Source organism: Bos grunniens, chromosome 10, assembly GCF_055505025.1.
Source record: "Bos grunniens cultivar Pamir isolate PY7600 chromosome 10, Bosgru_T2T1.0, whole genome shotgun sequence".
NCBI lineage: Eukaryota > Metazoa > Chordata > Mammalia > Artiodactyla > Bovidae > Bos > Bos grunniens.
Window position 1 is genome coordinate 68,921,862 of NC_141174.1, and position 144,179 is coordinate 69,066,040.

The 144,179-nt window shown below is 41.3% G+C and overlaps 2 long non-coding RNA genes across 4 annotated transcripts; both read left to right on the forward strand.

The window, feature by feature from the left end:
* Nucleotides 1–484: 484 nt before the first annotated feature.
* On the forward strand, nucleotides 485–72,556 carry LOC147364780 (uncharacterized). Of its 3 annotated transcripts, none has more exons than XR_015133707.1 (4): nucleotides 485–626; nucleotides 37,439–37,540; nucleotides 66,089–66,346; nucleotides 71,371–72,556. It is a non-coding gene; the product is annotated as an uncharacterized LOC147364780 (long non-coding RNA). The 3 variants fall into 3 exon arrangements; XR_015133706.1 differs by lacking the exon at nucleotides 485–626 and adding an exon at nucleotides 3,447–3,579; XR_015133708.1 differs by lacking the exon at nucleotides 485–626 and adding an exon at nucleotides 3,447–3,579 and having other exon boundaries at nucleotides 72,214–72,556.
* A 51,899-nt stretch (nucleotides 72,557–124,455) lies between these two features.
* Nucleotides 124,456–134,909, forward strand: LOC147364781 (uncharacterized). Its single transcript, XR_015133559.1, has 3 exons — nucleotides 124,456–124,671; nucleotides 132,256–133,244; nucleotides 134,047–134,909. It is a non-coding gene; the product is annotated as an uncharacterized LOC147364781 (long non-coding RNA).
* Nucleotides 134,910–144,179: the final 9,270 nt, after the last annotated feature.

Sequence of the window (144,179 nt, forward strand, 5' to 3'; positions counted from 1 at the left end):
TGAGGATATCCACCCCTGGCTGTGTTCCATCTTCCTATCTCCATCTACTAACCTGTCAACCTCTTGGGTTCAACTCCAGAGTTAAACACCCCTTATTTTTTTACAGAAAGACATCTAAGCCAACCTTACCCCTGAGGAGGGATAATGCCACCAGATTTCAGTTCACTGAACCTAGTGGACCTTCAGTATAAGATAGTAAACCAATCCAAGATGTTGTGATTCTTAAAGACGGTCACAATGTTGTAGACCTGAAGACATTTAAAAACAACACACACAACAACAATAACAATGAAAAAGTGATTTTATGATGCACAGACATAGAAAGCCAGGAAAGCAAAAAAAAATTTTACTCAAACTCAGCTGTATTATCTTGTCTCGAATCCTCTTCAGTTGTTTCCTACATTTGTTTCCCACGTTCATTTAATGCATACTGATTGATCGCTGATTGGTACTAGCATCATTGTTGAGGTATGAATATTAATAGGATAGCAGAGTCTGATGGAGAAGACGAAGAATCAGTCAATATCAATACCTCTCATTTATCTGGCTCTTTCTTTGCTGGGCAAGAGCTATTCCAAGCGCTCTGCATACATGATCTGATTTTATCAATACTACAGCCTCCTGAGGTAGGTACTAAAAGCCCTGTTTTGCAAATGAGGAAAGGGAGCCAAGACTAGAAAAAGAATTCAACCTCATGCTGCATGAAGTATGCAGCTATCGTCCCTATACCACAGGGCCCGTGCTGGTCTCATTCTGTCGACACTGATTGCTGAAGGTCCAGCCACCTAGATTTCTGAGCTCAAAACTACAGGAGATGCAAAATTAAAACAGGACCAAAAGCCTCCTCTGGCAGGTAGTGGGGGTGGTGGGGTAGGAGGTCTCCTGGTGTTTGTTATACACTCTGGGTTGCATGGGGAGATGTGCTTGGGTCATGGAGGCGAGGGAAAGATGCCATAGAGGTAAGAGGGAACGTGAGGACACAAAGAAGCCTTCTCAGCAGACTCAGCACTCTGAGACCCAACAATCCAGTCCATGACTAGGTAAAAGGTAGGTCTTATTTCTTCAGGGGGCCAACAGCAACTCCTTACTGCCTTACTGAGTGAATCCAGCACACACGTATACTTTCCCAGAGAGCATCTCACATGGTTGGTCATCACACTGAATAGGGACTGTCCCTGTGGGAAGCGCCATTAGACCTGATCAGTTCACAGGTAGGGGTTGCCCATGTCCACCTAGGACCTGCCTTTGGCTGAGTTCCCAAGCCCAAGCCTGTGAGTTCCTAGACACAGCAAGACAAACTTGCTGCTTCAAGGGCAGCATTCCTTAGAAGGAGGCATGTAGATACCCTGTGTGCATGTATCTTGAAAATCAAATATAAGTGATTTACTGCAGACCTGAATTACCTGTGCCACTGTTCCTCTCCACCAAGCATTTTTGGTTTTGTTTCACTTCACTTTGTTTTTGGTACAGTGCTATTCACTATGTTTGGGTTTGTAGAAGCAGATCAGCAAGAGTTTGATTCTCTCAACATAGGTGCTGGAAATGACTGTGCCCTGGTGCCCTTTTCGGTGGGAGGATTTTCCAAGTTGCTGCATGTACTTTTCCCAATAGCCAGGAGCCAGATGGGGTGGGCATGGAGGAAGTGAGAGGCTCTCTGATGAAGGTTTCATGGGCTCTCCTGTGGGGCATGCCTACTAGACTTGTGCACACCCTGCAAGGGTCACTGTATACTCCCAAACCTGGTAGACTTGTTTTGTGAAACCATTCCAATAGACCCACAGACAGAGAAAACAAACATTGTTACCAAAGGGGGACACGGGGAATGGATAAATTAGGAGCTTGGGAATAACATATACACACTACAATGTATATAACAGAGAATCAACAAGGACCTACTATATAACACAGGGAACTATGCTTAATATTTTGTAATAGCTGAAACTCCAGTACTTTGGCCACCTCATGCGAAGAGTTGACTCATTGGAAAAGACTCTGATGCTGGGAGGGATTGGGGGCAGGAGGAGAAGGGGACGACAGCGGATGAGACGGCTGGATAGCATCACTGACTCGATGGACATGAGTCTGAGTGAACTCTGGGAGTTGGTGATGGACAGGGAGGCCTGGCGTGCTGTGATTCATGGGGTCGCAAAGAGTCGGACACGACTGAGCGACTGAACTGACTGAACTAACTGATAAGGGGAAAGAATCTGAAAAATAATAGATATAGATAGGTGTGTGTATGTATGGCCGAATCACTTTGCTGTATACCTGAAACTAACACAACATTGTAAATCAACTATACTTCAGCTTAAAAAAACAAAACCTGGTTGCCTACCGCTCTGGGCTTTCTTTACCCTTGGCCGCCACCTGCTGGAACAACCTGGAACTGACGCTGAGCCACGTAAGGCTGACACCTAGCCAGGACAGGAGGCGTGAGGGAACAGATTGTCACGATCATTCCATGGCATTCATTCCAGGGTGAGCCTCGAAACTGGCCTTGACACACAAGAATCTGTTTTTTAATAGTCTTTTGGAGACCTAAAGTCTACAAATCTCTTGATAAGTCATCTGAGAGTTTAATCACCGTCTCTCAGAAATATTTTCCCTTTTTGTGATCTCAATGATGCTTCTGTTTAGGTTCATTTCCTACTGATCTGTCTTGATCAGAGATGGAACACAGCTGCTGTCAATTCTCTGGGTAAAAGTTCTTTATGGGCCTGGAGAAAGATCAGTGAGTATGCCTCACTTCTCTGGAGAGGTCCCACATTTTCTTCTCCTTTAAATTGACTTCCTTTAGCCTACTTTAAAACTTATTTATTATCTCTGTGGCTTTCCTATGGATCCTCTCAATTTCTGGGCATATCTCTTTACTTGGGGACACGGTGATACTCTTAGTAAGGATGTGGCTAAAGCCAAGTACAGTGCTTCCAATATCGTGTATACTCCCCAGATGATCACTCGTTTGTCAAAAATTTTCTCAGCACCTACTACTATGTGTAAGCACCCAAGTAAGACCTGTGTGGGATAGAAAATGAATTACTCATGGACTTTTCCAAAAGGAGGGAAGAAATAAAGCTACAATGCCTGCACACAGGTCACTCTAACAATGAATGAGACAGGTACAAGCACTGGCTGCCACCAGAGGGCTGCAAGGGGGAGAGGACACGACCAGCCTGGGTACGTGGAAGGTTCCCTGCCTTCCTTGTAGACAGTGGGCCCTGAACTGGCCTCTGAAGGTGTGATGTGGTACTTTATAATAAAGATGTATTTGGTCTTTGACCCCTTTTCCAGCACAGAGCCCCTAAAATCCTTGGAATTGGCCTTGAGGAGAGTGATCAGGTGTCTCTTGTTATGTTAATGAGGTGACTTTTAGAGCACCTAACGTTGGAGACTGGGTGCCAGGAAAACCAAGTATGCGATTGGAAGGTTGGACTTTCAGTCCCACCCCCCCAACCTCTGAGGGGAGAGGGGGTTGGAGGTTGAGTCACTGGCCAATGGCCAATGATACACTCAATCATAACTATGTAGTGAAGCACCTGAAAACCCAGAAAGTGCAGGGTTCAGAGAGCTTCTGGTTTGGTGAGTGTACAGAGGTTTGGGGAGAGTGGTCACAGAGCAAGGAAGCTCCCTGCCCTTTCCCCATGCCTTGCCCTCTGCATCTCTCCCATCTGGGTCTTCCTGCGTGCGCCTGTGCTCAGTAACCTCCAATTCTGTTGCGACTCCACAGACTGTAGCTCACCAGATTCCTCTGTTCATGGGATTTGCCAGCAAGAAACTGCTTTGTATTTACATGGGTTAAGGGAGAGCAGGGGAGAAAGTCTGGGCCAGATTTGGGGCCTCCCCAACGATGGGGAGCCTCTACAGAATCCAGGTATTGTGTCTGTTTTCTAGAACTCCTGTTTGACTTTATCAGCTTGAAAACAACTTGGTTTTTGTCGCCGACCCCAAATCATTCTCAATCGTTTTTAGTGTCACTTTGTCCTCTAGGATTGGCTCTTGCTTTTGACTTGTTTGCTCCAAGCCACAGTTTATTTTTTTAGTCTTTTGTTCCTCCTTTTCTGAGAAATCCATCTTGCCCTGGTATTATTTACTCCGATTCCCCCAGCCTAAGCTTTGACAGTATCAGTTCCAGCTAGTCAGTCCTGCCTCAGTCACTCCTCATTCCTTCCTGATACAGTGGGTTTTTTATACTTCTCTCCCGCTTTAGGACATTTAGGAAGGGAGGGCAGCTGGAAATGAGACCCCGAGCAAGTCACCTGTCCACTCTGGCCTCAGTGTCTACTTTAAAAAGAGGCTGTGGGTACCTATATGACCTCTTGGTCTTTTCTCAAGCTCATGTGCTATAAGGGTCAACTGTCCCTGTTCACAAGCCATAATACCCCCACCCCAACTATTTCCATGAGCTAATTTTAGCATTCCTGGAAGACTTTGCTATGAAATGGGCTAAAAGGGGAGTTTGAAACAAATTGGGTCTGCTAGGAAGTCAACCAGCTTTGAGTTATGTTTCCAACTGGAATGAGGATAAAGGGAAAGATGAGAAGTATGCCTGGCTTCCCTCTTGCCAAAGAACCTCCCCCCTCAGGAGCTATTTTCCAAAACAGAGAGACAATGATGGATGACGAAGCACAAAAATGAGCTGCAGGTGACACTCAGCACCCTGCTCCCTTCCTGAATAAACCAGCTCCCTCTTCACCTCTTTATCATGACTGGTCCCGTTTGATTCAGCCTGTCTGCAAAGCCCAGACTTTGCCTCTGGCATGGTTATAGTGAGCTGCCTGGCAGGTCCTAATTTTCCCAAGTCTGCAGGTGACAAGTCTCCTGAGTAGCTGCTTTTAGCCCTTTGCTACTCTAATTCTCATTCACCTTATGTAGGGAAAGAGCAAAGTAGCCAAGATGGGAGTGGTCAGGCTTTTGCACCCCATGGCCTCTCACTCACCCCACATTTTGTAAATACTTGGTTATGTAACAGCTGAGATCATTTATAGTACTGTGCATGCATGTGACCTATATAAGCACCACCTGAAAAGCTCTTGTAGGCGGGGTGAGTTGTCTTACGGCCATGTCTGCTTGGTCAACCACGAGAAAATAGAGCATGGCTGCTGCTGCTGCCACCTTGCTAGTCAGGAGAGAATAAACGCATTTGCAGTTCCTATGGCTCCTTGCATCTTCTTCCAGCTTCCCCGCTCTTGCCTCGCCTACCCTGTGTTCAGTGAACAGCAAGATACAACAAGACACCTTAGCATCAGCTGCCTTAAGCATCTAACCTGATGAAAAGTGCTCACAACCAGCAAATGAGTAAACTCTAGCCTCAGTGCCTGTCAGGTACTAGAGAACAGGAGCCCAGGTATCAGGGAAAATCTAGAAGGTCATGCAGATCACAGAGGGAGGGCAGAACTAGGGTCTAGGACAGGGAGTAGAAGTCAGAGATAAGAACTGTACCTTGTCTTACTACTTCCATATTGCTTTACTACTTTACTTCATAAAATTCTTTCATATCAGTTATTTTAGTTAATTCTTAGACTAGCCCTGTAATGTTAGGTGTTCTAAATCCTATTTTGTACATGGAGGAACTAAAGTTTCCATCTTTTATGCCTTACAAAAGTGAATGAACTTAACAACAATTTGATTGTTTCCTTGTACTGAAGGAAGAAAACCTGTTGTTGAGATCCCAGAGACAAATGTTAAATTAACTCAGGGGTTTCTAAGCAGAGCACTTTTTTTTTTAATATTTTATTTTATTTTTTTAATTTTATTTTATTTTTAAACTTTACATAAGCAGAGCACTTTAAGAAATAACGGGGAAAACAATGTGTAGAATTGTTGCCCTGGACCCTGACGCCATGCAAGTCTGCAGCTACTTAAGAGTAATTTCCATTCCCAGCCATGAGGCTTAGCCACAGAGTGCCTTAGAAAGATGAAAATGGGAAGGTCACTCACCACAGGGTGGTGAGAAGTGATGGCAGACGGATAATCAGGAACGGTCTGCTGGAGGGTATAACTTTCATCTGAATTGGGTATTTTGCTCACTTCCAAAGAGGGGAGATGAAAAACACACGGGTAAAGTCTTCAGGTGATACCAACCTGACTCAAACACCCAGGGAAATTTTAAAAAATGCTAACCCAGGAAGAAGAAAAACCTTGGATTACAAGAGAGGACCCACAGGCATGTGAAATATGTGCCTCTAATTTTTTTTCTGTTTGCTTAAGTACTGCAGACTTTTTTTTATTGGTATCTGATGATTTAAGTGGCTTTTACAAGTAGTCAGAGCAGATTCCAGGATCTCCCCCAAGCCTTGACTTTCTCTTTGCGTGACCCATAGTAGACAAGTAAAGATTTGTTAACTGAGTTCCAGCATCAGAGCTTTAACCCTCAGCGTTCTCCATGCCCAGAAAAGCCTTTTCCTTACTTTGATCAACATTGTGTTTATCCTTCAGGCCCAGCTCAAATCCAGCCTCTTTCCTGGTCACTTCAATTCACAGAATTCACTTGACACTGAATCCAATTACAAAGATTATGCAAGCAACACTTTGTTCTTAAATAATACCAGCAGCGCAGAATCCGTTCTTTAATGGAAGAAACTATTCCTTTTATTACAGTTAGTCATTTTGATTGTACTTTAGGTTTTTTAAAAACTGCAGTGTCTTATCTAACCCACTCAGTGATGCTGAGAGGCAGACAGAGGTAGTAGTCAGGACTCCTTTGGTTGTAAGGGACAGAAGCCCAGCAGGCTGGAGATTAAGTACAAATGGAAATTTAATTCAATAACAGACTCAAAGGAAGAATCCAGGACAGATTTGGTGAGCTCTGGGACTGGAATACAGGATTTACTGTCTCCAGTTATTCTATAATATAATGTCTCGCCTACTTCTGTGTGCTGCCTCCACTCTCTATTGCTTGGTTTGGTTTGCTCTGGGATGGAGTATGGATATTTTCTTCCTGTGTCAATATGTATAAATTCTACAACCTCAACAGAAGTGCAAGATTGGACTAAGGAATGAATAATTCTCCAAAGGAAGGCAAAGACTACCCTGGAGAAAATGGGAGAACTCAAAAAGCATACAGAAAGCAAATATCCACTCCAGCAGGTATGACTGCTATTATCCTCTGAAAACTTCACTAACACCAAAGTTCAAGCAAGCCATACAAGTCTCTTTAGCAGACTCAGGATGAAAAGTCAAGTTTCCCAGAGCGCTCTCTCTGTGATATATTATTTCAGTAGCTAATATGGGGTCTTGCTCATAATAAACACTCAACAAAAATTAGTCACTAATGCATGCTTCCTTTCCAAATTTCCATTTTCAAGGATTTTAAGAGAAAAATCACGATGAGAAAATGAAGTCACCACTAAATTATGGTGAAATATAATTTGAAAACTGAAAAAGAATGATTACAACATCAAAAACAATACCAGCCAATGATCAGCTGCTTAATACAGGCCAGAGACCATTCTATGAGATTTGCATGTGTGAACTCAGTTATTCAGGTACTATTATCCCAGTTCAGGTACTATTTCCATTTTATGGAAGACAAAACTGAGGCTTAAACAAGGTATCAATTTAAGTCATTCCTGAAATCATACAGATGGCTGGTGGCAGGACAGGAATCCAACCCTGGACTCTCTGACAGTGAGCAGACCTGGGCTCTCGGACACTTGCAGCAGGGCTCCCGCATAGGACTGGTTACCATCCTGTTCCACTCATTCCCGGAGCTTGACATGTCCTCATGACATTCAAACCTCAGCCTTTTCTAACTTGAGTTTTTACTACATCTCTTGCCTGGAAAAATCCCATGGGTGGAGGAGCCTGGTGGGTTATAGTCCATGGGGTCGCTAAGAGTCGGACACGACTGAGCAATTTCACTTTCACTTTTCACTTTCATGCATTGGAGAAGGAAATGGCAACCCACTCCAGTGTTCTTGCCTGGAGAATCCCAGGGACGGGGGAGCCTGGTGGGCTGCCGTATATGGGGTCGCACAGAGTCAGACACAACTGAAGCAACTTAGCAGCAGCAGCAGCAGCATGCCCATATCATGTGGAGGAAATTGCAAGGAAATCGTTGAGAAAGACCAGTACATCAGAGATGAACTGGGAATAGATGTTTCCCAAGTAGTTACCTCTGCAGACATACCTCATTTTATTGAACTTCTCTTTATTACAATTAGAAAATATTGCATTTTGTGGCTTTTTTCTGGTGTTTGTTTTTTAACAGATTGAAGATTTGTGGCAGCCCTGTATTGGGCAAGTCTATTGGCACCATTTTTCCAACAGCATTTGCTGACTTCGTGTCTCTATCCCGTTTTGGTAATTCTCACAATATTTCAAACATTTTCCCTATTATATTTGTTATGGTGGTGTGATCGGTGATCTTTGTTGTTGTTGTTGTTATTCGGTTTTTGTTATTTTTTTTTTACTTTGTGTATACATTGTTCCTTTAGACATAATGGTATTGCACACTTAAAGGACTATACTGCTGCTGCTAAGTCGCTTCAGTCTTTGCGACCCCATAGACGGCAGCCCACCAGGCTCCCCCGTCCCTGGGATTCTCCAGGCAAGAACACTGGAGTGGATTGCCATTGCCTTCTCCAGTGCATGAGAGTGAAAAGTGAAAGTGAAGTCGCTCAGTCGTGTCTGAGTCTTCGTGACCCCATGGACTGCAGCCTACCAGGCTCCTCCGCCCATGGGATTTTCCAGGCAAGAGTACTGGAGTGGGGTGCCATTGCCTTCTCCCTAATGGACTGTAGCACAGTGTGAACGTAACTTTTCTTTTATATGCACTGAGAATCCAGAACATTGGTGTGACTGGCTTTATTGCAGTGATCTGGAACTGAACTCGCAGGATCTCCAAGGTCTGCCTGTACTTGCTTTTGGTCCTTTGCCCATTCTGCTCCCTCTGCCTGAGTCTTGAACCCCTTCCTGAATTTCTCTGCCTGGCAAAAGCCACTCAGGTGAAGGGCTGCTCACACATGTCTTCCCTTCTGTAGCTTTTTTTGACTCACTGAAGAAATCAGTCATTGACTCCAGTTTACTATAGCACTGGCCGTGCACCTCTAGCACAAAGCTGCCCTCTTCCTCTATATCCCGACAAGATTGTGAGGGACTCTGGGTCCAGGGCTTATTCTCCTGTACCTTCTTGGTGTTTGGGCCTTCAGTGCCCAGCGCAGAGCCTGGTACACAGAAGGTGCTCAGGGAATGCTGATTGAATGAGTGGAAAAGTGAATGAAAGTTAGAGAGCACTCTGAGGTTATTCACTTGCTTGATTGAAGGATCCACAAGTGGATTCCAAAGCAATTTCCAACTCAGTCTATTGCTACTTAAAGGTCTATCAAGAGGGAAGTCCTCGAAAGGAAACCAGTGGTCTTGGAGAGGGATCAAAAGAAACAGTCCATGTATAGTCCCTGGCAGTGTTATGTCTAGAATGCCAAAGGAAAGAAGAATAAATATAACTTAAGCCATGTAACTAGCAGGATGCTATCATCAAATTATTTTGATCACTGCCTCTTAGTCCTAACAATGGGAGTCCACAAAGAAGGTAATCTGACCTGTGTCAAACACAGAAGAATTCTGGTGGGTATATTTCTCCTCAGCCTTGTGCACAAGTAACTCATTAGCTCCCTTGTAGGTGTGGACTATATAATTGTTTTTACTTTTTTTGAACTTTCCACTCAAGCATCTAGAGCCAGATGCTTCCCATACCTGTACATGAATTTCTATGTGATCTCCATAGAGCATGCTCAGTAATAAGCATACCCCTATTTGTAAAACTCACTATCTCCAACACTTGCTGGAGACTAATGCACTTTCTGGGAGGCTGTAACAAATAATAGAATCATGAAATCAAAAATCTGGAAGGCTCTTGGAAATCTAGTGCCACCCTTTATTCATGGAAAAGTATTACCCAAGACATCAGGTGTCTTTGCAGGGTCACACAACTAATCAGGTGTATAGGTGACATACCCCTTCACTTCAGTTCAGTTCAGTTGCTCAGTCGTGTCCGACTCTTTGCAACCCCATGAACCACAGCATGCCAGGCCTCCCTGTGTCACCAACTCCCGGAGTCCACCCTAACCCATGCCCATTGAGTCGGTGATGCCATTCAACCATCTCATCCTCTGTCGTCCCCTTCTCCTCCCACCCTCAATCTTTCCCAGTATCAGGGTCTTTTCCAATGAGTCAGCTCTTCGAATGAGGTGGCCAAAGTCTTGGAGTTTGAGCTTCAACTTCAGTCCTTCCAATGAACACCCAGGACTGATCTCCTTTAGGATAGACTGGTTGGCTCTCCTTGCAGTCCAAGGGACTCTCAAGAGTCTTCTCCAACATCACAGTTCAAAAGCATCAATTCTTCAGCGCTCAGCTTTCTTTATAGTCCAACTCTCACATCCATACATGACTACTGGAAAAACCATAGCCTTGACTAGATGGACCTTTGTTGACAAAGTAATGTCTCTGCTTTTTAATATGCTGTCTAGGTTGGTCATAACTTTCCTTCCAAGGAGTAAGCATCTTTTAATTTCATGGGTGCCCCTTAGAGAAGCTTATTCTTGTGTTTGACACAAGAGTACATTTTTTGGTAAGTATGATCCAGCATTGTGACATCCATTCAAAATGAAATCTGTAAAATATACTCTAAGGTTACCAAACTTTCTAATATGGCCAAATTAGAAATCATTCATCAAAAGTTAGGGTAAAGTTTTATAACTAATCTTCAAGATGCCATATTTTAACATCTTGGGGGTTCTGGATAAGCAAAATGTGCTAGAAATTAAAAAATTCAAGAGTCTCAGGATGTGGGAAGTTGAAAGGGGAACAACCATCCAGGCTAGAGAAGTTTCTGAACAAAGAAGGGGTGGGGTGGATGAGAGGTAAGCCCAGCATTGAGAGAGCATATTGTCCAATATCTGCTCCGCAGCCAAGGGGAAAGAGTATGATTGCTTTATTAAGGTTGTGTGTTAGTTTATCAGTCATGTCTAGCTTTTTATGACCCCATGAATTATAGCCCACCAGACAGGCTCCTCTGCCCATGGAATTCTCCAGGCAAGGACACTGGAGTGGGAGTGGGAGGTGAGAGTGGGGTTCAGGAGGTAGGGGACATAGGTATACCTGTAGCTGATTCATGTTGATGTTTGGCAGAAATCAACACAATATTGTAAAGCAATTATCCTTCAAATTAAAAATAAATTAATTAAAAAAAATACTGGAGTGGGTAGCTATTCCCTTTTCCAGGGGATCTTTCTGACCCAGGGATGGAACTTGAATCTCCTGCATTGTAGGCAGACTCTTTATCCTCTGAGCCACCATTATTAATCTTAGGCTTGAGCAAATGACCTGCTGTAGCCAAAGATGGTAATACACAAGTGGAAGTGCTGGGTGTTATGTCCAGGCAGCAGTTTTAATAGCAAGTATAGAGTTCACCATGTTCTCGTTTGCCTGACTTTGGAATCATGGAATTCTATGTTTGATTTAGCTTCTGTGTGCAAGAGATCAAGTGGCTACAGTGAACAGTTCTAGGCCAATCCCTAGTGGATATGTAATGTGAGCAAGAAATGCAGCTTGCTACTTTAGGCTTCTAGGATTTAAGGATCAAGATTTCACACAGTATAACTTATTTAGTCTAAAAGAGCCTAGGAAGTCAAAAGGGGATGTCTGTACTGAGAAGCATAGCTTATGAATCAAATCGAATGAGTCAAATTCCACCTTGACAGATACCTATTACTTGCCTGCATGTAAACCATTCTTACCTTGAGTTTTCTGGCACAATAATGGGTTTTATAAAGTCATTGCAGTGTCTCAAGCTGAATGATGACCCACAACAGAGAAAGGGGACCAGAAAGGACAGTGGAGTAAAGCTGGGCCCCCTGCTTTCCCAGGCAAAGCCCCTGGACTCCAAAAGCAAAGAAGACTAATGTCTATGCAAGAGGCCACACATCCCCATTTATATACTTCCCATCACATTTTCATTCCCACTTCACATCCCAGTTTCCTGTCCACCTCCCTTACAATGGCATCTGCTGGGCCTGTTCAGGCAAGTGTACTCATCTGACTGAACATAATACATAAGGAGGGTGTATGCGCATCTGTGTGTGTGCACACACCTGTACTCAGATATTCCTAGAGGATGTGCTAGATACAGAGAATAATACTATGTGCTCTTCTCTATATATTACTATATACTCTATACTATATTCTCTATATACTCTAAACTACCCAGCCTCTTCCTGGAAGCATTGACATAGATCTAACACTCAATAGTGGATCACTATTAGAGCTGGAGCCATGGTTACAGCTGCTACCAGGGCCCAAACCAGGCTATTATCTCAAAATAGCTGCCAGCATCATGGAGGAAGGAGGTGAAGGCTTTAACTCGCATTTCTTCAGTCTACACCCTCTTCCAAAGAGCAGGTACAATATGCTAGGTTAAGCAGCACTGGAAATTTCTAAATCGAATGTTTTTAAGTATGAATAAAAAAGAACTAACTGTTCAATAGCATCCAGAAGCCAAAGCTGAAATGCACCTCCTGATGAATCCTTTCCTTACATTTTTATTATCTTCACTTCCTCTGTGTAGATGAGAATAGCATTAGAAGATTCACTGGTCCTGTCTCCTTGTTTTATTGGGGAAGCTGAAGCCTGGAGAAGTTCAGTGCTATTCCAGCTCTGGCAGCTATATCTACAGGGGTTTGGGAGAAGTCGCAGTACCAGAAGAGCCGCAGGCCGCTTGGTATAGAAAAAGGTCAACCTTTGAAGCTGTATCTTGATTGGGATGAACTTGTTCCTTTCTCTCTGGCCTCTTCGTCAGCATAGCCACCATCAGCCTTTCATCATGTGCCTGTTTACTTTGTGTTTCACTAAATGCCCTTTATAGGCCTTGAAGAAGCTATTTTAGTAGCTTCCTGGACATAGACAATGTTTTGTTTAGGCCCCACCTTGTATTCAGGGTGTCTGGGGCCTGTTGAAGTTGATTGAGAGAGAAAGAGACAAGTATTCAGACGGAGATAGTTACAGATCTGGCTTCAGATCTTTCCCCTCTGTCCCCCAAATGCCTCTCTCTCTCTGTTCCTTCCTTATTCCTCACAGTTAGAACTCTATACTAACCCTTGAAACGGTTCTGGAAACAAATGAAATCTTTGAAATAAAGTTCACACTCTGGAAAGTCGACACAATATCAGAGTTTCATCCACAATTACAGTCTTAAATCAGAGAGCCCTTAAGAAACATCTCTGTACCACAAATTATAATATAGCCATAAAATCTTTTCTGTAATAAGTAATTTTCCATGAAAAAAACACTTCTCAGTCTTCCAGGACATAGCTGAAATATGACTTAGATTGCAGTTGGGTTTTGTGCATTTTTTAAATGGAAAGAAGACTTCAAATTCCCTAAGCATGATGCATTTTTAATCTTACAGAGCTTGACTTCTCAGTAGAAACCCATGCTAGAGAAGGGAGCTTATTTTCCAGAGGAGCTTTCCTGACCTTACCCTCCAGAATGCTAAGCATTGATTTATCAACTGTTTGCATGGGTAGGAAGGCTTTGGGCAGAATAAAGGAGCCAGCCACTTTCCCCTTTCCCTGGAGACAAGACAATGTATATTTGGGTCCAAACTGGAGCTGAAAAATTAAAATCAAATGTTAGGAAAACTACTCTTATGACAAGTATACACACACACCAAAAAAAAAAAAAAAAATGGGGCTTCCCAGGTTGTGCTAGTGGTAAAGAATCTACCTGCCAGTGTAGGAGACACAAGAAATGTGGGTTCAATCCCTAGGTCAGGAATATCCCCTGGAGCAGGCAATGGCAACCCACTCCAGTATCCTTGCCTGGAAAATTCCATGGACAGAAGAATCTGGCAGGCAGAAGAGCCTGGTGGCTTAAGTCCGTGGGGCCACAAAGAGTCAGATACAACTGAGTACATGCACACACACACACACACAAATAGATCTCCTGTGTTGAAGGACATTAGAAAATGTTTTCTTATACTCTACAATTTAGACATCTTAAATCTGAATTAGTTTAAATAGAGTCTTGCCTAGAGGCAAGGCTATGCATTAGACATGCTTGCATGCTATGGCCGTCCCCAAAGTCCCTGCTACTCTGATCCCAGATCAAAATGATAGAAATCAATCCCCCAAGGTTGAAAACCTCACTGAAGTAGGACCAAAAAGGCCAGTCCTCATCCAGCCAACAAGAAACATGGTTTCTTCTGGAGAAACTCCAAACACTCTTGAGTATGTAGGTCTTCTTGCTCAATATGGACACCAAGAGGCAGATGACGGAGTTCAGGACTTTATATTTTGTTGTTGTTCAGTTGCTAAGTCTTGTCAGACTCTTTGTGACCCCATGAACTGCAACACACCAGGCTTCCCTGTCCTTGACCATCTCCTGGAGTTTGCTCAAACTCATGTCCATTGAGTCAGTGATGCCATCCAACCATCTCATCCTCTGTCACCCTCTTCTCCTCTTGCCCTCAATCTTTCCAAGCATCAGTGTCTTTTCCAATGAGTTGGCTCTTTGCATCATGTGGCCTAAATAATGGAACTTCAGCATCAGTCCTTCCAATGAATACTCAGGGTTGATTTCCTTTAGGATTGACTGATTTGATCTCCTTGCTGTCCAAGGGACTCTCAAGTGTCAGTCATTGACTTTTTAAGATTTTGGAGACTGGCAAGATTCAACTGCCTCTTCCGAAAATAAAGTTATGTATAGTATCATGTCATCTGCAAATAGGGTTTTACTTCTTTTCTGATCTGGATTCCTTTTATTTCTTTTTCTTCTCTAATTGCTGTAGCTAAGACTTCCAAAACTATGCTGACTAATAGTGGTGAGAGTGGACACCCTTGTCTTGTTCCTGGTCTTAGAATGCTTTTAGTTTTTTACCATTGAGAATAGTGTTTGTTGTGGGCTTATCATATATGGCCTTTACTATGTTGAGGTAGGTTCCTTCTATGGCCATTTGTTTTTATCATAAATGGGTGTTGAATCTTGCCTAAGGCTTTTTCTGCATCTATTGAGATGATCATATGGCTTTTATCTTTCAATTTGTTAATATAGTGTATCACATTGATTTATTTGCATATATTGAAGAATCCTTGCATCTCTGGAATAAACCCAACTTGATCATGGTGTATGAGCTTTTTAATGTGTTGTTGAAGCCTCTTTGCTAGGATTTTGTTGAGGACTTTTGCATCTATGTTCACAAGTGATATTGGCCAGTAATTTTACTTTTTCTGTTGTCTTTGCCCGGTTTTGGTATCAGCGTGTTTGTGGCCTCATAGAAGGAGTTTGGAAATGTTCTTTCCTCTGCAATATTTTGGAAGATTTTCAGAAAAACAGGCTTTAGCTCTTTTCTTGGTATTTGATAGAATTCCCCTGCAAAGCTATCTGGCCATGGGCTTTTGTTTTTTGGGAGATTTTTTATTATAATTTATATTTCCGGGTTTGTAACTGGCTTGTTCATAATTTCTATTTCTTCCCGGTTCAGTCTTTGGAGGTTGAATTTCCTAAGAATCTGTCCACTTCTTCTAGATTGTTCATTCTATTAGCATGTAATTGCTCATAATATTTTCTTATGATCCTTTGTGTTTCTGTGTTGTCTGTTGTAACCTCTCCTTTTTCATTTCTAATTTTGTTGATTTGATTTTTCTCCCTTTTTTTTCTTGATGAGTCTGGTTAGTGGTTCATCAATTTTGTTTATCCTCTCAAAGAATCAGCTTTTAGTTTTATTAATCTTTGCTTTTGTTTCCTTCATTTCTTTTTCATTTATTTCTGCTTTTATCTTTATGATTTCTCTCCTGCTGACTTTGGGGTTTACAGGTGAATGGATAAATAAACTGTGGTACATATATACAATGGAATACTACTCAGCCTTAAAAGGAACACATCTGAGTCAGTTCTAATGAGGTGGATGAACCTAGAGCCTATTATATAGAGTGAAGTAAGTCAGATTGTATTCTGATGCATGGAATCTAGAAAGATGGTACTGATGAATTTATTTTCCAGGCAGAAAAGGAGAAATAGATATAGAAAACAGACCTAAGGACATGGGCAGAGGGGAGAAGGGAGAGGGTGAGTTGTATGGAGAGAGTAACGTGGAAATTTATGATGCCATATGTAAAATAGACAGCCAATGGGAATTTGCTGTATGACTCAGGGAACTCAAATGGGCACTGTGACAATATAGAAGGGTGAGATGGGGAGGGAGATGGCAGGGAGGTTTGAGAGGGAGGGGACATGGGTGTACCTATGGCTGATTCCTGTTGATGCATGACAGAAAACCACAAAATTCTGTTAAGCAACTAAATTTTTAAAAAATTTTTTAAATAAAGTGGAAAAAAATTAAGTTAGGCAACTTTTTTTCAGATTCAACAGTCATTTGTTGAACACAGTAAGACACTGAAGACTGAATAACAGACATCTTTCCTGTCTTCATGGTACTTGCAGTTTTGCACTGTAGAGATTTTCAATCTGTATGTGGCTGTGGTACAAAAATGAGAAGTAGGCTGAAATGAAATACCTCATACAGTTTATGTCCTGATCTAAAGAGCCAGAAAGGGGCCTGCCTGGGGAAATACATTTTAGAGTAAGCCCCTTAAATGAGACTTAAGGGAGGGTTAGGAATTGGGTGGCAAACAAGTCACTATGTGAGGAAGTGTTCCTAGCATTAGTGGCCTATAGAAGCAAGAATATAGAATGTCTTAGGAACACCTTATTTTGGGCTTCTATAACAAAATCCCTTAGACTGAGTGGCTTAAAGAATAAAAAAGAAATTCTCACAATTCTGGAGGGTGGGAAGTCCAAGATGAAAGTGCCTGCAGATTCAGCATCTGGTGAGAGCTCTCTTCCTGGTTTGCAGATGGCCGCCTTCTTCCTATATCCTCACATGTTAAGCTAATCCCATTTCAGGGGCTCTACACTCATGAACTAAGTACCTCCCAAAGGCCCCATCTCTAAAAATCATTACACTGGTGATTAAGGTTTCAGTATAATTTGGGGTGTACACAAACATACACCTAACAAGCGTTTAAAGACTAGAGTGTAGAAAATGAGGGAGAAGTTGGTGGAAGGTTAGAATGGAGAGAGACAGAGCTAGATAAGAAGTACACTACAGGCTATGATAAGAGATTTAGTTACTTGCATATTTTTGAGATTAATTCTTCGTCAGTTGCTTCGTTTGCTATTATTTTCTCCCATTCCAAAGACTGTCTTCACTTTCTTACAGTTTGCTTCGTTGTGCAAAAGCTTGTACATTTAATTAGGTCCCATTTGTTTATTTTTTCTTTTATTTCCATTATTCTGGGAGGTGGGTCATAGAGGATACTGCTGTGATTTATGTCGGAGAGTGTTTTGCCTATGTTTTCCTCTAGAAGTTTTATAGTTTCTGGTCTTACATTTAGATCTTTAATCCATTTTGAGTTTATTTTTGTGTATAGTGTTAGAAAGTGTTCTAGTTTCATTCTTTTACAAGGGGTTGACCAGTTTTCCCAGCACCACCTGTTAAGAGATTGTCTTTTCTTCATTGTATATTCTTGCCTCCTTTGTCAAAGATAAGGTGTCCATAGGTGCATCGATTTATCTCTGGGATTTCTATTTTGTTCCATTGATCTATATTTCTGTCTTTGTGCCAGTACCAAACTGTCTTGATGACTGTATTTTTGTAGTAGAGCCTGAAGTCAGGCAGGTTGAGTCCTCCTCCATTCTTCTTTATCAAGATTGCTTTGGCTATTCGAGGTTTTTTGTATTTCCATACAAATTATAAAATTATTTGTTCTAGTTATCTGAAAAATACCATTGGTAGCTTAATAGAGATTGCATTGAATTTATAGATTGCTTTGGGTAGTATACTCATTTTTGCTATATTGATTCTTCCAATCTATGAACATGGTCTATTTCTCCACCTATTTGTGTCCTCTTTGATTTCTTTCATCAGTGTTTTATATAGGTCTTTTGTTTCTTTAGGTAGATATATTCCTAAGTATTTTATTCTTTTAATTGCAATGGTGAATGGAATTGTTTCCTTAATTTTCTCTTTCTGTTTTCTCATTGTTAGTGTATAGGAATGCAAGGGATTTCTGTGTGTTAATTTTATATCCTGCAACTTTACTATATTGATTGATTAGCTCTATCACTTTTCTGGTAGAGAAAAGGTCTTTAGGGTTTTCTATGTAAAGGATCATGTCATCTGCAAACAGTGAGAGTTTTACTTCTTCTTTTCCAATCTGGATTCCTTTTATTTCTTTTTCTCCTCTGATTGCTGTGGCTAAAACTTCCAAACTATGTTGAATAGTAGTGGTGAGAGTGGGCATCCTTGTCTTGTTCCTGACTTTAGAGGAAATGCTTTCAATTTTTCACCATTGAGGATAATGTTTGCTGTGGGTTTGTCATATATAGCTTTTATTATATTGAGGTATGTTCCTTCTATTCCTGCTTTCCAGAGAGTTTTTATCATAAATGAATGTTGAATTTTGTCAAAGGCTTTCTCTGCATCTATTGAGATAATCATATGGTGTTTATCTTTCAATTTGTTAATGTGGTGTATTACATTGATTGATTTGCAGATATTAAAGAATCCTTGCATCCCTGGGATAAAGCCCACTTAGTCATGATGTATGATCTTTTTAATATGTTGTTGGATTCTGTTTGCCAGAATTTTGTTGAGGATTTTTGCATCTATGTTCATCAGTGATATTGGCCTGTAGTTTTCTTTTTTTGTGGCATCTTTGTCTGGGTTTGGTATTAGGGTGATGATGGCCTCATAGAATGAGTTTGGCAGCTTAACTTCCTCTGCAATTTTCTGGAAGAGTTTGAGTAAGATAGGTGTTAGCTCTTCTCTAAATTTTTGGTAGAATTCAGCTGTGAAGCTGTCTGGTCCTGGGCTTTTGTTTGCTGGAAGATTTCTAATTACAGTTTCGATTTCCATGCTTGTGATAGGTCTATTTCTTCCTGGTTCAGTTTTGGAAAGTTATACTTTTCTAGGAATTTGTCCATTTCTTCCAAGTTGTCCATTATATTGGCATATAGTTGCTGATAGTAGTCTCTTATGATTCTTTGTATTTCTGTGTTGTCTGTTGTGATCTCTCCATTTTCATTTCTAATTTTATTGATTTGATTTTTCTCCCTTTGTTTCTTGATGAGTCTGGCTAATGGTTTGTCAGTTTTATTTATCTTCTCAAAGAACTAGCATTTAGCTTTGTTGATTTTTGCTATGGTCTCTTTCATTTCTTTTGCATTTATTTCTACCCTAATTTTTAAGATTTCTTTCCTTCTACTAACCCTGGGGTTCTTCATTTCTTCCTTTTCTAGTTACTTTAGGTGTAGAGTTAGGTTATTTATTTGACTTTTTTCTTGTTTCTTGAGGTGAGCCTGTATTTCTATGAACCTTCCCCTTAGCACTGCTTTTACAGTGTCCCATAGGTTTTGCATTGTTGTGTTTTCATTTTCATTCATTTCTATGCATATTTTTATTTCTTCTATGATTTGTTGGTTATTCAGATGCATGTTGTTTAGCCTCCATATGTTGGAATTTTTAATAGTTTTTTTCCTGAAATTGAGATCTAATCTTACTGCATTGTGCTCAGAAAAGATCAGTTCTAATGAGGTGGATGAAACTGGAGCCTATTATACAGAGTGAAGTAAGCCAGAAAGAAAAACACCAATACAGTATACTAACGCATATATATTGAATTTAGAAAGATGATAAGGATAACCCTATATGCGAGACAGCAAAAAAGACACAGATGTATAGAACAGTCTTTTGGACTCTGTGGGAGAAGGCGAGGTTGGGATAATCTGAGAGAACAGCATTGAAACATGTGTATTATCATATGTGAAACAGATTGCCAGTCCAGGTTCAATGCATGAGACAAGGTGCTCAGAGCTGGTGCACTGGGATGACCCAGAGGGATGGGAAGGGGAGGGAGGTGGGAGGGGGGTTCAGGATGGGGAACACATGTACACCCATGGCTGATTCATGTCAATGTATGGCAAAAACCACTACAATATTGTAATTAGCCTCCAATTAAAATAAATAAATTTAAAAAAATCAAAAGGCATACAGTAAAAAAAAAAAGAAATTTAGTTTAAGAACAATAAGAAACCATTTGAAGATTAAGAAGGAAAGTGACATGACTAAATTATCATTATTTAAAACTTATCTTGGTCACAATGTGGAAAATAGCTCACAGGGGAGTAAGGGTGATGCTGGGAGATGAGTTATGAGACTGTTGAGTAGTCCAGGTGGGAGATGCTGGTATATGAACTGAGATGGTAGCAAGAGACCTGAGGAAAAGTAAGCGGATGAATTTATTTGCTCTTTAGGGAGAAGAATGGAGGAAATGTGATGACAGGTTGGATGTGATAGATAGGAGGTGAGGAAGAAGGCTACGGTGGTCCATGGGGCTTTTTACTTGAGTAGTAAGTTATATAGTGCTAACATGTGCTGAGACAGGAAATAATTGCTGGAAGAAAAATCAGGTTCCAGGAGACATGAAATCAAAGTAATGTGTTCAGTCACAAATAAATGGTAGTTGAAACCATGACAGAGGAAAGATATCCCAGAGATAGAATGAATATACTTTCTAGGTTGCCCAGGACCCTTCTGGCTTATGTATGCTATTCCAATATTCTGTTCAGTTTCACATTTGTTCCAGATGTTTTATTTTCTAACAAACTGTTTTGATTATTGCATTAAAATGGACATAGATGAGCTAGATAGACTTCTGTATCATATTCTTAGTTTCTGCCGTGGTTTGATTAGATTCTTTTAAATTTTTATTTTCCATTGGAGTATAGTTGATCAATAACATTGTGTTAGTTTCAGGTGTATAGCAAAGTAATTCAGTTATACATGTATCTGTTCTTTTTCAAATTCTTTTCACATCTAGTTTATTAAAGAATATGAGCAGAGTTCCCTATGCTATACAGTAGGCCCTTAGTGATTATCTATTTTATATTTGTAGTAGTGTGTATATATCAACCTCAAACTCCTATTTTATCCCACCCTCCCTCCCCCATCTTTCTCCTTTGGTAACCATAAGTTTGTTTTCTAAGTCTGTGAGTCTGTTTTCTGGTTTATATACAAGTTTATTTGTATCATTTTAGATTTCACATGTAAGTGATATCATATGATATTTGCCTTTCTCTATCCAACTTGCTTCACTTAGTATGATGGTCTCTTGTTCCATCCTTGTTGTTAGAAGTGGCATTATTTCATTCTTTAGTCTAATTAGTTATTGAGAAGACATTTTGCACAGAATCCTGTGTTGGTTCCTTTTTATATCTCCTCTTATGTGTTAGATTTCCTCAGGGCCCAGCCACTGTACTTCTTTATTTTTTTTACACTGACTCCTTGGGAGATTTCATCCAGACTCACATCCATAAATACCTTAGACTGATAACTTGTTTCTATCTTCAGCCCAGATATGAATTCTGATTTCACGTATCCAGCCATCTACTTGACATCTCTTCTTGGATGAATAATAGGTTTGTCAAACTAAGATATCCAAGACTGAGTTTCTGACCTTCCCCGGCAAAACTGTTTCTGTCATCCACATTTTAGTGAATGTCAATTCCATTTTTTCTAGTTGCTCAGCCCCCAAATCTTGTAATCATCCTTGACTTCCCTCTTCCTTTCTCATGCCACATCCAGCTAATCAGTAAAGAAACTCATAACTTCTCACCCCCTCTACATCTATTAATCTGGCATAAACCACCTTTACCTTTGTCTATATTATTTCAATAATATTGAAGAAGCCTTCTACTAGGTCTCCTTTCTTCCAACTTGCCTTCCTATAGTCTGTATTAGCACAACATCCTCTTAAAATATTTATCAGATCATGACATTTCTCTTCTCAAAACTAGCTATGGCTGCTGTATACTAAGATGGCTACATATCTAACAGAATGGCTAAAGTAATTTCTTAACCTGACTACTTACTAAATGCTGATGAGGAAGAGGAGCAACTAGAAGTCTTATACTTTGTCGCTGAGAACACAGACTAGTTCAGACATTCTAGAAATCAGTTTGGTAGTTCCTGGGAAGCTAAGTGCACACTTTTAATATTACCCAGCAATCTTACTTCTAGGGATTTATGCTAGAGAAATGAGAACTTATGTTCATACACACATACCCCCTATACACAAATATTTATCATTGAATTATTCATAATTGCCAAATATTGAAAACAAATCAAATATCCTTCATTGAGTAAAAGTATATTTCATCAAAGAGAATGCTGCTGCTGCTACTGCTGCTAAGTCGCTTCAGTCGTGTCTGACTCTGTGCGACCCCATAGATGGCAGCCCACTAGGCTCCCCCGTCCCTGGGATTCTCCAGGCCAGAACACTGGCGTGGGTTGCCATTGCCTTCTCCAATGCATGAAAGTGAAGTTGCTCAGTCCATTAAAAAAGAAAATGGCATATTAATGTACACAATATGCACCATATAAAGTGAAAGAAATCTGTCTCCTACTGTAGAGTTCCGTATATGTGACATTCTGGAAAAGGCAAAGCTATCAGGGAGAGAAAAAATGAGTAGTAGATGTAGGGGGAAAGTATGACTACAAAGGACAGCACAAGGGAATTTGGGGGGATGACAAAACTGGCTTTTTCTAGTAGTATTTGCACAAGTCTATCCCTGTGTTAAAACTTGTAGAGTTGTACAACAAAGTATGTCACTGTATATAATTTTTAAATATTTGTTCATTTATTTGGCTGCACTGTGTCTTAATTGCTACATGTGGGATCTTTAGTTGTGACACGTGGGATCCAGTTCCCTGACCAGGGATTGTACCCAGGCCCCCTGCATGGGGAGCGCAGAGTCTTAGCCACTGGACCACCAGGGAAGTCCCTGTTACCTTAAATAAAATAATGATGATAACCAAAAGGATAATCTAAAGGAAATAGCATTTATAAAATATTGTCTTTATTATTGACTTGGTCAGCAGGTCTTTCAACTATTTTCTATATTTTATCATATTTGAAATACATCCTGAGTAAAAATTTTAAAGTTAAAAATTAATGTTAGCATATTCTCAGTCAGCTGAGAACTGTGTACTGCCACTTATTCATTACCTGTGGCTGAGCTGTAATATTTATGACCATGTTGGTGCCAAGTGATCACATAAGTTGTAGTGTTTAACCTTCAGTGTACAAATAAGCATATTTGATTGCTGTTAAATTGATGTCCTGATGTCAAAATGACATTAACTACCCCACAACTACCATTCTTCCTCATGCTAAATTATATCATGTATTAGAAAGTCAAAACTTACATTGGGCATTTGTAATTAAAAGATGTTTTTATTGAATAGGATTTTAGTGTCTTTAGTGATTTAATAAATTGCAATTTGATCTGACATTATGCAGTATACTAATTATCACTGATGAATGAGAAAAGAAGAGAAGTGGATATAACTCAAATGATGCATTAAAACCAACCAAAGACCTCATGATTTCATAGTACACTGTACAAAATGTGCTTGGAGTTAAAATAGAGGAAAGAAGTGGGAAAATTGTCATCACACAGCACATTATAACAAAGCACATGCATGCCAAATTTAATGAATCTGAATTTAATTTGAAATTGAATTTGGTTGTATAAGGATGTAAGATTTTTAAACATAGTTTGTTCCAAGCTTTATATTTGTACATAGATATTTAAGTAACATTATCCTAAAAACAATTTGTTATAACAAGGATTCAGGAGAATTCTTTTCTTCCTAATATGTCAGAGTAAAAATGCTTCATGCTTTGGAAATATAAGTTCTTTTTTCTCCAGTCTTATGAGCCCAGGCATGTTTTTAGCCAGATACAAGTAGACAGCCAGATCTGGACTGCCTACTGATGGAAGGATAATACACAGGGAGCCCTTCTTGGGCCACAGCTTCTGTAGAGCAAGGAGCAGCCTGGCTTTGTTTCCTCATCTCCAGGCATCCACAGTCCCTGCTGGGCCAGCACACCACTTTACTGCCTGAGGTCTACTTTCCCTGAAACTCTTCCCAGAACACTGACTGATTAATTTCCCTACTGGCATCGTTAACACCCAGCCAACAAAGACCAAAAATTTGACTCTGTATGATCTTTGTTAGCATCTTCTGAAAAAAAATCAAGCTCCTTCCTCAAAACTCACAGGATGAGATCTTTAGATTCTTTGATGCAGCTCTTCTCCACCCCCAGCTCTTAGTTTTCCTCACATTCATTCATTCAACACATATTTATTGAGCACCTACTGTGTTCTAGACACAGTACTAATGGGATTTCTGAAACTTGCAGTTTCTCCCTTCTTCTAACTGGTTTGCAAACTCTCTTTAGTGACTGTTAGTGTCTCCTGGTTGTTTCTCTGTTTCCTCATCTTATGCTTTTATTGTTGGCTGCCACCATGACTCACCATGTTTGTCTCCTGGTCCCACTGCTCTTTTTTCATATTTATTTTATTTGTTTATTTGGCTGTACTGAGTATTAGTTGTGGCATGTGGGACATTTAGTTGCAGTATGTGAACTCTTAGTTGTGGCATGGGGGATCTAGTTCCCTGACCAGGGATCAAATCTATGCCCCTGCATTGGGAGCACAGAGTCTTAGCCATTGACCACCAGGGAAGTTCTTGGTCCTATTGCTCTTGATGAAGCAAGAAGGACCCACTCACTAACAAGATTATACCTATTAACTCCCAAAGAGAAGATCTTAGCATAAGTTCTCTTAAATGACTTGTGTTTCAACTATTCCATTATTGTCTAAAACATGTTCCGTTTCCATTAAAAAAAAAAAAAAAAAACTTATGATAATCTTCCTGAGTACTTATCGGAGTACCATTGTAAATGGTACCTAATAATTTCACATCCAAGAATCTTCACTCCAGATCCATATCTGAATCCTTGAACATAATCTAAACAGGGCCACTTTATGACTATATTGTAACTTTAATTACCTGCCCTATTTGGTTATTTCCCCAGAGGGTCAAGAATGATTAATTCAAGAATCTTTGTCCCTGGGCCAACCAGAAGCCCCAAATGGTTATTACCTTATGAGAGTCTTCTTAAACACTTCCCACTCAATACACTTTGTATAATAGGAGATAACTTATAGAAGCATAAAGAGAACATCTGAGTTATAATCAAGCTATTCAATTTGTATCTGCCCAACTTTCTCATAGCAATTGTTTCTTAACCTCCTTTACTCTTCCCAACCTCAAAAAATGCTTCACATTTAAACAAAACATCCAAAAAAATTTCTTTACAGATAATACAAATCAACCAATCAATTGAAGTAGCCACCAGTAAAAGGTAGCCAGTAGGCAATGGTAGGAACTTTTTACATACCTTTCTACTTTCCCTTTGGAGGTTCAAAGCACTTTTTTTTCTCATTTCTATTTTATAGAAGTTGGAAATCAATTGTTTTAATCTACTGAAAATTAATGATGCCATTTCTAGGTTTTTTTTTCCCCTAGTAATATTTGCATTCTCCAAAAAGAAGGGGAAAAACAGGGAATATGTGTCTTAGACATAAGATACATATATACAGACAATTGGAACATCCTATGAAATGCCACAGGGGCTTTCCAGGTGGCGCTAGTGGTAAAGAACCTGCCTGCCAATGCAGGAGACATAAGAGATGCAGGTTCGATCCCTGGGTCAGGAAGATCCCCTGGAGGAGGGCATGGCATTCCACTCCAGTATTCTTGCCTGGAGAATCCCATGGACAAAGGAGCCTGGAGGGCTACAGTCCACAGGGTCTCAGAGAGTTGAACACAGCTGAAGCAACCATGCACACATACACGCATTAAATGCAACCTGATGGGTATTATCTAAAATTTCTGTATCTTTTCTAAGTTACTAAATGCTACTTTTTCAACTAGAGAAAGTCTGTTTCTCCATCCGTACCTTCTTCTTTCATATCCCACCCCAAAGAGGAAAAAATAGCATCTGTGTAGAGGCTCCGGACAAGAAATCTATTACTCCAATAACTGGGTTCACAGGTCTCTCTAGCTGACTTTTCAAACCCTCTGTCATCAGTCTGACTGCAGTTTTAGTGTATTTTGGCCCATTCCACTGGCTTCAGCTCAGCTCATGCTGACACATACTGAGAGGGCTGAATTCAATATTGGGGTAGACAATTTACGAGCACTTATAATCATACACCACCCACGCGCAATTAAACCTGAAAAGAAACCATGGATATCCTCTACTGCAATGTGAAAATCCCCGCCCTCCCTGCACCTCACTTTTTCCAGATTACCTTTTCCAAGGCCTGAGTGCTCACAGTCTTGAGCCAGGAAATGGGAGGCTGTTTTTCACAGCCTCAAGCATTCCTTTGATTTCAGTTCTCCTGTGTGAGCAAGATTTTTCCCCTATGGTCATTCTCCTCCTACCCCATATCACAGAGAGTACACCAAAAAAGAAAAAATTACCAAGAGCTGAAAAACCCTGACCACACACCAGCCACCCTGACACTGGAACAATATAACTGAGTTAGCAGGCACATTTTCAAATTTGCCCTTGCACTGGAAAACAACAACAATATAGGGAGGAAATGCTATTGCAGAGACCTCCTGGGAATGAGGTATATCTGGAATAAGTGACTTTGCTTTCCATCTCCTACTTTATTGTTTTAGGTTTCTTCCAATTTCCATTTTATAAAATGGGTCTTTTGACATGCCACCTAGCTGTCCATCAGCAGGACTCCCAGTAGGCTGGCTGTAGCATCCTGATGAGCCGGAGTTGACTGACAGACATCAGGACAATAGCCTTAAAAAATGGAGGAAGGGAGCTGAGGTTCAAAAGAAAGAGACATGAGCCAGAAGAAAGGATGAAGTGACTCCATAGTGAGGCCTCAAAGACAGTCCTGCTGAACAGAGGCTGAAGTGGGTTGAGAAGCAGCTGAGACTGGAAAGCTAAGGAGTCTGGGCATCTCAACAGAACTTGTCCCAGCAGAAATATCTAGAGAAGCAGGGCAAGGGATGTGGGCTTTTCCAGAAGAGACCATGGGAAGATTCTGTAGCAGCAACAGTTAGACTAGCATTGTGACGCTTCCAGATATTTGACATGGAAATGAGAGGAATCTAGCAAAACCTCTTTGAGTTTTCACAGATTTCTAAGTGCACAGTGATTCAGGGAAGATACTTGCCAGTGTTGCAAATATCACACTCATTAATCGAACTGCATTGAGCTAACTATAGAGAAATGCTGTGTAACTATAATTTACTTATATTTTTGTTGGTTTCCTAATCCTCCTCTTTATTCATTTAATAATTACTGATTGAGATTTTACTAATACCACAGAGAAGATTTGTTGTTGTTTAGTGGACAAGTCATGTCTGAATCTTTGTGACCATGTGGACTGTAGCTCACCAGACTCCTCTTTCCATGGGATTTACCAGGCAAGAATACTGGAGTGGGTTCCCATTTCCTTCTCCAGGGGATCTTCCCAAACCAGGAATCAAACCCATGTCTCCTGCATCGCAGGTGGATTCTTTACCATTGAGCCACTGGAGAAGCCCTCACAGAGAAGAGAGCAAGGGCTAATTCCATAAAATAGTAAACTCCATGGTGGTAAAGAATTGGCTAGTTCTATATTTTCAGAGCTGAGAACAAAGTAAATGTTCACTAAATGTTTGTTGAGTAAATGAATGAATGAAGCAAACAAGTAGCCTAGTAATGTACTATTGTCCTTATGACCACTAGAATATTATGGTAAATTTAGTTTGCTGCTGCTGCTGCTAAGTCGCTTCAGTCGTGTCCGACTCTGTGCGACCCCAGAGACGGCAGCCCACCAGGCTTCCCCGTCCCTGGGATTCTCCAGGCAAGAACACTGGAGTGGGTTGCCATTTTCTTCTCCAACGCATGAAAGTGAAAAGTGAAAGTGAAGTCACTCAGTCGTTCCCGACTCTTAGCGACCCCATGGACTGCAGCCTACCAGGCTCCTCTGTCCATGGGATTTTCCAGGCAAGAGTACTGGAGTGGGGTGCCATTGCCTTCTCCGATTTAATTTGCTACCGTATGCTAACAGAATGAACAGGGCATGCTTTTTTCCAAGTTCAGGGGACTTGGCATGTGGATGAGGCAGAGAGCAAAATTTCCTAACCTAGAAGAGAGAGAAATTCCTCTTCCTTCCCGCAATGGTTGTTATATAAATGACCATAGCCCAAGGAAGAGAAGCTGCCTTTGGGTCTCCCCTGCTCTCAGCAGATGTGCATAGAACTATGGATTAGCTAGTCTTGATATATTAGGCTGTGAGCTTGATAAGGGTGGAGAAGGAGGGATTCCTTAGCCTAAACAGAAGAGCACGGCCTTGGGTGTTGTGCTAGCCAGACCCTGGTGAAATAGTGGTGGCTCATTCAAGTGGGTGACCAAAGAGTTTCATGAAAGGGCTATTTTCTTTACATTTCTATTTATTAATTTATTTTTGGCTGCACTGGGTCTTCATTGCTGCACATGGGCTTTTCTCTAATTGTGGCAGGTGGGGGCTACTCTTCTTTGTGATGCACAGTCTTCTCATTCCAGAGGCTTCTCTCTTGCAGAGCACAGGCTCTAGGCATGCAGGTTCACAGTTCTGGTGCACAGGCATGTGGGATCCTCCCAGACCAGGGATCAAACCCACATCCCCTGCATTGGCAGGCAGATTCTTAACCCCTGGATCACCAGGGAAGTCCAGAAGGGCCATCTTTAAAGAGAGGGCAAAGTTAAGGGAAACCAACAAGGGGTGATGTTGGGAGCCTTTAACTTAGAGACTGAAGACACAAGGAGTGGGAGGGCTTGCTGAGACCTGACAGTACTTACAGCTATGGGGAAGGACTACCCAAGAGGCTCCCTGGCCTGAGAAAAAAGAAAGTGGCCACTGCTAAACCATAGCCTGGGCAGGAGGGGTTCAGGGAAGGCAGGCTTGGTCTTTCCGTCCCCCGTCTCTCTCCTCTGCCATCACCACTGCAGCTAAAATTCACAGGGCTGGGGAGCCTGGCTAAAAGAGTTTATGGATTGAACTCTGACAGATCTAGAAGGACAGAGAATAACTAACACAGTTTTGTGTCTCAGTATCTACTTTTTCCTTTTGTCTGGTTAAAAAATATGTGTCCCCAATATAGGAAGCACGTAGTTCCTATCAGCGGATATAGCATAGGGAGCTGCTGTGAATTCACTCACACTTCCATGGGAAACATAAGATGTAGGACAACATTGGTCCTCTCCATATAACATAACCATAACACAGGATAAAAAACATGGAGTGAGGGAGAATGGCACAAATCATGGCTTATAGTGTCCCTGCTTTTGTTCTGGATCTCAGGCCAAATTAGATAACCACAGCTTCCTCCTACTTCCCCACCCTTCCCCACCCCTCTTACCCTCTATAAGTTCCCTAGCAGGAGAAAGCCTTTACCTGGAGGTAAGGATCAAACCTTATTTATCCAAAATCTGATTCTATGATTGTCTTGTGTTTATTGGGATGCTGCAATTTCCCATAGGTTAGGGTAATAGAAAAATATCAAGAGGAGCTCCAGTAAATTCTCTGGGCTTCAGGCATGGCCCTCATCCCTCCCATCAGTATCAGCAACCCACATTTTCCTTTATGAGCAAGTTCAAACACCCAGGCCAGTAGAGTGGTCCCATCTTTGCCTGGTGATTTAACAGCATGTGGAGACAGTCAGTCCTGATTTCCAACTGAATGGAATCATGATGGTCCCCTCTCATACAGTCTTCCCTTGGGCACTAGAATCTCCAAAACATGTGGAGACATGAATCAAAAATTCTTTAAGTGAATTATTAGGTGTAAGAGTGAGAAGAACCTCTTCTACCTCGACACCTTGATTCTCAGGTCCATGAATTCTGTCAGGAGAGATGTCAGGGAGATGGCACTATTATTTTGACCTCTGGTTTTTAGAATATTTACCCTAACCACATCATTCAAAGTCTCCTGTAATTGCAAGGGAGTCTGTCGTAGTTCATTCCACAAGCATATGAATGATGGAGTAGTGAATGTTGTGGATAAGAACCCACTTTCATACTTTATTTGCATTCAATGAATTATATAATGGATAAAATAAGGCATCCCATAAGTCCAGGAATGGTGTGTGTACTGCTCACTGTCCATTCTTAGGAAGAACTGTTCTTTATCTTGAATTATGTCTCTCTTACATTTTTGGTGTGTTAAACTGTACTTTGGTTTATGAAGTAAAAGTAACAGAGGATGATGATTTTTTTATATCCTTACTTGACATAATAAATAATTGGAGGTTCAGTGTGTGCTTAAATGTTTTAAAAAGTTAGGCAGAATGAGTATGCATGTTCAGTATGAAATATTTAAGCAATATTGAACCATACAGAGAAAGAAGTGAGAGACTGTTCCTATTTCTCACAGTCCTTCAATCCCACTCTGGTCTCTGGAATTAACCAGTGTTATTGGAGAAGGAAATGGCAACCCTCTCCAGTGTTCTTGCCTGGAGAATCCCAGGGACAGGGGAGCCTGATGGGCTGCCATCTATGGGGTTGCACAGAGTCGGACACGACTGAAGCGACTTAGCAGCAGCAGCAACTAGTTTGTAGATAACCTTCCAGAGCATTTTCCTTAAGCTACGTGTATAGATTTGAGGTTATTTCTCTTTGTTAAGTAGCTTTCCTCATATAATTATCTATTTCTTATAAAGTAAACTTGCTTTATCCCAGTTAGAGTGATTCTATCATTTCTAAAAATAGCATTAGCAATCATTCTTTCACAATTTTACCTAAATATAGGCCCTCCTCAACTTAAAAATAAGTTGTGTTCTAAATGTTTTTGGTTTATAAGCTGGCTGGAATGTGTTCTTTCACAAAATGAGCTACAAATATGTTTTACACAGTGGTTGCAGCTGCACAAGAGAAAGGTCAATATGGAAAAGAACACTTAAAGACTATTTGCCATGTGTGAAAGTCCTATTAACAACTTTCCATTATTTCATTTACTCTTTGCAACACTTGTTAGGGTGGCTATTATTCCAAATTATATAGAGAGAGCAACTGATGTTCAAGGTAACTAACTTGCCCATTGTCATGCAGGTTGTAAATGTCAGACCTGAGAGTCAGCTTGTATTTGACTCTTAAGCCCATGCACAGTCCAGCTCCAGGAAGTCAGTTTAATAGGGGAAATGTGCACATATACTTAGACTCTTGATGGGGCATGATGTTTCCTCTCTTCTGCTCAGTGATCACAGAGGGAATAACCAGGAGTTGGAGGGCCAGATGCTCTGGTTCCACCACCTACTCATCACAATTAATAAATAAGTCAGACCAGGGGATGACTTACTGATTGTTACTGTAGAGATTTTTTTGGCTCCCTAAGTCAGGCAGTAACTAACACACTATTGATTCAGAAGTCATACTTCTGGCTTTTGATTGGGTTTGTCCAGTGGGAGGAATCGGCAGGAGACTGCAAGGTATGAGCAAAAAAAGTGTCAGGGACTTAGCTACCTGGCTGCTTTCCTGTCCCAGGGGCTTTGCAGTGGCTGCATTCCTATAATGAAACCACAGCTCCTGCTGGACAGCCTTTTCTACATATTCCATTTTCTGCACATTCCAGCAAATAGTTCCTCCCCTGGTACCTGTGAACTTAAGGGTGGTTAATAGCATTCTACTCTTACTAGCCAGGTACTTTACCATTTCTTGTTGGCTTAACATAACCTTGTCCCCTCTTTTGGAAATGCCCCTTCATTTAATTCTCTTTAATTATTCCTTTTGACTCTACCATCTGTTTGCTGTTGGGAACCTGGCTGATTCGGTAAATGAAACCAGGATTTGTTCCTGAAAACGGAACCTCAAAATGGGATTCTGTGATTAGATTGCTCACATATTTGATGAGGGCACAAAGAATTCCTTTGCCAAGGTGAAATGGATATCTTAGTATGTGGTAGGATAATAGTTTGGAGGAGGAAATGGCAACCCACTCCAGTGTTCTTGCCTGGAGAATCCCAGGGACGGCAGGGCCTGGTGGGCTGCCATCTATGGGGTCGCACAGAGTCGGACACAACTGAAGTGACTTAGCAGTAGCAGGATAATAGTTACTCAAATTATCAACAGCTGTCACATGAGGGGGTTTGCAGGTGGATGGCAGAGGTGTGTCACTGTGGCATGAGGTGTCTTGCCAGGTGATTTAGATTACACAGAGTGTGCCAGGGCTGACCACTTAAAAATTGAGATAGATGGCACAAAGAGAGAAAAGAATGAATTATCTTTAGCCTTGAAAGCCCAACTCAGGACATAGGTGAAAAATTGAATAACCTCTTTGGAAGTGTTTAGAGACTCTTTTGCCCTCTGTAGCTGTAAGGCAAATAGATCTAACTCAGGACAGCTTTTAAAGACTCTTTTATTGACTATAGCTGCAGGGCAAATACGATTGAAAGTCATCTGTGGCTAAACATGTACACTATCTCCATCTACCTTTCCTCCATTACATAGATTTCTAGGAACTTGCAACCTGGTGGAAGAGAAGGTGCACACGCTGAGGATTCAAGTCTACCTGGGCATGACTCTCAGCTTTGGCAGGAAGCACCTATATGGCATTGGGCAGAAAGACAAGTTGCTTCATCAGTAAACATGCAACACTGCTTGTTTTTCTATAAGGCATAAGTGGAAAAAGAGGGATTCCTGAGATATGAGATGAGGAATATCTGAAGCAGATAGAGAAGATTGAGAACGGAAATGTCCCAGTTCCCCTGATCTTTCATCACGTTGCCCATCTCAGCTTCATCTGGGGCACCAGCCCTCCCCTCTAGTCATATAAAGGCCCATGAGCAGAATCAGTGCAGACCACTAGTGTTCTGGAATGTAACCATGACCCCTTCTGCAGATAACCTAACCCTTGAAATAGCTTCTGTCTTGCTACCGGCACTTGTAGAAACTAAATGCCTGCCCGTGTCAGTTTTCTGTGGCTGTAGTAACAAATGGTCACAAACTTAGTGTCTTAAAACAACAGAAATTTGCTCTCTCACCATTCTGGAGGCTAGACGTCTGAAGTAAGGTGTCAGTAGGGCCATGGTTCATTGAGTGGTTCCCAATCATTTTGGCACCAAGGCCCGGTTTTGTGGAAGACACTTTTTCCACAGACTGGAGGCAGGGGAGCAGTTTCAGGATGATTCAAGCACATTATTAATACATTTATTGTACACTTCATTTCTATTATTATTACATCAGCTCCACCTCAGATCATCAGGCATTCGATCCTGGAGGCTGGGGATCCCCACACTAAAGGCTCTGGAAGAGAATCCTTCCTTTCCTAGCCCAGCTTCTGTTGTTCCAGTAGCTCCTTGGCTTGTGATTGCATCACTCTAATCTCTCCCTCTATCTTTGCATGGTCTTCTCCTCTGTGTCTCCTCCTCTCCTGTCTCTGAGAAGACCACTTTTTGTTGGATTTAGGGCACACCCCAGGTGGCACTAACGGTAAAGGACCGGCCTGCCAATGCAGGAGACACAGAAGATGCAGGTTTGATCCGTGGATCAGGAAGATCCCTTGGAGAAGGAAATAGCAACCCACTCCAGTATTCTTGCCTGGGAAATCCCATGGACAGAGGAGCCTGGTAGGATACAGACCATGGAGTCACAAAAGAGTTGGACAGAGCTGAAGTGACTTAGCACGCACGCATCAGTAACTCAGGTTGATCTCGTCTCAAAATCCTTAGCTAAATTCCATCTGCAAAAGGTGTTTTTTTTCAGACACATTTCAAAAAATGTGAAATAAGTTCACATTCACAGGTACTAGGAGACATATATTTTTGAAGGGTCACCATTCAAACCATTATACTGACTACGGGAAATCAAGTGACCATGTGACCTGAGCTGCTCCTAATGAACTGGGTATAATCTGACCCACCATCTGCAAAATTGGGAATGTACAACAGCAACCCAGCAACTTGAAATGACATATAAGAGTTAGGCTTCAACATGAACAAGCTGTTCACTCTTTTAATACCCACTTCTGGTGCACTGCCTCTTCTATATCAATTCATATCTATGCTGTGAGTGAAGTTCCTTATAACCATGTGACCTGGGCCTGACTTTGTGATATGTGGACACAAGTCAGAAGTGCGTGGACACTGCATTTTAGTCCCAGTTAGGGTGGCTCTGCAAGACCATGGTGAAGGGAAATTATTTCAATTAGGAAAACATTAAGCAATATATTTGTTTACTTAGGCCTTCATAAGATGGCTCAAGGTTTGTATCTATATCTACCTGGGAAATGACTAAAAACTTAACCAGCTGGTCAGACACTTTAGAAGAACATGATATGAATATTGGTGACAAGGGGAACTATACAAGGACAGATTTTTCATAATGGTACAGAATATTCTTTCACCAGGTAAATGTTCACCAGCAAGCATTATATTGTGGAGAGGCTCTTGGTAATCAGGTGGACAAGATGAACTCACCCTGTGGTTATCAGTCAGAATACAACTCCAGGTGCTTGTTCAATGGGCCCCTTAAGCAAATCTGCTATGGCAGCAGAAATCGAGGCTCATGAGTGTGATCTCCATCATCAAGACTAACCTAGTTACTACCACTGTTCAGCATCTCATGTCTATATCTCAATATCTCTAGTGGCAGAGATCAATGCTGAGCTTCTGAGATTGCACCATTTCTTAGAGGGGCCAACTTATTACCATATTGTAGGAGCCCTTCCATCATGAAAGCAGCAGCTGTCTTTCCTCAAAAAAGGAAAAATACACACACACACTCTTTCTTACAAATGTATGCAAAATTATTTGATAAAAATTCACAGCAGATTTTTGAGTCAAAGTGCTCAATGAACTTTGAATTTTCTTCATCTCTAAGATTGTGAATACTTTTTAATTTTTCTAAATTTTACTTAATATTTTTATTTTCCAATTAGAAAACATGCTCTTATTTTTTAAAAACTGATGTGTATAAAGTAGAAAATGAAACCCACCTCAAGTCCCTCCCCCAAGTGAACCATAATTAAAGTGTGGTATATCATCTTCTGCACTATTTTCTATGAAGATATAAACATATTGTAATAGCTTATTTTAAAGGAAAAGAGCTTATTCAAGCTTTCTATCAATTTGCAGAGTAGAGAGCTACTGATACGTATGTTGTAATGAGCAGTTGAAATGGATGTTGATAATCTTTAGGGAAAATATTTTGGGGGCTCAATTAAGGAGACGAGCTGTTTACAAAATGTTCTTCCTAGTTGGACAGGAGGCTTGACTTGAAAACCTTTTTGATTTCAGCAGGCAGTTCATTCCTATGTGTTACATGTAAACTCTCAGGGTCTTTTCTCAGGATAAAGATCTGTCAAAGCAGAAGTTAAAAGCTAAGGAGTGTCCAGAGGCAGAAGATCAGGAGAATATTTGAAACAGAACTAGAGAGGTCAGTGAAGTTATCCCCCAAGGCTAGCCACAGTCAAGGGGAAGAAACCAGGGTCTTGGAGTGGGTACTGGCCCCCATCAGAGAGCCATCTTTGTGGCTGTGTTTGGGGCACAGACATAGTAAATGGAAGTACTTTCCTCTCTGGAGTCTCCCACCATGTTCTAATTCTCTACAACACAAGTCAGGATGAGAAACTATCTGGAGGGCAGGACTAAGAGGCCTCAGGGAATCTGGAGCTGCTGCTGCTGCTAAGTCGCTTCAGTCGTGTCCGACTCTGTGCAACCCCATAGACGGCAGCCCACCAGGCTCCCCCGTCCCTGGGATTCTCCAGGCAAGAACACTGGAGTGGGTTGCCATTTCCTTCTCCAATGCATGAAAGTGAAAAGTGAAAGGGAAGTCGCTCAGTCGTGTCCAACTCTTCGCAACCCCATGGACTGCAGCCTACCAGGCTCCTCCGTCCATGGGATTTTCCAGGCAAGAGTACTGGAGTGGAGTGCTATTGCCTTCAGGAAATCTGGAGCAGCGGCTCCCAAATTCCAGCGAATGCTAGCCTTTTCCCAGACTTCAGAATGTGACAGCAGCAAAATCCAGATGTTTTCAAACCACCAAGTTAGTGTCCCATATTTGGTCACAAACACTGGCCATGTTTGCGTAAACAAATAAAGACGAAGTGGAAGAAATTGGCTTGAATTGGGATATGAATGATCCCTATTAGCTCTCACTATTTACTCATTTTTGGCAAATGAACATGGACATTGACTGGACTGAGATAACCTCAAAGTATATAGTCCGTAGACTTTTACCCTTTAAATATAAAAAATGCTGTTTGTGCTCAATAAGTGAGAAGAGAGGCAGAAAAAGAAGTCTTTTAATATGAGTTTGGGCAAGTATATTTTCCTCTCTACAAATGATTTCCTCATCTCCATAAGGAATTGCAAATACTCACATGACAATGTACCACCACCTTAGATAGCGCAGTCATCATTAGGAGTCAGGATGTAACTCCAATGTCCTTCTCTACTCAGCGTTCCAGGCAACCTCTGTTATTCAGAGCTGGTTACACATATGTTACACAGGTTTGCCATATTTGAACCAAGCAGTCTCTGAGATCTCTCCTAGATCCACCCTACTTTTATTTAATATACTGTTATTCAATAAAAGCCCATCAAAGAGGAAAAACTATATCCGTAAACCATGTCCATATCAATATATTTAATCAAAGGTCATGATTAATAGAGAAAGGGAGCTAATTTTGCCTTTCCTGTGGTCTTACTGTCTCTGGTCCCCTACCTTCTCAGCTGTCTTAGCCCCTGAAAGTTCTCTCTTCTCTGCTGACTTGTATTTGTAAGTGAATTCTGCAGAGAATGCATCCTCTCCCTCCATTCTTTTTCACAGGTGGTCTATGACCTCCTCAGATCTGTTTAACCAACTACAGAGGTTCCTAAGCTTTGAGTTTTGAGGCTGGGAAGTGATAGACCCACAGAAGGGGTGATGGAGACTTCAGTTGACATCAGCGTCAGCACCCTCCCAAAGAGAATGGGTTGGGTGGAAGTCACCATATCGAAACCATCACTGATCATAGGAATACCCAAGGCTTCCTGTAAGCCACAGGGCAGCAGCTGCATTTCCCTATGTGTGTTCCTTGAACTTTGGATATTAATTGGTTGTTCAAACAAGTATGAATGCTTCCATGCGAAACTGCATTAAACAACATTAAGAAGATTTCTTTACAAGTCCTGTACAACGCTTTTCATACTAATATGTATTTTGAATCATGAAGAGGAGGGCTAGATTGTCCCCCATTTCTCAAATGTATTGGACCCCGGTTCCTTTTTATCAAGGCCTAACTTGTGAGACTAGTGTTCCATGGGACACGCATTGGGAAGCAAAGCCCTAGCACTCTAAAGGAAGCTTACTCATTTTATACCGGTAGGAAATTTTTTAATTAGTCTTTCCCAGAAGGTTTATAGGCAGAGCTGGGACAAGCATCCAGGTAGTTGAAAGGTAGGCCTTGATCTCTTAATGCAATAACTCTGAAGACAGTTCCTAAAAATTAGGCAAGAGGTTAGCTCCAGCACATATGTGAAAAAGAGCTTCCTTTTCTTCTGTAGGTCTTGCTCTATGATGTTTAGCAGTGAATACGAATGTTACCAAAGGACACTAGAGCTGAAAATCACCTGGAGGACACCTGCCCTTATGCCTTCATTTCACAGGTAAGGAAACCATGGCTCAAAGAGAAAATACAAGACTTACCCAATATCACATAGTAGAGTTCAGGTTAGAAATAAGTCTGCTGATGTTTAGTTTCCATTAGAGAACCCAACATACTGCTACCACTAACTGCTGAACTATCTGAGACAGAAAAGATGGTTTATTGAAGTCAAGGTAAGCTTTGTGCTGGTGAAACCTTACACAAATTATATGTAAGTTTCATGTGTGTGTGTGTGTGTGTGTGTGTGTGTGTGTGTGTAGATAAATAGTTAGAAATCACTATTTTAAGTCCTGAAGGGGCTATCTGAGGATAGGAGTTAGGGAAATAATGGAGAGTTATAAACAATTAACATGTACCCTAAAACGTCTTCTATAGAAGTGAAAGGAAAAATCTCAGTCAAGATGTTCAGAAGAAAATCTGACTTGTCACTCTCAATAGTCAGTGGTTCTCCATCCTGGCTGCATGTATTGAATCCCCTAGAGATTTTTTCAAAACACCCATGCTTGGGGTGTGGCCCAGACACTGGCAGCTTTTGACAACCTCACAGGTGATTTCACTGGGGAGCTAGAGGTGAGAAATACTCACTAAACACAGGGAATCCAAGGCAAATTCTCTTCACTCCTACATCATCCAGCCTCGGAGTCTACTGGTGGAATGTCCAGCAGAGAGGTTTTCCAGACATTCTTTCACAGCTGAGGCTTGCTCACAGCCTCACCCTGAGCGTGGAGCTGGAGCCAGTAACTCTCAGCTTCCTCCTGGGCTTCTAGCTGCCCCAGGCTGACTTATTGGCTTCTGTATTCCTCTTACCATTTGTTGTCAATCCAAAAACCTGGGGAAGCTAAAGTGAAATCCTTCTATGTGTTTATGTGGCAACAAGCTCGGAGTCTATGCTGAAAAAATGTCCTTGGCCTTTGACAAATCCGCCGTGGAGGTGCCTCCGTCTGTTTTTAAATAGGCCATAAACGAGCTGGGAAACCAGTGCCCGCCACCAGGAGCCAATCTGCTGAATCAGCCCATAGTAGCAGAGGGAGACTTGGGTGACTCAAATGCAAGGGTGTTTCTGACATTTTTTGGTATCATTTAGCTTCAGAGGAATGCAGACCATTTAAGGGAGGTGTTTGGTTTTGACTGTAGAGAATAGGTCAAATGGAGATTGATTTGTAAGACTGATACTTTCATTTTTCTGGAATACTTGAACTATAGTGATGAAGCCTGGTGTATGGAAAGGAATCAAGGGTTTATGATGTTCATTTAAAGAAAATTTCTCATTATTAAGAGACTAATATGTTACTCACTTTAAAAAGTCCTGGAGGAGAGCTTAGGGCTAAATCTTCGAGACCTCAGGGAGGCGTCTAAAAAGCAAAGGAAAACATAGCCTCATTTTTACATGTAAAGAGAAGAGAAAAATAATCTTTCTAAAAGTAATACAAATGCATATTTAGAAGGCTCATCTATGCTATGATCAAAAGAAGCAAAGTGATGAACTGTAGTGAAAATTTAGTAATAATTAAGAGTAGTAAGGATGTGACAAGACAGCCCTGCTATGGAAACAGATGAAAAATGGAAAATTATTTCTTACCATGGATTCTGCCCACAAGGGGAAGGCTTGCTATGTTTCAGCTCAGTTCAGTTGCTCAGTCATGTCCGACTCTTTGCGACCCTATGAATCACAGCAACGCCAGGCCTCCCTGTCCATCACCGACTCCCAGAGTTCACTCAAACTCACATCCATTGAACCATGATGCCATTCAGCCATCTCATCCTCTGTCATCCCCTTCTCTTCCTGCCCCCAATCCCTCCCAGCGTCAGGGTCTTTTCCAATGAGTCAACTTTTCGCATGAGGTGGCCAAAATATTGGAGGTTCAGCTGTAGCATCAGTCCTTCCAATGAACATCCAGGACTGATCTCCTTTAGGATGGACTGGTTGGATCTCCTTGCAGTCCAAGGGACTCTCAAGAGTCTTCTCCAACACCACAGTTCAAAAGCATCAATTCTTCAGCGCTCAGCTTTCTTTACAGTCCAACTCTCACATCCATACATGACCACTGGTAAAACCATAGCCTTGACTAGACAGACCTTTGTTGGCAAAGTAATATCTCTGCTTTTTAATATGCTATCTAGGTTGGTCATAACTTTCCTTCCAAGGAGTAAGCGTCTTTTCGGTTCAGTTCAATCGCTCAGTCATGTCCGACTCTTTGCGACCCCATGAATCGCAGCATGCCAGGCCTCCCTGTCCATCACCAACTCTTGGAGTTCACTCAGACTCATGTCCATTGAGTCAATGATGCCATCCAGCCATCTTATCCTCTGTCTTCCCCTTCTCCTCCTGCCCCCAATCCCTCCCAGCATCAGAGTCTTTTCCAATGAGTCAACCTTTCGCATGAGGTGGCCAAAGTACTGGAGTTTCAGCTTTAGCATCATTCCTTCCAAAGATCACCCAGGGCTGATCTCCTTCAGAATGGACTGGTTGGGTCTCCTTGCAGTCAAGGGACTCTCAAGAGTCTTCTCCAGCACCACATTTCAAAAGCATCAATTCTTCGGCTGTCAGCTTTCTTCACAGTCCAACTGTCACATCCATACATGACCACTGAAAAAACCATAGCCTTGACTAGACGGACCTTTGTTGGCAAAGTAATGTCTCTGCTTTTCAATATGCTATCTAGGTTGGTCATAACTTTCCTTCCAAGGAGTAAGCATCTTTGATATATAAATACCAAGAGCAATTTGAAATAATGTAAGTGAAAAGTAGATTCAGAGAGAAAAGATGATAGGACTCCAGACATGGAAGAGGGTTCTTTTGACAAGAGTAACCAAGGAAACATCCACAGAAGCGGGGACTAGGGAGTCAGCCTCAAGGAAGGGATAAGACTCAGGAGGTAGAGAGAGCTCTGGAATTGGTGGGTGGCAAGAGGGAACAACTTGCACCAGTCTGTAGTGTCCCCTTATCTCTCACCTGCACAGCTTTAGGGAATGTGAAGAACACATAGAAAGTTGTTGCTTTTTCATATTGCTGCTCTGAGAAGCATCAGTGATATTCTTTTTCATTTTTTATTGTAGTTGATTTACAGTGTGTTAATTCCAGGTGTATAGCAAAGTGATCATATATATTCTTTTCCATTATAGTTTATTACAAAATACTGGGTATGGTTCCCTGTGATATTCAGTATATCCTTGTTGTTTATCTCTTTTATATATAGTAAAATATATATGTTAATCCCAAATTCCTGGTTTTCCTTCTCTGCCCTGACTTTTACTTTGGCAGCCATAAGTTTCCTATGTCTGTGGGTCTATTTGTGTTTTGTATAGAAGTTGATTTGTATCATTTTGTTTAGATTCCACATGTAAGTGATATCACATGATATTTGTCTTTGTCTCTCTTGTTTACTTGACTTAGTAAGTGAATCTCTAGGCTTATCCATGTTGCTGCAAATGACATTCTATTTTATAGCTGAGTAATATTCCATTGTATATATGTACCACATCTTCTTTATCCATTCATCTTTTGGCTGACATTCAGGTTGCTTCCATGTTTTGGCTATTATTAATAGTACTACAATGAATATTGGAGTGCATGTATTTTTGAAATATGGTTTTCTCTATGTATAGGCACAGGAATGGGATTGCTGGATACACATGGTAGCTCTGTTTTGTAAGGAGCCTCCATATTGTTCTCCATAGTGGCTGTAATGGTTTACATTCCCACTGATATTGTGGGAGGGGTCCCTTTTCTCTACACCCTCTCCACTGTTTATTTTTTGTAGATTTTTGATGATGGCCATTCCAACTGATGTGAAGTGATACTTAACTGTAGCTTTTATTTGTATTTCTCTAATAATTGGTGATGTTGAACATGTTTTCATGTGGCTTTTGGCCATCCATATGTCTTCTTTGGAGAAAAGTCTACTTAGCTCTTCTGCCCATTTTTTGATTGAGTTGTTTGGTTTTTTGATATTGAGCTGTGTGAGCTGTTTGTATATTTTGGAGAATAATATCTTGTTGGTTGCATCATTTATGAATATTGTCTCCCATTATGACAGTTGTCTTTTCATTTTGTGTATGGTTCCCTTTGCTGTGCAAAGGTTTATAAATTTAATTAGGTTCCATTTGGTTATTTTTGTTTTTATTTCATTACTCTGAGAGATGAATCCAAAAAGATATAGCTGCAATTTATGATGGAGTGTTCTGCCTTGTTTTCCTCTAGGAGTTTTATAGTATCCAGTCTTACATTTAGGTCTTTAATCCTTTTTTTAAATTTGTTTTTTATTGAAGGATAATTGCTTTACAGAATTTTGTTGTTTTCCGTCAAACCTCAATATGAATCAGCCATAGGTATATATGTATATCCCCTCCCTTTTGCACCTCCCTCCCATGTCCCACCCCATCCCACCCTTCTAGATTGATACAGAGCCCCAGTTTGAGTTTCCTGAGCTATACAGCAAATTCCCATTGGCTATTTTACATACGGTAATGTAAGTTTTCATGTTGTCTCTCCATGCATCTCACTCCCTCCTCCCCTCTCCCCATGTCCACAAGTCTATTCTCTATGTCTGTTTCTCCATTGCTGCTCTGGAAGTAAATTCTTCAGTACCATTTTGCTAGATTCTGTGTACATGCATTCAGTTCAGTTCAGTTCAGTCACTCAGTCGTGTCCGACTCTTTGCCACCCCATGAATCGCAGCACGCCAGGCCTTCCTGTCCATCACCAACTCCCGGAGTTTACCCAAACTCATATCCATTGATTCAGAGATGCCATCCAGCCGTCTCATCCTCTGTCGTCTCCTTCTCCTCTAGCCCCCAATCCCTCCCAGCATCAGGGTATTTCCAATGAGTCAACTCTTCACATGAGGTGGCCAAAGTACTAGAGTTTCAGCTTCAACATCAGTCCTTCTAATGAACACCCAGGACTTATCTCCTTTAGAATGGACTGGTTGGATCTCCTTGCAGTCCAAGGGACTCTCAAAAGTCTTCTCCAACACCACAGTTCAAAAGCATCAATTCTTCTGCTCTCAGCTTTCTTCACATTCCAACTCCCACTTCCATACATGACCACTGGAAAAACCATAGCCTTGAATAGATGGACCTTTGTTGACAAAGTAATATCTCTGCTTTTTAATATGCTATCTAGGTTGGTCATAACTTTCTTTCCAAGGAGTAAGCATCTTTTAATTTCATGGCTGCAATCACCATCTGCAGTGATTTGGGAGCCCAAAAAATAAAGTCTGACACTGTTTCCACTGTTTCCCCATCTATTTCCCATGAAGTGATGGAACCAGATGCATGATCATAGTTTTCTGAATGTTGACCTTTAAGCCAACTTTTTCAGTCTCCACTTTCACTTTCATCAAGAGGCTCTTTACTTCTTCTTCACTTTCTGCCATAAGGGTGGTGTCATCTGCATATCTGAGGTTATTGATATTTCTCCCAGCAATCTTGATTCCAGCTTGTGCTTCTTCCAGCCCAGTGTTTCTCATGATGTACTCTGCATATAAGTTAAATAAGCAGGTTGACAATATACAGCCTTGATGTACTCCTTTTCCTATTTGGAACCAGTCTGTTGTTCCATGTCCAGTTCTAACTGTTGCTTCCTGACCTGCATACAGGTTTCTCAAGAGGCAGGTCAGGTGGTCTGGTATTCCCATCTCTTTGAGAATTTTCCACAATTTATTGTAACCCACACAGTCAAAGGCTTTGGCATAGTCAATAAAGCAGAAATAGATGTTTTTCTGGAACTCTCTTGCTTTTTCCATGATCCAGCAGATATTGGCAATTTAATCACTGGTTCTTCTGCCTTTTCTAAAACCAGCTTGAACATCAGGAAGTTCACGGTTCATGTATTGCTGAAGCCTGGCTTGGAGAATTTTGAGCATTACTTTACTAACATACGAGATGAGTGCAATTGTGTGGCAGTTTGAGCATTCTTTGGCATTGCCTTTCTTTGGGATTGGAATGAAAGCTGACCTTTTCCAGTCCTGTGACCACTGCTGAGTTTTCCAAATTTACTGACATATTGAGTGTAGCACTTTCACAGCATCATCTTTCAGGATTTGAAATAGCTCCCCTGGAATTCCATCACCTCCACTAGCTTTGTTCATAGTGATGCTTTCTAAGGCCCACTTGACTTCACATTCCAGGAGGTCTGGTTCTAGGTCAGTGATCACACCATCATGATTATCTTGGTCGTGAAGAATTTTTTTGTACAGTTCTTCTGTTTATTCTTGCCACCTCTTCTTAATATCTTTTGCTTCTGTTAGGCCCATACCATTTCTGTCCTTTATCGAGCCCATGTTTGCATGAAATGTTCCCTTGGTATCTCTAATTTTCTTGAAGAGATCTCTAGTCTTTCCCATTCTGTTGTTTTCTTCTATTTCTTTGCATTGATCACTGAGGAATGCTTTCTTATCTCTTCTTGCTATTCTTAGAAGAAATGGAGTAGCCATAATGGTCAACAAAAGAGTCCAAAATGCAGTACTTGGATGCAATCTAAAAAATGACAGAATGATCTCTGTTTCTTTCCAAGGCAAACCATTCAATATCACAGTAATCCAAGTCTATGCCCCAACCAGTAATGCTGAAGAAGCTGAAGTTGAATAGTTCTATGAAGACCTGCAAGACCTTTTAGAACTAACACCCAAAAAAGATGTCCTTTTCATTGTAGGGGAATGGAATGCAAAAGTAGGAAGTCAAGGAACACCTGGAGTAACATGCAAATTTGGCCTTGGAATATGGAATGAAGCAGGGAAAAGACTAATAGAGTTTTGCAAAGAGAACACACTGGTCATAGCAAACACCCTCTTCCAACAACACAAGAGAAGACTCTACACATGGACATTACCAGATGGTCAACATCAAAATCAGATTGATTATATTCTTTGCAGCCAAAGATGGAGAAGCTCTATAGAGTCAGCAAAAACAAAACCAGGAGCTGACTGTGGCTCAGATCATGAGCTCCTTATTGCCAAATTCAGACTTAAGTTGAAGAAAGTAGGGAAAACCACTAGATCATTCAGGTATGACCTAAATCAAATCCCTTATGATTATACAGTGGAAGTGGGGAATAGATTTAAGGGCCTAGATCTGATTGATAGAGTGCCTGAGGAACTATGGACTGAGGTTCATGACATTGTACAGGAGACAGGGATCAAGACCATCTCCATGGGAAAGAAATGCAAAAAAGCAAAATGGCTATCTGGGGAGGCCTTACAAATAGCTGTGAAAAGAAGAGAAGTGAAAAGCAAAGGAGAAAATGTATTGAGTATAATCAAAGGCAAAAATGAAGAGACCTGAATTGAACTAAGAGATTTGTATTTTCATTCCAAGATCCTCCATCTATGGACACCTTCCTTTTCCCATCTCACAATTCAGTCACATCATAGAATTTGAGTTAAAAGTATCCTTAGAAAAGTATCCAATACTCTCTTTTATGAGGAAACAGAAGCTAAGAGAGGTGAGCTTGTGTGAGTGCCAGCGGTCATACCCTGCGAGGAGCAGAGCTCAGAAGCCAGCCTACCATGTTACTGATGCATGTGCCAGCCTGACAAGGGCCTGGGTAAACAGAAGCAGGAATATGCATTGTCTCCAGGCATTTGTAGGAAGAGTTCTGTTTCCTATAAGTTGTCTGACCCACCCTTTTTAGAAATGCAGAAGTGTCTGCCAATTCCAAATCCTCATAGATTCCTGCCCCCTGTTTCTCTCTGGCTGTTGAGGAAGTTTGGACCGGGGGCAGAGTGTGACATTCCCTGTTTGACTCCTCTTCTTTCCCCTGAGCAAGATGGAGAAAGGACTCATCAAAAATCAGAGTGGGCCACAGAAACTCACAGCTCTTCACCTCCATACCTGCCTTAGACCAGTGGAAGAGAGGCAGAGGAGAGACATCTCTAGCAGTTGTGGCTATCTTCTCAGGATTACAAATCAAATGTTGTCAAGAAACAAGGCTCAGTAGGTGTGTAACATCTCACTCCAGCTCAGTCGCTCAGTAGTGTCCGACTCTTTGTGACCCCATGAATCGCAGCACCTCCGTGTCCTCCCTGTCCATCACCAACTCCCGGAGTTCACTCAAACTTACGTCCATCGAGTCGGTGATGCCATCCAGCCATCTCATCCTCTGTCGTCCCCTTCTCCTCCTGCCCCCAATCCCTCCCAGCATCAGAGTCTTTTCCAATGAGTCAACTCTTTGCATGAGGTGGCCAAAGTACTGGAGTTTGAGCTTTAGCATCATTCCTTCCAAAGAACACCCAGGGCTGATCTCCTTCAGAATGGACTGGTTGGATCTCCTTACAGTCCAAGGGACTCTCAAGAGTCTTCTCCAACACCACAGTTCAAAAGCATCAGTTCTTCAGCACTCAGCTTTCTTCACAGTCCAACTCTCACATCCATAGATGACCACTGGAAAAACCATAGCCTTAACTAGATGGACATTTGTTGGCAAAGTAATGTCTCTGCTTTTGAATATGCTGTCTAGGTTGGTCATAACTTTCCTTCCAAGGAGTAAGCGTCTTTTAATTTCATGGCTGCAGTTACCATCTGCAGTGATTTTGGAGCCCAGAAAAATAAAGTCTGACACTGTTTCCACTGTTTCCCCATCCATTTCCATGAAGTGATGGGACCAGATGCCATGATCTTCGTTTTCTGAATGTTGAGCTTTAAGCCAAGTTTTTCACTCTCCACTTTCACCTTCATCAAGAGGCTTTTTAGTGCCTCTTCACTTTCTGCGATAAGGGTGGTGTCATCTGCATATCTGAGGTTTTTGATATTTCTCCCAGCAATCTTGATTCCAGCTTGTGTTTCTTCCAGTCCAGCGTTTCTCATGATGTACTCTGCATATAAGTTAAATAAGCAGGGTGACAGTATACAGCCTTGACGCATTCCTTTTCCTATTTGGAATCAGTCTGTTGTTTCATGTCCAGTTCTAACTGTTACTTCCTGACCTGCATATAGGTTTCTCAAGAGGCAGGTCAGGTGGTCTGGGATTCCCATCTCTTTCAGAATTTTCCACAGTTTATTGTGATCCACACAATCAAAGGCTTTGGCATAGTCAATAAAGCAGAAATAGATGTTTTTCTGGAACTCTCTTGCTTTTTCCATGATCCAGCAGATGTTGGCAGTTTGGTCTCTGGTTCCTCTGCCTTTTCTAAAACCAGCTTGAACATCTGGAAGTTCACGGTTCATGTATTGCTGAAGCCTGGCTTGGAGAATTTTGAGCATTACTTTACTAGTGTGTGAGATGAGTACAATTGTGTGGTAGTTTGAGCATTCTTTGGCATTGTCTTTCTTTGGGATTGGAATGAAAACTGACCTTTTCAAGTCCTGTGGCCACTGCTGAGTTTTCCAAATTTGCTGACATATTGAGTGCAGCACTTTCACAGCATCATCTTTCAGGATTTGAAATAGCTCCACTGGAATTCCTTCACCTCCACTAGCTTTGTTTGTAGTGATCCTTTCTAAGGCCCACTTGACTTCACATTCCAGGATGTCTGGCTCTAGATGAGTGATCACACCATCGCGATTATCATGGTCATGAGGATCTTTTTTGTACAGTTCTTCTGTGTATTTTTGCCACCTCTTCTTAATATCTTCTGCTTCTGTTAGGTCCATACCATTTCTGTCCTCTATCGTGTAACATCTATTTTTACTCAAAGCAGATTGACAATGGAACATTGGTGTCTGTGTTCTTGGGTTCCCAACATCTAAGTTTAGACTGAAAGAAATGGAAAGAAATGGACCAGAGGCCTGATGGAGAGTCAGAGCAGACCTCCTGACTTTATCTCTCACTAGTGTCTCTGGTCATCAAATGAGGAATAGACAAATCACTCTTCACCATGATGGGCCCCAGTCTCTACTGCTTTTGAGGGTAAGCTGCTAATGGCTCTTATTTGAGACTAGCAAATAGTACATGGATTAATTTTCTTCAGCCCAAACGTCAGTTACTACCAAATCTCACTCCCTGGAACTTGACCAACAATACTGCCATTGACAAAACTACTCTAAATGGCCACTGGTTCCCTTCCAAACATATACAGAGAGAGAGAGAGACACAAACACACACACACACACACCCCCTCCATGAGGTAAGACTGAGCATGTTACATTAAAATAATTAAAGCTTTCTTAATCCTATCATCTAAAACTACTATTAATAAAACTCCTGAAATTCCTGTTAAATAAGAAAGACCATGTAGACAGTTTCATTTGAAGCCAAGTCTGAAACATTAAAATGGACTCCCATCCAGTTTTTGCTTTTCCCCTTGGGGGCTTATTCTTCTCGGCAGTATTACAAGTCTCCTACCAGCTAAATGAAGATGTTTAATCAACCTGCCAGCCAACTCCACTAGCAGTAAGTACAGAAACAGGATATTGCATTAAAGCCAAGAGTTCTTTCCTTTTTCTAAATTTAGAAATGAGAACCAGATCAGCCAAAAAATAAACATCTACCAGTCAAATTCCAATTTCCAGCTCTACCCTAATTCAGAATGGACTTGCGTCACATAGTTATTATTCAATAAGTTGAACCATATAGAAAAAGTCTAGGTCAGAGCTCCCAACTACTATACTGAAGTTAACTGATGAATGGAAAAACCTCTACGTAGTCTCTAACTACTATTACACACTATTCACAGAATATGTGGATACTTTCAATGGGGAAAGGATATGTACTTTAATAGCCCTGAGCTGCCCACACCCTGTCCTGCTGTATGTCATCAATGGGGCCTGGATGAGAGTGACCAAAGTTAATGAGAATAAATAACATCTTCCTATAATATGAAGAGGGACTCATTGACCTTTGCCATTCAGATAAAAACTAGTTATCAACCACCTCCAGAGTTAATTTTCAATAAATAAGTTTTAAGTCTGACCCAGGATGATCTAGATAACCACCACTGTTTCTCACATCTTACTGTATCAGTAGGTAAATTTTTTCTAGAGTTTTGTACAGATCTCAGTCTCTTGGGATCTCAGTTTCAATGTCATTCAGTGGGAAATCTCTTACCAAACCACATGTTGGAGACCATCTAATAAAATACTGTGTTTTTCTCAAGACCATGTTTCTCAAGGTATGTACTGCGTAATTGTTTTCACTCAAAATCACCAATAAACAGCATCCAAGATCATCAACTTACTCAAATATTTGGAGGAACATTTATTTTTGTATGAAAATAATTACAAAATGTACTTTGATGTGGAAACAGAGTTTTTATGACTGTCAAGACAAAAATGAATATTTCAGAGGAATTTATAATGGGTCACTTCGAGGCTGTGCAGCAAACACCCTGAGGAGAATGTCCACTCTTGTATGATGGAGGGAGATGATGGTGGGTATTTGGGGAAAGGCTGGAGAGCACGTCTACTCTGTTCTGCCATGTAGAGTACTGCAGTGGAGATATACCTGAAATCTTGATGACACACTTAATAGTAAGGATACTTTAGAGGAAGGAAATGGTGGCTTCTTGAAAGCCCTGCAGCGATGTTTCCAGAGAGTGCTCCACTTACCCCTAGTCGTATAGATAAGCACTCACATTTCAGTGCATTTGGATGTTTATCCTCTATTTATGGCAGGTTATGTACATCTTCTGAATTTTCTTAAATTTTTTTCTTTCAAACTAAAAGAAATGAATTAAGCTAAAGGAAAAAAGATTAAATATTAGATAGAGTAAAATCATGATGGTGGTAAGTAAATGACTGAACCGATACAACCTAAATCCATCTCTACCTTTGTAATATCTCTCTGCTCAAGAACACAAAGAAATGCCATACTGGAGCAGCCCCATAATCCTTCTATTAGATCAAAATTTGCCCCAACAATACTTCTTCCCTCATAAATTTATTGAGCAGTGCTACATACTATAGATAGCCTTACTTAAAGGGGAGGGATTGAGGGCAGGAGGAGAAGGGGATGACAGAGGATGAGATGGCTGGATGGCATCACTGACTCAATGGACATGAGTTTGAGTGAACTCCGGGAGATGGTGATGGATAGGGATGCCTGGTGTGCTGCGGTTCATGGGGTCGCAAAGAGTCAGACACAACTGAGCGACTGAACTGAACTGGAAGGAGATACAAGCCAAGTGAGAAGATATACTTATCCCAAACCACTGCAATGCAAGGTCATCACTGTCATGATGAATGAACCCAAAAGGTTCAAGGAGAGAGCAGATGCAACAAACAATAACAGTGCTGGATTTGGGTCAGAAAAGGCTTTACAGAAGAGGTGATAATTGAGTTGAAGCTTAAAGGGGAATAGAGATTTGCAAAGAGCATTGAATGAGAAAAACATGGCTGCCTTCCATAAAAACAATCCCAAATTTATTTAATGGATAAAACAAAGATATGTAGATTACTTTAAAAGTTCCTGCTTTTAGTTCCAGAATAGATTAGCTTGCACATCTGGTCAATACTTTAGGGGTCTAGAGGGTCCTCTTGGTAGCTCTACAAATAAACCCATTGGCAAGGAGCTCTAGGGGAGACACCACCTTAACAGGAGGTTTTCCCCTTAAACATGATCTGCGGTAACCCCCTGCCCACACGAAAGAGCATCCACAAAGTATATCCTCATTTCTCACTAAGGATTTGCTCAGTACCAAAAAGGTTAAGAGATTAAGCCTTCCTTAATGACTTCCTCCTCAGAAACAATTACAGATAGAATGAGTTCTGTTTCCAAAGACCCTTGGAAAAAGTTTCTTGGTGAACCCCAAGAGTTGGAGAAATCAAATGAGTTTGAATACTGTCCTTATCACTTTGGGGAGGGGGGTGGGAATGAAAGCTGCCTCCTCCTTTCCCAGATCTCTTACTGAAGGTCAGACACCAGCATTTTATGTTTCTACATTTCTTTCATTTTTTCAGTGGCTACCTTAAAGACATGATAACAGTGGGACCTCTGACGACTTAAGCCCACCTCATTATAATTCTCCAGGGAGAGACCTCCTTTCCAGGAATGATCCCTATAGAAATTCCTATTATATGGACATATAAATCCGGGTTATTGACCTGGCACCGAACTCTACCTGCCACTGACTCTAACCTGATGCTAAGCAGCTCACAAATTGAAAACTCATTTAGACTTTCTCTAGACATCTTTGTTCTCTGTGTATGAAAGATATCAGAGAATAGTCTAAATTATCAGTACTGATAGCCAGTCACAACCCCACCCACTATAACCATGCCCAATGAATATGTGCAAAACTACGAGCCAGGAAGCAGCTAGAAATACCTCTTTGGACATAGCCATCTGTGTCCACCTACTGTCTTCCTTACTAGATGTCCAGCTCTTCATCATCCTTAGCCTCTACACCAGAATCATGTGCCTGACACATGGTAGGGGCTCAAGAAATATAAGTGACTGAGGGATGATTCCATTCTACTAACTCTTTGTCTGCTCTATTTCCCCAAATTGAGTTTAGTTTAACTTCTGCATTTCCAACATATGCGTGCATGTGTGTGTATACTGAAATCTACTTCATCCAGTAAAACTTAGTTAAATCTACTTGATCCAGACCAAACCAGAGACAGGACAGTATTGAAGATGGTGCTAAGTCATAATCAACAGCAAAATTATAGACAGAGGTATTGTGTGAACCCATCTAATAAAATCCATAGCTCAAAACCATATGTGTACAAATAAGTTAATAGTAAGAATTCTTATTTTAGGTTCTCAAAACAAGCTAAAATAGCTTGGCAGTAGAACCAGTTTGATTTCTCTGGCTTAATATGACCCTTGACAATTTCTTTCTGTATCCATTTCAAAGACTACACAAAATACACATTCTTCAGGCCCCTAAAATTCTCCACTTTCCTTTATTTCAAGATTAACTATAATCTTGTATCACTTCTCCTAGAGATATTACCAAGAAAATGGTTTATTTCTGGGCCTGGTCTGGCTACCTCTCTCAAGGTTGGTTGTTTCAACCCCAGATACACATGAAAATTACCTGAAGGATTTTTTAAAAACTACTCCCTAGGCACCACTCCAAGAGATTCTGATTCATTTGGTCCTGAGCATTGGCATTTTTAAATTCTCCCCCAGATTATTTTCATGTTAGCCAGGATTGAGAGTCACAGGCCCATGCCCAGTGCTCACCCATGCCAGTACACATGCACTCCCACCATCTAATTACCCAGGTCTCTGGAGAATACCAGAGATTAGTGAAGGACCAAGTATCAATTACCCTTCGCCTCAAACATTTCTGTTTTTTCTGTCTTCACTTGCCACATCTCTCTTTTTCGCTGAAACACTTCCCTCGAAAATGACAAACATTATTAAAGGCAAGTAGCTCAGAGAGGCAAGAAATACCTTACTTACCTGCCTCTGGATAAGTCCCCACTCTTGCCTATTGTATAATATTTTTGTTTAGCTGACAGAAGGATTAAAGTCCCAAAAATCTTTGAAGAAAATTATCGAAGTTGTTGAGAAACTTGTTTGATTATTCCTTGTACTTAATTCCCTGGAATGGTGATACTGTAGTTACAAGCTTCCATTTGGGGAGAAATGGGATCAACAAGGTTAGGCTTCATCAATTTCAGAGGACTGACAGTATATCATGATGTCAGACTAATAGACATATCCAAAAGGAGAGAAAGACAACATAATTATCAAAAATGAAGTCATCCCACCATCTATATGTGCTGTGTGACAGCTGTAGAATCTGCGTAAGATAAAGCCACCATATCCAGAAAATTCAGGATCTGGGTAGGAATGCAGTTTTTAAACATGAGAAGAGAAATGATAACATATGATAAAGCTCTAATTAATGAAGGAAGGACTACATATACACATGTTTTGAATCTAGCACTTCAGGCTTTCTCATTGGATCATTGCAATTGCCCAACTATTTATAGTTAAAATATGATGTAACTAAGACTCAGAAAAGTTAACCTTGAGTAAATACAGCACAATAGGTAGAAAATTCAGATTCATTTCTGACAGCATTGTCACCTATGAGCCATGGGATCTCAGGCAAATTCTTTTCCCTGAACTATTTCCTCACCCATAACATGTCAAGGTAATAAGAGGTCCTATCAATTGCAGTTCTTCAGGCACTCTATCATATCTAATCCCTTGAATCCATTTCTTATTCCCACTGTATAATCATAAGCGATTTGATTTAGGTCATACCTGAGTGGTCTAGTGGTTTTCCCTACTTTCTTCAATTTAAGTCTGAATTTGGCAGTTCCCTCTTAAAGAGATGGGAATACCAGACCACCTGACCTTCCTCTTGAGAAATCTGTATGTAGCTCAGGAAGCAACAGTTAGAACTGGACATGGAACAATGGACTGGTTCCGAATAAGGAAAGGAGTACGTTAAGGCCGTATATTGTCACCCTGCTTATTTAACTTATACGCAGAGTACATCATGAGAAACGCTGGATGAAGCACAAGCTGGAATCAAGATTGCTGGGAGAAATATCAATAACCTCAGAAATGCAGATGACACCACCCTTATGGTAGAAAGCAAAGAAGAAATAAAGAGCCTCTTGATGAAAGTGAAAGAGAAGAGTGAAAAAGTTGGCTTAAAACTCAACATTCAGGAAACTAAGATCATGGCATCTGGTCCCATCACTTCACAGAAAATAGATGGGGAAACAATGGAAACAGTGACAGACTTTATTTTGGGGGGGCTCCAAAATCACTGCAGATGGTGACTGCAGCCATTAAATTTGACTCTGTGGGAGAGGGAGAAGGTGGGATGATTTGGGAGAATGGCATTGAAACATGTATAATATCATATATGAAACGAGTCACCAGTCCAGTTTCAATGCACGATACTGGATGCTTGGGGCTGGTGCACTGGGATGACCCAGAGGGATGGTATGGGGAGGGAGGAGGGTTCAGGATGGGGAACACATGTATACCTGTGGTGGATTCATTTTGATATATGGCAAAACCAATACAATATTGTAAAGTTAAAATAAAATTAAATTAAATTTTAAAAAATAAATAAATAAATAAAAATGGGCAAAAGACATGAATGAACAGTGCAGCAGAAGAAATAAAGTTCAGTTCACTCAAAAAAAAAAAAAAGATGCTTGCTCCTTGGAAGAAAAATTATGACCAACCCAGACAGCATATTAAAAAACAGAGACATTACTTTGCCAACAAATGTCCATCTAGTCAAAGCTATGGTTTTTCCAGTAGTCATGTATGGATGTGAGAGTTGGACTATAAAGAAAGCTGAGTCCCAAAGAATTGATGCTTTTGAACTGTGGTGTTGGAGAAGACTCTTGAGAGTCCCTTGGACTGCAAGGAGATCCAACCAGTCAATCCTAAGGAAAATCAGTCCTGAATGTTCATTGGAAGGACTGATGCTAAAGCTGAAACTCCAATACTTTGGCCACCTGATGCAAAGAACTGACTCATTCGAAAAGACTCTCATGCTAGGAAAGATTGAAGGTGGGAGGAGAAGGGTATGACAGAGGATGAGGTGGTTGGATGGCATCACCAACTCAATGGACATGAGTATGAGTAAACTCTGGGAGTTGGTGATGGACAGGGAGGCCTGGCATGCTGTAGTCCATGGGGTCGCAAAGAGTCGGACATGACTGACTGAATTGAATTGATCAATTGCAGAGAAAATTAAATTAAAATGTGAAGGTATTGTAGAAATCACTGATCATTTAGTAATCCCTGTCTAAATGGTAGCTGGTATTTATTCAAGGTGAATGGGAGTCTCAGCCAAAATATGAACTCGAGTCTGTGAAATGCCATTCCCTCTTCACAGCACAAGGGTTACAGACCAACAAATTTCAAAAAAGTAATGATGACCTAAACTGAGAAATTCAGAGAAGACTTTAAATCTAGAGAGATAATAGGTTAGCTGGATTTCAAAGAAAAAATTGCAGTTAAGTAAGAAGACTTGTAGGTTCTCCACTTGGGGGCTGGGCTAAGACCAGAAATGTTCCTTTCTGACATTCATCATCAGCAATGATCTTTTAATTGTTCTTTAATACACAGCTGCTAACTTTAGCCTGACATTAAGCGGCCTCTGAGCAAGAGCAGAGAACAAAAATTAGGATGGCAAATCCACCAGTCCCAATTCCAAATCCCTCTGTTAGATCTATCAACAGAGCAGACATTTGTTCTCAAGTGCTGGTCACTCTGAGCCAGGACAAAGCAAAGGGCAAGGTGTGGCCACACTTCCCTGTGTGGCAGACATGGAGATCAGAGCCCTCGGAAACTCTTGACATCTCTAAGGCTGAGTGAAAAGGGCACATCTTGGAGCATGCCTGCCCTCGCAGCTACCTTCCAAGGTGCCCGAACCACGCCTCTGACTTGATGAACTCCACATGCAGCCACAGCTATTTATAGTATCAGCTCGTGTGTGTTTTGTTAAAGCCTCAAGATCGTATTTCTTAGCTTGCAAATTTATTTCTTACAATCGGTCCATTACATTTTGCCTTCCTTTCCTCCTCCACCACATTCTTGGAAATCCACAGTCAACTATACAAACAAATATATGGGATTATCAAAATATGTGAAGCCATTATTTTCTTGCCCTGTTTATCTTATGTTCCCATAAGTGTGAACTGCTATAGCATCACCCTTCCTGGAAACTTAGATCTGACAGAAGATTCATTCAGCTGAAGGGGAGGGAAGAAGAGGCCTAGGAGCTTGGCAAGCTTCTCATAAAGCCCTTGCTCCTAAGTGAAAACCAATCCCAACAGGGAAACAAGAAAAATCTTCAGGAAAAACAAAAGTACAAACAAAATAGAAGCTAAAGGAAAACAGACTAATCAAGAAATGAAAAAATTTTGAGCCAGATCTCTATACTGCACCAAAGTAAAAACTAAATTAAACAATAAAAAGAAATGAAACATGTACCTGCTGATGTTGAAGAAAGTGAAAATGAAGGATCCAATCTGATGAGGCAGGAGAGAAAGGAGCAAAGCCTGAGAACTGGAGTAGACCATGTCTTATGAGTGGCCTCTGCCTCCGTTCTTCTACCAGCCAAAGGAATAATTTAATCAACCATTTGGTAAATGCAAGTATTTTAGAGGGGCTTCCCAGGCGGCACAGTGGTAAAAAATCTGCCTGTCAATGCAGGAGACACAGGAGATGTGGGTTTTATCCCTGGGTTGGGAAGATCCCCTGAAGAAAGACATGGGAACCCACTCCAGTATTTTTGCCTGGAGAATCCCATGGACAGAGGCCCCTGGAGGGATACAGTCCATGGGGTTGCAAAGAGCCGGACATGACTCAGTGACCGAGCACACACGCACAAGTATTTTAGCAGCTCTAGAAACCCATTTCTCAGGAGGAAAACCCACTTCATCCCACTTTGTAAAACATACTGAGATGAGTACAAATACTTTAAGATATGAAACCATATGCTGATTACTTATTTTTCTGTAAAATCAGAGAATAGTATGATACTGGATCATGGCTTGACTACTAGCTGTCAACCTTCTCTAAGTTGGGCTGGGGCGATTTTATGGACCTATCATACAAAGTATGCTAAATGGTGACTTAAAGTCACTGTCCTGTCTTAAACATTTAAAATTATTTCTTTACCCAAGTTGGGTGTTATAGAGTTGGTTCCTAAAGAAAACTACTCCCTGATCTTGATTCTCCTTGTCAGAACTGTGTGCTCTCTGTAATATCCTTGGTCATGGTTATCTATTTTTTCATAATAACTTTGCTAATATGTTATGAAAGATTGAAATTTGGAGTAAGTAGGCTATACAGGGTGTATGATGTTAATCATTAACTAGTGGAGCTTGCATTCCATATAGATGTTCATATCTGCACACTAGTCCTCAAACACAAGTCAATACAATCTCAATTTTTTAAAAATCCAAGTGCAAATAAGGCTTAATTTCCTCTATGTCCTTGTGTTAATAGAATACAAAGAATAGGATTTCCTGGAAGAAAATAAATTCTTAACCTAATGATCAGAAAACCAAGTTTTTGTTTTCATTTGGTTTCGATTTATGCTAACATTAACTGAAAATTTTCTTTGTTCTAAGCATGAGTGACTTTTCTCAGTTAATTCATGTGAAAATCCTGTTAGCTATTATTCCAGGTTATAATAAAATGGGGCTTAGGTAGCTAGAGTAACTAATCCAGGGTCACACAGACACTGGACAGCTAAGCATGAGCCATATTCAGGAGAGCCTGAGCTTGTAACCCCTTCCCACCTGTGGCACAGAGTTCACATTTCTGGCTGCTATAAGGATAGAGTTGTGCATGCATAGCAGCTCCTAACTCTTTGAGCATAAAATTAATGACTTCTTTTCCCTAAAGCCCCTGTTAATGACCCTTACTCTGTGCAGCGATCCCATGATGTTGGCCATCATCTCTGGGTATTCACCAACCGCCACATCCTCACAGCTCAGTCCCACTGCATGCATCTCCACGGTTTCCTCCATCCACCCCATTCCCTTCATTCTTCCCCCTGCTCTGCAGCAGGCTGTCCTAAGTCCTCACCTGGAATTGCAATAGCTCCTATCTTTGAGAAAAGTCTCTGGGTCTCAAGAGACATAAACTCACCTCCAAGTAGGCAAGGCAACAGAGACATTGACTGGAAGGATGCTGATTTCATCTTTGGGCCTTGGAGAAACCTGGAAACAAGAAACGTGAATGCTCCCTCCCATGCCTCCCAATTTGTCTCTGCTTCTCTGCCTGACACCATCATCCTCTTCGTGGATATGGCAGCCCCTACATGTTGAGAAACACTACCATCTATGGTGCCTAAGAGCACCAGCCTCAGCTTGTACAGCGCAAACAGACACCTCATTCTCAGAAGCTGTTTGGAAAAGAGGAAAAAATGTATCCCAGAGAAGCATACCTCTTAATCAGTCAGCCGTGGCCAAGAAGGGTCAGGTAAGGACTTGGAAACGTTTTTGAACTGGAAGAGAGACAGTTCCCGCAACAGGCTGCATGCTTTTCCAACCACTATGGGTTTACTCTTGCTACTCTCTCCCCACAGCCATCATATGCAAATCCCTACCCGTTCTCCACGGCCATCTTAAATAGCACCCGGCCAAGAAATATTGTTCTGTCGCCTCCAGGAGGCCTCTCTTCTTTGAACCCCCTACTCCTTCCCAGCGCTTGTTTTTCCCTTAGAACCTTTTCGCTACTGACCTTCATTAAGGATAGTGTCGGCAAGTTTTCTGGGTTTTTTTTTCTGCTTTTTTTTCTTCTTCTTTTTTTTTTTAATAGAAAATTATTTAATTAGTATACATGTGTTCCCCATCCTGAACCCTCCTCCCTCCTCCCTCCCCACACCATCCCTCTGGGTCGTCCCAGTGCACCAGCCCCAAGCATCCAGCATCGTGCGTTGAACCTTGACTGGCACCTCGTTTCATACATGACGTTTCACATGTTTCAATGCCATTCTCCCAAATCTTCCCACCCTCTCCCTCTCCCACAGAGTCCATAAGACTGTTCTATACATCAGTGTCTCTTTTGCTGTCGCGTATACAGGGTTATCGTTACCATCTTTCTAAATTCCATATATATGCGTTAGTATACTGTATAGGTGTTTTTCCTTCTGGCTTACTTCACTCTGTATAATAGGCTCCAGTTTCATCCACCTCATTAGAACTGATTCAAATGTATTCTTTTTAATGGCTGAGTAATACTCCATTGTGTATATGTACCACTGCTTTCTTATCCATTCATCTGCTGATGGACATCTAGGTTGCTTCCATGTCCTGGCTATTATAAACAGTGCTGCGATGAACATTGGGGTACACGTGTCTCTTTCCCTTCTGGTTTCCTCAGTGTGTATGCCCAGCAGTGGGATTGCTGGATCATAAGGCAGTTCTATTTCCAGTTTTTTAAGGAATCTCCACACTGTTCTCCATAGTGGCTGTACTAGTTTGCATTCCCACCAACAGTGTAAGAGGGTTCCCTTTTCTCCACACCCTCTCCAGCATTTATTATTTGTAGACTTTTGGATCGCAGCCATTCTGACTGGTGTGAAATGGTACCTCATAGTGGTTTTGATTTGCATTTCTCTGATAATGAGTGATGTTGAGCATCTTTTCACGTGTTTGTTAGCCATCTGTATGTCTTCTTTGGAGAAATGTCTATTTAGATCTTTGGCCCATTTTTTGATTGAGTCATTTATTTTTCTGGAGTTGAGCTGTAGGAGTTGCTTGTATATTTTTGAGATTAGTTGTTTGTCGGTTGCTTCATTTGCTATTATTTTCTCCCATTCTGAAGGCTGTCTTTTCACCTTGCTAATAGTTTCCTTTGATGTGTAGGAGCTTTTAAGTTTAATTAGGTCCCATTTGTTTATTTTTACTTTTATTTCCAATATTCTGGGAGGTGGGTCATAGAGGATCCTGCTGTGATGTATGTCAGAGAGTGTTTTGCCTATGTTCTCCTCTAGGAATTTTATAGTTTCTGGTCTTACGTTGAGATCTTTAATCCATTTTGAGTTTATTTTTGTATATGGTGTTAGAAAGTGTTCTAGTTTCATTCTTTTACAAGTGGTTGACCAGATTTCCCAGCACCACTTGTTAAAGAGATTGTCTTTAATCCATTGTATATTCTTGCCTCCTTTGTCAAAGATAAGGTGTCCATATGTGCATGGATTTATCTCTGGGCTTTCTATTTTGTTCCATTGATCTATATTTCTGTCTTTGTGCCAGTACCATACTGTCTTGATAACTGTGGCTTTGTAGTAGAGCCTGAAGTCAGGTAGGTTGATTCCTCCAGTTCCATTGCTCTTTCTCAGGATTGCTTTGGCTATTCGAGGTTTTTTGTATTTCCATACAAATTGTGAAATTATTTGTTCTAGCTCTGTGAAGAATACTGTTGGTAGCTTGATAGGGATTGCATTGAATCTATAAATTGCTTTGGGTAGTATACTCATTTTCACTATATTGATTCTTCCAATCCATGAACATGGTATATTTCTCCATCTATTAGTGTCCTCTTTGATTTCTTTCACCAGTGTTTTATAGTTTTCTATATATAGGTCTTTAGTTTCTTTAGGTAGATATATTCCTAAGTATTTTATTCTTTTCGTTGCAATGGTGAATGGAATTGTTTCCTTAATTTCTTTCTGTTTTCTCATTATTAGTGTATAGGAATGCAAGGGATTTCTGTGTGTTGATTTTATATCCTGCAACTTTACTATAATCATTGATTAGTTCTAGTAATTTTCTGGTGGAGTCTTTAGGGTTTTCTATGTAGAGGATCATGTCATCTGCAAATAGTGAGAGTTTTACTTCTTCTTTTCCAATTTGGATTCCTTTTATTTCTTTTTCTGCTCTGATTGCTGTGGCCAAAACTTCCAAAACTATGTTGAATAGTAATGGTGAAAGTGGGCACCCTTGTCTTGTTCCTGACTTTAGAGGAAATGCTTTCAATTTTTCACCATTGAGGATAATGTTTGCTGTGGGTTTGTCATATATAGCTTTTATTATGTTGAGGTATGTTCCTTCTATTCCTGCTTTCTGGAGAGTTTTTATCATAAATGGGTGTTGAATTTTGTCAAAGGCTTTCTCTGCATCTATTGAGATAATCATATGATTTTTGTTTTTCAATTTGTTAATGTGGTGTATTACATTGATTGATTTGCGGATATTGAAGAATCCTTGCATCCCTGGGATAAAGCCCACTTGGTCATGGTGTGTGATCTTTTTAATGTGTTGTTGGGTTCTGATTGCTAGAATTTTGTTTAGGATTTTTGCATCTATGTTCATCAGTGATATTGGCCTGTAGTTTTCTTTTTTTGTGGGATCTTTGTCAGGTTTTGGTATTAGGGTGATGGTGGCCTCATAGAATGAGTTTGGAAGTTTACCTTCCTCTGCAATTTTCTGGAAGAGTTTGAGCAGGATAGGTGTTAGCTCTTCTCTAAATTTTTGGTAGAATTCAGCTGTGAAGCCGTCTGGACCTGGGCTTTTGTTTGCTGGAAGATTTTTTATTACAGTTTCAATTTCCATGCTTGTGATGGGTCTGTTAAGGTTTTCTATTTCTTCCTGGTCCAGTTTTGGAAAGTTGTACTTTTCTAAGAATTTGTCCATTTCTTCCTCGTTGTCCATTTTATTGGCATATAATTGTTGATAATAGTCTCTTATGATCCTTTGTATTTCTGTGTTGTCTGTTGTGATCTCTCCATTTTCGTTTCTAATTTTATTGATTTGATTTTTCTCCCTTTGTTTCTTGATGAGTCTGGCTAATGGTTTGTCAATTTTATTTATCCTTTCAAAGAACCAGCTTTTGGCTTTGTTGATTTTTGCTATGGTCTCTTTTGTTTCTTTTGCATTTATTTCTGCTCTAATTTTTAAGATTTCTTTCCTTCTACTAACCCTGGGGTTCTTCATTTCTTCCTTTTCTAGTTGCTTTAGGTGTAGAGTTAGGTTATTTATTTGACTTTTTTCTTGTTTCTTGAGGTGTGCCTGTATTGCTATGAACTTTCCCCTTAGGACTGCTTTTACCGTGTCCCACAGGTTTTGGGTTGTTGTGTTTTCATTTTCATTCGTTTCTATGCAAATTTTGATTTCTTTTTTGATTTCTTCTGTGATTTGTTGGTTATTCAGCAGCGTGTTGTTCAGCCTCCATATGTTGGAATTTTTAATAGTTTTTCTCCTGTAATTGAGATCTAATCTTACTGCATTGTGGTCAGAAAAGATGCTTGGAATGATTTCTATTTTTTTGAATTACCAAGGCTAGCTTTATGGCCCAGGATGTGATCTATCCTGGAGAAGGTTCCATGTGCGCTTGAGAAAAAGGTGAAATTCATTGTTTTGGGATGAAATGTCCTATAGATATCAATTAGGTCTAACTGGTCTATTGTATCGTTTAAAGTTTGTGTTTCCTTGTTAATTTTCTGTTTAGTTGATCTATCCATAGGTGTGAGTGGGGTATTAAAGTCTCCCACTATTATTGTGTTATTGTTAATTTCTCCTTTCATACTTGTTAGCATTTGTCTTACATACTGCGGTGCTCCTGTGTTGGGTGCATATATATTTATAATTGTTATATCTTCTTCTTGGATTGATCCTTTGATCATTATGTAGTGACCTTCTTTGTCTCTTTTCACAGCCTTTGTTTTAAAGTCTATTTTATCTGATATGAGTATTGCTACTCCTGCTTTCTTTTGGTCCCTATTTGCATGGAAAATCTTTTTCCAGCCCTTCACTTTCAGTCTGTATGTGTCCCCTGTTTTGAGGTGGGTCTCCTGTAGACAACATATGTAGGGGTCTTGTTTTTGTATCCATTCAGCCAGTCTTTGTCTTTTGGTTGGGGCATTCAACCCATTTACGTTTAAGGTAATTACTGATAAGTATGATCCCATTGCCATTTACTTTATTGTTTGGGGTTCGAATTTATACACCATTTTTGTGTTTCCTGTCTAGAGAATATCCTTTAGTATTTGTTGGAGAGCTGGTTTGGTGGTGCAGAATTCTCTCAGCTTTTGCTTGTCTGAGAAGCTTTTGATTTCTCCTTCATACTTGAACGAAATCCTTGCTGGGTACAATAATCTGGGCTGTAGGTTATTTTCTTTCATTATTTTAAGTATGTCTTGCCATTCCCTCCTGGCTTGAAGAGTTTCTATTGAAAGATCAGCTGTTATCCTTATGGGAATTCCCTTGTGTGTTATTTGTTGTTTTTCCCTTGCTGCTTTTAATATTTGTTCTTTGTGTTTGATCTTTGTTAATTTGATTAATATGTGTCTTGGGGTGTTTCACCTTGGGTTTATCCTGTTTGGGATTCTCTGGGTTTCTTGGACTTGGGTGATTATTTCCTTCCCCAGTTTAGGGAAGTTTTCAACTATTATCTCCTCAAGTATTTTCTCATGGTCTTTCTTTTTGTCGTCTTCTTCTGGAACCCCTATGATTCAAATGTTGTAGCGTTTAATATTGTCCTGGAGGTCTCTGAGATTGTCCTCATTTCTTTTAATTCGTTTTTCTTTTATTTTCTCTGATTCATTTATTTCTACCATTCTATCTTCTAATTCACTAATCCTATCTTCTGCCTCTGTTATTCTACTATTTGTTGCCTCCAGAGTGTTTTTAATTTCATTTATTGCATTATTCATTATATATTGACTCTTTTTTATTTCTTCTAGGTCCTTGTTAAACCCTTCTTGCATCTTCTCAATCCTTGTCTCCAAGCTATTTATCTGTGATTCCATTTTAATTTCAAGATTTTGGATCAATTTCACTATCATTATTCGGAATTCTTTATCAGGTAGATTCCCTATCTCTTCCTCTTTTGTTTGGTTTGGTGGGCATTTATCCTGTTCCTTTATCTGCTGGCTATTCCTCTGTCTCTTCATCTTGTTTAAATTGCTGAGTTTGGGGTATCCTTTCTGTATTCTGGCAGTTTGTGGAGTTCTCTTTATTGTGGCTTTTCCTCGCTGTGTGTGGGTTTGTACAGGTGGCTTGTCAAGATTTTCTGGTTAGGGAAGCTTGTGTCGGTGTTCTGATGGGTGGAGCTGTATTTCTTCTCTTTGTTCAGTCACGCTGTGGGGAGGGAGGGAGGGATGCTGCAAACAAATAACACTGCGTGCGCTCGCAGTGCCTCAGCCACACTGGGTCTGCCCCCGCTCACGGCGCGTGTAGCCTCCCTGCCCACACTGCTCGGGCTCTAGGTTGTTCTGCCGGGAACAATCCGAGGCTGGCCCTGGGTTGCATGTACCTCCCAGGTCCAAGCCGCTCAGGTTCAGGCACTCGGGTAGTCCTCAGAGGCGCAGACTCAGTTGGGCCTGAGTTTTGTGCTCTTCCCAGGTCCAAGCAGCTCAAGTGATGAGGTGTTTGGCGAGCGCCAATGCTGCGACTTATCGCCTCCCCGCCACTCGGTTATCTGGGTGTAAAACCGGCGCACCTTCTCAGGCAGATGTTAACCGTCCAGAACCCCAAGAAGTTTTAGTTAGCAAAGAAGCCTGCTTACAGTTTTATAGATAATGTCTCTCTGAGGCTGCGATTGCCCCCTTCCGGCTCTGGCTGCCTGTCACCGGAGGGGGAAGGTCTGCAGCCGGCTATCTCTGTTCAGTCCTTTGCTCCGTGCGTGGGCCTGGCGGTCTTAGGTTAGGGCTGGCTTTTCGCGTGGTAGATATCCCACAGTCTGGTTTGCTAGCCCAAATTATTTCGCTCAGATAGTGCTCAGGGTATTCAGGCCAGATTCTTACTCTAAGCGATGCAGCCCGCGCTGCGCCTCCCTGCCCAGCCCCCGCTTGCTAATGGCGCGTGCAGGCGTCTGCGCTGCTTCTCCGCTGAGGGAGTTACCGTAGGACTTGCAATCTTCGAGTTTTAATTGTTTATTTATTTTTTCTTCCTGTTATGTTGCCCTCTGTGCTTCCAAAGCTCGGCACAGATTCGGCAGTGAGAAGGTTTCCTGGTGTTTGGAAACTTCTCTCTTTTTAAGACTCCCTTCCCGGGACGGAACTCCGTCCCTCCCTCTTTTGTCTCTTTTTTTGTCTTTTATATTTTTTCCTACCTCCTTTCGAAGAGTTGGATTGCTTTTCTGGGTGCCTGATGTCCTCTGCCGGCATTCAGAAGTTGTTTTGTGGAATTTACTCGACGTTTAAATGCTCTTTTGATGAATTTGTGGGGGAGAAAGTGTTCTCCCCGTCCTACTCCTCCGCCATCTTGGCTCCTCCCCAGTTTTCTGGCCCAGATAAATTCCTAGAGGGGAGCAGTCAGATTGTACCACATTTATACTCCCCAAGAAAATGCAAGCAGAGTTCTTCCTTGTGACAGATAATTGTTTGCTGAATGGTTTAGTTGAAAATAAATGCCTGAGGAGATTCAATAACCATTATGGGTATTAGATTCCTCATCAGATAATGAAGACTCTCAATAATATTGCTGGAATAATGTTCTTTGTTGGAGGGAGAGTTTCTTGTGAATTTTTCTTGAGGAAGTTAGCAGTACCTGAGTATTTTCTAATCTAGGCCAGATGAGGGTATGGTTCAACAGCCCAATTAACACATTCATTGATTCCAGAGAGATTCTGTTGGATTCATTCAAGTTGTGCCCAGGTTCAGGGCTTCTCAGGTGCTGCAGTGTTTAAGAATCTACCTGCCAGTACAGGAGATGCAAGAGATGTGGGTTTGATCCCTGGGTCGGGGACATCCCCAGAGTAGGATATGGCAACCCACTCTCGTACTCTTGCATGGAAAGTTCCATGGAGAGAGAAGCCTGGTGGGCTACAGTTCACACTGAGAATGCACAGAAGCAGATGCAGACAGATGCCCAGGTTCAGATGTTATCTCTGTTTTCCCAGGGCTTGACACAAGCTACATAAGGCCTTGGTTTCTTCTTCTGCTGAATGAGAGTAAAAATAGCTCCCTTATAGAATTTCCCTGAAGCCTCATGAGATAATCACGTGGGCTGGCTCCAGGACACGGGACCTGCATAGATAGCCACACAGAACCTGGTGCTCAGGAGGAGACCTCATGCTTGAGGTTTAATGTTCTGCATTCACAGTCCCAGACTCTGAGTTTTATAAGTGAAATCCAACAGAAATGGCAACAATGGCATCCATCAATGAAATCCATCAATGGCACATGATCTAGAAGCTCAGGGACTCAGTTTGGCTGTGGTTCTGCCTCCCCACTCTCTGGTGCCCTAGGCCTCACCTGATCCCTTCTCACATCACTACCAAACAAATGCTGTCACCCTCCCCAATACCCCCTAGCAGGGTCCTATGAGTGGGCACAGGGTGGGTCAGGAACAGGGCCAGAGTTCAGGAGGAGCTCATGGTAACACCATCCTGGCCCAGGCTAGCAGAACCAGAGTACGTTTTTCAGGGTCCAGCCTTCACCCACCCATCTCTTTCACCTGTCCACCATTGATTGAGGAAGGGCAGATGCCTGACTCCCTGCCCAGCCCACTCAGGCAGGGCGTGCATGTCAGCCCAGCAGTGACTAGAAGCCACATACCCGTGAAGTGCTAGAGAAGGAACCTGGGAGTTCATGAGGGTCTACACTTACTCTAATGGCTTTCTTATGCTCATGGGAGTGCAACATTAAATAGCAAATAAAAAACCACATTGATAGGTAGAGAGCCCATAGATGGAAGGAAAACTTTTTATTATTTTTTTAAAACTGAGATATAATTGACATGCAACATACTAGTTTGGGGTGTACAACATAATGATTTGATATTTGTGTACATTGTGAAATCACAATAGTTAAGTTTAATTAACGTGATGAGAACTTTCAAGATCTACTCAACTTTTAAACATGTAATAGCAGTATTGTTAACTTTTATATTTTAATAGCTTTAATGGCACTTTTTCCTTCTTTTTGAACAAGGAGCCTCACGTTTATTTTGTGCTGAGCCAAGAAGATTATGTAGCCAATCCTATAGATCACTTGGCATTGTGCTAAGTACTAAAAAGTGCTTACTGAATGATAGCTATCATTTTCTTGTCATTAACAAATGTTCACACAGTCTGATAGTTTCATAAGGTGTGGAGCTTCTAAAAATTTGACATCTCCCATCTCATTTACTCCTCTGAGGTAGATAGGTTATGAATATTGTGTCCATTTTGTAAAAATTCAGAGAAATCAGGAGGCCTAAAATCACGTCACAGATTAGAGGCAAATTGGGGTCTGAAGTCCTGGTGCTCTAACTCGTGGCCCTGTGTTTTCTCCAGAGAACGTGCCTGCCAGTGACCCATGGGGCAACTCTCCTCACTTCTCTGGAGGGGGAAGAAGCCAACAGCTCTGAGCAGTCTGGAAACTCTGCTAGGTGCCATGGCGCTGTGAGCAGTTGCCCAGCCACTACAAGAAGGAACCCCACCCTTGTCCTACATTTATTTTCTTTCCCAGACCTCACAAAACCACAAAAATCAAAGATGACTCCCAAGAAGCCAGTCATCGGACTCTGCAAACCCAGCCCAAGGCTATGGATGGTAGGGTCACAGAGCTGTTTCTCTGCTCCTGTTGACTCAGGTCTGTTTACCTGGCTCCAGAGTTCCAGTTTCCTTGCCTCGGAACCTGTGCAGCCCTCAGATTTATGCTCTGGGCAGACAGGGGATTTATGGCACATTCATCACCCATCCCACCCCAGGACTCAGCACCTCTCCCTGCAGCTGTCAAAACCACCCACTCGTACCCAGCAGAGCATCAAGTAGTTCACCGAGGGGAACTACTCAGAAATAGTGCCCAGTTCTGGCCCAAAGGCTTTGCTAGTTGCCCAAGTTCTGGTGATAAAAATGCCAAATATAATGCAGAGTGAAAAACAGAGGTCACACTGGCCCAGAGGGCAGCAGTAGTCACAGGCTGGGATTAGGGGTTAGAGGAGGTTTGGCGGATGCTGTGCTCCTGGACTTGCCCTGAGGCACCCTGACCTTGAAAATGCAGGGAGTAGATGGAGTCCTTCTCTGAGAGCTGTGCTGGAAGCAGAGGTGTTCTGGGGATCGGGCTAAAATCAGAAGCTAGCTCCACTTAGTCTCAGGAGAATTTTTTTTTTCAATAGCTTTGACTTTCATTTGGGGAAAATTAAGTGAGAGGAATGTAGAGTCTGGGGCTAGAATGTGACTGAAGCCGCCAGCTGTGTCAGTCCTTAAGCTGTAAAATGCACAGGTCAGTAGTACCTACAAATATTGAATGTAAGCCATGTGTCATCCACTGGAATTTGAATATATCTTTCACACATTCATTTCTGAACCTCACAGCAGCTCTGAGATCACATTTATTACTAAGCCCGTTTTAAAGATGCAGAATACGAGGTTCAAGTAGCAGCAGAACTTGGCAAGTTCACATAGTAAGTTGCTGGTATTGGAACCCAGATACAGTATTCCTTTACAAAGCAAATTCAAGTCATGCTGTGTCCGCTGGGCCTCTCATTGCTAAGCCCAAGAGACGAGTAACCATGTCACCACTCCTGGCATCATGAAGTAACCCAACTTGCTTCACCTCATGATAGCCATTTTCTAGCACAAATGATGGTTCTGGGCCTCTCTCTGGATAAAGGAAGTATAGAGTAATCCTCTCTGTTACCTCCTGAAGGAGAAAGGACACAGAGCTTGGCAGTTTACCAGTTCGTTCTTTTATTTCTTCTCTGCACTTCAAATCATTTTTTCTTACATTTGTTAACATCTCTTCCAGTGACATACAAACTAAAGCCAAAGAAATTGATTGAAATGCTATGATTCTGTGACTATGTCTGCTAGGAACTTGGCCAAAAGGGAATCAAAATAAATATCACAACACCACTACCACTGGGAAGAAATCTGAAAAAAATTCCATTTTAAAGTCATCTGAATCTTATTAATCCCTGTTCTTGTGTCCTTCATCAGATTATTCTATTGAGAGATTTTTTTTTTTCAAGTATGGAAACTGTCAATAAGGAAGATCGCTGCAGAAAAATGAACTTAAAAAATAGACTTTAAAGCCTCATAGTTTCCATGGAAAATATTTTTGGTTTTCATTAATTATGTAATGTCCAACTATTTCTTCAACTATAAAAGAGGAATCCAATTCAATAAATAATCTTTAAGAGATTACAATGTAAAAGACTTCCAGGTAGCTTAGACGGTAAAGAGTCTGCCTGCAATGTGGGAGACCTGAGTTCAATCCCTGGGTCAGGAAGATCCCCTGGAGAAGGAAATGGCAACCCACTCCAGTATTTTTGCCTGGAAAGTCACATGGACAGAGGAGCCTGGTGGGCTACAGTCCATAGGGTTGCAAACAGTCAGACATGACTGAGCAACTTCACTTTCACTTTTTTACTTTCATGTAAAACATATGACATCACAGGAAAGATAACAGTAGAGAAGATGTGCTCTCTGCCCTCCAGAGTATGACAGGCCCACAGGCAAGGCTGATACCCACGTAAGTAATTGTAGCACTGTCTTGACTATGATCAGGCTGTAGCAGAAGCCAGCACCAAGTTACTGAGCCTCCAAGAATGGTAGCACTTGTGTGGATCACAAGGGCCATTAGGATGTGATTGTGATATGCATCAAAGTGCTGTGTAAAGAAATGTACAGACCTAAGGGATTTTTCATCACTCTTATTTCCAAGCATGGTAATTAAAAATATTGCATCAGTGAAACCCACCTATACTCTTGGTGGGAATCTAAATTTGTGCAGCCATTGTGAAGAAAGTATGGCAACTCCTTCAAAAACTAAAAGCTACCATATGACCCAGCAATCTGCCTCCTTGACATATATATCTGGCTAGAGGTCTAATTTGCAAAAATACGTGCACCCCAATGTTCATAGTAGCACTATTTACAGTAGCCAAGACATGGAAGCAACCTAAGTGTCCATCAATAGGTGAATGGATAAAGAAGATGTGGTACATGCATACAGTGGAATGCTACTCAGCCATAAAAAAGAATGAAATAATGCCATTTGCATCAATGTGGTTGGACCTAGAGATTATCATACTAAATGAAGTAAGTCAACGAAAGAAATATCACATGGTATCACTTACATGTGGATTCTTAAAATACAACACAAATAAACGTATTTACAAAACAGAAAAAGACAGACATGGGAAACAAGCTTATGGTTTACCAAATGGGGAATGTGGGGGGAGAGATAAATTAGTAGTTTGAAATTAACTGATATAAATTATTATATGTAAAATAAACAGTAGAGCCCACTATATGGCCCAGGGAACTATATCCAGTATTTTGTAATAACCTATAGCTGGAAGGAATCTGAAAAAGAATATATGTGTGTGTGTGTATCTAATATATATGTGTGTGTATATATATATATACGCACACACACACAGCTGAATCACTCTGCTGTACAGCAGAAACTATTATAACATTGTAAATTGACCAAGCTTCAATTTAAACAACAACAAAAAAAGAGTATAGCCTCAGTAATCAACCTGCCTAGATTGGTCTCCCTGCTTCGCTACTTATACTATGTAATCTTATATAAATTGCTTAAACACTTGAAGATTCATCTTCTCAGCTATAAAAAGGGAATAACAATAGAATATACCTATATAGATACTGTAGGCATTAAATAAGTCAGTGTATCTAAATGAGTTTGCACATTGCTTAGCACAACACAAGGCCACAGACATGTTATTGATGTTGTTATTTACCCAAGTTTATAGTGCTTCTCAAAACTGTCATCAAAAACAAGGTGCAGGGCTGAATGAAAAGCACAAGCTGGAATCAAGATTGCTGGGAGATATATCAACAACCTCAGATATGCAGATTCTACCACATTAATAGCAGATAGCAAAGAGGAACTAGTGAACCTCTTGATGAAGGTGAAAGAGGAAAGTGAAAAGGCTGACATAAAACTCAACATTCAGAAAACTAAGATCATGACATCTGGTGCCATCACTTCATGGCAAATAGATGGGGAAAAACTGAAAAAAGTGATAGCTTTCATTTTCTTGGGTTCCAAAATCACTGTCGGTGGTGACTGTAGCCACAAAATTAAAAGACGTTTGCTCCTTGGAAGAACAGAGCAAACTTAGCATATTAAAAAGCAGAGAAGTCACTTTGCTGACAAAGGTCTGTATAGTTAAAACTATGGTTTTTCCAGTAGTCATGTACAGATGTGAGAGTTGGACCATAAAGAAGGCTGGGTGCCAAAAAATTGATGCTTTTGAACTGTGGTGCTGGAGAAGACTCTTGAGAGTCCCTTGGACTGTAAGGAGATCAAACCAGTAAATTCTAAAAGAGATCAACCTTGAATAATCATTGGAAGGACTGATGCTGAAGCTGAAGCTTCAATACTTTGGCCTCCTCATGCGAAGAGCTGATTCATTGGAAAAGACCCTGATACTGGGAAAGATTGAGGGCAAGAGGAGAAGGGAGTGACAGAGGATGAGATGGTTGGATGTCTTCACTGACTCAGTGGATATGAATTTGAGCAAACTTAGGGAGATAGTGAAGGGCAGGCAAGCTTGGTGTGCTGCGGTTCATGGGGTTGCAAAGAGTCAGACATGACTTAGCAACTGAACGACAACAGTACTTCTCAAAACTGTCATCAAAAATAAGGTGAGTTTGAAAAATATCTTATAGCCAAGAGGAGCCGAAAGAGACATAATGAGTAAATGTAGTATGGTTCCCTGGATGGGCTCTTGGAACAGATAAAAGCATTTGAGGATAATCTGAATGAAAACTGGGCTATAGCAAATAATAATGTATCAAAACTGGTTCATTAGAATTGTGACAGCGTACCATGTAAAAATGCAGAATGTTACCAATACCAGAGGTTGGGTCTAAGGTATATGGAAACTTTCTGTACCATCAATACAACTTGTCTGTAAATCTAAAACTATTCTAAAATTGAAAGTTTATTTATTTTTTTAAAAAAAAGATTATAATCATAACAAGAGTGCTAAAGAACTAAAATGAGTTAAGTTAACCTTGCTGCTGCTGCTAAGTCGCTTCAGTTATGTCCGACTCTGTGCGACCCCATAGATGGCAGCCCACCAGGCTTCCCCTAGCATGCATCAAAATTTTCCAAAAACCACCAACTGGCCAGGAGAATTTTCATTAAGAAACAAAAGACAAAATTCAGTGGTCAGTATTTACCTATGTTCTTTAAAAAAAAAGAAGAAGAAGCTATCTTGAGCAATTTGATTAATAGCCAAAGCTAAGTCTAGTGTTACAGTGTGTTACCAGTGGGTATTTGATGGCCAATAACACTGAGAATGATTAAGAAGTATTTTCCTTTAACATGATTAAACCCTCTACTCAAGAGGTTAGGGTCTATACTAGCTAAAAGTCTACCTCCAATTGGAAAGAGCTGTTGAGTACATCTTTCACCCTATTTTTTAAGAAATAAAGAGACAAGTTTCAAAAACATTTTATCACAAGGGTCAAAAACAGCCCATTCACCTCCCATCCCTCCTTGTTTTTGCCCTTAGAATGGGGCTGTCAAAACACGATGATTTTAACCACATTATTAACATCTGCATCATCTCTTTTCCCATAACTGCCTCCAGCTGGCACCTTGGCTGGCTCCCTGGGAAAGACGACTGAACATCTCATGGAAAAATCAAGGAAATAACCTCAGAAATAATTCTCCATGAAGTTGCTGAACCAGGACACGATCCCTTTTTGCTCTGGACCATCCTTGTCATTGTCAAATAAGAGATTCATGGAAGGGTTTATATATTTCCAAATGGGATTATAAATTCTTAAATTTCATAGAATGTTGGGTCTGGGAGGAATGTGAGAGATTCTCAATTCAACTTTATTAATACATCCCACGAGAAGGAAACAGAAATCCAGAAAGTCATGCAGTTAGATGTAATGAAGATGGAAACTGGAATCCTGTTTCCCAACTTCCAGAGAAACAAGGTTGGCTCCAGGGATAGACTTATTCCCTTGAACTCTTGAGCTAATAACCAGGGGAGCCTCTTCACTATGTAAAAGTCACTGAGTGATGATTTACTACTACAGATACATTCCTGCAGCCCCTACAACATTCAAGACAGAGGTGGTACAAGAGGGAGATGAACTACGAGAGATGGGCAAATCTGGGCTGAGGACAACCATGGCAGCTGAGATGTGGATTGGGCAATCTGTATGTAAAATGATATTCCAGGTCCCACCTTCTAAGTGCCCCAGTGGCTTTAACCGAATGGCATTCTAGCCACATTGTCATCGCTCCTTGATCCTAAGTTAAACAGCAATTCTTACCACTAATTCTTCCAGCGTTATGAGAAAGTAAGGGCTGAGGCAAGGGAGTACCAATGGTAGACAAAAGAGTGGGTCATTTGGCCTGTTTATAAGCCATAGTAAGGTCTCAAGTCTCAGCACTAACCTGTCTGCCAACATTACAGGTCGCGTGTGACATGAATTCTACTGTTCTGAGTCATCAGTTTCCCTAAATCCTGGCACAGCTCCTGCCCAGACCAACTTGACTCCTGTTGATCCATCAGTTGCTATCATCACCAGGAGTCAAAGTAAGCAGGTGTTTTCAAGGTGTTTTTTTTTTTAATCTTTGCTAATACCAAGAACTCTTCCAGTATTCAAATCTTAGGCAGCAAGCATGTTGTTTTCCTAGTTTTGTTTTTAATGGTTTGTAAATACAATAATAATCTGCCCAACTTTGATCTTCTGTCAAATTTTCTGTTTCTATAAACACACAGCCATGTGTCCTGATCATGTTAAGTCTGTGAGTTTGGGTGACTGTTAAAGTGCTCTGTGGTTTTGTCCTTTTATTTCAGGAAATATTTTCCCTAGTTATCCTCTCTGTGGTTTATATTCATGTGCACAGGAAGCTCATTCTGTGACAGGCTGCTCTTGCTTGTTTTCCTCTTGACTGGAGGAAGATGGCTTGAGTATTCAGTTGTGAGATATGAAAGCAGGAGGCATCTGCTCCCTGCCAAAAGGACAAACAATACCAATGTAATATCAGTTATCAGTTTCCCAGTAGATTGTCACTGATAGTTATTCCTGATAGTAGAGGGGGCTGTCAACCATCTCATCTGGAGACAAATATCACAGCTTTCAGTTACAGGCTTCATTGGTTTGGTTTAGTTGCTAAGTTGTATCCTACTCTTGCGACCGCATATACTGTAGTCTGCCAGACTCCTGTGTCCATGTAATTTCCCAGGCAAGAATACTAGAGTGGGTTGTGATTTCCTTCTCCAGGGATTCTTCCAGAGCCAGGGATCAAACCCGAGGCTCCTGCATTGCAGGTGGATTCTTTACCACTGAACCACCAGGGAAGCCAGTTATAGGCTATACAGTCTCAAAAGACTGGTCAATCTTCAGGGCTTCAGGCCCCATTTTTTAAAACTTCTAGATTTCAGGATATTCTGCTTAATCCTCATATATACAGACTCTCAATTTAGAGTTATTAACTCTAAGACCAGCAATAGATACAAAGTTATGTTCACTATCCCCTTGTATGCTTTGTATCCCGTCTCCCATAAAGCAGATATGCACAAAGCAAGTGGGGATGATGATGAAGTAATGAACTATTGAACATTTATTACTAAACAAACTCAAACTTTTCCAAACTCATTTCATCTTTTCTGCTTCTGCGTGGCATTGGCACCTCTTGATGCTTTTCTAAAACCTTATTGATTAACAGAGGGAGAGGAAATCCATTTTTATCAAGTCTAAGCCTCTTAAGTCTCTGCCTATTCATGTCTTTGATCAACAATTGATAGAGGCTATAGCTTTCACCAATTTTGGCTGTACTGCTAGGGCTGATGTCAGCCTTGCTTCTTTTATATCCTTATATTTGGTGGCCAAGGGTTCACAGAACCTTGAATGGGCTAACGAATGTGCTGAGTCCTCAGGCCATTAAAGTAATAATACAGATAATAGTGTAGTGAGAGAGCAAGAGGCTAGAAGGGGGATAAGTCATTATTATGGGGATAATAGAATTAAAGGAATTTCCCTACTCAGGGTGCCTGAGTGCCCAGTGAGTGATGAGGGTCTTCCATAAGGAATCCTAAGCATACCTCCCATGAAGCCACTAATTTATGGCAAAGTAAATTGGGCAGGGAGATTTCTATTCAAACCGAAGCTTGGAAAGTGGAGAATCGAAATATAGTTCATAATTCAAATCTTCCATTATCTCCCAAACCCTTCAAATAAATTTATGTTTGGTAACAGAAGCAAGAGCACTCTACCCTCTAATTTCCACTAGTAGGGTGACTAATCTTCCTGATTTGCCCAGAACTGTCTTTTTTTTAATCACTAAAAGTCCTGCTTTCCAGAAACCCACACAAACCAGGTAAGTAGGTCACCCTAAGAGACAGAGAGTGTGCATACCTTATAACAACACAGTCCTCACTGGCAAGAAAATATAGGAGCCTTACAGCTGGTCCCAGCCCACCCTAGTGTCTGTAGGTAGGTCAGGACCTTGGACCAGCAGGTCACAGAAGGTCATGAGCCTGAAGATGTGCTGTGGGGCTGGGGGGAGGGGCACAGCACCTGTCTTTTCTAGAACTCCAGGTATTTGGTATATCCCCTTATTTAGACTCATGAGGGAGAAGGCGGCAGGGATAACTGTCCCTTTTGTTCATTTTATGGATAGGGAAATAGCAAGAGGGAAGCAGGGCAGTCTGCTTGAGATCTCACAGGTGGTAGCAGGGCCCATTTGTGAAACACAGTTCTGATTCCTAAATAGCGACATGGCATAGACTTTTAGCACCTATGGAAATCCTACCTGGCCTGATTTAGGGAGTGAAATGAGGCTGAATATTCTACCTCTATCTCCTCAATCACAAGTTGGGATAAGAAGCATTTGCCTAGAGGGGTAGGTAGCCTACAAAGCTCCCACTCCAATTTTCCTGAAACAGGCTCTGACTCAAGTTTTAAGTCATATTTGCACACTATATGAGTGTGCAAATCGTCCTGCACTGAGGCTGAAGCCTTAAAGCTATAGATGGTTTTGCAAGAGCAGAGTCCTCTGGGAACTGACAACCTGGGGAGTCAGTGCCCTGGACAAGTCAGCCTCTTCCATAAACCTACTGAGCCCAAGACGCACCAGAACCACAGAGTCAGGGGTCAGAATGCAGGTTAACAGACTGCCAGATATTTCTCCAGTAAAGATGGTTTATTCAGTATTCAGAAATAAAGATGGTTTATTCAGTATCAGCAGAAAACTGCAATTCAGGGTCTACAACCATGGTGGGCCACATGTAAGTCCCCAGACCACGAGGAAAGGAGAACGTTTTTATGGAGAGGAGAAGGAAGCTGGGAGGCTACAGTAAACAAAGAGAGCAAAGCTTTTCATTGGCCAAGTCCTTACCAGGAAAGAAAAGGAGTCTTTTCTTCCCTTCCTGGCCTCCTAACTCTATTTCATGGAGGTTTCTGTTTATTTGCACACGTCTCCAAACCTGAGATGGCTTCCCTGCGGGGCACCATGCTGGCATCCAGCCAGCCGAGCTGTGTGGGGCACGAGTGAGCCACTCACACAGTCTCTGGCATAACCACCCTGCTGGCCCATGGGCCGTTTTGCCTCAATTTTCCATTGGCACACTCTCCTCGCTTTATCTATGTTTTCCCAAAACTGACACTGAGAGGGACACGATGTTCTTCCATAGAGGTTAAGCAGAGGTTTTTCACTTTTGGAATTCGCTTGCAGAAGAAGCTGGTGGCTTCCTACCCTCGGGGTCCAGCAGAAACCCCTGTACACAGCATCTAAGGTGGTGGCTCTAATGGTCCTTGAAAGGCTCGAAGGGGAGGGGCCAAACAGAGTGTATGCGACTCTAGGAATGGGAGAGGGGCTCCATGGGAAAGCAGACTATGCTCAAAGAGGAAATTAAACATTTTTAAAGACCTCCCTGTGTGTAGAGCCACAAAAAACTTGTACTGAGCTGAACTCAAAGAATTAGGCAGTGCATTCTCTTGAGGAGTTTTGAGTCATATATTGGAAAAAACAGGGAGGGAATAAACATAGAAAGGATTTGAGTGTAATGAAAGCAATGCAGTTTGACCTTGAGGATTGTGATGTCAAACAACATAGGACAAAACTAACAACTGAATTTACCTCAAATGTAAGTTCATTGGTGTCTTGGGCTCCCAGGGAACTCAATTCAAAAGTGCCGAGAGTTCCTTTGAATATTCAAGGCTCTGCCCTACCCTTTCTGTTTCAAGCTACTTTTCCCAAGAGATATCTGAAGCTAAGAGGAGACTGGGATTCTCAGGCATCCCGCCCCTGCCACAGAAGAGAACTTCTCTGAAAGGAGAACCTGTTTGTCACTGCTTCCCCACACAGCCACATTGAAATACCATCATTTTACTTCACACACAGCTCTTCAACATGCACTTACCTCTTTTGCTCAGCAGTCATTGCGTGTTCATTTCCTAAGACAGGTTCTATGCAATCCAAAAGATGTAGAGATGAAAGGACCAAATTCCTGCTCTTCGTGAAATTTACCATCAGCTCCTCTGCCCAGGGCCCAGGGTTTCCCTGGCTCAGGATCATAAGAATGTGAATGACAGATGTGCCTGCAGCATCAGTAAATAAACAGTGCTGCAGCAATCAAGCCTCTACGGCCACCCTCAACAGTGAGCCCTGAGGGGATTCAGGGTGGGAGAGGTACTGGCCCCAGATAGCTGAGGTGCATATCAAAGGAATGATTTCAGTGAGCCCCGACTCTTGCATCTTCTCAAACACAGAAAAGTGCTAAATTCATTAACTTGAGATATCTAGTTCTTTGTGTATGTGTGTGTATGTTAGTTTCTCAGTCATATCTTAACTCTTTGCAACGCATGGACTGTAGCTTGCCAGGCTCCTCTGTCCATGGAATTCTCCAGACAAGGGAATACTGCAATGGGTAATCATTCCCTTCTCCAGGGGATCTTCTAGACCCAGAAATCAAACCTGGATCTTCCACATTGCAGGCAGATTCTTTACCATCTGAGCCATAGTTTTGTTTTGTTTTTTAAATTAGTGGTAATCTTTTGATGTTCTGACTGTCTGGTCGTCATCGCAAAAACCCATGAAGATCCTGACTCCTCCCTTACTTCTTGGAAACAGTCCCTCAGAACTAGCTGAAAGGCTGTCTTTTGGCTTGAAGTCTTCAGAAAGCCCACCAAATAACAGTTCTCAACTTTAAGGTAGTGCATTTTTTTTCAGGTGACAAGACCTTAAAACTTACTAAGGTGGAGGGTAAAGAGAAAGAAGAGTGAAGGACAGGAAAGGATGTCCATGCGGGCAAAGTCCTGGGAGCTCTAGACCTGATCTTGCTTTCCATCCCACTAAGAGCTTTCAAGCTATTGAAGGGTTCAGCCTTGTTACTAATATGAATACGTGGTCATCCCTTAGGTTCAGTTGTAATATAAGGGGCATGTGATATTGTGACATATAATAAGACATATTTATTTGGTCTTTGTCCCTGGGTCTCATATGGAACTTCTAAAACCCTTGTAATTTCCTGAGTGAAGAGAGTAAGAGAAGCATCTTTTATGTTTCATAATGAGCCTCTTTCACACATATTTGAGTTTATGCTAATGAGGTGACTTTTGAAGCATTCATAAATAGTATCCGGATGCGGGGGTGTTTGCCAAAGAAAACAATAGTGTGATTAGAAGGTTGGAATTTCAGTCCCACTCTCCCAGCCCTTAACCTCCATGGAGATGAGAAGAACTGGATATAGAATTAATCACCAAAGACCAATCATTTGATCAATATATATAAAATGGAACCTTCATAAAAGTCCTAAATGAAAGGGCTCAGGGAGTTTCCAGGTTGGTGAGTGCATCTCGCGTCAGGAGGGTGAAAGTGAAAAGTGAAAGTCGCTCAGTCACATCCAACTCTCTGCGACCTCGTTGACTATACAGTCCATGGAATTCTCTAGGCCAGAATATTGGAGTGGGTAGGCTTTCCCTTCTACAGGGGATCTTCTCAACCCAGGGATCGAATCAAGATCTTCCGCATTGCAGGCATAGTCATTGCCAGCTGAGCCACAAGGGAAGCCCAAGAATACTGGAGTGGGTAGCCTATCCCTTCTCCAGGGGATCTTCCTGACCCAGAAATTGAACCAGGGTCTCCTGCATTGCAGGCAGATTCTTTACCAACTGAGCTCTCAGGGAAGCCCTGATAGGAGGGTGGCAAATTCCTTGGCGACAAAAAGCTTCTGTCGTCGGCACCCTTCCAGACCTGGACTGTGTACCTCTATTCATTTATATCTTTATAATATTCTTTATGGTAAACTGGTAATAGTGTTGAGTGGAAAATAAAGCACAGCCTAAAAGTTGAGAATTATGTTTTATTTGGTGGATTTACTGAGAATTTAAGCCCAGGATACAGCCTCTGTGATAGCTCTGAGAGACTTCTGAAGAAGTTAAGGGAGGGTCCCGGATATATAGGAGTTTTGGGGGAAAAAAAAGAAAGGTAATAGAATATCAAAAGATCACTGCTAGTATTTTTTTTTTAAAAAAAAACAGATATTTCAAGTTAATTTAGCACTTTTCTGTATATGGGAAGATGCAAGAGTCTAAGCTTATTGAAATTATTCCATTGATCTATACCTTAGCCGTCTAGGGCCAGTATCTTGTTTTTTCCTCCATCTTGAATCCTCTCTGGGTGCAGCCCACAGTGGCTGATGGCTTGATGAGTAAAATATCCTTTGTTTACTGAAATGGCAGGTGACATTCTTTGTCCAAGTATATCAAGTGTTCCCCTGGATCCTGTGAGCCATAATAGCAAAAGATCAAACCTGAGGAGGAGGGAGCCATGGGAACCCCCAGGCTGTAATCAGAAGTATGTTAACCTGGAAACCTGTCGCTTACAATTGGCATCTGAATTCGGGCAGGGGGGCAGTCTTGAGGGGCTGAGCTCTTCTCCTGTGGGATCTGCACTGACTCCATGTCGTTAGTGACAGAATTGAAGTAAATTGCAGTACACCCAGCTGGTGTCTGAAGAGAATTACTTGATGTGAAAACTCATACATTTGGTGTTAGAAGTGTTATAAGTAGGGCCAGATTTCCATCCATGACTGTATCATTTGCTCTCCTAAGAAAGATTCTTCCGTAAATGTTCCAACCCAGTTTAATAAACAAAATTTGAGTTCTGATGCCACCTTCTAGTACAGGTAAGCACTTTGTACTTGGTAACATAGTAGTGATGGCAGTTGGCCCCTTCATAATGTCAACTGAGAAATAAGATGAGAGCTGTATGGCAGCAAAAGCATTTATTTGGAGTCTTAGGAACTGCAGTTTGGGAGACACAGATACAAATAGAAACCCAACTGTGCTCTGAGGAGGGTTGAAAACCAAAGGGTTTTTAAAGGGAAAAGGAGGAAGCTTGCATAAGCTGTTTTGTAAGAATTATGTTTGGTGCTGGCAGATTGAAACCATTCTTGTCTATATGTGATTGGTTGCTAGGGCTGTTACTATGCAAGAATTTACTGTGTAAATGTTCTTTCAGGATGTGGTGGCCCAGGTCAAATTCATGTTCCATTAGATGGAGAGGTGCATAGGCCCCACTTTGCCCATGGCCTCCTGGTTCCATTTTAGTGCTCTGTTGGCATGACAGTCTCCATTTTATTCGTTCCTTCATAATAACATGGCTTAAATACAAAACCTGTGCACTGAACATACCTGATCTGATTAACCAGGACTGTAAGCTCTGGCAAATCTGTCACCACCCACCCCTGAAAACCACAGGAAAGGAATCCCCACTGCACACCTCAGACTCCAGGCCTCCCGGTCAAGCTGCAGGTGAGCTCAGTGATGCCCGTGACCCACCAGGGGACTGTGGGAATTCCAGCATCATGTCCCATGTTCTCTTGTAATGGCTTGTTTCCATCAGAGCATTTTTCCTAGTTTTAAATAAAGCTTTGTCTGAGCAGGGCTAGATCTATTTTATTCTCTCTTGTGTTCTAAGCCCAGTTCCTCAGGAAGAGTATACTCACACAGAGGCTTAGTACGTGTATGTTGACTGAACAAGCCAGAATGAATGAATGATCAAATGAGTTGCCCCAGAGGCATTTTAGTAAGAGATGGAGGAATAATCCAGGAAAACTCTCATCAGCCGAGAGTTAGTAGGGTCTGTTTATCACAGGATGTATGGCTTGGCAAATGTGGATCTGAAAAAGAAAATATCCAAACGTGCTGTTGAGGAGTAGCGATGAGCTTGTTTTCCATTCAATAAAATCTGCCTAGCCAAGGAGCCCCCAGATAGTGAGATGAAGCCAGAAAATAACTGCAAGAATAGCCAATGGGGTGGTTTTAGTCCCACGGAAGCTCCAATCCATCACACCAGCCTAATTACAGCGTACACTGTGCCCAGCGCTCGTCCCTGTTTGTCACCCAAGGCATTGGCTGGATCGATTTAGGGACATGAAAAACAGAACCGCGTTTTTGCCCAAGCCCTTGAATTTCCCGGCCTGTGGTTTCCATTCAGACCATCCATAAAGGACTGGAGGCTTCCATTGCTTTTGTTGTTTCAATCTGTGGTGAGTCCAACAAAAAGAGAAACCTCAAGCTCCCGCCAGCTGAGACTGGGGAAGAACGCCTGGGCCTGGGCCTGGGCCCGTGGGCAGGAAGGATGGGGCCTCAGCTGGAAGTTGTGTGCTTCCATTTCAGCCTGGGTGGCCCCAGACAGGGCCTCTGCAGCTCCTTCTTCTGTTATTGGCCTGGAAAAATGAAAGCAAGTTTTGCCATGGAGATCCTCTCTAAGGAAAACTGTGTGATTTAATGAACCTTTGGAAAAAGTTTTACTTCTCACACCTGCAAATGGCCCTTCAGTGTTTGTCTCATACCTCAGGACTCCCCATAATTCTTCTAATACCAAGTCAACTCCACTAGAACCTCCCTCCCACAAATCTTAAGGTCTGAGGGTCTTGTCTGTTGGGGTCCTTTATCCTTGGATTTTCTATCCTGCTCATCCGATAGGATGAAGTACCGGGCCTCTTTGTTGGACTGTTACCTCCCAATATGTGACAATAAAAGGTTTCTTCCAAAGTGGACTTAGTTTATGTCACTCGTGGATAACTTTTGCCAATGCCATCCCATAGAGAGGAAGAAGAAACGTTAATTTCTAGGCCATTGCTTCCCAACTAATGCTCTGGTCACTATCCATGTCCTTGAGATTTAGATTCTTCTTTCCCTTTGACCATGGTAGACACATGCTAACCACACTGCCAAAGGGTCTCAAATTCTACAGATGTGTTCTGGAGTCTCATTCAGAAACAGATTTCATAGCTGTTAATCAAACTTTAGACAGTGGGGAATGGAGAAGGCAATGGCATCCCACTCCAGTGCTCTTGCCTGGAAAATCCCATGGACAGAGAAGCCTGGTAGGCTGCGGTCCATGGGGTTGCTGAGGGTCAGACATGACTGAGCGACTTCACTTTCACTTTTCATTTTCGTGCATTGGAGAAGAAAATGGCAACCCACTCCAGTGTTCTTGCCTGGGGAATCCCGGGGATGGGGGAGCCTCGTGGGCTGCCGTCTATGGGGTCACACGGAGTCAGACACGACTGAAGTGACTTAGCAGTAGCAGCAGCAGCAGCAAGGAATTTATGTGACTTTGTTTTGGAACAGCTTTTAATGACACAGGTAAATATTTATGTGCTAACTAAAAAAGTCTCAGAATAAAAATTGCATAGATGCTATGATCTCAACTATATCCTTTGAAGAAGGAAAAGCTTCAACACATTATGATAAGATCACAATTGATTTTCATTCTCTTGTCTGCTCTTTTTTGTATTTTTGAATTTTCCACAGTAAACATGCATAATTTTTATTAGAAAACTTTGATTACAGAAAAAAATGAAAGCATTTTTGTAATGTATTTGTGAAAGCAGTGTGTCACCAGTGAGTTTCAAAGATAGTAGAATCTATATTCAATATACTTTGAGAATTTAAGCAGTCTCCAAAAATGCAAAAACATATGAGTTAATAAATACTTAGACTATATATTTAAATATTAATATGTTAATTTTAATATATTTTATATATTAAATATTTATTTTTACACATTATCTCACCACCTGAAACTCTTTTCTCAAAAGTAACCACTATTAACAGTTTGAGCTAAAAACTTTTCCATAAATTTACATATGTGTATATTTTGTATTTGCACATATATAGGTTTGGGATTTTTGCATTAATTGGATCATATTACATGTATTACTCCATAACTTCTTTTTCTCACTTATCAATGTATCTTAGAAGTTGAACTTGTATCACTATATAAGGAGATCTATCTCATTTATTTTTAACTGACATTTCATTACATAGCATAGATGTGTCATAACATCCATTCCCTTGTTGGTATACATTTGGCACTATTTCCAACTTATTGAACTTACAAACAACTGTATGATCAAGGATGCTTCCTAAGGTGTTGTAACGAACATCTTTTTTAAAGAATTTCTTTTCAGTGGTTAGCTTTATGCACATGTGAAGGTATCCCTGAAGGTTAGATTTCTGGAAATAGAAATATTTAAATGTCACATACATTTTAATTTTTAATTGGCCTTGCCAAATTATCTTGCCAAAAAGATTGTATTAACTGACTCTACAATCAATAGCACAAACATGTTATCATAAGAAAAATTTCCTTTTCAGATTTAGAATGAGGGCTTTCTCCCAGATTCCTGCTGATTAGTGTGATTTGGAGATCACCAAGATAATAATTGAAACAAAAGGCAACTCAGAAACCATTATCAAGTTCCTTGAAACAAGATGAAATTACAGTAAACTCAAGTGTTAAGAATGAAGCTCTGTTCTGAGAATGACTAAGAATTGTTAACTTTTGAAGAATTATAACACAATAATCAACACTTGTTCTACCAATCATGATTTAATGCTTCTTAAATGATTCAGTAGATATTTTTATTTTATTTTATAATGTCTCAAAGGAATACATTTGCATTTCCTCATTGTGTGTGTTTTGTATAAATGGGCAGAATCTATCACCCTGATGATTAAAAGCAGCTGAGTAATTTTGCAGCAAGGTCATCACTGCCGCTAGAATAAAGCAGTCACAAGAAGTCTGGGACAACCCTGCTAAGGGACCTGTCCATCAACTTCCTATTCTAGCACCTCTCCATTTAGAAAACACAGCATTTCTCTGCTCTTGATCATGGCCGGACTTCCTCAGAGTGCTCACAATGTACTTTATGTGCCTTTCTTTGCCTCCTATTCACTTTTCTTTCAACTGTGGTGTTGGAGAAGACTCCCGAGAGTCCCTTGGACTGCAAGGACATCAAACCAGTCAATCTTAAAGGAAATCAGTCCTGAATATTCATTGGAAGGACTGATGCTAAAGCCAAAGCTCCAATACCGTGACCAGCTGATGCAAAGAACTGGCTCATTGGAAAAGACCCTGATGCTGGGAAAGATTGAAGGCAGGAGGAGAAGGGGAATGACAGAGGACGAGATGGTTGGATGGCATCACTGACTCAAAGGATATGAATTTGAACAAACTCCAGTAAATGGTTAAGGACAGGGAACTCTGGCATGCTGCAGTCCATGGGGTCCCAAAGAGTGTGACACCACCAAACAGCAACAACAGTTCACTTTTTACATTTTTAAAATGCAAATATGCAATGAATTAAACACATAACACTAATAAAACAAACACCCTACTGCCTATTCTTCAGATTTAGAAAAATGTATCATTTTGCTGAATTTACTTCAGAAAGAAGTGTTATTGTTGAGTCCAATTCTCATTCTGTTCCTCCCTCTCCCTCCCAAGAGGTAACCTCCATCCTGAAGTTGGTATGGTATCTTTGCCACCCATGTTTAATACTTTCACAGCCTATGTCCACTTGCAATAGATGTCATTATTTTGTGCATTTTTTTAATTTGCAAAAATAGAATCAAACTACAGATATTCTGAAAGTGGTATTTTCACTCAAAAGAATTTTCAGATAACTTTTTCAGCCTTGATATACTTCAATTCTTTTTCATTAACTGTTGAATTATATTCAAAAGTATGATTATTCAGTTCAGTTCAGTTGCTCAGTCATGTCTGACTCTTTGTGATCCCATGAACTGCAGCACGCCAGGCCTCCCTGTCCATCACCAGCTCCCGAAGTTTACTCAAACTCATGTCCATCGAGTCAGTGATGCCATCCATCCATCTCATCCTATGTCGTCCTCTTCTCCTGCCCTCAATCCCTCCCAGCATCAGAGTCTCTTCAAATGAGTCTGTTCTTCTCATCAGGTGGCCAAAATATTGGAGTTTCAGCTTCAACATCAGTCCTTCCGATGAACACCCAGGACTGATCTTTAGGATGGACTGGTTGGATCTCCCTGCAGTCCAAGGGACTCTCAAGAGTCTTCTCCAACACCACAGTTCAAAAGCATCAATTCTTCAGTGATCAGCTTTCTTTACAGTTCAACTCTCACATCCATACATGACTACTGGAAAAACCATAGCCTTGATTAGACAGACCTTTGTTGATAAAGTAATATCTCTGCTTTTTAATATGCTGCTAGGTTGGTCATAACTTTCCTTCCAAGGAGTAAGCATCTTTTAATTTCATGGCTGCAATCACCATCTGCAGTGATTTGGGAGCCCAAAAAAATAAAGTCAGCCACTGTTTCCACTGTTTCCCCATCTATTTGCCATGAAGTGATGGGACTGGATGCCATGATCTTCATTTTCTAAATGTTGAATTTTAAGCCAACTTTTTCACTCTCCTCTTTCACTTTCAAGCATTTAATTATTGTCTACTGGTTCACATCTAATTGGCTTCCAAAATATATAAGCCTTGTAGATTTTATTGCTATTTTGAATGAGTTTGAACACTTTTTTAGTTGATACCCATTAATTTATAGGAGAGACAGTAACCTCTCAGTGGTAGTTGTTTATAGGTTCTCTTGAATTTTGAATGTAAACTCTTATAATGTCTTCAAATTATACAATTATTTCTTCCATATCAACCTTTATATCTCTTTTCTTTTTTTCATCTCACTATACTGTCTTGAACCTCCAATAAAATTTTGAATAGAAGCACTGATAACAAGTACTTTGGTCATATTACTAACTTTAAAGAGAACGTGTCTAACATTCGCACATTAGATGTGATGTTTGTTAGAGGTTCTTAGTAATGATTCAGTTTCTTTTAAGCTTATGGATTAAGATTGCCTTTGGTAGTACAGTCATTGTAATAGTATTATTTCTTCCAGCCCATGAACAAAGTATATCTTTCCATCCATTGGTGTCATCTTCAGCTTCTTTCATCAGTATCTTGTGGTTTTCCAAGTATAGGTTTTTTACCTCCTTTGTTAGGTGTATTCCTAGATATTTTATTATTTTTGATGCAGTTGTAAATTTTATTGTTTTCTTAATTTCTCTTTCTGATCTGATAATCTGTTGTTAGTGTATAGAAATGCAACAGATTTCTGAATATTAGTTTTGTATTCTGCAACTTTAATATATTCACCAGTGAGCTCCAGCGGGGGGAAAAATGATTTATAGGTTTCTTCAGATTACCTATTCCTTGAGTCAAGGTCAATAAATTATGTTTTCCTTTAAAAACATGCATACTGTCTACATTTTCAAATTTGGGGCATTAAGGGTAGTCAGTCTCACTATTAGTTTCAACCTATATGCTATGTACAGTATGTTCAACTTTTCTTTTTATTTAACCCCTTAATTTTTATTGAAGTATAGTTGATTTACAGTATTATAATATTTTATGTGTACAACTTAGAGATTCACTATTTTTATACATCATACTCCATTAAAAGTTATTACAAAATAATAGCTATAATCCTCTGTACTATACAATATATCCTTGTTGCTTATGTATGTATAAGTAGTAGTTTGTATCTCTTAATTCCATAGCCCTAACTTGCCCCTACCCTCTTTCCTGTCTGCCCTGGTAACCATTAGTTTGTTTTCTATGTCTGTGAATTTGTTTCCATTTTGCTATATACATTTGTTTGTTTTAATTTTTAGATTCCACATTTAAGTGATATCATACAATATTTGTCTTCCTTTGACTTATTTAACTAAGCATAATATTCTATAGGTCCATTAAAAATTGCCACAGATGGCAGAATTTCATTCTTTTGTGTGGCTGAGTAATACTTCATTATGTGTATACATGATACACACACACACACACCCCACTCTGACGTGATACCTCATTGCAGTTTTGACTTGCACTTCTCTAAAAATTAGCAATGTTGAGCATTTTTTAATATTCCTGTTATCCATCTTTGTGTCTTCTTTGAAAAAAATGTCTATTCAGACCTTCTGCCCAGTTTTTGATTGGGTCATTTATTAATTTTATATTGAGTTGTACATGCTATTAATATTTATGTATTTGATACTAATCCCTTGTCAGTCATATCATTTGCAAATATTTTCTCCCATTCAGCAGATTATCTTTTGGTTGATGGTTTCCTTTGCTGTGCAGAAGCTTTTAAGTTTAAATAGGTCCTATTTATTTATTTTTGCTTTTCTGTAACTATAAAAAACCTCCCAGCTAACAAAAGTCCAAGACCAGACAGATTCACAGGGAAGTTCTATAAAACACATAAAGAAGAGTTAATGCCTTTCCTCAAACTTTTCCAAAAAATTAAAGAGGATGAAACGCCCAAATTCATTCTATAAAGCTACCATTACCCTACCAGACAAAGACACTACAAAAATGAAAATTAAGGCCAACAACTTCAGTAAATATAGATGCAAAGATCATCAAAAAAATTAGGCTGAACCCAACAATGTGTAAAAGTATTATGCACCATGATCAAGTGGGATTTATTCCAGAGATTCAAAGATAGTTCTATATGCACAAATCAATCAATGTGATGATACAGCACATTAGCAAAAAGAAGGATAAAAATTATATGATCATCTCAGTAGACACAGAAAAACTTTTGACAAAATTCAACATGCATTTGTGACCAAAAAAAAAAAAAATCTCATCAACATGGGTACAGAGGAAACATATCTCCACATAATAAAGAGCAATTACAAAATATCTGCAGCTAAGATCATATTCAGTGGTGAAAAGCTGAAAGCCTTTCCTCTAAATTTAGAAATAAGATTCTCACTGCTTCTACTTAATATGGTATTCCTAGCCAGACTAATCAGACAATAAAGAGAAAAAGAAGGCTTCCAGATTGGAAGAGAAGTAAAACTGTCACTATTTACAGATGACATGATACTTTACAAAGAAATCTAAGGTCTCCACCAAAAAACCATTAAAACTGATAAATGAATTCAGTAAATTTGTAAGATACAAGATTAATATATGTAAATATGTTTCTTTTCTTTACACAAATAATGGCTATCAGAAATAGAAATTAAAGAAATTCCATCTAGAATTGCACCCAAAAGAATAAGATACTTGGAAATAAATTTAACTAAGACATAAAAGACCTATACTCTGATAACTAAAGAACACTGATTAAGTAAACTGAAGATGATACCAAAAAAAATAATATCCCATGCTCTTGGATTAGAAGAATTAATAATATTAAAATGGCCATACTACTCAAAGCAATCTCTGTCTTTTAAGGGATTTTCATTGTCAGGCCATTCATAGTAGTGATAACTGATATATTTTTACTTATACCATTACGGCTTGTGTTTATGTTACAGTACTTTGCTGCCTGTTTCTTCCCATTCCGTTGAGGTATTTTTGTGTAAGATTAAGGTTACAGCATAATGATTTGACTTACCTTCATCATGAAATGAGTATCACAATAAGTTTAGTGAACATCCGTTAACTCATACAGATACAAAATTTTTTAAATAGAAAAAAAATTTTTTCCTGTAATGAGACTTCTTATGATTTACTCTCTTAATAGTGTTCATGTATAACATACAGCAATATTTATTATATTAATCACGGTGTTAGCTACATTCCTAGTACTTATTTATCTTACAACTGGAAGTTTGTACCTTTTGACAGCCTACATTCAGTTTTTCCAACTCATTATCCCTGGTAACCACAAATTTGATTTCTTTTTCTATGAGTTTGTTTTTGAAGTGTATTTGACCTACAATATTATGTTAATTCCTGTTAACTACGTTAATGATTTGGTATTTCCGTATTGTTCAAAATGATCAACCACAATAAGCCCAGCGACATAGGTAACCATACAAAGATGTCTCATAGTTATTGACAGTACTCCCCATACTGTATCTTTCAGGCTTAAGATTCATTATTTTATAACTAGAAGTTTGTGCCTCTCTATCTCACTTATTTCTTCCCTCCCCCTACCAACTTCCCTTCTGGCAACCATCTGTTGTTCTCTGTATCTGTAACTCTGTTCCTGTTTTGATTTGTTTGTCCATTTGTTTTTTTTAGTTTCCATATATAAGTGAAATCATATGACATTTCTCTTTTTCTCTCTGATCTAATACCCTCTAGATCCATCCCTGTTTTTGCAAATGCAAGGTTTCACTCTCTTTTTTGCTGAGTAATATTCCATTGACAGAGGCCGAGATGGTTGGATGGCATCACCTACTCAATGGACATGAGTTTGAGCAAACTCTGGGAGATGCTGAAGGACAGGGAAGCCTGGCATACTGCAGTCCATGGGGTTGCAAAGAGTCAGACACAACTGAGCAACTGAACAACAAAACTATTCCATTGTACTTATAACACTGCATTTCCTTTATCCATTAATGATGGGCACTTAGATTGCTTCCATATCTTGGCTCTTCTAAATAATGCTAAAGTGATCATAGGGATGCATATATATGTTCTAGTTAGTGTTTTTATTGTCTTTGGAAATATACCAGAATTTGAATTGCTGGATAGTATGGTAGTTCTGGAAAAGGCAATGCCAACCCACTCCAGTATTCTTGCCTGGAAAATCCCATGGATGGAGGAGCCTGGTAGGCTGCAGTCCATGGGGTCGTGAGGAGTCGGACACGACTAAGTGACTTCACTTTCACTTTTCACTTTCCTGCATTGGAGAAGGAAATGGCAACCCACTCCAGTGTTCTTGCCTGGAGAATCCCAGGGACCGGGGAGCCTGGTGGGCTGCCGTCTCTGGGGTCACACAGAATCGGACATGACTGAAGCGACTTAGCAGCAGCAGCAGCATGGTAGTTCTATTTTTAATTTTTTGAGGAATCTCCATATTGTTTTTTATAGTAGCTGCACCAGTTTGAGGGATTTTCCATCTATGTTCATCAGTGATATTGACCAGTGATTTACTTTTTGGTGATGTCTTTGTCCAGTTTGGGTATTAGGTTGATACTGGACTCATAGGAATTCAAAAGCATTCTTTCCTCTTCAATTTTTTTAAACTAGTGTGAGGAGGGTAGGTGTTAATTCTTTAAGTGTTTGGTAGGATTCACTCGTGAAGCCATCTGGTTCTGGACTTTTGTTTGTTGGAGTTATTTTTTTTTAATCGCTAATTCAGTTTCATTACTAGTTATTGGTCTGTTCATATTATCTATTTATTCCTGGTTCAGGCTTGGATGATTGTACCTTTCTAAGAATTTGTCCATTTCTCCTAGATTTTCTATTTTATGGACATGTAATTGCTTAGCTCTTGAGAGTCCCTTGGACTGCAAGGAGATCCAACCAGCCCATTCTAAAGGAGATCAGTCCTGGGTGTTCTTTGGAAGGATTGACGCTAAAGCTGAAACTCCAGTACTTTGGCCACCTCATGTGAAGAGTTGACTCATTGGAAAAGACTCTGATGCTGGGAGGGATTGGGGGCAGGAGGAGAAGAGGATGACAGAGGATGAGATGGCTGGATGGCATCACCAACTTGATGGACGTGAGTCTGAGTGAACTCTGGGAGTTGGTGATGGACAGGGAGGCCTGGCATGCTGTGATTCATGGGGTCGCAAAGAGTCGGACACGACGGAGCAACTGAACTGAACTGAATTGCTTATAGTAATCTCTTTTGATCCTTTATATTTCTGTAGTATTGGTTATAACTTCTCTTTTCATTTCTGATTTAATTGGTTAGGGCCCTCTCTCTTTTTCTCTGTGTGCCTGGCTGATAGTTTATCAATTTTGTTTATCTTTTCAAAGAACCAGCTTTTAGTTTCATTGATCTTTTCTATTGTTTTTAATCTCTGTTTTGTTTGTTTCTGCTCAGATCTTTATGATTTCTTTCCTTCTACTAACTTTGGATTTTGTTTGTTTTTCTTTTATTATTTCCTTTAGGTACAAGGTTAGGTTATTTGAGATTTTCCTTATTTTCTGAGGCTTGTATCACTGTAAACTTCCCTCCTAGGCCTGTTTTTGCTTCACCGCATAGATTTTGGATGGTTGTGTTTTCATTTTCATTTGTCTCCAGGTATTTTTTATTTCTCCTTTGGTTTCTTCAGTGATCCATGGTTGTTAGGAATATACTGTTTAGTCTTCATGTTTTTGTGGGTTTTTGCAGGGTTTTTTTTTTCCTTGTAGTTTACTTCTAGTTTCATAGTTTTGTGGTCAGGAAGGATGCTCAATATGATTTCAGTTGTCTCAAATTTACTGAAACATTTTTTGTGGCCTAACATGATTTATCTTGGAGAATATCCCTTGTGCACTTGAAAAGAATGTGTATTCTACTTGCTTTGGGATTGAATTGTCCTATATAGGTCTCTTAAGTTCATCTGGTTTAATATGTCATTTAAGGCCATTCTGTCTGGATGATTTTTAATTGATATAAGTGAACTGTATCATTATTGTGTTACTCAGTTTCTCCCTTATGTCTGTTAATTTTGCTTGATATATTTAGGTGCTCCTATGTTGGGTGCATATATATTTACAGTTGTTATATCTTCTTGAATTAGTCCCTAATCATTATGTAATGTTCTTCTTTGTTTCTGGTTAGTGTCTTTGTTTAAAGTATATTTTGTCTGATGTAAGTATTGCTACCTCAGCTTTCTTTTCATTTAAATTTGCATAGAATACTGAAAATACACTTTCAGTCTGTACATCTCTTGTAGGAAGCATATATGTGAGTCTGTTTTTTTTAATCCATCAGCCACTCTTTGTCTTTCAGTTGGAGCATTTAATCCATTTTATGTTTAATGATTAATCGATTTGTTCTTATTGCCATGCTGTTAGTTGTTTTGGTATTGTTTTGTAGTTCTTTTTTATTCTTTTTAATTTGCTTTCCTCCCTTGTTATTTGATAACTATCCTTAGTATTATGTTTGGATTCCTTTCTTATTGTGTGTGTATCAATTATAGATTTTTGCTTGAGTTTACAATGGAGTTTATATATAGCGATTCATATATTATACATGATTAAGTTGTATAAGTTGATTAAGCTGATCTCTTAATTTCAAACACATTTTAACAACCCTACATTTTGCTTCCTCTTCCAACATTTACTGTTTTGATATATTTTACATCTTTTGTTTATCTCTTAACTTATTGTGGATATAGATGATTTTAAAATGATGGTAATTATTATATCCACCTCCCAAGGTTTTTGTGATGATTAAATGAGCGAACAATCAAAAAATGCGTGAAACAATGTCTAGCCCTTAGTGAGCTTTCAATAAAATTAGCTACTTTTGTTAATTACAGTAAAGCACTGGGCACTGGAAAGGACTTTGAAACCCAGTCTTCAATTCAGATAATGTAGACTTTATCCATGGTTATCCATGGCTTCATTCATAAACTAGATGGAGAGAGGATGACAAGAATAAATGAGGATCATGTCATCTGCAAACAGTAAGAGTTTTACTTCTTCTTTTCCAATTTGGATTCTTTTTATTTCTTTTTCTGCTCTGATTGCTGTGGCCGAAACTTCCAAAACTATGTTGAATAGTAATGGTGAAAGTGGGCACCCTTGTCTTGTTCCTGACTTTAGAGGAAATGCTTCCAATTTTTCACCATTGAGGATAATGTTTGCTGTGGGTTTGTCATCTATAGCTTTTATTATGTTGAGGTATGTTCCTTCTATTCCTGCTTTTTGGAGAGTTTTTATCATAAATGGATGTTGAATTTTGTCAAAGGCTTTCTCTGCATCTATTGAGATAATCATATGGTTTTTATTTTTCAATTTGTTAATGTGGTGTATTACATTGATTGATTTGTGGATATTGAAGAATCCTTGCATCCCTGGGATAAAGCCCACTTGGTCATGGTGTATGATCTTTTTAATGTGTTGTTGGATTCTGATTGCTAAAATTATGTTAAGGATTTTTGCATCTATGCTCATCAGTGATATTGGCCTGTAGTTTTCTTTTTTTGTGGCATCTTTGTCTGGGTTTGGTACAGAATAGAATAGTTTGGAAGTTTATCTTCCTCTGCAATTTTCTGGAAGAGTTTGAGTAGGACAGGTGTTAGCTCTTCTCTAAATTTTTGGTAGAATTCAGCTGTGAAGCCGTCTGGACCTGGGCTTTTGTTTGCTGGAAGATTTTTGATTACAGTTATGATCCAGCAATCCCACTGCTGGGCGTACACACTGAGGAAACCAGAATTGAAAGAGACACATGTACCCCAATGTTCATCGCAGCACTGTTTATAATAGCCAGGACATGGAAGTAACCTAGATGTCCAGCAGATGAATGGATAAGAAAGCTGTGGTACATATACACAATGGAGTATTACTCAGCCATTAAAAAGAATACATTTGAATCAGTTCTAATGAGGTGGATGAAACTGGAGTCTATTATACAGAGTGAAGTAAGCCAGAAAGAAAAACACTAATACAGTATACTAATGCATATATATGGAATTTAGAAAGATGGGAACAATAACACTGTATACGAGACAGCAAAAGAGACACTGATGTATAGAACAGTCTTTTGGACTCTGTGGGAGAGGGAGAGGGTGGGATGATTTGGGAGAATGGCATTGAAATACGTATAATATCATATATGAAATGAGTCACCAGTCCAGGTTCAATGCACGATACTGGATGCTTGGGGCTGGTGCACTGGGACGACCCAGAGGGAGAGTATGGGGAGGGAGGAGGGAGGAGGGTTCAGGATGGGGAACACATGTATACCTGTGGCGGATTCATTTCGATATTTGGCAAAACCAATACAATATTGTAAAGTTTAAAAATAAAATAAAATTTAAAAAAAAGAATAAATGAGGAAGTTCACTCTCATCAGACTCTGCCAGTGAATTCCCTGCATCAGGGCATCTGAATGTTGCTCAAGAAACCAGAATACATGGTGATTTGAGAAGGGATATTAAATGTTATTGACACGATGGAGTCCAGAGGAGACCTCACCTTCAGAAAGATGAGTAAGATGAGTAGTGTGCTATTGTATCAACCAGGTTGTCAGCAGGATTCTTATAGTCCCAGTCAGCTCTTCTTTGAGATATTTATATTTCTTTCTATGTTTGCCCATAATGGACAATTATAAGGGATTATCCTAGGGTTTGAGATGAAGCCATGATGTAAACAAGCTATGTAGTTCTCTCAGAATATTTATAAATGTTACTCTTTATATTGGAAGACCTTTAGGGAATGACTCTTGGTTTATTGGGAACAGTAGGACTTCTGTATACCATTTCTGAAACTTGTAATTCTTTGCATCTTATAATTAAGGTGGCAGTGATAGGTACCCAAGGCATGATGGAAAGGAGTCATGGACTTCAAGTTGGAAAGCCTGAGTTTCAAATCTGGCTGCTACAGTGGCTTCAAGGTCACTTAATTTCTCTAGGTGTCAGTTTCCACACATGCTGAATGTGGAGTAAGATTAAATACTTGCTAATGGTGCTTGCAGCTGTAATAGTTTACCACTCTTTGTGTAATACTTCCATGGTTTCTCAGACGGTAAAGAATCTGCCTGCAATGCAGGAGACCTGGGTTCGATCCCTGGGTCAGGAAGATCCCCTGGGGAAGGGAAATGCTACCCACCCTAGTATTCTTGCCTGGAAAATTCCATGGACAGAGGAGTCTGGTGGGCTAGAGTCCATGGGGTTTACAAAGACTCAGATATGACTGAGTGACTTTCAGTCACTCACTTTGTATAATATGCCACAATATCTGGGGAGCTCATTCATCATTAATTTATTCACATATTGATCTGTTCCTTTATTTAATATTTATGTTTAATATTTTTGCTTAAGTTATAAAAATGTTCCTTACACACACAAAAATTACAAATACGTGTGTATCTACTACCCAGATTTAACAGATGTTAATACCTTGTTATACTTGATTCAGATTTTTTATTTAAATGCAATGAAACTTAATAGTTAATAAATTAACATTTCTTCCCTCCGCAGAAATAACTAGTCTTTAAACTAGTATATATTTTCAATATATAATATTGTTTTGGATTATTTTAATATATACAAGTAGTATACTATAAATTTCCTTATTTTTGCTGACATTTATATTTTAAAGGTTTAGTTATGTTACTGCCTATGGAATTATTTATTCACTCATTTTAACAGTGGCTTAGTATTCCATTATATGAATATAACACAATTTGTTTAGCCATTCACTGTTGATGGTATTTTAAATAGTTTCCAATACTTTGCTATTAAAAATAACATCCCAACAACACACTATGTAGATGTCTCCTTGAGCACATGTGTAAGAGTTTACACAAGGTAGTTACCTACAAGCAAAATAACTTGGTGGCAGAGTGTGTTTATTTTCAGTTTTTCTAGATAATGCAAAATTGCTCTCCAAAGTGCTTGTAGATATTTATACTCTCACCAGGGCTATATGACATCTTGTTTCCCCACATCCTTGCCAACATGTGTTGTAAGACTTACATTTTTTTCAATCTGATGGGTATGAAACAATATTTATGTTTTCATATATTTATTGGCTATTCAGATTTCTTCTTTGTAAATTTTCTGTTCAGATCCTTTGCTTATATTTTTTCTTTGTTATTATTGACTTGAAGTGTCAGTATTTATATATCAATTTTATATAATATATATATCATTAATTGTATTCTGAATACTAGTTCCCTTTTGGTTTTAAGGGTAGGAAATATCTTCTCCTAACTTGTGGCTTGTCTTTTAAATAAATGTTGTTCGTTTCTTCACCCTAAAGTTTTTTTTTTTATTTCAACAACCAATTTTAATATAAAATACATATTACACAAAACAAGATTTCAGGAAAAAAAACAACAAAGAAACATAAGCTTAATTGCTATTAACAGACTGCTGAGCAATGCTATTAAAATACTATCTATGCTGTGACTTTATTTTTTTTTATATATGTAAATTTTAAACACAGTTTTTTTATTTTTTATTTAAAAAAAATTTTTTTTTTATTCCTTTATTTCTCATGTGTTCCCCATCCTGAACCCATTTTTCCTTCAGTGGTTGGTACTTGTGCCTTGTGTAAGAAATCCTTCCTTTCTCCAATGTTATAAAGATATATTTTTTATATTCTTCTAAAAGTTTTACATTATTTTATTTAAATACCTAAAATTTTAATCCATGTGGGATTTATTTTTGCCTAGGAGCTAATTTTAATTATTTTATTCTATGGAAATAATTAATTATCCTGGCATTATTTGTTAAATAGTTCTTTCTCCATTGACTGGTATTGCCACCTCTGACATTCACAAAGTTTCTATATAGATGTGGGTCTATTCCATTGCTGTGCTGAGCTAACCCTGATTTAATTACTGTAGTTCTAGAGCAATCATTGACAGGTAGTTACAGTAAGAATTGTTTTTATTCTTTTTCTTCAAAGTTGTTCTTGCTATTCATCAAGAGTTTTATTATGCAATCAGCTTGTCAATTTCCACAAATAGTATCAAGATAGTGTTTGGAATTGCATTGAATTTGTAGATAGACCTGAGCAAAATTATTATCCTAAAGATATAAAAGCTTCCCTACTATGACTAGCATCTCTTTCTATTTAGAACTTTTTTTCTGGTTTTTAAAAAGTTATAAGCTTTCCATAAAGTTTTATCCATCTTATGTTAATATATTCTGTTTACCTTATAATTTTTGTTACTATTATACATGGGATCTTTTACTAAAACTACACTTACTATTTTTTTTCTAAAATTAAAATGTCCAATTTGCTGCTGTTAGAGGATTTTGATTTTGTTTACATATTAGTTTTTAACTTGCAAGTTTGTTGTTCTCTATCTATGCCAATGTTTTTGTCTATAAAATCGTTTGACTCTTCTACTTAGAAAATAATATCATCTGTCAATAATGAAAGTTTTTTTCTTCCCATATCTTGTACTTCTCATTTTTAAATTTGTCTTTTATGCTGGTTGGGACCTCTCATATTGATACATTGTTGAGGAAACAGGGTGAGCAGGAGTACTGATCATTTTCTTGGTTCCAGTGGACCTTCTTCTATGGCTCCATCCTTAAGTGTGTGATTTACTGTAGTTTCTTGACTGAGAGTCTTTTAAAAAATTCTAAGCCTTTTATTGTCCTGGTCCTTTCTCAACAGCTGTTCATGATAGAGAATGAGTTCTGCTGTAGGTATACATTTGACTTTTTAAGTTGTGGAGTTATTTATCAACTAAGCAATTGTTGACTTGGTTCTTATATTAGCCATTTGAGGTAATTACTCTCAGGACAGATGGGACTCCCACTATGATATCCATTATCATAGAGGAGATATTTTTCTGACTGATGTAGCTATGGATGAATGTGTAGATCACAAGCAACAGCAATCTGCTTTCTCCCCAAGTTCTAAGTACACCTCTGGATGGAAGATGAAAGTGACTCTTGTGTGGAGGGCTTAGCCTGGTAGACAACTGGCTGCCTTGGGCCCTCCCAGGCCACGAGGCTTCAGTTATTTTCGAGAGAAGTTTTTAGGGAGTGGTGATGGTGGTGTTTAGTTGCTAAGTAATGTCCAAGTCTTTGATACCCCATGGTGTGATTATTTCTATAATGTATATTGAATCATAGAGCTAAGGAGTAAACTCTTTCCAGAGATCTAGCATCTTGAGCAATAAGGTATAGGAAAAAGAGCATCTTGATTACAAATAAGCTTAAATCCAACATAAAAAAAATGCCTGAACATAACTACCTGGCCAAAACAACAAACAAAAAAAGCAGAGGAGGTTGGGGGCGGGCAGACCTGGACTTGGGTTAATGGTGCAGAAAAGTAATTTTCTACAGTAAAAACTCATACAATCATATACAATCATGACAGCATATAGTATTAAAGTCAAAATGATGCAGAAGACCTAGATGAAAGAAGAAGTTTATTATAAAACAGTTTCACTTGTAATACAGTTAGGGAGGAGTGAGCCCGTAAGTAGCAGTTTAAGGACTTTACAGTGAAGTAAATTAAAATTACCCAAAGAGAGATCAGGCCAATGGATTCTGAGGACAGAGACTTACAAGGGACCCAGCAAGTTTTGCTCTCATAGAATAGACACCAGGAACACTAATACTTTTTGTGTGATGATTCTCCTAATAACCGCTTCTACTGGGGAGCCGCTGGGAGGGAAGGCGGGGGGTAGAGGAGGGAAGGAAGGAAAAGAGCATTGTTTACAGAAAATCCTCGACAGTCATCTGAAATAGAGTTGCAAATTGCTGCTGATTTTGTGTCAGGCGTCACCTAATTCTCTGGTCAGTGCGGGCAGGGGGATCTTACCTGAGTCACATGTGGCCCTGTCTCAGTGGTGACATAAGGGGCTTAATAGCAACACTTTCTCATTAGCGGGGTTGACCATATAGGCTAATTCACCCACGATGGATCTGGTATGTGCATTTCTTTAGATATATAGTTAACACCATGGCTCTTTTAAAAAATGTTCTGGCTTGTACTGCAAGCTATGTGATCATCCCATCAAAAACTCTTACAAGTCACTCTTGTTACAGTTTTCTTGTTACACTTACTTAAAAGTGAAAGTCACTCAGTTGTATCCAACTCTTTGTGACCCCATGGACTATAACCCGCCAGGCTCCTCTGTCCATGGAATTGTCCAGGCAAGAATACGGGAGTGGATTGCCATTCCCTTCTCCAGGGGATCTGCCCAACCCAGAGATCGAACCCAGGATCTCCTGCATTGCAGGCAGATTTTTTATCACCTGGGCCACAAAAGGACTTGATTTCTCTTGATTTCTTTATTTGATTTCCCTGCTAAAGAGTGAACTCTTTGAGGGTAGGCACTTTATCTTATTCATCTTTGTGTACCCAGCGTTTATCACTGTGCCTGGTACTTAATATTCAAGGATGAGTAGATAAAATGGTACCTGAAGGAGTCCTCACCTGAGTATTCCAATGAATGAAAGTACTCTAGGGAGGTGACACTTTGTGTCACTTGTAAGCACCCGAATGAAGTGCTTCATACTAGATCATAGGATAGACACCCACCCCTGCAACCTTACCCCAACCACCCAAGGAGAAAGAGCATGAGAGCAATGTGAGCAAATCCTTTAAAAAGCTGTCATGCCAAGAAATAGAGTCAAACCCTATGCTTCACAGTTTTAGCCAGTCCTGGCTTTGAGCCTATCTCCCTGGTGATGCTATAAAAAGAAGTCTCTTGGTAAATGTGATTCAGACAACCATTTTAAAATGAGCTCTGTAGTTCTTGAGGACCCCCAGCTCTCAGTCCCACAGTCATTGCCTCTGCAGTAAGAACATCCATTGGGGAGGACACTTTCTTTTCTGGACTCTGTGCAGTTCTCCAGATAGACTCATAGATCTGTATCTGGACATGGCCTTAGACTCTCAAGTTCTCATCTCTTACCATAAGACTGAGAAAATTAGCTCAAGCAGGTGGAGCAATTGGCCAGACCCACAGAGGTGGTTGATGTCAGAAGCCAGTTCAGGCAGAGGACTCTCTCCAGGGCTCCTTCTACCCACAAATCTCATTTTGAAATCTAATTTGCCTCTTTTTCTTGAGCATCCTGATTTCAAACCCTTTCCTGCTTTCCAAGACCTACATGGAACTAGGCTTTGCCAGTTGGCAAAGTCATGTCTTGATCAGCAGGACTCTGCATCAAGTGAGAACTCAGGGGCTCAGTGGTGGAGGAAAAGACTACAGACCAATTTTGAAGTAATTTTAGAAAGACTGAAAGGCTTTGGTTCCCCGCTGACTCTCCTGAAGGGAGATTGCTTATTCTGTACAACAGTAAAAGAAGAGTGAAGGGTACCCTTGGAACAATTTGGAGATATAGAATGGAATGTGATTCCCCACAGGGCTGGAGAGAGAGGATCGTGTTTCCATATTGAACATATTAAACTGACAACAATCTCCCACGTGGCTCTTGAGGTGAAGGCAAATTCTTTTTTGGGGGTGTGACCCCAGCATAAAAACTGACAGTAACAGCTGTTCTATTTGTGAATTCTGAAGTGTGACAGTTAATAAAGGGTCCTGAGACGTGGCATAAATGAAGGCAGATCATGTTGGCTGCCATCCTGTCACACGGATGGAAAAAATGTGCTGGGTGGAAGGAAACAGCCCTCAGGACGCTGGGCTGGGTCCAGAGGGTGGGCTCCGGGGCTACATAGGAGAAGTGGCCTTCCCTCCCATCTCAGTCAGACCTGTCTTTACTAACAGCCTCAGGGAGTAACAAGGGCATGAAAATGAAATTCACAGATGATTCTGAGTGGAGAAATATGACAAACACCAAGCACAAGCAGAGGAATAACCTAAAGGAATTAGGAAAATGGGAAAGGCAGGGACAAAAATGCGAATCATCATGGAAAAATGCAAATGGATATGTCTGGGGCCAAATAATACACAAACCAGATATTCACTAGGCAGGAAACTTTTGAAGCAGTTTAAGGATAGAAAAATTGGCTGTAAAATGGTTGCTTCTGCCAGTTGCAGAGACCATGGTGTAGTGGGCGGGCAGGGAGGAAGTGGACTTGATGGTGGTCCTCCTAGGAGGCCTACACATAGGTGGCTGGTGGCCTCATCTGAGGGCTCCTTCATCTTTCTCCTTACCTGACAGGCCCATTCTCATGTTCCTCAGGGTTGGCTGGGGTGAGGTGCCTTATGAGATGGGGGTTTGGAAGAAGCAGGTAACATTCCAGCCACCAGGCATCTGCTATGGAGTGAGTCTCCCAGACTGGATTCTTTTTTTTTTTTTTCAATTTTATTTTTGTACATGCTTTAATTTGCTTTATTTTAACAACATACATTTAATCCATCAAAAAAATAGGGTTTCCCCAATGGCTCAGCAGATAAAGAATCTGCCTGCAATGCAGGAGATACAGGAGATGCAGATTTGATTGCCGGGTCAGTCAGGAAGATCCCTTGGAGAAGGGAATGGCTCCCCACTCCAGTATTCTGGCCCAGAGAATTCCATAGACAGGGAAGCCTGGCAGGCTACAGTCAATAGGGTCTCAACACGACTGAAGAGACTGAACACAGCACAGGACATAAAAAAAGAAAACCCGTTCAGACTATCCTTTAGAAGAAAATAAGAGACTGAAAAAGAATTACTGTCAAACAGCATCTTCTGTTTATGTCATCAAGAATAACAAATTGGGGATAATTTTGTCCTTGTTATTTTGATTTGAGAAATCTGTTACCAAAATTCTTCCTTTTAACCTTACTTGTAAAATTCAACAATTACAAACTGATGGTGACCAGGGATTCTCACATTTTCCAAAACACCCAGCATGTTTATAACTTTGGAAATTGCTTTGCTTTGGAAAGTCCTGCCTGAGCCCTCACTGAAGTGATCTGTATTGATGAGGCCTTCAGCAGGAGGAATTCTGAAGAAAACCAGAGCCCTCCACTCCTTTCCTATTATAGTACACTCAGGGGCCTACTTTCCCTGAAAGTTCATCATCTTGTTTTGAGGAGTCCTTCAGTCTGAAAAGCTAGGCCAGAAATCAAGGTCTTGTGACTACTAACCAAAATCAGCAAAGAAAGTACGAGAAGAGCAGAGCAGATTCCTGGGAACGTCTATTATCCTCTGTGTGGATTATCCAGGAGAATTATTCCAAAACTAGAAGCCTGAAATGGCACAGTTAAGTCTTCATTATTGGGGAATATGCTTCTTGTTACAATAGAAAACCATTTAAGATTGTGGGGAGAAGGGCCGGGGATGTTTTCAGATATCTTGCCATCTTCCTTTAATGACAGTAATTCTGGGCAGCAGGTCAGAAGCACCTGAGCAGCTTGTTAACAATGCAGGACTTGGTACCCTCCCTGGACAGGTCTGGGGCGGGCCCTGTTGGTCTGGGATGTGGTAATGCAGAGAGGTGAGGGAGGCAGAGTTGCCATGTGTAGCTAAAACTCACCAAAGCTCTTTGAGATCCCCATGGATGACCTGACCTGAGCTTAGATCTAATTACCTACTGACAAATGAGCTTGAATGGAGTAGAAATGCTGTATCTGGGGGCCTGATTTTTAAGACTCACTTGTAAATTTGAACCTTTGGTGTGTCAGAGGAGGTGACCTGGAGTGATCTGACTCAGCTTTCTAGCTCTCATCCCACCCTCTTGGCCAGTGGCCAGGCTGGCCCAAGCTAGGGCGGGCTCTCAGGACTGGACTGGGTTGTGGTGAGTCTGGAGGAGAAAGAGATTTCTAGGAACCAAAACCTGTTGCCAATTCCAAGGGGCCAGAAAAGACAGCAGGGTCTGAATCAGGCAGACACTGCAGTTCTTGTGGGGATAAAGGAAGACATAAAGAGAACTGCTTCAGATAGGGAAGCAAGACCTAAAACACAGTTCTGTGTTTTCTAGTGACTGGCTGGATACCCAGAAATTGGCTCTGGGGTGCTTAACTGCATATGTCTAATTTTAAAGTTCCAGGGTTAAGACATTGCAGCTAACTGCATCTCAGCTGAAAGCCCAATTTTGCTTCTGGGGTCCCACTTGGCATGGCCTGTCTGGTAGAAAGTTTTGGACCCCCACTCCCCAAGGAAAGAAGTGAGAGACACCCAGAAGGGTCTGTACCAGACAGTCCAAAATCCATGAAATAACCCATGCAATGTTCACACCCCAGGACCAGTCTAAGAGGAATGGGTAGAACTCAGCTCCCTGGGCTCCTGGAATGAATGGTGTCTGGCTGGGCAGAACATAGGACCCAAGAGGTTCACTGTGTTCATTCTGGGAGCTGGCAGTTGTTTGGACTGAGGTGGGGTCAGGGGAAAGGTGACCATGGATGGAAGCATCCGGAAAAGGAAAAAGCTGGGACTGGGAGAGACATGAAGATGCACAAGGGCCTGATTGACTTCAGCCTTCAGCGGGACACTGCTCTGTCCATCATGTTTTTTCTCAATTAGTTTACTTGTTGGTTTTCTTCTCTCAAGATTAAAAGCACTCATTATGGCCCTTAACAGATTTACAAGCTTTTGTTTTTCAATCCAGAGAAGTGGTGTCTGTGGGTGCCAGTCTCAACCACCATTTTGTCTTATTCTCAGTGTAACACCTACAGTTATCTTGATATTTTATTTGCATCTGTTTCTCTACTGTGCCCTCCCTGCACCGGAATGTTATGTCCCTGGAAGAGGAATTGTGACACTTTTCCCTCACTGGGTCCCTGGTGCACAGCACAGTTCCTGACATATACCTGACTCTTAACAGTATTTTAGGTGAGTGCTTTGATGCCTTGTGTACTGGTATGTACAGAACTTTAGCTTCTTTAGTGCAGTTGAGTGAGTGGTACTCTCCTGCAACCAAAGGTGGCTTACAAAATAGACATATGAGGGGCTTTCTTAGGGTTTTAAGCTACTTTCTTCTCTGGTTCTGTGAGTGTTCAGTTCAGTACAGTTGCTCAGTCGTGTCTGACTCTTTGCGACCCCATAGACTGCAGCACACCAGGTTTCCCTATCCATCACAAACTCCTGGAGCTTGCTCTAACTTCCGTCCATCGAGTTGGTGATGCTATCCAACCATCTCATCCTCTGTCATCCCCTTTGCCTCCTGCCTTCAATCTTTCCCAGCATCAGGGTTTTTTCTAATGAATCAGCTCCTTGCATCAGATAGTCAAAGTATTGGAGCTTCAATATCAGACCTTCCAATGAATATTCAGGACTGATTTCCTTTAGGATTGATGGTTTGAGCTCCTTGCAGTCCAAGGGACTCTCAAGAGTCTTCTCCAACACCACAGTTCAAAAGCTTCCATTCTTTTGAACATCCAAAGGTGCTCAGCTTTCTTTATGGTCCAACTCTCACATCCATACATGACTACTGGAAAAACCATAGCTTTGACTAGACAGACTTTTGTTGGCAAAGTAATGTCTCTGCTTTTTAATATGCTGTCTAGGTTTGTCACAGCTTTTCTTCCAAGGAACAAGCATCTTGTAATTTCATGGCTGCAGTCACCATCTGCAGTGAATTTGGAGTATTAATCAACAGTTTTTATAATGACCCAGGAGAAACCTATTTCCATAGATGACATTGAGCTAGTGGACATGTGTTTGCCTGAAGTCTTGATGACACCCAGATTCACATTTCCTCTGTTGGATCATTCTTCAGCTCTTGGAGAGGCAAAAAGTATGGTGGGTCTGAGTGCGGATTTCCTAGGTTCAGTCCAGGCTCTGCTTCTCCTGACATGTCCACCTGAACTCTATATCCAGTTCCCTCATCTGTAACACAAGATGGGAAACAAAACAATACTTACTTCTAAGACTGATTATGGAAATTACATACTAGTTTGCCTAAAATACCAGACCACAGAGAGCACTATACATGCTTTAGCTCTTATTATCATTATTGATATGTGATTATGGATAATATGGGCTTTCTAATAAAAGTCAGAGATTGCAAGACTTATGACTGTTATGTATTGAAAAGACTGATGCCCGACACTATCATTTATGCACATTCATTTTGTAGCCTTTATGTCACTTGGTGGAAAAGGCTTGAACAGGAACAACTTTGGAGCTTCTGTAGCCAGGAAAGTGATTTAATGGCCTTATATTTTTTAAAATTCATGGTGTTTCTTTTTCTTAGTAGAAAACCATTTTTCAGCTAGTATCGTGTAACAGACACATCTAAGGAAGCTTCCAATAGCTCAGGCCCTTGTATGACTCCCTCCACTTGAGTGTGGATGGGACCTGTAACTTGCTTGTAGCCAACAGAGTATTACAGAGATGAAGGAGTTTTGCAGTGTAAGTAAAGTCCCAAATCAACTGACTTGCATTAATCAAAAGGGAGAGCATGAGATGGACCTGACTTAATCAAGTGAGAGAGTCTCTCTTCTACTGACCTTGAAGAAGCGAGAGGCTCTGAGTCCCATTTGTTGCTGTTCAGTTGCTAAGTCACGTCAGACTCTTTGCATCCCCATGAACTGCAGCATACCAGGCTTCCCTGTCCTTCATATCTCCCAGAGTTTTCTCAAATTCATCAAAAATTTGAGTCGGTGATACTATCTAACCATCTCATCATCTGCCACCCCCCTTCTCCCTTTGCCTTCAGTCTTTCACAGCATCAGGGTCTTTTCCAATGAGTCAGCTCTTCACATCAGGTGGCCAAAGTATCAGAGCTTCAGCATCAGTCCTTCCAGTGAATATTCAGGACTGATTTCCTTTAGGATGGACTGGTTGGATCTCCTTGCAGTCCAAGGGACTCTCAGAGTCTTCTCCCCCACCACAGTTCAAAAGTGTCCATTCTTTGGTGCTCAGCCTTTTTTATAGTCCAACTCTGGCATCCGTACATGCCTATTGGAAAAACCATACTTTTGACTAGACAGACCTTTGTCGGCAAAGTGATGTCTCTGCTTTTTAATATGCTGTCTAGGTTTGTCATGGCTTGTCTTCCAAGCAGCAAGCATCTTTTAATTTCATAGCTGCAGTCACCATTCACAATGATTTGGGAGACCAAAAAAAGAAAATCTGTCACTGCTTCCACTTTTTCTCCTTCTCTTTGCCATGGAGTCATAGGACTGAATGCTATGATCTTAGTTTTTTATAGTGTTGAGTTTTAAGCCAGCTTTTTCACTCTCCTTTGTCACCTTCATCAGGAAGCTCTGTAATTCCTCTTCACTTTCTACCATTAGAGTGATATCATCTGCATATCTGAGGTTGTTGATATTTCTCCTGGCAATCTTGATTCCAGTTTGGGATTCATCCAGCCTGGCATTTCACATGAGGTAGTCTGCATAGAAGTTAAATAAACAAGGTGACAAATACACAGCCTTGTTGTACCCCTTTCCCAATTTTGAACCAGTCAGTTGTTCCATGTCTGGTTCTAACTGTTGCACTTGACCTTCATACAGATTTCTCAGGGGACAGGTAAAGGTGGTCTGATATCTCATCTCTATAAGAATTTTCCATAGTTTATTGTGATCCACACAGTCAAAAGCTTTAGCATAGTCAATGAAGCAGAAGTAGATGTTTTCTAAAATTTCCTTGTTTCTCCGCGATCCAACTGTTGGCCATTTGATCTCAAGTTCCTATGCCTTTTCTAAACCCAGTTTGTACACATGGAAGTCCAAGGTTCATGTACTGCTGAAGCATAGCTTGAAGGATTTTCAGCATAACCTTACTAGAATGTGAAATGAGTGCAATTGCCACCTTAGCTTGAACATTCTTTGACATCGCCCTTCTTTTGGGTTGGAGTGAAAGCTGACCTTTTCCTGTCCAGTGGCCACTGCTGAGTTTTCCAAATTTGCTGACATGTTGAGTATAGCACTTTAACAGCATCATCTTTTAGGATTTGAGATAGCTCAGCTGGAATTCTATCACCTCCACTAGCTTTGTTCATAGTGATGCTTCCTAAGGCCCAGTTATCTTCACACTCCAGGGCATCTAGCTTTAGGTGAGTGACCACAGCATCATGGTTCTCCAGGTCATTAAGTCCTTTCTTGTATAGTTCCTCTGTGTAGTCTTGTCATGTCTTCTTGATCTCTCCTGCTTCTGTTAGGTCCTCACCATTTCTGTCCTTTTGCAAGAAAGTCTGTTCTGCTCTTCCTCATGCCAGGCTGAGGGAGTGTAGAAGCGGATCTTCTCTAGTTGAGCCCCTGATGAGAACATAACACTTCTGATTGCAGGGTTATGTGATTCTGGGCAAAGGACCCAGCTTAGCCATGCCCAGATCCTTGGAAACTCTGACATAATAAATGTGTGTTGCTTTAAGCCTCTACATTTGTGATAATTTGTTATGCACTGATAAAAATTAATACAGATCCAATTAGGAAATGGCTCTTTGCTCTTCCCAAAGTGGCATGCCTTCCTTTTTAATACACAGACATAGAGCCTGCGAACTGAAACTACTGAGCCTGTGAGCTGCAGCTACTTAAGCCCTTGCGCCTGGAGCTTGTGCTCCACAGCACAGGAAGCCACTGCACCGAGAAGCCCATGCAACTAGGGAGTAGCCCCCACTCATCTATAACTAGAGAAGGCCCCCACATAGCAATGCAGCCAAAAATAAGTAAATAACAGTTTTTTGAAAAAGAAATAGTGCAGGACATCAGCATGCTAAGGACTGTATTTTGTGGTAAATATACAACTACTGTGGTAAATAACTGAGAGACGTGATAAAAGTGAATTTTGTGATTATAGGTAGAGCTCTTGCAACTCAATACCAGGAGGAAAATAGCCCAGTTTTTAAATGGGCCAAAAATTTGAGTAGATCTCTCTCCAAAGAAGATATATAAATGGTCCATAAAGATATGAAAAAATGCTCAACATTATTAAGGAAATGCAAATCAAAATCACAAGGAAACACCATTCACACACACTAGGATGGCTATAATCAAAAAGACAGACAGAAATATTGGTGAGACTGTGGAAGAATGATGGGACTATAAAACGTTGCAGTTGCTTTGGAAAACAGCTCCCCAGAAAGTTAATACTGAGTTGTAGGGTGACCCAGAAATTCCTTTCACAGGTATATACCCAAGAAAATTTAAAACAAATGTCCACAAAAAAAAGGAAAAAATTACTTGTATGGCAGCACTATTCATAATAGCCAAAAGCGGAAACAATCCAAATATCCATCAACTAATGAATGGGAAAAAAATGTAGTATATCCATACAATAAAATATTATTCAGCCATTAAAAGGAATGTGGTTCTGATTCACATTGCAATATGGATGAACCTTCAAAATATTATCCAAAGTGAAAGGAGCCAAACATAAATGGTTGTAAATTGTGTCATTGCTTTTCAGTGAAATGTCCAGAATAGGCAACTCCATAGGGATATAAAGCAGTAGATTCAAGGTTTTGCATAGCTGAGGAGACAGGAGGATAGGACATGGTTTGCTAATGGGTATGATTTCTCTTTGCAAGGTGATGAAAATGATTCCGTCATCAGCAGTAATAGCTGTACAACTTTGTAAGTATAATAAAATCCCCTGAATTGTACATTTAAAACAGTTGTGTTTCATTAGCATGTCAATTATATCTCAATACAAAAAGGGAATTTTGAGTTAGTTACAAGGCAAGGACCGCCAAACAAGGAAATAGTCAAGTTCACTGTGGATGGCTTTAAATGTGAACAAGAGCTTAGAAGATTAGCTGAGGCAACAGGAATTGTAGATGGAAGCAGATTGATGTTTTCTCTGTTCTTCATCTTGACCAAAGGTTTCCCCCCATATCTCAGTGGACTTGAACCAGAGAGACCCCAAATTAATGTCCAGGCTGGTCTCTCTCATAGAAGCCTATGATGACTTCCATCTCACCCCCCTGGGAATGTGCTTTCTTCTCTTTCCCAGTTTGTATCCATTACTATATCAGTTAATGGCAACATCTCTTTTAGGCTCAGATGTTCAGTGCACAAGCTCTGAATCACAAATTCAATATGTCTTGGGTTTAGTAAGAAATCAAAAGAACTTCACAAGCATGAAGCCTAGGCATAATTTCTTGATGTCTGATGGAGTAGTATTTTAATTCTAACTGATTTCTTCAGTGAATCCTTCAAACTCCAAATAACCTACCTCCTAAATGTGTCTACACTGATCTGGAGAACCAATGTGTGTCTAGAAATTAAACACAAAGAAATTTGGATAGCAGGGCATAAAAAATGAGTCATACATCACCCATCCCTTCCCCCTCTCCAAGCTTTTGGGTTAATTAGGGGGTTAACTCACAGACGATCATTACATGAGGCAGCGTGCCACACAGTGCCGGGAGCCAGCGTAAGGAACTCCGCCCGTGGCAAAGGTCATAAGGAAGGAGGCTCGGCATACGCAAAGGCGGGATCGAGCCTCAGGAGTCCCCCTGGAAATTCTCAAGCATCTACCCCCAAAACAAGAGTCTGCCTACTTTCTGCCTTGTGCTCTCACCTACACCTCTAACTTTACGGGGGGCTGTCCCCCACTACCTCTCTCTGAAAAAAGAGTTAACTTACAGCTCCAGTTAATAAAGTTCCTGGGTGTGATAGTGTTTCAACCTAAAAACTCCTTTGGAAGTCCTCTAGCCTGCCTGAATAGGTTTTTCTGGCCACATGTGAGTGTTCAGAGCCTCCCAACTGTGAGAGGCATGAGATGTTCTAAACTGTCTAAATACAGATTCCTTTGAGCAGTTAAAAGATTGATTAGAAATTGTATTGGTGAAGGGTTTTTCACTTGTTGGGCCAATGTTTGCTGCTAAGTTTCTATATCCCTTACCTACTGTGTCCCTGGCAGTGTACTGATTAATATAATTGGTGTAAGTAGTAGCTTTAATGTTTGTAACCTTGGACCCTTGAGTTAATTCTTTTTCTTGTTATAGCCCACCACACCTTTATGAATGCAACTATAGGAATGCCCTATAGGAATGCAACTTTATCTAATGCTTTTGGAGGGTGACGCCTGACTAATCACCTTTAGAGAAAAATAAGTTTTCTGAAGAAAGGGTCTTAAAATGTTAACAGGCCTCCGGGCCAGAAGATGATGCAAATTACCTAAACTTTTGCATATAATAAGTTTGCAGGAAGAAAGCCTGGCTTACTGCCTGACTCTACCCCTTCCCCCATTATCCTCTATGCATAACTTAAGGTATAAAAACTACTTTGGAAAATAAAGTGTGGGCCTTGTTCACCGAAACTTGGTCTCCCCATGTAGTTCTTTCTCTCACCTTCTGGCTGAACTGGGGCGTGGAGGCTCATCAAGCCTACTAATTTTGCCTGGGCTTCTAAGGTCTGACCGGGGAGGCCTTAGTATCTCCTCTCCTTCGGGAGAATGGGAAGACGCCTGCGGCCTATGTAGGTGATGTAAATTCCTTATTTTGGAATTTTTTTAGCTTTCCACGTAAACCAAGTTATTCAGCCTCTTTTCTCCACTGAATTTCCTCACTGAGCTATCCTTATTTAACCACTCTTTATATCTTTAATTCTATCGTATCCTGATCGCCGAAGCCGTCTCCCCTTCGAAACCCCTGACTCCACCGGGGCTGGACCCCGGCAACACACAATGCTGCTGCCATTAGTTAATGTCACTCAGCAAAGCCATGGTGGCTAAAGGGCAGGAAACCTTCAACAACACTGCAGTGATCAAGGAAGTTGTTCTCAGTAAGAGATATTTGAGATGAATTTTGAAAGCTGGATTTGATTTAGGATAACTAGGGAGACAGGAAAGAGAACTCCAGGCCAAGGAGAATGGCAGGCAGAAGGGTATGGAGGCCAGGAGGCTGGGAGCGCGGCCTGGGAAGCGTGACTTGAGCACCTTTGCTTTGGGAAGTAATGAGACAGATGGGGTTTGGAAAGGGATGAAAGGTGAGAGGGAGCCCTTGTTTTCCAGTGAGAGTCATGTTCTGTAACTTCTGTAGGTTGGGGCTAGATTGGAAACACCCTAGCAAGTTCACCCCTTTGGTTTGCTCTTCTCTCTCACCGTATGAAGGAAAAAGGAACCTAAGGTTTCCAGGACCTGAGAATTAAGTGCATTTCACCAGAGGATACTTTCCCACACCTGCCAGGAAGAGAAAACCTCAGCAGCACAAACAGAGCCCTGTCTGATGCTCACGGTGATGGATGTTGAAAGCTTTCTTTGGAAAAGTCTTGGGCTGTAGTGTTATTTGAGTCCAGTATTGATTCTCTGAAGCAGTCGCTGTCACCCAGGATGCTCTTGATGGGCAGCTTTGTGCACAGTGATGCTGTGCCCACGTGTTGGCATGGATATCTATTGAGGATAGGTTTTCCTCACTGCTGGCTTACAGTTGGCTGCCAGTCAAATTCACAATCCTGCTCCAGCACAAGCAGCTTTACAGATCTCAGACAGAACAGCTTTGTACCTACTGCATCACCTCGACAGAGAATGTACCTTTTATGGTCTTTTCTTGGCTTCAGTTCTTGGCAGTCCAAGGCCTTTCTCTTTGCAGACAGGTCACGTGGCTGTGGCCATTAGGAGAACTCTGCTTTTCCATTCTGATGCATGAAGGGTGCCATGGAACACTGGGGGATTTGAGTACTAGTGTGTGATCATTTCCTTCGACCTGTTGTTTATTAAAGAAACTCACCTATCCCTTAGCACAGGAAAATTCTTTGTTTACAAAATTTCCCCTGGAAAATGGATGCTTTCAGCAAAGGATGAGGAAATGAGCTGTTTTCTCCTAACTTCTGTCTTGATGGCTTTATGGTAGTGGCAGTGATGGGCAAAAGGCCACGTGAGTTGCTTTCTCCACAAGGGAAGTTCTCTCTGAGCCATGGCGATCCCTGGGTGACATCCCTGGACAGAGTAGCTGGGTTTCTATCCAAACAAAACCTGGAGCTCCGGGTGGGCATCTCCTCCTTGCCATCATACATGCCACAAATACTTCTTTCTCTACACCTGTACACATATTTTTCCTCTAATAAAAATGCCTCCCTCAGCCACACTTCATTTCTTTTTCGTGCTTCAGATCCCATGTCATCCTTTTCGGAAACAGTCCCTGGTTATTTCAGCCCCAAAGAATGACCTCTTGTTTGACCCGTGCTGCCTCGCATGGCCCTCTCCCTAGATGCTCCACGTTTGTATTTATTTCCTTATCCATATAGCCAGTTCCCTGGCATAGGATCCTTGGTGGATTGAATGATAACAATTAGAAGGAAAGTAAAAAATTGGGACTTTTTTTTGAGCAGAGGAAGAGCATTTACAGGTTCGTTTTGCTTCTTGGAGTGAATCTAAGTCACATAGGTTTTGCTGAAACTATTAGAACATTATCAAATGGTGGTCAAAAGTGGGTGGCCTAGAGAGTTGCATTGTGGTTTGGGAAACAGCTTCTTTGTCCTGTCCAAACATCTCTCTTAGAAAAGCCGAAAATGGAAGGACTGGAACCAAGGTCAGGGCTGCTGCAGCTACTCCTTGTTGACTGAAGGGGGGAAAAAAAGCACAACCTAGAAGTTGAGAATTATGTTTTATTTGGCGAACAAAACTGAAGACTTAAGCCCAGGACGCAGACTCTCAGCTAGCTCTGAGGGACTGCTCCAAAGAGGTAACAGAGGAGCCAGGATATATAGGAGTTTTTGCAACAAAGACTAGATAGTCAGAAACTCAAAAAATTACCACTAATTAAGGAAAACCAGATATCTCAAGTTAATGGATTTAGCACCTCTCAATGGATGAGCAGATGCAAGAGTCTGGGCTTATCGAAATTATTCCTTTGATATGCACCTTAGCTGTCTAGGGGCAGTATCCTGTCCTTTCCCATCCTGAGTCCCTGGGGGCCAGCTGCAGTGGCTGAGGGCTCGGCAGCTGGCCTGCCTGTTTGTCTCCATCCTGAATTCCCTCAGGGCTCACCGTAATAAGGGTCGGGGTGCCTGTAGTGGTTTGATGGCTGTAACATCCTTTGTTTACTGAGATGACACTTTTTATTTGCATCATGAAGCCACAATATCTACAGGGAGGGATGGACAAGACAAGCAGTATCTTCTGGACTCTGGAGCCTGTGCCCATCAGTGTGGCATCAGAGGGACTTTCTTTCCTGCTTGATGGGGATTTTACACTTTTAAGGGGCAGGGACCTGGGACTGTCTCCCTCATGATTATTTCCCCACTGCCTAATAAAGGATATGGCACATGTGGAGTGAATAATTTTTTAAGTGGATCAAAAGCAACAGAAAGATGTGGTCTCTGAGAAAGGAATGCGCTAATACTACTGACAGTTAAGGAAAGTGGTGGCATGCACGAAAGGTTTCTGTGCCTGCAAGTGTATGCTTGATAGTGGCTTCAGTAAGAGTGGCCTTTACTCCAAAGGAGAGCACAGAAGGCCGTTTCTGAGCTTTCTCTTGGAGGAATTTAGGTCCAGCATCGACTAGGAAAGTCAACTAAGTCTCTACTCAGAACATCAACTGTTCAACCACTGTTTTGTGTCTTGGCCTATGAGACCTTGGGAATTCCAATGAGCCCCATAAGGCTTCAACTTCAAAGAGAACTAAGAAAACGATTATTGATCTTGTAGTTGCATGGCCTGTACCCACAAATACTAAAAAGCTGACTTTGAGAGTGAGCCAAAGACAAGTGAGAGCTGCTTATATATCTCTAGCTTGATTGAGAATTAGGCCTTCTCTGCCACAGCCTAGAACTTTTATAGCTGGGAATTGAAGGCTCACAAATGTGCAGATTTTCTTCAACTCACTTTTACACAAATGTCTTTGTCACTCACAGAAGGCAAGGATCCCTAAAGCTGGCTAGTGATCTCAGCATCCAGGTCTGTCAGGAAATTCCAGGTTACCCACAAGCATTTCAAGAGTCCTGGAAATTCTCTCATGGACTAACCCAAACACACAGGGGAGGAGTTTTAACGGAGCCAGATGGACCCAGAAGGCATGTTGGTATTTACTCGGTTGGGCCCTTGTGTGTGCTGGATTTCCATGGGGTGGGGGGAGCGCATGTAGTTTTGGGGGGCCTTTCTTCCTCTCTGAGGAAGAGCTGTGTTTGCTTGGCACTCTCCCATGTTCCCAGCACCTCAAGAAAATGTTCTTAATTCCTGCCTCAGAGCACAGAGCAGACACCAAGAGGCAACAAGGTTCCCCTGTCTCTCCTGGCCACTAGTCCTGTGCTCCCTGCCCCCAGCCTGAAGGTGTACTGCATGAGGAGGGTGTCTGGGGGGCGATGAGAGAGAAGGAGGAGCCTCACTCACTATTGGCTTCACCTCTAACCACAGAATTTTTCACCATTTCCATTATTCCTGGCAGACAGCCACACTGTAGGGAGACAGACTCTCTGTTCAGAGAAGAGGAAAGATGGGGTCTGGTGAGGGCATAAGTGAGGGAGGCAGGCAGGGAAGGAAGGAGAGCAGGAAAGCAAAAGAGAGAAACAGAGACAGGCAGAGAAACAGTAAGTGCTGATCAGTAATGGGCAGGGCCGAAATGTCTGGGCAGGTCTGTGAAGAGCAAGGTGTGTATGATGAAGCTGCTGCTACTGCTGCTGCTAAGTCACTTCAGTCATGTCCAACTCTGTGCAACCCCATAGACAGTAGCCCACCAGGCTCCCCCGTCCCTGGGAGTCTCCAGGCAAGAACACTGGAGTGGGTTGCCATTTCCTTCTTCAATGCATGAAAGTGAAATGTGAAAGTGAAGTCACTCAGTCAGCCGTGTCCGACTCTTAGTGACCCCATGGACTGCAGCCCACCAGGCTCCTCCATCCATGGGATTTTCCAGGCAAGAGTACTGGAGTGGGGTGCCATTGCCTTCTCCATGATGAAGCTAAATTTGTACAATTAATTATGGATCATTTTCAGTCTATACATTTTTTAAAGTTTATATTTAGTTTTGTCTGTGCTGGTCTTCATTGCCTTGCAGGCTTTTCTCTAGTTGTGGAGAACAGGTGCAGTGTGCTGGCTTCTCTTTGGGGTGGCATTTCTTGCTGCAGAGCATGGGCTCTAGGGAGCTCGGACTCAACAGTTGCAGCACATGCCACAAGCCCAGGAGCATTGAAGCCTGTGCATCACAACTATTGAGCCTGTGCTGTAGAGCCTGGAAGCCAGTCTATACATTTTCACATACCTACACTAAGGTGGGTTCCCCTGGTGACTCAGACATTAAAGAATCTCCCTGAAACGTGGGAGACCCAGGTTCAGTCCCTGGGTCAGAAGCATCCCCTGGAGAAGGGAATGGCCATCCACTCCAGTATTCTTGCCTGGAGGATTCCATGGACAGAGGAGCCTGACAGGCTACAGTCCATAGTGTCACAAAGAGTTGGACACGACTGAGCGACTAACACTTTCACACTAAGGTAGAAATTTCTTTTCATTCTCTGTTACTCAGAAAAACTTCAGTATTCATGAGGGAAGATATTTGGACCTCAGAGTTGCTTGATTCATTATTAAATCTGGATTTTACCCCCCAGATAGTTCCATGATGCAGTTCCCACTTCCTACCCTTAAAAATAATAATAATATATAAAAACACCTGTGAACACACAGACTCATGGGTACCCAGATTGAATGTGGGTTATATTGCTTTCTGATTCACTTCTGCAGCTTTGTGGGTTTCTCCTCTATGCCAGAAAGCACAGGAATGCAAAGACTGAGGATGACTGATTTTAGGGATAACTTGCCATCTTCTCTGATTTTTTCTGAGAATAACCATTCACATACTTGAGGATTAAGATTATTAATGGTTGAAAATTATTCACAGTGCACTTCAGAAAAGATTGAGATGTGCTGCTATAACTTAAGATCCAAAGCTCCCAGAGCTGACCTTCTCAGCTGTTCCAGGCACAAAGATTATTGTTGTCTACACATGGGGGACACAGTGAGACAGTTTTCACCCATTCCCAACAGGAACTATAGCATAAAGTAATGCTATTCTGTGTTAAAATTCACAATAAAATCATAATGGGTCAGAGCAGATAGAAGCAGAATTCTAAGAGTCTCTGTGTCCTGGGAAAGAAAAGCAAGAGAAGGCTAGAGAGATATACCATTCAAGAGAGGGAAGCGGAAGTGCCAGGGTACTGAACATCTCCACAGACAAGAAGGGAAAGATCTCTCTCACACACACACACACAAAATTACACAGAAAGGAGAAGAGTTGGGAGCTGACAGAACAAAGAAGGCTATGGAGAATGGCTGCCCTTGAGGGATCTAGAAATTTCTTCAGCTCACCAGTCAGTGCAGTCTTTCAAAGAGTAAACTTCTACAATTCTTCTCAATACACATCTCACTCTAAGAAGACATTTCTGGAAAAGACTATTAAGAACTTCAGTTATTAAGACAATTTTTTTTTTCATTATAAAACCGCTTCTTAAAAAGATTTGTATTTCGGCCGTACTGTGCAGCATATGCGAAGTCAGGTCTCTGACCAGGGACTGAAGGTCAGGTTCCCTGACCTGCACCCCTTGCTGTGGTAGCACAGAGTCCTAAAGCACTAGATTGCCAGGGAAGTTCTATAGATTGGCTTTTAACATTTAATCTTTTACCTGTATGATCTACATTACGATTGCTTCTGGGAGTTTTTCAGGGGTTCAGATATAACAGAATTAATCATTATAATATAATGAAATTACATTATAATGTCAAGGCTTTGAAAATGTCAATCAAAGCTAATTTTAGCATGTATTAACATACAAAAAGATTTTCTCTTAACCTCTGACAACTACTTTTACTGTTTAATCAGGAGATTGTGGGGTGTTCTCAAGCCTGCCCTTAAATTCTTAAATCATTTAGGAGCTCATTGGTCAAAATGTCTTCATCTACCCAAAGGCCAGTCCAAGCTTGGATTAAAACCATGCAGGAGAAAAAAGAGGGTTTAGCATTTACCATCACCTGGTGGAGCAGCGTGAAGAATCTTGGTAAGTGAAACCAAGCAAAGGGACTGCTGCTGGCTCAGTGGGCAGAGGACTTTTTTTTACGTATAATTAGAGCCCGTCACCTTTTATCTTCGGTCAGTGGACACATTTACCCTATTGGCAGCCCATTCAATCATTCACTCTATTGACTTGAATGTTAGAGGATTCATTGGTGGGGACAAGCTTAAATAACTGATTTAAATAAAAAGAAATGGGAAGGGAAACGGTTGTAAGACTTGTCAGACAATGTATTTAAAACTCATAACCTGTTAATACTGTAAAACAAAGAATGTTGTTCACAATCTGCTTCTACAAAGATTAAGTCATCAGCGCTGACTACAGGGCACCCTGAAAGGAATTCAGGACGAAGGACAGGATGAGACACTGTGTTCTGGGAAAACAGGCAAAACAAGTCCTTAGTTAGATATGTTTCAGAAGAAAATTTTTATGAACCTGGATTCTTGCATTATCCCATACTTAGAAAAGCATTAAAATGATTTACTGAAATACCTGTTCCTCATAACTAGCACTAATCTACCGAGATGTGTGCTGGATTGAGCTGCCAAGAGGTCACCTGCCAAGCACCATGCTGATGATGGTGACAAGGCATGCCTTTCGCCTAAGCCCATATTTCCCCCATCAGAAAACTTTAGAATGAAAGCTCCAGAAGGTCCCAGTCCAAGCATATCTTGTTTACCGAGCACCTGGCACATGGCTTAGAACATTCAATAAGTATTCACTGCAGGAATGAATGAATGGTTATTTCCAGTTGTCTATCACCAAGTCTGTTCAAAAACATATCCAGACACAGATTCTCCCCCTCTTTCCCTCCTGACACTATTCAGCAAGAGGCTCAAACTTGAACCTTGTAGTCAGCTTATGATTCTCCTCTTTGAGTCCTATATTGGATCCTATCAATTTTTACTTTAATATATCTCAGTATTTCCTTTGTCCCCAGGCCAACAACAGACCATGGTTCCCACATCAAGCATTTTTTTTCTTTTGAGGTATAATTTTTTTCTTCCAGTCTACCAAGAAATAATTGACATAATCTTCTGTATAAATTCAAAGTGTATAGGTTCAAAGTGAAAGTCACTCAGTTATGTCTGACTCTTTGCGACCCCATGGACTGTACAGTCTGTGGAATTCTCCAGGCCAGAATGCTGGAGTGGGTAGTTGCTCCCTTCTCTAAGGGAACTTCCCAACCCAGTGATCAAACCCAGGTTCCAACATTGCAGGTAGATTCTTTACCAGCTGAGCCACCAGGGAAGCCCATAGTTCAGAGGTTCAAAGTATCCAGCTTTGAGCCACCAGGGAAGCCCATAGTTCAGAGGTTCAAAGCATACAGAAAAGTGATTTGATTTACATACATTATAAAGTGATTATCACAATAAATTTAGTGACCACCCAACGCAAGTAAAAAAATTTTAAATAGAAAAACTTTTTTCCTTGTGATGAGAACTCTTAGGATTCACTTTTAACAGCTGTAATATATAACATACAGCAGTGTAAATTATATTTATCATGTTGTAAATTGTATGTGTTGTGCTGTGCTAAGTCACTCAGTTGTGTCCAACTCTTTGTGACTCTATGGACTGTATTCTGCCAGGTTCCACAGTCCATGGGATTTCCCAGGCAAGAATATTGGAATGGGTTGCCATTTCCGTCTCCAGGGGATCTTCCTGACCCAGGGATCAAACTCAAGTCTCTTACATTTCCGGTATTGATAGGTGGGTTCCTTACCACTAGTGCCACCTGAGAAGCCCCTGTAAATTATATCAGTTCAGTTCAGTTGCTCAGTCATGTCCAACTCTTTGCAACCCCATGGACTGCAACACACCAGGCTTCCCTGTCCATCACCAACTCCCAAAGTTTACTCAAACTCATGTCCATCAAGTCAGTGATGCCATCCAGCCATCTCATCCTCTGTTGTCTTCTCCTCCTGCCTTCAATCTTTCCCAGCATCAGGGTCTTTTCTTATGAGTCAGTTCTTCACATCAGGTGGCCAAAGTATTGGAGGTTCAACTTCAGCATCAGTCCTTCCAATGAATATCCAGGACTGATTTCCTTTAGGATAGGCTGGTTGGATCTCCTTGCTGTCCAAAGGACTCTCAAGGGTCTTCTCCAACACCACAGTTCAAAAGCATCAATTCTCTGGCACTCAGCTTTCTTTATAGTCCAACTCTCACATCTATACATGACTACTGGAAAAACCATAGCTTTGACTAGATGGACCTTTGTTGGCAAAATAATGTCTCTGCTTTTTAATATGCTGTCTAGGTTGGTCATAACTTCTCCTCCAAGGAGCAAGCATCTTTTAATTTCATAGCTGCAATAACCATCTGCAGCGATTTTGGAGCCCAAAAAAATAAAGTCTGTCACTGTTTCCATTGTTTCCCCATGTATTTGCCATGAAGTGATGGGACTGGATGTCATGATCTTCGTTTTTTGAATGTCGAATTTTAAGAACTTTTTCACTCTCCTCTTTCACTTTCATCAAGAGGCTCTTTAGTTCTTCTTTACTTTCTGCCATAAGGGTGGTGTCATCTGCATATCTGAGATTATTGATATTTCTCCCAGCAATCCTGATTCCAGCTTGTGCTTCATCCAGCCCAGTGTTTCTCATGATGTACTCTGCATATAAGTTAAATAAGCATGGTGACGATATGCAGCCTTGATGTACTCCCTTCCCAATTTGGAACCAGTCTGTTGTTCCATGTCCAGTTCTAACTGTTGCTTCCTGACCTGCATACAGATTTCTCAAAAGGCAGGTCAGGTGGCCTGATATTCCCATCTCTTGAAGAATTTTCTAGTGTTTGTTGTGGTCCACACAGTCAAAGGCTTTGGTATAGTCAATAAAGCAGAAGTAGATATTTTTCTGGAACTCTCTTGCTTTTTCCATGATCCAGCAGATGTTGGAAATTTGATCTCTGGTTCCTCTGCCTTTTCTAAAACCAGCTTGAACATCTGGAATTTCATGGTTCAATTATTGTTGAAGTCTGGCTTGGAGAATTTTCAGCATTACTTTACTAGGGTGTGAGATGAGTGCAATTGTGAGGTAGTTTGAGCATTCTTTGGCGTTGTCTTTCTTTGGGATTGGAATGAAAACTGACCTTTTCCAGTCCTGTGGCCACTGCTGAGTTTTCCAAATTTGCTGGCATATTAAGTGCAGCACTTTCACAACATCATCTTTTAGGATTTGAAATAGTTCAACTGGAATTCCATCACCTCCACTAGCTTTGTTCATAGTGATGCTTCCTAAGGCCCCCTTGACTTCTCATTCCAGGATGTCTGGCTCTAGGTGAGTGATCACACCATCATGGTTACCTGGGTCATGAAGATCTTTTTTTGTACAGTTCTTCTGTGTATATTTGCCACCTCTTCTTAATATCTTCTGCTTCAGTTAGGTCCACACCATTTCTGTCCTTTATTGTGCCCGTCTTTGCATGAAATGTTCCTTTGGTATCTCTAATTTTTTGAAGAGATCTCTAGTCTTTCCCATTCTATTGTTTTCCTCTGTTTCTTTGCATTGATCAATAAAGAAGGCTTTCTTATCTCTCCTTGCTATTCTTTGGAACTCTGCATTCAGATGGGTATATCTTTCCTTTTCTCCTTTGCCTTTCACGTCTTTTATTTTCTTTACATTACATACCTAGTGCTTATGGCACCCCACTCCAGTACTCTTGCCTGGAAAATCCCATGGACGGAGGAGCCTCGTGGGTTGCAGTCCATGGGGTCGCTAAGAGTCAGACACGACTGAGTGACTTCACTTTCACTTTTCACTTTCATGCATTGGAGAAGGAAATGGCAACCCACTCCAGTGTTCTTGCCTGGAGAATCCTGGGGACAGGGGAGCCTGGTGGGCTGCCGTGTCTAGGGTCGCACAGAGTCAGACACGACTGAAGCGACTTAGCAGCAGCAGCAGCAGCAGCAGCAGTGTTTATTTATCTTTTAACTGGAAGTGTGTACCTCTTAATCTCTTCACCTGTTTCTTTTCTCCCCCAGCTCCCTCCTCTCTGGAAAATACCTGTTTGTTCTCTGTATTTATGCTTTGTTTTTCTAGATTCTCCATATGAGTAGTGCCATATAGTATTTGTCTTTCTCTAACTTATTTCATTTAGCATTGTTTGTGCTGTGTAGCTGTCCTTAGTTGCTCTTTTAGCATAATACCCCCTCACTCCATCCATGTTCTTGCAAATGGCAAGACTTAATTCTTTTTTATGGCTTAGTAATAGTTCATTTTATATATGCAGACCACATCTTCTTATCTGTTTGTTTACTGATGCACACTTAGGCTGCTTCCATATCTTGGCTATTATAAATATTCTGTAGTGAACATAGGTGTGTATATGTCATTTCTAATTAGTGTTTTTGTTTTCTTCTGATTAATATCCAGGAGTGGAATTCCTGGATCATATGATCATTTTATGTTTTATTTTTTGAGGCGCTTCCATACTGTTTTCCATAGTGACTGCATCAATTTAAATTCATACCAACAGCCTGTGAGGTATCCTTTTCTCCACATTCTTACCAATGCTTATTATTTGCTGTCTTTTCCATAGATGCTTTTAATATAATAATAGTTCTCCTTCAGATTTTCTCCCTGTTCGACACCTCCAACAAACCAACACTGTACCGTGGAAGGGCTTCTTACTTCCTGGCCTACAGTGGCTTCATGTTTATGCTCAGACCAAGCCCAGAATCAGGAATGCACCAAGGAGCAAGTGCTGAATGACCCCTCTGCCACCGACACCCTGTGAGACCCTGGGAAGTTCACCTCATCACCTTGAATCTCCATGACTTCCTCTGTAAGATGCTACCTTTGGAGTAAGTGGTTTCCAAAGACATGTCCACACTAAAAAACTGCTATTGGTATTCTGCCAGCCCCACTGAATCCTCCATTAATTGCACATTCCTCATCCATTCAGGCTATGTCCCCACCCCCCACACCTTATAGACAAGTTACCATCTACTTCTATCAGGCTTCCCAGTCTAAACCAATAGGTTCAATGTCAGCACCTAATCTTGGCTCATCCTCCTTTTTCTGCATGTGATAAACCCCACCTCTTTATCAGTCCAAATTCTGCACTTCCTTCAAGATCCAACTCAAATCAACTTCTAGGAAACTTCCTCTGTCTATAGTGACATCCCCTTTATCCAAGCCCCTATAGCAAAATGCCATGCTGTCTTCCCAAGGCAGATGCTCTTAGAGAGGAAGGCCCACAAGGAAATAACAAGGAACCTCCAAGTGAAGGGAGGGGAGGTTAAGTTTTAAACCTTTAAAAGTATGTGTTCGAGATAAACATTAAAAACCAGTTCTTTATGTTTTGCTTTAAAGTTATATGTATAAATAATAGGAAGAAAATTTTATTCTTGATAATTACTGAAGGATTTTCCTTTACAAAAATACTGTATGTATTGTCAGAGATAAAGGGGATACTTTGAATGGATGAAACCCCAGAGAATATGCTGAAGTATCAACAGATAGATGCTTGGGTGCATGGTCAGGAGGATATTTCCTATTAACCACAGAACTTTCTTTTTTTTTTTTTTTTTTTGAGCACTGAAATGACTGGAGTAGTCCATTATAACAGGATACCAGATGGGTCTTATCTCATCAAAATTTTTGACATAGTTCCAACCTGGGCACAATAGAGGAAATAGCCTCCCATTCCAAGGAGAGATGTTAAACACACAAAGGACTTAATAAAAATCAGGCACACTGACCCTGGGATTCCTAACCTCGCTGCATACCTGCAGCCTATTGAAGAGAAATATGAAAGGAGGCATATGTGAATATGGAAGTTGGGACCTACTTCCCAATTATAGAATTACACATATGTCATCCTGTTTGGAGGGGAAAAATAGGATTCAGACTGTAATTAGATTGTCTCTGATAAGCTATAGGCCAAATAAGATAGGACAGTAGTTAAGAATATGCCCTTGGAATTATATGGCCTGGATTCAAATTATGGCCCTGCCATTTACTAACAGGGAACTTCAGGGAATTCATTTAAACTTCAAGGGCCTATTTCTTTATCCTTAAAAGTTCAGATAATAACAGTACCTACTTCACAAGGTTTTCTGAGGATTCAAAGATGTATCCTTAAAAGTTCAGATAATAACAGTACCTACTTCACAAGGTTTTCTGAGGATTCAAAGATGTATCCTAGGTGGCTCAATGGTAAAGAATCTGCCTGCACTGCAAGAGGCATAAGCGATCTCTGAGTTGGGAAGATTACCTGGAGAAGGACGTGTCAATGCACTCCAGCATTCTTGCTTGGAGAATCCCGTGGACACAGGAGTCTGGAAGGCTACAGTCCACAGGATCGCAAAGGAGTTGGACATGACTTAATGACTAAACAACAAAACAAAGAAGAGCTGATCTTGTGCTCAGCACAGAGCCTGTCTCTCAGTGATGAATGTGGGCTATTGCTGTGTGCCAGCCATTCAACCCCGCCAGCAGCAGAAACTTAGCTCAGAAAGACTTTCTTCTTCATCTCAACCACAAAGATTTATTCTTTATCTGAAAAATCCATTTTCTGTTTCAGATGAGTTTTTGCTTTCCAAGTAAACAACTATAAATCTTAAGAACACATCTGGATCATAGTAGTTAATAGACATAGTAGAAAGCAGGCATAAATGATGGGAAATCTGTTTTGCACAATTTCCCCAAAATTTTGCAGCTAATGGGAAAATTAGCTGCAGTGGGAAAATCATCTCCTCTTTTAAACTGTTTCCTGATGCTATCAACAAGCAGATTTATCTTCCTATTTCTTCCTAAGTGTTGTGTGTAAAGGTAAAAAATTTAGGAGGCATAGGGAGCTGTGTGGAGAAGGCAATGGCACCCCACTCCAGTACTCTTGCCTGGAAAATCTCATGGACGGAGGAGCCTGGAAGGCTGCAGTCCATGGGGTCGCTGAAGGTCGGACATGACTGAGCGACTTCACTTTCACTTTTTACTTTCATTCATTGGAGAAGGAAATAGCAACCCACTCCAGTGTTCTTGCCTGGAGAATCCCAGGGACAGGGGAGTCTGGTGGGCTGCCGTCTACAGGGTCACACAGAGTTGGACACAACTGAAGCAACTTAGCAGCAGCAGCAGCAACAGCAGGGAGCTGTGTGAAAAGTCACAAAATAAAAGCTCTCAGTCAGGAATCATGGGCTCATACAACTTCATTCTTAGGAAGGTGGTGCCCCTATATAGACAAAAAAGGCTCTGCTGTTAATGATGATGTCATTGAGTTGAGTGCATGTTCTGTTTGCCATCAAGGGACACTGAGCCATGCTCATTATATTTTTCCATGTCACCAGGAGCTCACATTTTGCTGGGTTAGAGCATTCCTCTTGGTGCAGAGACTACATAAGCTGTCTCTTCTCTAACTTTGCTAATCTTGCCACAGATGGTTACCGTGACCTTGGATGTCTTATAGCCAGGCTCAAACCAACTGAGCTAATTGGCTTAGACACTCTTAGGGATGATGCAGGGACCCCACCTCTGGGATATCAACACCCTGTGTCTAAAGTGGCCTGTGGGAAATTTACAGGGTCATGGTCATGTTATTTACATGCAAGTAGGAGAGGAAAATCCATTCCAGCAGGCTGCATTCTAACTGCAAATACCAGAAGAAGTTATAAATACACAAGAGGAAAGCCAAACAGTCTGCTAGCTTTTTCTCAGAATGCCTAGGAATTGAGCCAACTGCATTAGTGGTCACAAAGAGCTTGGGCAAAATCCTATGGCCCTTGGTATCAGATGTTTTTCTTATGCTAATTTGCAGATAGCAGCTTTGCCTAACATTTTCATAGTTAAACCAAGAACAACATATATATATGTATTTTTTTAGAGCTCTGTTTATATTGCAATCATTTCTCTGTGGAAGCCCTAGATTGGCCTCTTGGCTTCCTCAAAAGTCTTCTCTGACCCATTTGTTAACAACCGGAAGTTACCGGTAAACGTTCAACTCTACCTTCTCCTGTTCAAGTTTACATATGATGCCTTTAAAGCAAGGTTCCAAGTCAGTACATTGTCATCTTTCATGTGTAGCTAAAAGTTAAAATTTAATTTTAAAGATTTCATTTAGCTTGCAGATTTGGGCAGTTTCATTAGCCCCAGTAGGAAAGGAATGAAAGCTTTGTCTTTGGATAATTCACCTGGGTTCTTGGAGAAAACCGACAGTACAGATTGTGGGGGAAAAGTTGACCCACAGCGCCATCTCCTGGTATATCTTGTTTGTTACACAGGGTGACAAACATCAGGGAACCTGATGAGCTGAGCACTTCTAGTAACTTTCAGGTTGTAAAAGTACATCAAGCTAATATTGGTGTCATTGAATGGTCCTCAAAATACGGAAGTGTGAGTGTGGCTTCCCAGAAATCCCCAAGACATTTATTGGGCCAAGTATTAAAATTCACCAATGTGGTATACACCCAGATACACTGAAACCTGGAAAGGGCAGGCGCATGTTAAAAGGGAAAGTGAGGGACTTCCCTGATTGGTGGTCCAGTGGTTGGGAATACGCCTTGCAATGCAGGGGGCGCAGGTTCTATAACTGGCTGGGGAACAGGAGCCTATGTGCCACGGAGCCACCAGGGCCAACTACTAAGCCACAACTAGCTAGTCCCTACACCACGTAATCCCTCATGACGCAATGACGATCCCACGTACTGCAATAAAGACCCAATGCAATCAAATAAATAAGTTCTTAAAAGGGGAGGGGGGATGCAAAAAGCCTTTGTAACCATGTGAGAAAGTTTCCAGGAGGATACTAACAGGAGGATAAAAGAGTATCAGTTACGATCATAAGCATAAAAAGAAAAAATGAGGAATCGTGAAAAGTGGAATGTATAAAGATAGCAACAGTATGGTTGATTTCTTTTTCCAGCATCACTTAATATTATGCTTTGTATATGCGACCGTATATGCGACCTCATTTTGTAACGGTGTATCATACTCACAGGAAACATTCTCCCACATAGAAGAAAAAAATGCAACCAACTCACACGTGGTGACCACTACCAATCTTGCCCAACAACCATTCTTTTCCTTCCCTAAATCAGCTGCAGATCTTGTAAGGACCTGTGAAACTGGAATCATGGAAGAGCATTAATCCAGTATCACTAATCACCAGAAATTTTACAGACCAACGAACATCCCCTCCAACAGTCACTTCCAAACCTGGTTTATACAGGTGTTTTAAAGCAATTTTCTCTTCCCTACTCAGATCTACTGCCACAGAAACTCTAGAGATGGAACTCAAGAAACTGCAGGTTCAAAATGCTGCCCCAGTGATTCTAAAAAGCAGCCATGAGCTCAAAATTGTGACCTCCTGGAGGTTTCACAGCTGTATCTTGTTGAGAAAGGGAACGCAGAGTGGATAAAATCCCTGCCTCATCAGTTCTATACTGCCTCCAGGAGATGTATCTTTGGTTCCAGATCGTCAAGGGTAAGCAAGTTTTACTGCAAATGTTTGCTTATAGTTAACTGGTTTTCTTTGGGGCAGACTATTTTCAAATGAAAAAATAGCCCAATTTGTATATAATCTATGGCTGATTTCTTTCCAAATCTTTTCTCTATGAACTATGAAAGTTAAGATCATTTTATTGTTCACCAAAGTCTAAGTCCAGAAAGGAAAAATGACTTGGATGATGGGGAATGAGGTGCATGGTTACCCAAGAAAGAAACCCTTCTGGTCCAAGACTGGGAAACTCTGGAACATTAACTGTGCCAATGAGTTAGTAGGCATCTTGTGGAGCAAGACTGGAAGTTGGAAGATTAATAAGTGCACTTGTGGCAACTTTGGAGTGAGTTAATAAATGGTGGAACTAAGATGGGAAATGAAAGGAAGCATGTTTTCTTCAAAGGGATCTGTGAACCCCATTTCCAAGAAAAAGCCACCCTAAATACCCTCATCAAAATTCACCTGTCACACTCTGAATTTATCCCACCCTCGCATTCTTTATCAGGTCCTTGTATCACAGTATTAGAGTTGATGGGGTGGTGTGTATCTTAATTCCCTGTCAACACATTCCAATCTGCCCAGGAGACAGACCTGTATTCTCACCTTTTCATGCCCTGATGCACCTAGGAGAGAACTTTACCCACAATTGAAACTTACATTAGCTACATTTTTTAAAGAAACTGGTGACTGATTTGGTTAAAGAGCAAGGCTATATTGCCAGCGTGAGTGATTAGATCCAGCATTTCGTTTAAAACAGAGACTCTAATTCCTAATGGTAGAAATTACAAAAAAAAGAGAACAGATGGCCTCAGCACATGTTGTCACCAGTTCACTCTAAGAATCCTTTTGTCTGTGACATCTTGGCCCTGACTGAAGGAGAAACGTGAGCCCAGGACGGCCTCCCCAGAAGTGTGTCCTCAGCGGGGCATAAAGCAAAGCCGGAATTATGGGACCTGAAGAAGCCTCTAGATTTCCCACCATATCCCTGAAATCTCACAACTCACCCTTCTGAGAGTGAGAAACAAAGGGCTGTATGTGGATGGTGAGGGCTCTCTGAGGCTCCCAGGAAGCAGAATGGAATAGACTCTAAAACAGAGACTGAAGGCCATGGCTTCCTGAAAGCTAAGGTGTTTTGTTTAAAAAAAAAAAAAAAAAATATATATATATATATATATATATATATATATAAAAAATAGGCCTTTTCTCTAGTTGCAGAAAGCAGGGACTACTCTTGGTTTCCGTGCTGAGGCCTTTCATTGTGGTGGCTTCTCTTGTTGCGGAGCACAGTCCCTAAGCACACCGGCTCAGTAGTTGTGACTCATCGATCCTAGAGCACAGGCTCAGAAGTTGCAGTGCAGGGGTTTAGTTGTGCTGCAGCGGCACGTGGAGTCTTCCTGGACCAGGGATCAAACCCATGTCCCTCACATCAGCAGGCAGATTCTTAACCACTGTTCCATCAGGGAAGTCTAGCTAAAGTGTTTTGACTGTGAAAGATGCTCAGAGAGGGGAGAGGGTCTGTTGAATGATCTGCTAAAACTTTCTACTTTTCTGCTTCTGTCTCATGCTGGTGGGAAGGGACAAAAGGAGGAGGAAGTCCCCTACAAACCAGAAATACAGAAGGGGCAAAACAGAGAAAGAAGCTTTATAGCCAGAAATACTGTCGGTGTTTTTCCCATCAGTGAAAACATTTGAGTAGCTTACATATATGTACCAGTGGTCCATTTTACAGAACACTATTTTCATTTTATTCCATTTCTTTCCAGAGTCTCTGCTAAGCTATAAGACCTTGGCAATAGCCCTGTTAATCAATCTACAAGCACATGTTCTAAGTCATTAGTTTCAGAATGAGCTCATTTATTATAAACTCATACCATAGGTATGCCCCTCCACACATTAAGCAAACCTAATATGTGTAAAAATTTAGATTTACACCTGCCGTAAATTAGCAAGACGTAGCCCTGTTTAAAAAATAAGTATGCACTTTAAAAGAGGATTTATCACAGCTCCTTTGAAACTGTGAGTTTATGGTACAATTTGAAGGCAACTTTTGGTTATGAAGAGCTCGTACTCCAGAGTTTGACAGCTGAGTTCATTGTGAGCTCTGCTAATTGTGAGCTCTCACTGTGAGCCTTAGGGCAAATGAGGCAACCTCTCTTTGCTTCTGTGTCTTTATCCATAAAAAGGAGATACAATACAGGTCGTGGCACTGTGCCTGGCCCTCCTCTGCTGCACAAAGTGTGGCACAGTGCTGTGAGGGCCAGATGAGGGGACAGTGCTTGAACTAGGTAGAAAATCTGACACTAAATAGAAGTTTATTTTCTCCAGAAAGATCCCATCATAATGGTCGTATGTCTTTTTGAAAAGCAAATAAAAGTCATTCTATTGGGAGCTGCAGGAAGAAATCACAAGTACTATTATTTAGATACAGATTTTTCCATTTTATCTTCATCTTACTTTCTCTGGCATCAAATTGCTAGGATCTTCCCAGCTTCTCAGAATCAATCCAACCCAGCTAAGAGGAGAAGGAAGTTTCCACATCAGGAAAACCATACAAATCACATTTCTGATTAGTTGCTGTACTTCTTCCCATTAGGAATGAAGACAAATAGATGGTGGGTTGCTGAGTGATAGACAGTTGGTCAATAGATGGCTAATGAATTGCTCCTCAAACAATCAATGCTAACTGATAATCATATCTAATTTCTATGCATAAAAAAGTCATACTTTCTGGTCTTACACATGTTAGCAGTAATCTTATGGCTGAAAAAACAATGATTATAAAAATTATTCTTTTCATTGAAAGCTGGTCGATTTAAAGCTAACTGTAAAGATGAATTTAGCAAAAATTCAAAGCAAATGAAATGCTAGTTCAGAAAACATTCTTATGTTTTAATTTTGTCTGGACCTAATGAATTTAAAAATAATGATCCAAATACTGCTAAGTGTTTTGTTATATGTAATTGTGGGTAGAGTTCAAAATAAGTAACTACACAGATTTTTCTGAACACTCCAGTAAGTTGCAGGTGAGGTTTGCTTGTTTATATTTGTGGGACTTCATTTGGATTTAAGTTTAGTCAAAGGAGGGCTTCCCAGATAGTGCAGTAAAGAATCCACCTGCCAATTCAGAAGATGCAAGAGATACAGGTTCAATCCCTGGGTTGGGAAGATCCTCTGGAGGAGGGCATGGCAACCCACTCCAGTGTTCTTGCCTGGAGAATCCCCATGGACACAGGCTCCTGGTGGGCTACAATCAGGCGGGTTGTAGTAACAAAATGCTGATATTTTGTTCACCATGGGTTTTTTGCATTAATTTTTTTAATATTGCATTAAAATCTTTTTGACTCTTGAGGGTTTTGATGACCCCTCACATTTAGTGTCCAGGGTTATTAAACGCCTCGCTTGTCTCACCCTCATCCTGGCCCTGTTGGGGAAGTGTGCTCCATGGGCTTAGTGAGAGGAGCTGTAGTCACAGGGCACAGGACAAAGGTATCAGGAAAGATGAAGAAGCAGACCTAGTCAAACAATCAACTGTCACAATCAGTTTTGGCCATTTTTGTACTTTATTAATGGAAATTGTATAGTGTGTATTCTGGCTTCTTTCCTTTTTGATGTTATGTTTGTGAGATGCATCCATAGGGTTGTGTACACTTGTAAATCATTCACACTCACTATATGGAATTCCATATTGCAAAGACATCACAGTGCTGATAGGCATTTGAATGGTCACGGTCTAGAACTGTTTTGAATAGTGCTTCCTTGAATCATCTGGTATAAATTCCTCTTAAATATCTATGCATTTTCATTTGGATACACACCTGGGAGTGGAATGGCTGGGTCAGTGGGTGCATGTATGTTCATTTTCAGTAGATAGTGCCAGCTTTCTAATTTATTTAGTTTCATCAAGTCTTTAATAAGATAAGGCTTGCAGCTTGTTCTTTTTCAAGATGGTCTTAGCTGTCTTTGGCCCTTTGCATTTCTAAACAAAAATTTAGAAGTAGCTTGTCTATTTGCACAATAAGAAAAAAAACTGATAGGACTTTTATTGGGTTTCTTTTAAATCTATAAGCTCAAAGCAGTGAGAACTGGTATCTTTACAGCATGCTTCCATGTCTTCTTAAATTTCTCTCAATGTCTTATACTCTTTTGTATGTGTACTTAGAAAACATAAGTAGCTGATAAATAGGTAAAATAGGCAATCAAGAAATGTGTTGTTGGCACAAGACTTTAGGCTGCATTACATTTTCAGCCACACTATTCATCCCACCAACACCTGAACTCACATGCCTCGTCCAGCCTCTGGGAAGGGCCTGCATGGGCCCTTCCTTCAGTTTGGTAGAACCCCCTCCTGCCTCTGTCACTCCTACCTGACAACACCTAATCTTGATGAGTCATTTCAGGTTTCACTCTCTGTCGAGTCAGCAGGTCTCCCTTGTGGCCTCCTGCTACATTCTCCTGTACTGCTGCTGCTGCTAAGTCGCTTCAGTCGTGTCCGACTCTGTGCGACCCCATAGACGGCAGCCCACCAGGCTCCCCCATCCCTGGGATTCTCCAGGCAAGAACACTGGAGTGGGTTTCCATTTCCAGAAGGCAGTGGCACCCCACTCCAGTACTCTTGCCTGGAGAATCCCATGGACGGAGGAGCCTGGTAGGCTGCAGTCCATGGGGTCACTAGGAGTCGGACACGACTAAGCGACTTCACTTTCACTTTTCACTGTCTTGCATTGGAGAAGGAAATGGCAACCCACTCCAGTACTCTTGCCTGGAGGATCCCAGGGACGGGGGAGCCTGTTGAGCTACCATCTATGGGGTCGCACAGAGTCGGACACAACTGAAGCGACTTAGCACCAGCAGCAGCAATGCATGAAAGTGAAAAGTGAAAGCGAAGTCGCTCAGTAGTGTCTAACCCTCAGCGACCCTATACTTGGTTTTAAATCACACAGTGTGTTGTGATGAGCTGCTCCAATGCCCACTAAACTTCTGGGCACTGACCAGAGCCAGCCAGCACTTGGAAGATGTGTGTGGGGTATATGAAAAATATGAAAAGCTATTCCCTTTTTTTTTTTTTTTTTTGAGCTGTTTGGTTTAGGTGTTTGATTGCCTGGTTTGCTTGTTTTATCTTTGTGGGACTTCATTTGGATTTAAGTTTAGTCAAAGGAGGGCTTCCCAGGTGGTGCAATAAAGAATCCACCTGCCAATTCAGAAGACGCAAGAGACACAGGTTCAATCCCTGGGTTGGGAAGATCCTCTGGAGGAGGGCATGGCAACCCACTCCAGTGTCCTTGCCTGGAGAATCCCCATGGACACAGGCTCCTGGTGGGCTACAGTCCAGGGGGTTGCAAAGAGTCAGACAGGGCTGAGTACACACATACACATCTTAGTCAAAGGAAAAAATGTCTTACTTTGACCCTCTGGTGCATGTCAATCTGATTTTTGTTTCATGAATCATTTTGATTTGAAAATGTCCATATATGCCTAGCCTCTTTACTATAATGTTTTGAAGTGGATACATTTATTGGTGTGATTCCACTTGTGACTCCACAAGTTCTAAGTTAGTTTAAAAGAAAACTGTTAACTGAGTGTTTTCCAAATACTGTAATCAGTAACCAGAGAGTTCATGGAAAGGTAGTCACGCCTCTAATGACCACTAGGTGGCAGTTTCACTCTCAGTATGACCAGCCTGACTCTGCCTTGCACTGTCCTTCAAGTAGTCTGGGGATGCAACATGAACCATGAGGTGAAGCTCGCTTAACAAGCCCTGCTGGCGGAAAAATGAAGGCCAAAAATCATCTATGGAGAAAATGGAATTATGGGGAATACAGTATGTGTATTGAAATTGAATGTCGTTATACATTTATTTCACTGAAAGTTTAGCAAATAACTAAATTGACCACATCCACAAAATTAGAAAGATGTGGAATCCCAGGCACAGGTCAGACACTGTTGAAAGGTAAAGGAGTCTCTTGTTGGCCCTCCCTAGCTAGAATCCGGCCCATTGGGGTGGCGGGGAGCAGGGACAGGTGGAGATAGGGTAAAGGGCTGAGGCCTTGGTGATGTTTTTAAATCTTCCTGTTTAGAGGCTTTAGATAAAACTGGGGACTCTACCCAATTGTTTATGTTTGAAACTGCTGTCTGCTGTTTGCTCTGTGTTTGAGGGGTGGGGGCAAAGAACATGTATGAATTACCTGTTCTATGCAAGCAAGACGCTGCACCAGCTATGGGCTAATAACCACTAGGGGCTACAGGCTTTGTGAATGGGAACAGTTTCTTTACTGGAGTGTGAGCTGGGAAAAGGCTGAGGAGGAGAGGGAGAGCAAGGTGTGAAAGAAGAGCTAGTGGGAAGGGCTTCTCCCCTGCTGTCACCACCACTGACAGGCCCATCCCAAGGTGGGTGGAGAAGGAAAGAAATAAGTGGGACTCCCCACCAAGCATCTAAGAAGAAGCGAGATTGTATGCTCACCCCCCCACCCCACCCCACCTCTTCCAGCTGGAGTTTCCTGACCAGCAGTCCCAGTAGACACATCTGCCCCTGGGTCTCGCACGAGGAGGGAAGAAGTCGGGAGAGGACAAGCGGGGTGGTCGGTGGAAGGGGCCTGAGGCCACTTCCAGGCTTCCCTGGAGTCAAGTGCTATAGTGGAGAAAAGCCATGAATTTGCTTGGACCCAGCATGGTCTGGCGGAGAAGGCAATGGCACCCCACTCCAGTACTCTTGCCTGGAAAATCCCATGGACGGAGGAGCCTGGAAGGCTGCAGTCCATGGGGTCACTGAGGGTTGGACATGACTGAGCGATTTCACTTTCACTTTTCACTTTCATGCATTGGAGAAAGAAATGGCAACCCACTCCAGTGTTCTTGCCTGGAGAATCCCAGGGACGGGGGAGCCTGGTGGGCTGCCGTCTATGGGGTCACGTAGAGTCGGACGCAACTGAAGTGACTTAGTAGTAGTAGTAGTAGCATGGTCTGGAGGCCTTAGCTACAACCTGAGACAACTTACTTGCTCCAGGAGGACACTTGGAGGAGAGAAGAGGAGCTTGGAGGTTGTGTGTGAACCACCAGCCTGGGGTGAGGGGTCAGAGGCTGCCTCTCTGAAGCAGCCAAGTTGACAGGAAGCAGTAAGAGGTCCTATGAGCTTCCTGAAAAGGCCAGCCTCCAGCAACATCTCTCCCAGGGGCCAGGCTGGGGCAATGCCAGCAACAACAGGGCAGAGAAGTAAACTCAGATGTGCCGAGAAAGGCATAGGACCAGAAGGAAGGATGCCTGCCTTCCACCAACACACAGCCAGCCATGAAAAGCGACTTCTCCAACACTGGCAGCTACCAAGGAAGTTAGGGTCCCACAGGCAAGACAATTATATTGATTTATAAAATATATTCTACTCCGTAGCTATTTGTGTTAGTTTTCTATTGCTGCTGTAACACATCACCTTTCGTAAGCAGTTTTAAACACAAATATATCATATCTCAGTTCTATGGTCCAGAAGTCCCCTGAGGCTCACAGGGCTGAAATCAAGGCATCAGCAGGGCTGTTTCTCTGCTTAGGCTCTGATCAAGGGTCCTTTCTTTGCTTTTTCAGGTGTTGGAAGTTCATGGGTTGTGGGACTGAGGTCCCCATTTCCTCGCTGGCTGTCACCTGGGGTCACCCTTAGCTTCTGGAGGACTCTCTGGTCATTCACACAGCCCCTGACATCTCAGAACCAGCAGGACCACAAGTCCTTACCCTGCCATCTCTTTGACCTTCCACACTCACATTTCTCTCTCTGGGCACACCCAAGGAAGGTTGTCTGCTTTTAAGAACTCCTGTGATTAGAATGGGCCCAAATGGATAATTTGGAGCTTCCCTGGTGGTTCAGTGGTAAAGAATTCACCTGCCAATGCAAGAGACCCACGTTCAATCCCTGGATCAGGAAGATCCCCTGGAGAAGGAAATGACAACCCACTTCAGTACTCTTGCCGGGGAAATCCCATGGACAGAGGAGCCTGGTGGGCTGCAGTCCATGGGGTTGCAGGAAGTCAGACACGACTGAGTGACTAAACAACAGCTAGTTAATCCTCTCTATCTCAAGGTCTACAATGCTAATCACGCCTGCTTAACCCCTTTTTGCCAAGTCAGGTCACATATTCAAAGGTCCTGGGGATTAGGCTGTGAGCATCTTTGGGGAGCCATTATTCTGTCCTCCACACAGTTCTGTATTTAATGGGCCGAGCACAGTGCTGAAGAGTGAAGCTCATCAGAGGTCTGAGACAGAGAACCTGCCAGATCTGGGCTCAGCCACAGCAGAAAGACTGATGAGGCCCCAGAGGCCTGGACACAGACACTGCTTCTGCCCTTTTGCCCATTTCCTGACCTGGTTTGCAGTCCCCACGGGGCTGCAGGGGGAAATGCCCAGGATCTTCTAGGTCCCTTGTGGCTCCATACCATAAAAGAGATGGGGAGAGGGCAGAAAAAACCTTGGTTTTTCACTGCTGAAACCCCATCCAACTGAGGCTCCCTGGCCTATATTTTACAGCTCCTGAGCTCATGGGAGCCACCATCTTGCTGGGTTTTTCTCAACCACAATCATGGTGAGTCAGCACAGTGGTTGGTTCTCAGCCGCAGGCCCCAGCAGAACCTCAGGTGGAGCAGCCTCCTGAACAGCTGGGCCCCGTGGTCCCGCCGCCGTCTTCCTTTCAGGCCGAGGCCTCCTCGGGCTGACTGCCCCCACCAGGGGCACACCCAAGCAGCTGTGCATCAAGCTGGGTGCAGGGCTTCCACAGCCATGGTGTGAAAGGTGAAGGTGGTAAACCAGAGAAGGGGTCGGCAGCCAGGACCGACTAGTCCAGGCTGGCATTTGGCCAACAGCATCTCTCTGCTTTGGGCCAAACTTGAGGAAGGAGGGAGTTGATGAAGCATTCTGCCTTCCTCTGCTCTGGCGTCCATATCTGGGAGCCAGGCCCTGACAACTAGCACCTTGCACGCACAGTCCACCTCACGGCACCACATTCTGGCCACACAAGCTTACTTGACCTCCCCAGTCTCCCATTGGCTTCCCAATTGGCACAGTGGTAAAGAATCCGTCTGTGGTGTAGGAAACCCAAGAGACACAGGTTTGGTCCCCGGGTTAGGAAGATTCCCTGGAGAAAGAAATGGCAGCCCACTCCAGTGTTCTTGCCTGGGAAATCACATGGACAGAGGAGCCAGAAGGGCTATAGTCCGTGGGGTCACAGAGTCGGACATACCGGAGCACACACAGGGTGCCAGGAAAAAGCAGGTGGGGCAGGTGTTTAGGCAGCACTGTCACTGGGAGAGGCTCACGTGTTCCGGGAAGACAGGGTTTCTGCCGTAGAACATCTGGCAAACTTCTCATCTAGCCTGTCCCCTCCTCAGGACCTTGAATACCGGCTTCTGTTCACTCTGCGACCCTGTGGACTGTAGCCCACCAGGCTCCTCTGTCCATGGGATTTCCCAGGCAAGAATACTGGAGCGGGTTACCATTTCCTTCTCCAGAGGATCTTCCTGACCCAGGGGTTGAACTCGGATCTCCTGCTTGGCAGGCAGATTCTTTACCACCGAGACACTAGGGAAGCTCCATTCGTATCCTGAGACTGGATTGAGTCCCACATGTGCCCTTCAGACAAGCTGGGAGCCTGAGGCCCTGCTCCACCCCACAGCTTTCCCACTCTTCCTCCCATATCCCAAGGCTGCTCCTACCTCATGGACTTTCCTGATCTTCCCTCTGTCTGGAACATTCCTCCTGTGGTTGTCTGCGTGGCTGTGTCACTCTTAGGGTTCAGGCCTCAGTTATACTGTCTTCTCTCAGAGAGGCCTTCCCTGACAGCCTCTCTGAAGCATCCCAACCGCCCCGCCCACCCAAGGCTTCCCTCTCCTACCATCCTTTCTCATTTTCTTGTTCTCACTGTCCAGCACAGTCTGATCTGGTTTGCTTTTTGTGCTGCCTTGCATCACCTGACAAGAGTGAGAGCCTTCTGGAAGCAGGGCTCTTGTCTGTTTTGCTCACTGCCATGTTCCCAGGGTCTCCAAAGGTGCCTGGAACACAGCTGGCAGCCAACAGACAGCTGGTGAAGAAATGTTGAAAGTCATATTCAGACAGATGTGTGGGATGGTCTGGGCATCCCCATGGGGTCGGACTTGAGGAGAAGAGCAGAGTCATGGGACTCTGCAGGAAACCTCTGAGTGGCCCAGGACTCGCAAAGAGGCAGGACCAGGCGGCTGGATGCCCTGAGGAACGGCTGCTCCAAATCAAACATAAGGCTGTGTTAGGTCATTCCCACCCCTGTCCCCAACCCAGGGAAGAAGAGCACCGAAGTGTAAGATAACTCAGACCCTCCAGGCCTGGGATGGAAACCCTTTGTTGTTGTTCAGTCACTAAGTCGAGTCCAACTCTTTGCAACCCCATGGACTGCAGCACGCCAGACTTATCTCTCAGAGTTTGCTCAAATTCATGTCCATTGAGTCAGTGATGCCATCCAACTATCTCATGCCCTATTGCCCCCTTCTCCTACCCTTTGGGAGGATCTTATTTCCAGAGAGCTTCTGCAAAGAACTTTGGAAACAAAGACACAGCATTTTCAGAACATCCTCAAGTCAAGAAACTCAAGAGAGTGCCCCAAGTGTGAGAAGTAACTCTTAGGGAGGACAGTTTAATTGGGCACAAACACTGCTTGGAACTACCCTCTCATTGGGCTTCCTAAATGATATGCTGCTCAGGTATGTCTGATCTTTGCAGCCCCATGGACTGTAGCCTGCCAGGCTCCTCTGTCCATGGAATTTTCCAAGCAAGAATACTAGAGTGGGTTGCCATTTTCCTCCTCCAGGGGATCTTCCCGACCCAGAGATCAAACCTGCAGCTCTTGCATCTCTTGTATTGCCAGGCAGATTCTTTACCACTAGTACCACCTGGGAAGCTCCTAAATGATATAGTCCTACAGAAAGTAGCAGAGCTGGGGCAAGTCAAGTCTAACTCAAAGGCAGTCAATAGAAGCCAGGAGTCAGGAGAGGCCAAGAGATGACTGAGAGGTTATTTGGATTAGATCACTGGATTTCTTAACAGTTTTCCACTGATGAAAGGTAGTTTGCAAAGTTATGATGTGGCACCTCAATTTTCTTTATTTTTCCTGTTCATCAGAATCCATATCTGAAAATGAAAATACTACCTAGATAGTTAATTGCCAGCTTCTAGCTGAAAAAAAAATAAAATTGGGGAAAAAAGTCCTGTTTGAAGTTTGGAAAATTATCAAAATTCATATCTAAATTAAGGAATCTGAATTGTCTTGGATCTTGGTTAAATATCTAGTAAATCTACTCATCCAGCCTGTAATCTCAGGCTTCCTTGGTAGCTTAGATAGTAAAGAATTTGCCTGCAATGCAGGAGACCTGGGCTCAATCCCTGGGTCAGGAAGATCCCCTGGAGAAGGAAGTGGCAACCCACTCTAGTATTATTGCCTGGGAAATCCCATGAACAGAGGAGCCTGGCGGGCTACAGTCTACAGGGTCGCAAAGGCTTGAACACAACTGGTTGACCAACACTTTGACTCTTCACTTCAGCCAGTAATCTCAGTGAATTATGAGTCTAACCAGGTTTTCAACTGAATTGAGTCTTCAGTAGTTTTCTATTCAGAGCATCCAAGTTAACCATTAGAAAGGCCCCTTTACTGTTTAATTGCTGTAAAATAATCAAAGCTCCAGTGCAAATCAGTCATCAGAAATACAAGTGTTTCTGGGGAAGTTCTTGGGCCCTATCCCTACAGGCCGCTTAAGGAGAGGGGGGTTATTTGCTTATGCTCATCTGAAAAATTGAGATGGTTAGAAAGTTCCACAACAGCACTAAGCCACTGCCCAAAGCGAGATAGAAACAGAGCATCTGATCTGGCAGTTTCACCATCTGGAAAGAGAAAAGTCAAGTCCAGTCTTTATTTTCTTCCTGATAAATCTAGTTGCCTTGGGTTAATGCAATGCATAAGACTTGGTGGCACAAAAAGAATAGAAAGTTCCAGAAGGTATGATTTGGAGCTCTGCGAAGAGCTGTGAGGAGCACACCCTAGGCAGGCAGTATAAATCCTCTGAAGCTCTGATCTTCAGTGACAAGGGTGTCTGGAGCAGAAACAATGCCTGCATTCACATTCAGGCTCCAGAGAGGACAAAGCTCTTAGGTCAGCAGTTACCAGTCTGATCTTGATTTCTGAACACATCCACTCTATTTTCTCAGGCATAATTTTCCCACGATGATTTTACACGTACGTACATATGAGTAAAATACCAAAGTCCTCCATTAACCGTGGTTTAACTTCCTGCAGTTTCAGCTCCACATGGTCAACCACAGTCCAGAAATATTACATGCAAAGTTTCAGAAATAACTCAGAAGTTTTCAATTGTGCACCATTCTGAGCAGAGTGAGGAAATCCTGTGCTGCCCTCCTCGGTCCTCCTGGGAGTGTCAGTCCATCCTCTTTGGTCCTCCTGGGAATGTCAGTACATCCTGTCCATGAGTCACATGGTAGCTTCCTGGGCCATCTGACTGTCTGGTAGGGCTTGTGTTCAAGTCAGAGCTTGTGTTCAAGTCACCCTTGTTTTGCTTGATATCAGCCCCCAAATGCAAGAGGAGTGATGCTGGCAATTCAGATAAGCCAAAGAGAAGCCATCAAGGGCTCCCTTTAAGAGAAAACTAAAAGTCCTCAACTTAATAAGGAAAGGTGGAGGGGAGTATATGCTGAGGCTGTTCTCCAGTAAGAATGAGTCTTCTATCCATAAAGTTGTGAAGAAGGATAAAGAAATTCTTGCTAGTTTTTCTAGTGTTGTACCTCAACTACAAGTTATAGCCCAGTGTATGTTAAGTGCTTCATTAAGGTAGGAAAGGCATTACCTTGTACAGTAAGGTATTCTGAGAGAGACCACATTCATATAACTTTTATTATAGTATATCATTTTAATTATTGTATTTTATTATTATCATTAATCTCTCACTGTGCCTAATTTATAAATTAAATTTTACCATAGGCATGTGTGTACAGGAAAAAATAGTGTGTGTATATATGTGTATATATATATATATACACACACACACATATATATACACACATGTATATATAGGGACTGGTGTTATTCATGGTTTCAAGCATCCACTGTGGGTCTTACAATGTATCCTCAAGGATAAGGGGGGGCTACTGCATGCTTTTTACACTTTGCTGGGTGTTGAATTTGCTGCCTGATGATAAGTCTTAGCCCTTTGCCTTACAGTGGCTTTCCCTAATATGGGTTTGTGAAGCTCCAATGAGCAAAATACACACATCACAACAGTATCATAAGGCAGCCAAGCTTGCATTTTCTGCCCCACTTCCCCAGCCTGCATCCTCATGTGAAACTCTATTACAGTGTGTCCTTGCTTCCTTGGAGAGTAAGCAGCTTCCAGAGTAGAAACTACTTACTTAATCTTCAATTGCTTCGGCAGTAACAGACCTCCTACCTCCGTTCTTGGTTCCATATCACCACATCCAACACCCCAGTACTTTCCCACCTCAAACGAAGACCAGCATGGAATCTATCTCTCATGGTGCATGCCCCTGTTTTTAGAAGATCCCAAATCCTGAGTTAAGGTCGCTCTGGTTCTTAATGTGTACCCTTGAAGATCAGGTCATATCCTACTGAACTCTCTGGAGGAAGAGATCAGAGTTTACCTTCTTAGAGCATCCCACCCCAGGTCTGAGAACATTCTCTCTGATTCCTTCTCCCTTCAGACAATAGAGACAATTGCCACTAAGTTCTGGTCCAGCCTCACCCCTCCCATATCTCCTAGAGCCACAGCTTCCTTTGAGAAGGAAGATCTTCCCTTTATTCTCTCTCCACCCCACAGCCTGATGGCCTGGCCTGGCTTTTTCCACTTGCCCCCTTGAGTTTCCTTCTCCCAGGGTTAGTCATCCTCCCAGAGTTGCTTCTGGAGGGAAGTGGTTCAAAAAGAGGGACATCCAAAGGCTGACTGTTTGAAGGGTGGTGAGCCACAGAGAGGGCCTGAGAAACCAAGAGGGCTTTTGCTGAGGCATGCATTTTCCCTCTTAAGCCTCAGCCCATTCCTTTAATCCACATGTATGTTTTAAGCCATATAGACATCAACACAATCCCTAACATCTCTTCTTTCTGATCAGTGTTCAATACCCAGACTAATTCTGGGGTATTGAACGGGTTTGTGTGTGTGTGTGTACACTCAGTTGTGTCTGACTCTTTGTGATCCCATGGACTGTAGCCTACCAGGCTCCTCTATCCATGGGATTCTCCAGGCAAGAACACTGGAGTAGGTTGCCATTTCCTCCTCCAGAGAATCTTCCTGACCTAGGGATTGAACCTGTGTCTCCTGTGTTGGCAGGCAGATTCTTTACCACCTGTTCCACCTGGAAGTCCATAAGTGGCTGCAGTGATCCTTTACTCTTGCTTGGGATGCTCTTTGGAAAAGGAATCTTTCCCAGAGTCTCCCATCCTCAAGCAATTTTACAAGAGAGGAAGCTTGCACAACCCCTGGCCTGTCCCATACTATGTGTAATGTTTTTCACAACCTTTACATTTGAAATACTATTGCCTCTCCATAAATCTCCTAATCCAACCCAGGAGGTCAGCAAAGCCTGCAAGACTCCCAGCTCACAGGCTCCTTGCTGCTGTGCCGCTAATCAGCTGCCTGTGGATGCCCACCTATCACTGGTTGGTGGGGCACTGGCTGCACTTCTCCAGATCCTCGCTAGAGGGAGCCCTAACATTTATGTTCTCCCAAACCTGCCTGAATATACCTGATGCTTTTGAGGCCCACTCTCCCCTGTTGCTTGACTTGCTAACAACAAATGTCTATAACAGCCACAACTTTTGGGTGCTCAATGTACAGAAAGCTTTCAACTAGTATCTCAGCTTGTCTTCTCATGACCAAAGATGAACACTATTCTCATTCCCATCTTACAGATGAGGACACTGAGGCACAAAGCAGGTCAGCAACTACCCCCAAATAAATGACGTAATACATTATGTATAAAGCGCCATGGGAGCATTGATGAAACAAAATAATCATCATAACTAATGTTTCTTGAGCTCTGTGTGTCCAGACTTGCACTAGAAGCTGCATGAACTCTCCTTAGCCTTCCCACCAGCTGGTCCAGAGATGACATCAGGAGCATGGGCAGGTGTTACTATCAGGAGAAGGAACATGTTATTTAAAAGTCCCTGTCTTTTGACCATCTCCTCTGTTGTCTCTTGTTCTGACCACAAATGTTGTAAATGCATTTGAACAAACCCAGCTTTTCCACCTCTTCTCTAACATCCTCTTATCTGAGTCTTCATGGCATTCATGTCTGGGGTAACTTCATTTCCTCTCACTCCCCCTGGGACCTCTAGCTACACCACTGGGAATTACTGTTAGTCCCAATTTGGAGATGAGGAGACCAGGGCTCAGATAAACCAAGTAACTTGTATAAGTTCATTCAGCTTATAAAGGAAGAATCCCAGTGTCTGAGGAGGGAGGTACGCATGGACATTGGTTAATGTCAAATGCCAGAGCAAGCAAGAAAATTTAGAGCATCACAGGCAAAGGAAACAGCCTGGATGGAAGTACAAAGAGGCGTGTTTGGTTAAGATCTCTAGAAAGATGTGTTTAATGGGAGTACAGTTGGCCCTCTATATCCACGGGTTCTGTATGCATGGATTCAAGCAACTAAAATTGAAGATAATTGAAAAAAAATTCCAGAAACTTCCAAAAGCAAAACTTGAATTTGCACTGTACTGGCCACTATTTACATGGCATTTACATTGCATTAAGTATGATAGCAATCTAGAGATGATTTAAAGTATATGGGGGGATATGCTTCGGTTTATATGCAAATACTACACCATTTTCATAAGGAACTTGAGCATCCACAGATTTTGGTATCCATGGGGCTCCTGGGACCAATCCCTCATGGATACCAAGGGAAAACTGTATAGGGAGTGGAGGGACATGACTTTGTAGCTGGTTGGTGAGGGAACTGGTCTGCCAAGCTGAAAGGTGGCACTACTGTGAGGCAAAGATTTTTTTCTTAATTGAAGTATGGTTGATTTAAATGTTGTTAGTTTCATATGTACAACAAAGTGATTCAGTTTGTCTACATTCATTTTTAGTTCCTTTTTCATTATAGTTCAGTTCAGTTCAGTTGCTCAGTCGTGTCCGACTCTTTGCAACCTTATGAATTGCAGTACACCAGGCCTCCCTGTCCATCAGAAACTCCCAGAGCTTACTCAAACCCATGTCCATAGAGTCAGTGATGCCATCCAACCATCTCATCCTCTGTCGTCCCCTTCTCCTCCCACCTTCAGTCATTCCCAGCATCAGGGTTTTTTCAAATGAGTCAGTTCTTTGCATCAGGTGGCCAAAGTATTGGAGTTTCAGCTTCAGCATCAGTCCTTCCAATGAATATTCAGGACTGATTTCCTTCAGGATGGACTGGTTGGATCTCCTTGCTGTCCAAGGGACTCCCAAGAGTCTTCTCCAACACCATAGTTCAAAAGCATCAATTCTTCGGCGCTCAGCTTTCCTTACAGTCTAACTCTCATATCCATATATGACTACTGGAAAAACCATAGCCTTGACTAGATGGACCTTTGTTGGCAAAGTAATGTCTCTGCTTCTTAATATGCTGTCTAGGTTGGTCATAGCTTTTCTTCCAAGGAGCAAGTCTTTTAATTTCATGGCTGCAGTCACCATCTGCAGTGATTTTAGAACCCCAAAATAAGGTCTATCACTATTTCCCCATCAATTTGCCATGAAGTGATGGGACCAGATGCCATGATCTTAGTTTTCTGAATGTTGAGTTTTAAGCCAACTTTTTCACTTTCCTCTTTCACTTCCATCAAGAGGTTCTTTAGTTATTCTAAGCTTTCTGCCATAAGGGTGGTGTCATCTGCATATCTGAGGTTATTGATATTTCTCCCAGCAATCTTGATTCCAGCTTGTGCTTCATACAGCCCAACATTTCATATGATGTACTCTGCATATAAGGTAAATAAGCAGGGTGCAATAGACAGCCTTGGCGTACTTCTTTCCTGATTTGGGACCAGTCTGTTGTTCTATATCCAGTTCTAACTGTTGCTTCTTGACCTGCATACAGATTCCTCAGAAGGCAGGTCAGGTGTTCTGGTACTCCCATCTCTAAGAGTTTTCCACAGTTTATTGTGATCCACACAATCAAAGGCTTTGGCATAGTCAATAAAGCAGAAGTAGATGTTTTTTTGAAACTCTCTCGCTTTTTTGATGATCCAACAGATGTTGGCAATTTGATCTCTGGTTCCTCTGCCTTTTCTAAATCCAGCTTGAACATCTGGAAGTTCACAGTTCATGTACTGTTGAAGCCTGGCTTAGAGAATTTTGAGCATTACTTTGCTAGCGTGCGAGATGAGTGCAATTGTGCAGTAGTTCATTATAGTTATTTACAAGATATTGAATATAGCTCCCTGCGCTGTGCAGTAGGTGCTTGTTGTTTATCTGTTTTATATATAGTAGTGTGTACATCTTAATCCCAAATTTCAAATTTATCCCTTCTCCCCTTTCCCCTTTGATAATCACAAGTTTATTTTCAATGTCTGTGAGTCTCTTTCTGTTTTATAAATAAGTTCATTTGTATTACTTTTTAGATTCCACATGTAGGTGATATTTGTTTTTGTCTAATTTACTTCATTTAGTATGATAATTAGGTCCAACCATGTAGCTGCAAATGGCATTATTTCATTCTTTTTATGGCTGAGTAATATATATTGGCATGTAGATAAGTATATCACATCTTCTTTATCCATCCATCTGTTGATGGACATTTACACTGTTCCGTGTCTTGACTATTATAAAGAGTGCTGCAGTGATCACTGAGGTTCATGTATCTTTTCAAATTAGAGTTTTTGTATTTTCCAGATGTATGCTCAGGAGTGGGATTGCTAGATCATGTGGCAGCTCGATTGTTTAGTTTTTTGAGAAACCACCATACTGTTTTCCATGGTGGCTGCCCCAGTTTACATTTCCACCAACTGTGCAAGAGAGTTCCCTTCTCTCCACACCCTCTCCAGCATTTGTTATTTCTAGACTTCTGGATGTAGACTTCTGGCCATTCTGACTGGTTTTGATTTGCATTTCTTTAATAATTAGTGATATTGAGCATCTTTTCATGTGCCTTTTGGCTATCTGTATGTCTTTGGAGAAACGCCTCGTTTGGTCTTCTGCCCACTTTTTGATTAGGTTGTTTATTTTTTTGATACTTAGCTGTATGAACTGTTTGTATATTTTGGAATTTAATCCAATGTCGGTCACGTTTCCAGATATTTTCTCTCAGTCTGTAGAGTCTGCCTTTTCATTTTGTTTATGGTTTCCTTCGCTGTGAAAAAACTTTTAAGTTTAGGTCCCATTTGTTTACTTTTGTCTTTGTTTCCATTACTGTGGGAAACAAATCCAAAAAAATAATTGTTTCTATTTATGTCAAGGAGTGTCCTGCCTGTGCTTCCCTCTAAGAATTTGATAGTAGACAGTCCTACAATTAGGTCTTTAATAAATTTTGAGCTTATTTTTGTGTGTGATGTTAGAGAATGTTCTAACATCATTCTTTCACATGTAGCTGTCCAGTTTTCCCTGCCCCACCTACTGAAGAAAGTTTTTCTCCACTGTATATTCTGGCCGCTTTGTCATAGACTGATGATAAGTGCAGGAGTGTAGTTCTGGGCTCTCTGTACTGCTCCATCGGTCTATGTGTCTGCTTGTGCCAATAGTATACTGTTTTGATTATTTTGTGGTATAGTCTGAAGTCAGGGAGTGCGATTTTTCCAGCTCCGTTCCCCTTTCTCAAGATTGCTTTGGCTATTGGAGGCCTTTTTTGTTTCCATGCAAGTCTTAAAACTATTTGTTCCAGTTCTGTGAAAACTGCCACTGGTAATTTCATAGGGATTACACTGAATCTATAGATTGCCTTGGGTAGTACAGTCATTTCAATAACATGGACTGTCCCACTCCAAGAACACAGTAGTTTTTTAAGCAGAGTGTTCCTGTGATCAGATCTATTATTACTTGAACCATTAACCAGAGCACTGCAAAATAATCTATCTGTACAGATAAGGAAACTTGGGCAGAGAAGTTGAATGGTGTGTTTAGGATCTTAGATCATCAGTGACAGGGCAAAACCTTCTTCCCTAATCTTTCAGCTCCTGGTCCTAAACTCTGACTCTAACAGGGACCCAATGTTTGAGTCCAAGAAGACGCCAGCCTGGCACACTTACCCGTGCTAAAAGTCCAGAGACCTCTGCGTCCCACCCACCCCCATGGCCCCAGCCAGGGCCCCTCACACTGCACACTCTGCCACCATTCTGCAGAGAAGTGTGTCATCCATGCTTGGTCTTTTTCATGTTTGTAGGTGCAAACATTTATTTACACAGAAAGAAAGAAAATTCAGAGCCCAGAAGACCTTTTTCACTTTGAATTGCCTTTCATCCCTTCCCTGTCCAGGTCAGATCAAAAAGTAATAAATC